The sequence below is a fragment of the Artibeus jamaicensis genome, unplaced genomic scaffold (genome assembly GCF_021234435.1).
Source record: "Artibeus jamaicensis isolate MK-2021 breed Jamaican fruit bat unplaced genomic scaffold, CSHL_Jam_final scaffold_612, whole genome shotgun sequence".
Lineage (NCBI taxonomy): Eukaryota > Metazoa > Chordata > Mammalia > Chiroptera > Phyllostomidae > Artibeus > Artibeus jamaicensis.
The window spans coordinates 3,356,720-3,491,612 of NW_026522049.1; the positions used below are offsets into that span (position 1 = coordinate 3,356,720).

General features: G+C 57.1%; 8 protein-coding genes, 3 long non-coding RNA genes and 1 other non-coding gene across 21 annotated transcripts; 3 read left to right on the forward strand and 9 right to left on the reverse strand.

Annotated features, from left to right (window-relative positions):
- Positions 1-485: 485 nt before the first annotated feature.
- PLIN1 (perilipin 1) lies at positions 486-11,720 on the reverse strand. 3 transcript variants are annotated; one of them, XM_053658882.1, is made up of 12 exons: positions 11,637-11,720; positions 8,804-9,074; positions 7,499-8,028; positions 7,175-7,283; positions 6,488-6,546; positions 5,740-5,944; positions 4,932-5,014; positions 4,084-4,348; positions 3,712-3,884; positions 1,924-2,118; positions 1,423-1,668; positions 486-979 (listed from the first exon to the last, which is right to left on the reverse strand). In XM_053658882.1, the coding sequence occupies exons 5-12, from the start codon at positions 6,530-6,532 to the stop codon at positions 653-655; spliced, it is 1,539 nt and encodes a 512-aa protein (XP_053514857.1). In that variant the 5' UTR covers positions 6,533-6,546; positions 7,175-7,283; positions 7,499-8,028; positions 8,804-9,074; positions 11,637-11,720; the 3' UTR covers positions 486-652. The 3 variants fall into 3 exon arrangements, with proteins under 3 accessions (XP_053514857.1, XP_037000912.2, XP_037000913.2); XM_037145017.2 differs by lacking the exon at positions 8,804-9,074 and having other exon boundaries at positions 11,637-11,716; XM_037145018.2 differs by lacking the exons at positions 7,175-7,283; positions 7,499-8,028; positions 8,804-9,074; positions 11,637-11,720 and adding an exon at positions 7,005-7,161.
- On the reverse strand, positions 9,081-14,615 carry PEX11A (peroxisomal biogenesis factor 11 alpha). 4 transcript variants are annotated; one of them, XM_037145019.2, is made up of 3 exons: positions 14,529-14,614; positions 11,637-11,752; positions 9,081-9,736 (listed from the first exon to the last, which is right to left on the reverse strand). In XM_037145019.2, the coding sequence occupies exons 1-3, from the start codon at positions 14,582-14,584 to the stop codon at positions 9,165-9,167; spliced, it is 744 nt and encodes a 247-aa protein (XP_037000914.2). In that variant the 5' UTR covers positions 14,585-14,614; the 3' UTR covers positions 9,081-9,164. The 4 variants fall into 4 exon arrangements, with proteins under 4 accessions (XP_037000914.2, XP_037000918.2, XP_037000916.2 ...); XM_037145023.2 differs by lacking the exon at positions 14,529-14,614 and adding an exon at positions 10,988-11,118 and having other exon boundaries at positions 11,637-11,725; XM_037145021.2 differs by lacking the exon at positions 14,529-14,614 and adding an exon at positions 10,988-11,536 and having other exon boundaries at positions 11,637-11,720.
- On the forward strand, positions 13,269-34,453 carry WDR93 (WD repeat domain 93). 3 transcript variants are annotated; one of them, XM_037145024.2, is made up of 16 exons: positions 17,207-17,525; positions 18,037-18,229; positions 19,473-19,537; positions 20,074-20,152; positions 21,671-21,786; positions 22,920-22,958; positions 23,857-23,941; positions 25,131-25,302; positions 26,336-26,406; positions 26,947-27,033; positions 27,886-28,005; positions 28,867-29,080; positions 30,262-30,325; positions 30,798-30,954; positions 31,232-31,433; positions 34,104-34,453. In XM_037145024.2, exons 1-16 carry the CDS (start codon positions 17,226-17,228, stop codon positions 34,198-34,200), a joined length of 2,061 nt encoding a protein of 686 aa, XP_037000919.2. In that variant the 5' UTR covers positions 17,207-17,225; the 3' UTR covers positions 34,201-34,453. The 3 variants fall into 3 exon arrangements, with proteins under 3 accessions (XP_053514860.1, XP_053514859.1, XP_037000919.2); XM_053658885.1 differs by lacking the exons at positions 21,671-21,786; positions 22,920-22,958; positions 23,857-23,941; ... (7 more) ...; positions 31,232-31,433; positions 34,104-34,453 and adding an exon at positions 13,269-13,424 and having other exon boundaries at positions 17,186-17,525; positions 20,074-20,455; XM_053658884.1 differs by lacking the exons at positions 21,671-21,786; positions 22,920-22,958; positions 23,857-23,941; ... (7 more) ...; positions 31,232-31,433; positions 34,104-34,453 and adding an exon at positions 14,693-15,058 and having other exon boundaries at positions 17,186-17,525; positions 20,074-20,455.
- Positions 34,454-36,799: 2,346 nt separating this feature from the next.
- MESP1 (mesoderm posterior bHLH transcription factor 1) lies at positions 36,800-39,520 on the reverse strand. The gene is made up of 2 exons (XM_037145097.2): positions 38,855-39,520; positions 36,800-38,628 (listed from the first exon to the last, which is right to left on the reverse strand). The coding sequence occupies exons 1-2, from the start codon at positions 39,518-39,520 to the stop codon at positions 38,554-38,556; spliced, it is 741 nt and encodes a 246-aa protein (XP_037000992.2). The 3' UTR covers positions 36,800-38,553.
- Positions 39,521-40,565: 1,045 nt separating this feature from the next.
- Positions 40,566-43,012, reverse strand: LOC128626445 (uncharacterized). Its single transcript, XR_008390422.1, has 2 exons — positions 42,832-43,012; positions 40,566-40,816 (listed from the first exon to the last, which is right to left on the reverse strand). It is a non-coding gene; the product is annotated as an uncharacterized LOC128626445 (long non-coding RNA).
- Positions 43,013-44,193: 1,181 nt separating this feature from the next.
- Positions 44,194-51,886, reverse strand: LOC119049135 (uncharacterized). 2 transcript variants are annotated; one of them, XR_008390401.1, is made up of 4 exons: positions 51,837-51,886; positions 49,261-49,370; positions 45,726-45,790; positions 44,194-44,312 (listed from the first exon to the last, which is right to left on the reverse strand). It is a non-coding gene; the product is annotated as an uncharacterized LOC119049135 (long non-coding RNA). The 2 variants fall into 2 exon arrangements; XR_005082464.2 differs by lacking the exon at positions 51,837-51,886 and adding an exon at positions 50,895-51,245.
- A 1,186-nt stretch (positions 51,887-53,072) lies between these two features.
- MESP2 (mesoderm posterior bHLH transcription factor 2) lies at positions 53,073-54,963 on the forward strand. Its single transcript, XM_037145099.2, has 2 exons — positions 53,073-53,888; positions 54,406-54,963. Exons 1-2 carry the CDS (start codon positions 53,073-53,075, stop codon positions 54,673-54,675), a joined length of 1,086 nt encoding a protein of 361 aa, XP_037000994.2. The 3' UTR covers positions 54,676-54,963.
- A 2,613-nt stretch (positions 54,964-57,576) lies between these two features.
- On the reverse strand, positions 57,577-72,960 carry ANPEP (alanyl aminopeptidase, membrane). The gene is made up of 20 exons (XM_037145016.2): positions 72,127-72,960; positions 71,509-71,651; positions 71,248-71,399; positions 70,725-70,851; positions 70,468-70,622; positions 70,130-70,243; positions 69,877-70,020; positions 69,639-69,704; positions 69,437-69,502; positions 67,949-68,124; positions 67,654-67,733; positions 66,370-66,500; positions 66,223-66,278; positions 65,271-65,418; positions 62,964-63,055; positions 62,427-62,537; positions 62,130-62,297; positions 61,183-61,323; positions 60,704-60,785; positions 57,577-58,103 (listed from the first exon to the last, which is right to left on the reverse strand). The coding sequence occupies exons 1-20, from the start codon at positions 72,771-72,773 to the stop codon at positions 57,954-57,956; spliced, it is 2,949 nt and encodes a 982-aa protein (XP_037000911.2). The 5' UTR covers positions 72,774-72,960; the 3' UTR covers positions 57,577-57,953.
- A 17,208-nt stretch (positions 72,961-90,168) lies between these two features.
- Positions 90,169-112,241, reverse strand: AP3S2 (adaptor related protein complex 3 subunit sigma 2). The gene is made up of 6 exons (XM_037145015.2): positions 112,095-112,241; positions 109,225-109,316; positions 108,734-108,845; positions 105,457-105,528; positions 92,664-92,771; positions 90,169-91,138 (listed from the first exon to the last, which is right to left on the reverse strand). The coding sequence occupies exons 1-6, from the start codon at positions 112,161-112,163 to the stop codon at positions 91,010-91,012; spliced, it is 582 nt and encodes a 193-aa protein (XP_037000910.1). The 5' UTR covers positions 112,164-112,241; the 3' UTR covers positions 90,169-91,009.
- Positions 99,508-102,452, forward strand: LOC128626434 (uncharacterized). Its single transcript, XR_008390396.1, has 3 exons — positions 99,508-100,210; positions 101,467-101,607; positions 102,299-102,452. It is a non-coding gene; the product is annotated as an uncharacterized LOC128626434 (long non-coding RNA).
- Positions 105,737-105,873, reverse strand: LOC119049146 (small nucleolar RNA SNORA14). The gene has a single exon (XR_005082466.2). It is a non-coding gene; the product is annotated as a small nucleolar RNA SNORA14 (small nucleolar RNA).
- On the reverse strand, positions 112,095-121,308 carry ARPIN (actin related protein 2/3 complex inhibitor). Of its 2 annotated transcripts, XR_008390395.1 has the most exons (7): positions 121,099-121,308; positions 119,766-119,841; positions 118,463-118,595; positions 117,595-117,801; positions 117,102-117,265; positions 115,897-116,126; positions 112,095-114,596 (listed from the first exon to the last, which is right to left on the reverse strand). XR_008390395.1 is itself a non-coding variant. In XM_037145014.2 (6 exons), exons 1-6 carry the CDS (start codon positions 121,188-121,190, stop codon positions 116,118-116,120), a joined length of 681 nt encoding a protein of 226 aa, XP_037000909.1. In that variant the 5' UTR covers positions 121,191-121,308; the 3' UTR covers positions 115,379-116,117. The 2 variants fall into 2 exon arrangements, 1 of the variants encoding a protein (XP_037000909.1); XM_037145014.2 differs by lacking the exon at positions 112,095-114,596 and having other exon boundaries at positions 115,379-116,126.
- Positions 121,309-134,893: the final 13,585 nt, after the last annotated feature.

Below are 134,893 nucleotides of genomic sequence, written 5' to 3' on the forward strand. Positions count from 1 at the left end.
ATTTGCTGTGAGGCCAAAGACAACTCTCCTTCTTCCAGTGTGCCCAGAGATGCCCCAAAGTCGGACACCCCTGCAGTAAAATAGACTTTCTCCAGTGAAGGGTCACCACCGCTGTCCCCCCACACCAGGGACACTAGCATTCCAAAGGCGCATGACAGGGTGAAGGCGCAGGGGGAAGCCGGGCGGGAAGGATTCAAAAGGATGCGCCCTGAGCCAGAAGGTGGCGCTGCGAACACGGGGACCCAGCCTGTGAAGCCACGGGCACCGAACGCAGAGGGACGCTGCCTTTTCACGCGACAGCTTTTGCACCCGGCGGCTCCTTCAAAGCAGCCTGCTGAGTCCGCACACTCGGGTGCCCAGAAGGCCTGCTCGGGTGGACTTCCAGGAGCCATACAGCTCAGGAGAGGCAGCTGTTTGCCTACAGAGGATCTAAATCTTGGATAAGTTAGGCAACGAACCTTTTAGTAAAACAAGCGAGACAGAAAGCAGGTTGCTGCTCAGATTTTTCTTTAAAATTGGCCGCAAGCTAAGGCCCCCAGAGATGCGTGAAGACGACGTGTGCCGCGTGTGCCGCGGCGCAGGGGCCCAGGGGACTACTTTGGACACGTTAGAGAGGGTCCTGGCTTCCTGGTTGCAGTGGCTGGCGGGGCGCTTAGCTCTTCTTACGCAGCTGGTTGTACTGCGCGCGGCTCAGGATGGGCTCCATGACGCTGGGCCGGAAGAAGCTGTCGCTGACCCTGCGTGCTGGCTTCTCCCGGGGTGCAGCCGGGAAGGCCGGGCGTGGTGCGGCGAGCGGGTCCGCTCCGTCCTCCAGGCCCTGAGCCCTCACGCTGCGCAGGCTGCCTCGGTGCTGCACTGGGCGCGCTATGGGCTCCGGGCTGGCTGGCCGCACCCCAGATGCTCTGCGCTCGGTCTCATCCGGTGGGTTGTCGATGTCCCGGAACTCGCTCTCGGGCTCCATCAGTGACAACCTGGGGAGCTGAGGACCCGGCAGCCCCATCAGGGCCCAGTGGGCCTCACCTTGCGCCTCCCACCCACCACCTCTGGGTCCCGCCTTGCCAGAGCAGCCGTCAGGGGGGCACAGGCTGGGTGGTGCAGCTGAATGGGGTGCTCAGGGGAGACAGCTGAGGCCCTGCCTGCTTCACAGGTCTCCATGGCCCAGACCCCCACAGTGAGGCAGGCCCTGTGACAAAGTGGCTGGACCCCTGGGGTCTTGGTGGCAGGTCAGTCGCCTCCCTGACCCATCCTGGGGCCTGGGTTTTAGGCTCCACATGGCCCACACACTGCCCTGGCCAGGGTCAGAGTATCCCTGCCTGGTTCTGTTTTGGGCCCAAGGTAGACCAGCTGGCTGCCGAGCCCCCTGGCGAGGTCTTGGGGCAACTGCAGCTCCTCAGGGGTGGGGGGGTGGGGGGCTGGACTCACCGGCACATAGTGCACCACAGTGTCCACCACGTTGTCTGTCACGCCCTTCAGGGCGTCCGACAGGGACATGGCCCGCCCCTTGGTCGGGGCGGCAGTGCGGGCTGGTGAGAGGCCCAGCACCCGCCCAGCCGTGCCCAGAACCGTGGCAGGCGCCCAGGTCACGACCGCGACGGTGCCCCGGATGGCCCTGTGCAGGGCCTGCGTCACACCGCCCAGGAGGCCCTGCGGCCGGGGCAGGGCTGCCACCTGGGGACGAGAGCGGGTCAGCCCCTCCTGCGGCAGCTCCCAGACCCTTCCCCTCCATGCCACCCCCAGGGTTGGGGGGGAGAACAGGGACCCAGGCTCAGCCACTAGCTGCGTGGCCTCGGGCACAGAGGCCACTTCCCCTCTCTGCACATGTGGACAAGCCTCTGCCCGGACTCTCTGTCTCCGGGGCCTCTCGCTACTCTGTGGGCTGTGGGACCTGGGGGGCTCCCGCACCCCACTCAGCTCTGCTCTCACCTCACTGAGCTCCTCAACCTCCTCCTCTTCCTCCTCTTCCTCCTCCTTGCTGTCCTCCCCCTCGGTGTCTGTCTGGTCCTCGTGGTCCTCGTCCTGGGCCGCGGCGAGGCTGTGCAGCCAGGGCACCCGCACCTCGCTCCGCCGCCGGGAGACCACCTGCATGGCCGCGGACGCGCCCCACTGGGCCAGGCTGCTCTGAGGGAGCGAAGGGGGGGTCCCTGGCTTCAGCCCCCACGGCCAAAGTCCCTCACCCCCAGGGGCAGGGTGGGGGAATGGACAAGGCCCAGCCCCAGAAGACTGCTCTTAAAACTCGTCACTGAGTGGTAGGTGCCCACGTCTTTAGTGGACAGCACCCGAGACCGTTCTGAACGCGCACCCGGGTGGCCGGCCCAGGTCACGGTGGAGACCATGTTTCGCAGCCCAGGAGACCCCTGTGCCCCCTGCCTGCTCAGTCCCCCCTGCTGGGGACCACATTCTGACCTCTCTCACTGGTTCCACCTATTTCTCAACTGCACACAAATCAACAGCAACATGGAGTGTGTCGTCGTGAAGGGCTTCTCTCTCATGAATGGCTTCTCCTGTGAGGCACCCCTCCCTTTCCCCGGTGACATCCCGCCATGGAAATACGCCACCCCTGCCCCTACTGGTGGCGGGCGTCCGGGTTTTCTCCTCTCTCGGCTAAGGAGAAAGCTGAGGGAGCACTTCCCGCAGCCGTTTGGGGGACCGTGGCTCCCATGTCTGCTGGGTCACTGGGGATGTGCACGTGACCTGAGCCCGGGTCCTGGCAGGTCACTGAGAGTGAGACCACCCGGGTCCTGGCAGGTCACTGAGAGTGAGACCATCCGGGTCCTGGCAGGTCACTGAGAGTGAGACCATCCGGGTCCTGGCAGGTCACTGAGAGTGAGACCATCCGGGTCCTGGCAGGTCACTGAGAGTGAGACCATCCGGGTCCTGGCAGGTCACTGAGAGTGAGACCATCCGGGTCCTGGCAGGTCACTGAGAGTGAGACCATCCGGGTCCTGGCAGGTCACTGAGAGTGAGACCATCCGGGTCCTGGCAGGTCACTGAGAGTGAGACCATCGGGCGGGCCAGGTATCCACGGGGGAAATGAGCAGGGCCCTGGTTAGTGGCCCCCAGTGTAGGGGACGCGGGAATGGCCACTCCTGCCTTCCTACTGGACCCAGGGAAGCCAGCACACAGTGGGTTCACAGCAAACATTGGCCTGAATGGCCTGGCCAGGCCAGCAATGCTTGTGAAAGGATCCCCCAAATGATGGCTGGAAAGTGTCTGCTGACCTCTACGCTTCACTATCGTGTTTATTTCCTTTTCTGGGTGCAGTTGCTGAAACACACAGCGAGACAGGGAGGGAGACGTTAACCCTCCCCGGGCCCAGGAAGGGCAGCGGTACAGCATTTGGGGCGGCAGATGGCAAATTAGAAGCCTCCAGAAGGGAAATCAGACACCTGGGGACAGTCTGGGACACTGCCCAGCTGGGGCTGACTCTGAGCCTTGTTATCGCAGACGACGCACCTTGTGCGGGACAGCAGCTGGGGTCTCTGCTCCCTCCCAGGTGGGAGGGGCCGGAGCAAGAGAACCAGCTGGGGGGATAGGACGAGTGGGAGCGCGGGGGACAGAAATGGGGGAGGCCCTGGTCCACCCCCACAAGGCTGGCCTTGCTCTTCCCCGCAGCCTCAAGTACTGGCCCTCAGTCCCTTCAAGATCCCCTGTCCTGAGACTCAAAGTCCCAGCCCAAGCTGGGGCCAGTCAGAGCCCAGGGCAGACACTCACCAGGGGTGACACGCCGGGGACCCACATGGCCAGGGCGTGGCCCTGCTTCAGCACTTGGGCTGTGGTCTGCAAGGTGTGTCGGGACAGGGTGTTGGCCAGGGCCCCAACCCTGCTCACGAGGCTTGGCTTGGTCTTGGGAGGTGTGCGGGGGTGCTGGCGTTCCGGAGCGGGCGCTGGGCGGCGAGACGGGCAAGGGGAGGTCAGAGGAGCTGCTGTCCCAGCTCCACCTGGCTCTGCTGGGTTCCCGTGGTGATGTGGGCCACTCCCTTTCACCCCTCCCACTGGCCTCCCTTGCTGACTTCGCTCATTCTCAGGCGGCAAGGGGCCCCCCACCCCCCCAGGGTGGGTCTGCCCGCCCCTCCTGGCAGGTACCTGACTCGTCCTCGGCTGGAGGGAGGAGGCATTCGACCACCTTCTCCACACCACTCAGGGCCAGGTCGGCCCCTCCTGAGGCCAGGCGGCCCGCGCGGGTGCCGGCGGCATACTCAGCAGTGCCTTTGGCCACCCCCCAGGCGAGCTCGCAGCCGGCCAGGGCCGCCCCCAGGACCTTGTCCGAAGTGCTGGCGATGGGCACACTGATGCTGTTGCGGGCGCTGCGGAGGCGGGTGGAGATGGTGTCCTTCAGCTCGGACGCGATCTGGGGGGTGTGGGAAGGAAGGTCAGGCTCGCTTGGAGGCCCAGGGACTGGCGTTTGTCACAGGAGACGGCTCTAGAGGCCTCCCACCTGGCCTGGGTGGGGCTCAGCCCCTGTGGTGGGTGGATGAGCTCAGATGCCGGGGCCCCAAGACTCCTGGTGCAGCTGAGCCCACAGAAGCCCCCCAGGGACCGTGCACCCAGGGGGAGGTCTCTCCAGCCTTGTGGTCTAAAGGGTTAGACCGTGAGGACATGGGACTGCCAGCCTGGGGTCTGTGTGACCCGTGACCTTAGGCGGCTGCAGTCACCACTCGGTTCGGCACAGGCCCACGGGGTGTATCAGGGAGAGGAGGGTCGGGAACGGGGGGACCCATCCTTGCACTGCTGATGCCAGGCAGCCTCTGCCTCCATTTGGCTCCCTTTGGGGAGGAGGACACACGCAGAGTGGCCTTTGGGGCAGGCAGTGCCACTGGCCTTGGAGGGCGCTGGCCACAGAAAGGAGAGGCCCCGTCATGGAATCAACAGCTTGCATCTCAACCCTTGAGGTAGTGGGGGGGGGGGGCCAGGGCAACGAGGGAGGGGCTCACCTTTTCGGGAGGGTACTGCAGGGCAGGGATCCTCTCCTCTAGGTGGTCCAGGCCCCGGCAGGCCAGCTCGTTGGCAGCTATGACTGAGGTAGAGGGCCGTGCCGTGGTGAGCCACCCGGCGCCGGGAGGGCCCAGCCGTGGCCTCTGTGCCAAGGAAGGGCCCGGAGCCTCACCCCCAGCCCTGCTCTCTCCAGAGCCTCATGGGGCCCGAGGCCCTCAACTGCCTCTGGCCCCTTCCACCGAGACACCTAAAGATGGGCCGGCTCCCACCATTGTGGGAGCCTGGGCGTGAGGCAGCCCCGCCTGCGGCCATATGTGGCTTTGGGTGAGCTGCAAGTTGCCTGAGCCCCCGGTCCCTCACTGTCAGGCGTGGACTAAGGGTGCTGCTCGCCCCCGCCTGTCACAAGTTGGTACGTCAGCCTCTGGGCCCAGAGGCCTCCCTAGCCCTCCACTCCCCACAGCCCTGCAGGCTGGCCCTGTGAGTTCCTGCTGCGGGACCAGGAGGCGCGGCAGTGCCTGGTCTGCAGCAGCCTCACCGCCACCACCACCCGCACCGCTCTGCCTGCCCCTCCTGCCTGTTCTCTGGCTCCTGTCACCCCAGGGGAACGCCCACTGGGCATCTAGAGAGGAAAAGAGGCACATCTGTAGCTACATCTGCACCTGCAGGGTCGAGGCAGCTGTAGCTGTAGCTGAGAAGACGAGGTGATGAGTCGGACAGACATGGGAGCAGACAGACAAGCCTCTGTCAGGTGACCGGACAGAGGAACAGATGGACACACAGCCTGGCAGGCCGGCCGTGGGGACTCACACTGGGTGGACAGCCTGCGGACCACTGGCTCCATGCTCCAGGCGGCCAGGCTGCTGGCGCCCTGCACGCCCTTCTCGTAGGCGCTGCACACGGAGGCCACCAGCGGGTGGGCTTCCTTGGTGCTGGTGTAGGTCTTCTGCACACACTCACAGGTGCCGCTGACCACGGGCAGCTGCAGCACCCGCTGCAGCACGTTCTCCTGCTCCTGGCGCGGGAGGGGGCGGAGGAGGAAAGCATTCACACAGCTCCCCCGGAAGGCGGCCCTAGGGCCCCGAAGCCCTCTGGTGAGGTCAGCCCACTGGTGAGCCCCCCCGCCCGCCACCCCGCCGGGGGCCTCGCAGCCCAGGTTCAACAACTGACAGCAGACATGTTGCCCCCAGCCTCGTCCCACACACAGCAGCACAGGCTGCGCCCCCGTGACGCCAAGAGGGGCCACGGTCACACACCCAACACACGCGATGCACCCGTGGGGGGCAGGGGGCAGGCTTCTGCCCCAGGTCCCCTCTCCTCTCCCTCCAAGCCAGCATTTCTGTCCCCTCTCCCCAAAGTCCCTAGCTTTTCATAAGCACCTTTGCCGCCCCGGGACCCTCTCACGGAGCCCTGCCAAACGCAGTGAGAGCAGGGATAACGAAGACGGGGTGCTCCCTGAGCTTCAGCACCTCCTGCCCCAAGGCCCGGAGCCTCCTCTCACGGCCTCTTCCTGCCCCAGTGTCCACCCCTTGCCCCCACAGAAGGCCAGGTTACTCACAGGGCGGTCTCCGTCCAGCAAGGTCGGGCCCTTGTTGACTGCCATGGTTGCTCGTCAAGCTACAAAGCAGAGCGCCCAGGTCCCTCAGCAAACCCACCTCGTTGGGCCCACGGGGTCAGCCCCCACACCGCTCACGGCTCCCTCGGGGCCCGGGCTGCCTGGGAGGGGAGCGGGCTCAGTGCCTGAGCAGGAGGCCCAGGGTCGGAGGGCAGGTCGCAGCCCAGCAGCGGTGCCTTGGAGCCCCACAGGGATGCGGGGCCCTTACAAGGGTCCAGGGTGCAGAGCAGAAAACAAAGGTTGTTTTGAGAGTTAAGAGGCTTTAGCTGAAGTTTAGGGGCTCTTCAGACGAGCGGCCAAAACAGACTAGGGTAGGTTTCAGGTGTAGTCTGTCTTTTTTTTTTTTTTTCCTTTTCAATGCAAAAGTTCTGCATTTGACCCTCCCTTTCTAAGCAAGCACATCTGCAGGTTCCCCCTCCATGCCCAGCCGGGTGGGAAGGCGGCCACTGGTAAAACCCACCGTCTGGAAAGCTAGTAGCCCCGGACCATTGCTTTGATGCTACCCTCTTGCCCACCCACCCTCCTGGCAGAGGATTCCTGGGAGACCCTGCCCCTCGGCGGCTTTCCCTGAACTCTCAGCGACCAGCCAGGTGAGACAGGTCGGGCAGGTGTCCCGGGACCCGCACTCACTCTGGCTGACGCCGCCTCGGTCCCAGAGCCCAGCTGCAAAGTGTCGCCTCTGACAGCTCCGGTCGTGGTCCCTGCGAGGAGTCTTGGGCAATGCAGAGACACCTCCCAGCTGGGGGAGGGCAGAGAGGAGGAAGCCAGGTCACTGGGTTGCCATGGTTACTTGACCCAGGGTCCCTGGGGCACGGCCTGGGTTCTGTAAGGCACAGCCAACTAGGAGGGAGGTGGACAGCCCAGCAGAAGGGGCTTCGGGCTCGGAGCAGCCAGTCTCCCACAGTCACAGCCTCCCCGTTCTGGGCCATGTTTCTGGCCCCCCTTCTCACGCACTTGTTTTCTGGAGACAAGTGTTGGGCTCAGCGGCATTAAACATGAAAGCTCTGATGCTCCGTAATCTTTGGCTCCTCTTCCCTGAGGCTCCTGTGGGGCCATTTGTGAAGGCCCAGGTCTCCGGGTTCACGGAGCTCCAGCTGGTCTGACGTGCCACCAGGACATGCAGCTGCAGAGCCGCCTGGACTGTGTCTAGTCTGGGAAAGTGAGCACCGACCAGGAGCCTGTGGTGGACCGACAGCCAACAGCTGTCACCTCGCACCCCTCCTTAGCGACACCCCTCCTTATTGATGGGTCAGGTGTAGCCCGGGGCTCCGGGTGTCGGGGGACCACAGGACAACCACAGTTCTCGGGTGTCTGAGGAGGGTCTTTTGATGAAGAGGGGAGGGAGCAGAACAGAACTCCCTGCCCTTGGTGTGGGTGCAGCTCTATCGTCGACTCTGAGCTGGAAGCTGTGGGCGATGGAAACAGAGGCAGAGGCGGGGTGGGGAGAGCCTTTTGATGATGACCCTCAGGAATCCATTCTGCACCTGGGACACAGTAAAGCAGGAAGCATGAGGTCGGGAAGGGGACAGAGTCCAGCAGGGAGCCTCCGAAGGAAGTACAATAATGCCCGACACTTTGGTGCTTATGGCTCCAACCTGAGCTTCCAAACCTGGGGCAGTGATGGAGAGGGAAGGGAATGTCTGAAGGGGTGGCCTCTGCCCCGGCTCTGAGGTCCAGGACATGTGACCCATGGGGCCGTGTCTGGAGAGCAAACCCGGGCCAAAGGCCAGTCCCCCGCCTCCGGAGCGGTGGCTGCGGGCCAGACGGAGCACTGGACTCCGTGCCCAAACACGCCGCTGCCAGGGCCGGTCCTTGGCTGCTGCGGAGGCAAGTCCAGGATGTGGGTGAGAGGGGAGCGTGAGAAAGAGCGCACAGGGCGCTCCGGAAAAGCCCATCTGCTGCAGCCTCAGAGACACGGGTACCTTCCTTCCTTCCTTCCCTAGCCCCATGGGCGACCCCCCCCCCACTACCGCACCAGCACAGTGGACCCCAAAAGTGAGCACGGCACCCAGATATTCATTATGGAAGATCAGGTTCTCAGGCAACACCTTCAGTGGTGAGTGCGCTGGCTCAGGCATCTGTTAGGAACGTCGCTGGTTTTTAAATCGCTGGTGAGTGTGGAAGCTCGGAGGTGGGGAGGGCTCGATTAAAAAGGAGAAAGACGCCCAGGGAGGCAGGTACCAGGGCACACAAATTCTAGGTTCTTCCCACACCTTCTAGAAGAGGTGTGTCCCCCAAATCCCCCACCACTGCCCTCACCTGGAGAAGACAGAAGGCCCACCACAGATGCCACTGTCACGGGCCACCGGGCAGAGGCCAAACCCCACAGACGGGCTGATGTGGGGGCCTCTCCTGGGCAGCAGTCTCGACGGGGTCACCCTGGGGGTCTGTCAGCCCAGGTGGTCTACCCTAAATCCTTCCTCCTCTGCACGGGGGGTCTTCCAGGCTCACGCTACCCACTGTGCGGACTGCCTTCCTTTCAAATCTTCTCCGTTCCCACGACATTCACAGATACAAGAGCCAGTTTCCTCTAGAAATTTAATTAGATATAATTAATCTGTTCCAGTAGAGGATGTGGATTAAGGAAAAACAGCCATTTAAACCTTTCATTTGCCCTGCCTCAGGGGGTCTTCAGCCTCAGGTGAGGCCAGGCCGTTGTGATGATACCCGCTATGGAAGACACCAGCCCTCCCAGCCCGATGACGCCAGGGTTGGACTTATAGATGCCCAGCTGGTCCAAGGGAATCAGGATGTCGCCGAGGTTCTTCACCGTGTCCAGGAGCAAGGGCGGGTGCCTCCACAGGGAACGGAACAAGAGCAGGAGGAAGGACTGCAGCCATTCCGTCTCCTCGTCAGCCACGCTGTAGGCCGGAGGCTCCTGGGAGGGCGACTTCTCGCTCACCGCCCGGTCCTGCGCCGCCTGCTCCATCCGCCAGGAGACCTCGTACAGGTCCCTGAGCAGGCTCAGCAGGAGCGAGCAGCAGTAGTGCCGCGTGGCCCACAGGTGCCACTTCTCTCGGTTGATGCCGGGGGCGAGCCCGATGCTCTTCCCCCAGAGCACGGTGTCGCAGACGAAGAAGACCACGCGGTTGAGGTGGGCGAGCGTCAGGCACACGCGGGGCACCAGGTCCGAGGCGCGCATGCTCTGCTGAGCGGCCTGCAGGGCGTGCACTGCGTTGCCTAGTCTGAGCCCTGTAGGAGGAACCCACAGCGGTCGGGGGTTATTCGAGCAGCGCACAACAGGACAGGACAGCGGGCAGGGGCCCTGCATCGGGAATGGCGACCATCAGGGGTCTTCACAACAGGCTGTCACTCGAATCTCTGTCCTAGCTCGGGAGAGGACAAAGACTCTACAGTGTGCCATGGACACCTACAATGATCCCGGAAGGCGCAAAGACAGCGGCGCTTTAGCCGGGAGCCCTTAGCATCGACACGGCCCACAGCATACTCGGCCGTGTGCATCTCCACGGCCCGCGGCGCCATCTCACCATCGCAACGCACACGTCTGCAGAAGAAAGGCACTATGGCCACACGAACTCCAGATGCCACATTTTTTTGGAAAGTCTGGTGCCTTACATTTTATTTATTGTACTTTCAACACACAAGATTGCTTAAGAAAAAAAAAAAAACACTATCCACTTGCCAATTCTCTGGTGCAAACCCCCTGACTCCCTACTGCAGGAAAGATGGTAGGATTTAGAGACAGGGTGACTCATAAAATGGTCCCATGTGACTCCTGTTTGAATTAAGTCAACCATGCCAAGGCACGTCCGAGCTGTAATTCAGTTGGTCAGGGACGTATCGGCCAACAAGTTACACACCGATCACACACTCAGAGTGAGCGGCAGCCCCACACGCGACGGAGCACATGGAGAGCTTCCCTCACAAGGGCTCGCTCTCAGCCTCGGCAGACGCTCTGCGGCAGCTACACCGGGAAACTTACAGTCTCACAAGAATGTCTAGAATTATTATTATTATAAAAAAATAACAGAAAATGAAGCATGTACTGGGAGCCAGTTCCGGCTCTCGCGCTAGCTGACTTGAGTGGCCCTGAGGTCCTTCTGGACTCCAGAGACCTTGGGCTCCATCCCGATTCTCAAGAGACCTGAGAACTGCCACTCCTGGTCTCCAAAGCCATCCAGGAAAGTCACCCGCCCTTTCCGCCCTGGTGACAACTTAAGTCTCCTCTCGTCAAACTAGTTTTCTCACTCATCCTCCAATACCAACACTGGCTCACTTCTGAGCCTTCACTAGAGGAAACCACCCTTCGAGAAGGTTCTCTTGCCTCCTCTCGAGTCCACGCCTGCAGGTCCACCTCCTCAGAAACACCTCTTTTTCTTCCCCTACCAACAGGTCTGCACTGAGTCTAACCTCACAACTTACACCGTGTGATCTGGGCTCTCCCACAGACTCAGGACCGTGACTACAGACGTCAGTGCTCACCAGTAACTTCAGCACCTGACTGCTACGTTCCATGGACCTGCTGGGGCAACACCGGGCTCTCCTCAAACTTCTGGGAGGCAGGCAGGCGACCACTCCTGGAAGCATGGAGTTTCCCCGTGTCCCTTCCCAGTCTGGCGGACGGAATGGACACAAAACACTGACCCCACTTGTCGCCTTCAACACCAACCCACGCCACCACTGGTCTACTAATGTGCATCCATCTGTTTCCTCTAGCGACCCCTGGAGAGAAGGAAGAGAAAAGCAGGGGGGCCAGGACACCATTGCTCTGTTCCTGTGGAGAATGCGAAGGGCCCCGGCAGCCAGGAGCTCAGCTCAGGGACGGCTGGGGCGCTCTGCGGACTCTGAGAGCGATCGGCGAGCGAATGTTGCGCGTCCCACGGGCTGTGACCAATCAGAAGCTTTGCTGAGGCAGCACATGCGCACAGAGCAGGGGGTTTGGGAGGGGTCTGCAGAGAAACACTCGACCGGTTTGGCCCGTCGTCCCAGTGGGCTGACTCAGTGGTCGACTTGGTCGGCAAGCCTGACTGCCTAGGAGAGGTGAACGACCCAGGAAGTGTTTGGCGAACTATGGAGTCCGAGGGTCCGAGCCAGTAGCCGCTGTCCCTCGGAGGGCAGGCAGGGTACTTACATTTCCGGCCAGTGCTCACACTGGACTCCAGTGTCTTGAGTTTCATGACCACCTCCTCTTTGCCAGCTTTAGGCTCTAACAAATATCTAAGCAACATGCATGTGTACTGAGCGGCTCTGAAATGGAAAGAAAAAAAAAAGGAGAATGATTTACAAACCAAATAAAACGGGCTCACGAGTAAGAAAAGGAGAAACGTGTCCTGTTAAAGGTGGGGTTTCCAAGGCAACATCTCATGCGAGCAGCTCCTGCGAGAGCAAACTTCTGCAGCAGGCACTCCACGGGGCCAAAGGGGACAGCCTGGGATGGAAATGCACACAAATGTGGTGAAGGAGAGCCGGGCGGGGAGCAGCCCCCGGGGAGGCCTTCTGCTGGCACCGAGCAGCGGGCACTGTCCCAGGGGGGACACGGCACGGAAACCCCACATGTTAAGTCAGCAAAGATTCACAGGCCTTATTTTCTCAAGTGCAGGATGATTTTGCCGGTTTCTAAAATGAACTTTCCCCCCATGGAGTTAACCAAGTGCTAATGTGACGGGAGACACAAACTACAACCAAAGGAAAAGTCTGTAGTTTGAACACTGCTTCATGTTTCATAAGGCCCAACCACACACCGTTTCATAAAGAAGTTTAGATCGTTGTCTTCCCAAACCAACCAGCACTTTACATAAAAGGCAGACTCCTGTTTACGAATGCTGAATGTCCTAGAAGTGGTTATTGCCACGACTACAGATTAGGAGGCATGAGTAGCAGAAACGTTAACAAATGAGAGGTTTTATATCCCCAAAGCAAACACCTACATGCATCTATAAAGCAGGTGCCAGTCTCCCACTGCCCTGTGGCTGTGTTTGAATCCTTTTATGCTACAAGTATTACTCTTGTGGGGAGCAAGACCCTCTCCTCTGCCCTCAAGGTTCTTTTGGCTTCTCTGATAAATCTGTATGGGACAGAGGAAACAACCACATTTAATTGCATACGTTTGCACGGGCACAGAAAGGGAAACTGAAGCATATTTGGCCTTCTGAGCTGAGGATAAGGGAAGGCGCCTTGGGGGCTTCAGAGGGGAGGGTGTTCTCAGGACAGTAAGACGCACAGAAGGTCAATAATTAGAAATTTGCCCTGCCCTATAGGTTATCAAAAGTTATTTCTGGTGACAACTCTTTTTTTTTTTAGGATTTTATTTATTTAATTTTAAAGAGACGGGAAAGAAGAAAGAGAGGGAGAGAAACATCAATACATGGATGCCTCTGGCCTGCCCCCTACTGGGGACCTGGCCCATAACCCAGGCAAGTACCCCGACCAGGAATTGAACCAGCGATCTTTTGGTTTGCGGACTGGTGCTCAATCCACTGAGCCACACCAGCCACAGCTCTGGTGACAACTCTTATTGAGCACAAGGCCCCTAATTTAAATTCTTCCACGTAGTTAAAGGAGATGAGACAGAAATTCCTCTTGAGCCTGCAGGGCATTTGTTGCCTTTAGCTCAAAATCACCCACATACCACAGAGGCACATCTTGGGGTGATTCGTTCTGGACCCCTACACTCTCAATGAAACTGTAGCACATTTTCCCAAATGGTGAACTTGTTATTGGGGATGAAGTAAAAAATAATCCCTGCTTCAGAGCATGCCTGCTGGCTGGAGGGTTCAAGCTGGCCACACTCCCAGTTTGGATGAATACAAGGAATGCGTCCCAACACAAGGCCTCCTTTCCCGGATGCCAGTCTGTTGGAGGAGCTGCAGCTCCCCCAGAGGACTGGGCTATGGACATGAGGGCTTTCAGATCTTACTGAGTAAGTAGATCCTAAACTGTTTTATTAACCAGCCTCGCTGATAGCCTTCCAGGGTAGTCTGCGTCCACTGGAATCGGAGGCTTCTGTCTGAATGAAGCTTGTACATAATGCAACCATTTTTTATATCTTTCAAATTAAGGAGAAAGGTCGCTTGGCTTGGCAGTTAAAGGTGTGGGCCCTGGAGCCAACTGTGAACATGAAAATCTCTCACTTCTGCTGCTTAAACCTTCTGCTTCAGTTTCTCTCCCTGTGAAATGGGCGTGGTTTAAGCAGCCTCCCCACAGGGCGGGATGGCAGGTCATGACCCACTGAAAATGTCACTGGGCCTGGGGTCGATTCCTAAAGTCTCATTACTGGCGCTATTCTCACTGGTCCGTTTGCATTAGCACTTTATACCCAGAACAGGAGGAAAGGCTGCTAAATCAAACTGTAATTTTTTAAAAATTATTGAGCAAGAATAAACCAAAAAGAACATCGTGAACTACTTAGTATTAATGTAGCATAGCGTGTGCCTGCTGTTCGTCCCGGGCTCTCACAGCGCATTTGTTTTTGCATTTCATTTTCGGGGTCACAAAACCTCCACCGGGGCAGGCAGGGTAACAATGCAACGTGAAGGCTGTAACTCGGTTCCCGTCTCTCCATATGCATGTCACACGGTATCTGAAGGTTGGCTTCCCAGCCACAAATGCCAAACCAAAGTGTGTTTGTTTATTTATTTATTTTCACCGAGGACATGCTCCTTTGTTGATTTTTGGAGAGGAGAGAAACATCCATCGGTTGTCTCTTGTAGGCGCCCACACCGGGGACCGAACCCGGGACCTGTAGGTTTAGGGGACGATGCTCCAACTAACTGAGCTACACCTGGCCAGGACCCGAAGTTACTTTAAAAAACAACAACAACAAAAAAACGCTCGCTCGGAGCACGCTGCGCTGAGAATCCAATGTCCCCATGTTCGGTGAAGGGGACTCCGACTCGTGTGACAGGCAGTGGGCTCGCGGCGGTGGGGGCTCCCGAGCCATCCTCACCGAATTAGGGGTGAGAGGGACCCAAAGTCCTTCGGTCGGCAGACGGGAATTGCTGGGCACCGCGGGCACCCGACTCACCTGAAGAGTCGATCCCGGCCCTGGGTCTGGTTGGTGAAGCGGATAAAGGCCTCCATGGCACCCGGCCCGCCGGCTACCGACCCACCCACCGGGCTGGGTCGCGAGTCCTCTGGGACACCGCGGGCTCCCTGCGGGAGGGCCGGGCGGGCGGCCGGAGGGGCTGGGTCTCTCCGCGGGCGCACTTCCTGGAGATCAACTTCACCGTCTTCCGGTCCGGGAAGGAAGTTGTGGTTACTAAGGCAACGCCACGCCAGGCTCCTGGTGAGCAAACCACCGCTTCCAGTACCGTCGCTACCCACGTGACCTTGGACTCTCCCGGCATCCAGAGACTCCTAGAGGGGGTCTGCGGGGGCCGTCTCCCGGCCTCGGGCGTCCTCCGGACGTGCCGCGCCTCCCCGCAGATCCTGTGTCCCCGGGAACCCCAGGTGGGATCCTGACCGGAGATTCCCTGAAACTTCTGCTTGGGGACTGAAGGGCCTAACAATTTCCCAGGGCTGTGCCTCGTCTTCCTGGAGCTACACCAGCTGCAGGTATGGGGAAGCACGTGGTTAGAGCAGAGATAAGACAATCTGAGGGGTGTATTTCTAGCTTGGGAGTCGGGTGAAGCGGGAGAACTTCCTGTTAGGATTACGGAACATCGAATGAAGACTGTTGCTTGAGGAAATCCTATATGAACAGTGGGGGCAAAATAGATTACCGTGGCTCTGTGCGACTGAACGTCTCCCCTGTGGGGCTTGCAGACATGGAACCCCGTCCATTCCACAGCGGTAATTTTATAACATGTACCCCCTATAATCACAAAGTAAGGTCGCCTATTTTTATAATTGTGAGTCCCTTCGCTCAGGCCCGCCCCTAACACTCGCAGGCCCTGGGGGAAGCAGTACAAATAGAGAGCCACATACCGTATATTTAAATATTTAAAAGTTTCAAATCAAAGTAACACATTGTTAAATAAAATGTGTTCTGTTCTCCTACCTTGACAAATACTTTCACAATGATCTAGAAGCTGTTTCACCAAATACTGGGCCGTGGGGAGAGCTGTCCATGGTCCTTCCCCATCCTCCTCTCTTCCTCTTCCTGGCTCCCTGCTACGTCACCAAGAGGGGCCTGGCATACAGTTGTGGGTCCTCCAGGCCACACCCACGTCTTGCCCAGAGCCCCGCAAACAGCCACAGCGCAGGTCATCTTTCAGGTCTAGGGGTGCACACACTGGCAGCCAGGGGAAAAGCTGGGAAAGAGACTTGCAAGCATCATTTGGGCAGTAAATTTCTGGGCTATAGGTCCCCTGAACGTGGTCTAGACTCCAGAAGGAGGCGCCTAGACTTTGGGGTGGTAGAATCTTTGGGCCCCACAAATTCACTCAACCTTTGCACAGGGAGTGCCTGGAAGACAGCCAGAAGTACTCTCCGAGTTCATATCCCAGGGCGGAGCAGTACGGCAAGAAAATAAAGGAATTGTTGAAGGCTGGCCCTGTTCCCCACACTGCAGTGCTAAGCTCTGGGCCTCAGGTATTAGGTTAGTGGGGGACATGAATAAATAGGTAAGCACAGCACAAATCAGACAGCAGTCATTGGAAGGGCTTAAAGTGCCTCTGGTTGCAGGTGCGGGAAAGGAAAAGGAGAATGAGGTCTCACTCCTCACCTGGCTGGGGCACAGCCGTCCGCAGACAAGAACTAGGAGAAGCCATGAGCAGGGGAGAAGAGGGTGCATTCCCTCTGGGACAGAAAGACCACTCTCCCTTCTCAGGAAGTGAGGACAGGCAGCAGGCCGCCGGGTTCCTTTGTTTCCATCCTAGCACATCTCATCTTGGGCTGGCCAGGAAGATGTGAATAGTCAATACCTGTCTCTGCTGATGTCCTTACTAACATGAAGAGCTTATTGCAGGGCTCTGGCCAAGTAGCTCAGCTGGTTAGAGCATCGTCCTGATATGCCAAGGTTTTGGGTTTGATCCCCAGTCAGGGCACCTACAAGAATCAACCAGTGAAAACATAAATACGTGCCCTGGCTGGTGTAGCTCAGTGGACTGAGTGCGGGCCTATGAAGCAAAGGATCATGGTTCAATTCCCAGTCAGGGCACATGTCTGGGTTGCAGGCCAGTCCCCAGCAGGGCATCCACGAGAAGCAACCACACATTGACATTTCTCTCCCTCTCTCCTTCCCCTCCCCTCTAAAGATCAATAAATAAAATATTTTTAAAAGATTTTTAAAAACATAAGTAGCCCTGGCTGGTGTAGCTCAGTGGATTCAGCACAGGCCTGTGAAGCAAAGGTTCACGGGTTCAATTCCCAGTCATTGCACATGCCTGGGTTGCAGGCCAGGTCTCCAGTAGGGGACACATGAGAGGCAACCACACATTGATGCTTCTTTCCTACACTCTCTCCTTCCCTTGTCCTCTCTCTTAAAATAAATGAATAAAATATTTAAAAAAACATAAATACGTAGAACAATAAATTGGTGTTTCTCGCTCTCTAATATCAATTTTTTTAATTCAAAAGGAAAAAAGGTGTATCTTACTAATGTGGTAACAATCCTGTAATAAATGCAGAAACTGTGAGTCTTTGGAATAAATAATCCCCACAGATTATTGTGCCAGAGAAGATGATACAGTTTTCACTTCCCCATCTTCTCCAAGTACCTTTGCTTCCTCCCTTCATCAGCTCTTCAGAGTCACAGAGCACGTCCCGGTGCCGCCTTGTGATGTCGACGCCCCTGGCAAGTCGAGCCCAGAAGATGAGGCTGCCCCTTCTTACACAAAAGGGACTGGAGGTGCCGCCCCCCACAGAGAAGGACTGGTCCAAGGATGAGGAAAGGCATTATGTCTTCAAGGATCCGGACCAGCAGTGGCGTTCCCTGCCTCAGCCTTATCGAATGATCAACAAGCTGGTGGACCTTGTGTTCGAGCGCTCGTGGGAGATCATCGAGGAGAGAGACAGGCTGCGGGAGGCCAAGCTCAGCCAGATCCAGCCCACCGTCTACCCTCCGGTTTTCCAGAGCAAGGTACGGAGCAGCCGACCGGCTGTGAATAAATGAAAACACCTAACCCGGGAAAGGACCTCCTGCCAGGAACCTTCAGTCAATATGACAGCTGCACTTTTGAAAGATTCTAGGCAGTCTGGGGAACATGGGCGTCCTGCCTATAACTGAGGATTCTACAGAAAATCTTTTACACTCAGCAGCTGTTTTAAAGTCTTTCTGAGAGTCGTAATCACACTCTGGCTGGAGGGCGGAGAATCTCCCAGAGCCTCAGCTATAGCTCTTTTGGCCGTGTTAGTGCAGTGAATCCACTCCTTCATGCTCCCTGGCCCCTTCCCCTACAAGTGGAGCACTATGACTTCTCCAGCGAGAGGTGGGCAAGCTGAGCCCCAGGTCTGGGGACGGCACTGCGTCAAGGAAGGGCCCCTACACCCGTAATCCCTCTTTGAGATGTCAGCTTCTATTACTTGCAGACGGTGACAGCTGCAAAGTCATTCCTTTTTTCTTTGTGTTTGTTTGTTTGTTGTTCTCCCAGCTCAGCAGCGTACCGAATTGTATGGCTATTTCCCAAGACTACCTGTTTATTGGAGGAGCCAAAGGCTTCTCCATTTATAACCTGTACAATGCCAAACGCATCTGTGTCTGGGATAAACTGAAGGTTGGAGTCACGTCCATCGGGGCCGCAGATTTGGGGAACGACATACTTATTGCTCCTGTGGACGAGATGGGTACTTGTTCTTCGTTTTCCTTTTGGCGTAATTTACATGCGCTTGTAGAACTGCTGTCCAATGTCACGTCCTTCCTGGGTGTGGGCGGGGCCAGACGTGGCAAGCTCTTCCTGGTCGTGAAGTATCATAGCAACAAGCACCCACAGAACAGTTTGCTGTGCCAGGCCCTCTCCCAGCACTTTCCATATTTGGCCCATTTAACCCTCGCAACACCCCTAGGGGCTGAGTGCGATTTATTATCCCTGCCTCTCAGAAGAGGCAACTGAGGCACGGAGGCTCAATAACTCGAGGTAACACGGGGAAGTAAATGGCGAAGACCATCCTGCCGCTCACACACACCAGGGCCTGCTTCTTTCCCTCAGCCTGAGGATGAACCGGGTCTCCAAACATGTGGACGACAGGGCAGGGAGGGACAGACGGTTTCCTGGAGGGCACTGTCTCTGTGGAAGTGACCTGGCCTGATTGATGGCTTCGGAAGGCACACTGGCAGGAGTTTGAAAAAGCCAAGCAAGGGCCAGATCGACTCGGAAGCACCCCTGCAGTTGTTAAGGAGAGAGAGGAGGCTGGTCTGGACCCAGGCAGGGGCGGCTGGGGGGCGGAGAGCAGGCATCCCAAGGGCGTTAATGGGCTCAGTTAGACTCTCAGTCTGGGGGGCCGGCTGCCTTTGCAAAGTCTGTATTATGGGTGGAGGGGCAAGTTATGAGCGTCGGGCACCTGGAGAAAGAGGCGAGGTCATGGTGGATGAGGGTCCCAAAGTGGAGCCTGCAGGTTCAAGGGGAATTAGAATGACTGAGATTATTTATCGAATCAACAAAATCCACTGCATGAGAAGCTTCTTGGGGGCTGAGAGGTGTGGCACATAGAAGAGTGAGGCCGGATCCTGTCCCTCAGGGCGTCTGAGAACTCGATAGAGGAACAGAAAACATCCACAGGGCTCGGACGACATGCAAGGCAGTGGGCTGATGACTGATCGGGGGACGGAAGTCAAGGAGGGACTGGTGTGGCCAGGGGGCTGCCAGGGGGCTCCTAGGAGGAGAGGGCGGGGCTGGGTGGGCCGAGGGGGCCAGGAGGCAGAACTGCCTGGACGTCCAGGCGGAGGAGGACAGGAAGGCCAAGGTCGAGGGTGGGGGAGGGCCAGGGAGGAGGCCTCAGGAGGCACGAACTCGCACAACAACATCACAAAGCCCAGTTCTCCCCCGGCTCGCTTCTCCGCCTCATGCTCTTCCTCCCTTTCCCATTTCAGGTGTCATTAGACTGTTCTATATTTACAAAGACAGTCTGTTCTTCGTCAAAACTGTCAATGACGTGGTGAGTTCCTAAAGCTGGGCCCCAAGCTGTGGCAAGTCAAGTTTATGTTTTTTATTTATCTATTTATTACTGATCTTGTTTTTTTTTAAATATTTTATTTATTTATCTTTAGAGGGGAAGGGAAGGAGAGAGGGAGAGAAACATCAATGTATGGTTGCCTTTCATGCATCCCCTGCTGGGAACTGTCCTGCAGGGAACCAGCCTGCAACCCCGGTATGTGCCCTGACTGGGTATCGAACCGTGATTGTCTGGTTCGCAGGCCCGCGCTCAATCCACTGAGCTATACCAGCCAGGGCTGATCTTGTTTTTTAAAGAGAGAGAAAAAGACCCACCAATTTGTTGTTCCACTTATTGACATACTCAGTGGGTCATTCGTGTGCGCTGATCAGGGATCCAACTCATAGCCTTGGGGTATGGAAACGATGCTCTAAGCAACTGAGCGACCCAGCCAGGGCCCACCTGCCTCAGGTTTTGAAAGGATCTGTGTGCCTGGGCGGAGCCGCACCTCGCTCCAGCAGCCTCTGCCTCCTTTTCAGGACGACACCAACAAGCCAACACCCTGTGTCAAGATGGAGATCTCTCAGGGAGGGGACTTCGCGGCCTTCCTGCTCCAAGGCAAGGCTATCCAGAGGCTGTTACACAAGTCCAGATCTGCAGTCTCTTCTAGATAAGAGCCACCCCCAGCCTCTTATGTAGAAGTAATGTGCAGAGTCACCCGGCCTTTCCCTCAGTGTCCCCAGCACCAGCACTGAGCGTGGCCACGGTGCCTCTGTCAAACTCAAGCAAATGACACTGGTACACTACTATTAACTACGGATTTTTTTTTTCTTCAGATACCAGTTTTTCTCCTAATTTTTTGGCTCCAGGGCCCAATCCAGGATACCATACTGCATTCAGGCGCCACGTCGGCTTAGCCTACTCCTGTCTGCGACTATGTCTTGGTCTTTCCTTGTTTTTCATGACCTTGAACGTCGGAAGAGCGCCAGTCAGATATGTCCTGCAGTGTCCCTCAGTTTCAGTTTGTCTGAACTTTTCTCATGCCGCTGGGGATAAGGACTTGGCGGGGAGGGCGAGACACGGAGGTGAAGGAAAGGCTCTTTTCACAGCATCACGTTAGGGCTACGTGGTAGCAACACAGCCCGGGGCTCACCACTGCTGATGGTAACCTTGAACTTAAAGTGGCGTCCGCCGGGTTCCCCCGCTGCCGAGCCACTGTCTTTCCCTGTCCCGGCGCTGTTAGAAGCAAGCCAGTGCGTCCAGACCACACTGAAGGGCAGAGGATTGAAAGGCCACCACCTCCTGCAGGCAGGAGGATGACAGGATTTGGGGATCTATGTGGAGACCACCGCAGTAACGGATAAACACTTGGGGGCAGGTGCTTAGAGGCTGCAAACGCCTTGTTTTGCCTTCACCTCAGCACACTCCATGGGTCTTGCCCACTGCAGTTATCACTATGGTGACAGAACATATTATCTTTTCCAAATGGATTTCTAGCTTGATATTTAACTTTTAAATATTTAGACAAATAGTTTACGGGCCTGCATTTATGTTCTCGTCCAAGGAACCTGGACTGAACCTCCACTGTTAAGTAAGGGCTGGAGGACGAGGTGTATTTCGCAATGCTCTCTGCACCAGGGGCAGCTTCCATTCTGTAGCAGTTTCCTGGGGCTGCTGACACGCAGCACCCCCGCCGGGTGGCCTAAAGCACAGACTTACCTTCTCGCGGTACTGGGGGCTGAAGTCTGAGGTCCAGGGCTCCAGGTGATCACGTTTTTTAGGAAACTTTTAGCCAGGAACCCACCCTGTGGGCAAGCAGCCCTCCTCCGGTTGGCAGGTATTTGGCATGGAAGCTGAGCACACTTCCATGACAAGTTAAAGTCCCAAATTTGGACTCTGGACCACATGGGGGCCGGGCCCACCGAGTCTGGCTAGACACTGGTGGGTCAGTGCAGGCACGGGGGCGGGGGGAGGGGGGCTTCGGGGGAGGGGCCCCGCTCTCAGGGACTGAGGCCCTGCTGCTCCGAGGCGTCTGCTGGTCTCCGTGTCAGGGGTTCTGAGAAGCCAGGCCATTTCCCAGGGGACCCTTGGCGCCTGCCTGCCATTGCTCAACAGTCCCTTGGTTTCCCAACGCAGGAGCTGGAGACACTTGGCTGGATGTGTACAAATTGCCCAAGGAGTCTTGGCTCAAGGAGGTGGAACACCCCCAAGTCACTACGACTCCAAAGAAGAAAGTCCGACAGCCGCAGCTGGTAGGAAGCGTCGGGGTTTTAAGTGCTACGTTTCTCCCTGCCCTGGCCCCACGTCCAGCCCGAACCCTCCTGCCGATCCCAAGACGGACGGGGCCTTCTGGAGGCTGTGAGAGAGGGCACACGGGCCCCCGTCTCCCAGATCCATTCGCTGTGGTTAAAATCCGGTGTTAGAACGCAGAGTGTCTTTGGTGGTGGGACTCTCAATACCTCCCACGCCTGCCCGGGATTTGCCTCCCCACCTGGAGCCTCGGGCAGTCAGTTCCCCAGGAGGCGAGCAGTCCAGCCCGACTCCTGCGGGCTCACCCGTCAGGGCTGAAACCATGCTGCCTCTGTCCCCCTCAGCTCCCCAGGCCATGCTACACACAGGTTGTTTGACACACAGAAATGCAGGCACTTCTCCATCACGCTCAGAAAGCGGGAAGAAGCGCCCGTCTCCCCAGCAGACGTCCTCATGGGGTGCAGTCCCGTGTCACCGGATTACTCTCCTCGGAGCTCCCACAGAATCCGTTCTTTGCGTCTCTTTTTTTGGCACCTCCCACACACTACCTTGGTTTCAGCTGTCGTGTCCTGCACGAAAGTTCTCTTTTCTTAACCGCCCGATATGTTTCTGGGTTGTTAAGACCATGCCTTCCACTTCTGTTTATGAGCCAGCCCCTGGTGCCACACTCTAGGTGTGTTTTTGGAGGGCTCACTGATGATCCAACTGAGAAAGCACCTTGGACTGGGGGTGCTTTCTCACCATAATTCAGTCTCCGTTCACCGAGGAGCAGCCAGCTCCTGCCAGTCACAGTGGTACTGTGAGTTCAGAGTTAAATAAAAGGGTCAGCATCGAAACAGATTTTGCCAATCGGAAATAGTCGCTTCACCTTAGATTTCTGCAGTGGTCTCCTGCGCAGTCTTACATCTGCTCACTCACTATTTCCCGTTCCCTCAACTACACTTCAGCATCCTAGAGAATAGGGATCATGTGTTAAAATCCTGCTGACCCAGGGACCGCCTGGGCAATGCTCCCCCGTGGCTACTCACAGGAGTAGGTGGGGGGGGCCGGGGGGAGAGAGCACCTCAGCAGACTGCAAGGGGAGGGGCACGTACATCAAGCCCGCTGTGCATTAATATTTCATTCTCCTCCTCAGAACACTCTTGAGCCCATGTCTTCGGATAATTCAGAAATGGTAAGAAACTTTCAAGAAAAGTCCCAGAGAGATTTAAGTTACATGTTAGATTTTTTTTACTTGGACTTGAAATTTACCTGAAATATCAAATATGCTAGCAAAATGTCCCACCACGTGGCACTATTTTCAGATTCCCTGGCACGAGATCCTGTGCCTCCTGTCCCTGAAGACGGCCCCCTGCCCTTGAGGAGAAATGGCCCGAGTCACGTGTCCAGGGCGGGTGTCCAGTGGGAGGCAGAAATGCAGGAAAAGGGGCCCTACCAATGTGTTCACGTGGCCGTGTATTTTTGTAAAACTGGCAAAAGTAACATTTTTTGGCAAAAGCCCAACGGTCTCTTTTCACTCATACTTCTGATGAGTTTTGCAAGATACATCTTTTCCTACTTTTTTATTCTTTTTTGTGTGTATTTTTTAAGATATTTATTTATTTATCTATCTATCTTTAGAGGGGAAGGAGAGAGGGAAACATCAATGTATGGTTGCCTCTCGTGCGTCCCCTGCTGGGAACTGGCCTGCAACCCAGGCATGTGCCCTGACTGGGAATCAGAACTGCCAACCCTTTGGTTCACAGGCCCGCACTCAATCCACTGAGCAACACCAGCCAGGGCTCCTTCTTTTTTATTCTTACTATAGCTGTGTGTTTGTGTCTCACCTGAGTTTCTTTTTGACAGCACATGCTGGGGCCCGCCTGTTTACACGCTCTGACACACTGACTTCTAAGCGGGCTGTTCTGGCCATTCACGGTTCATGTGCTCACTGGTGTGTTCGGTTTAAATCTTCCACTGAGCTCTTCACTCTCCCTTGCCCCACCTGTCCTTCCTCCTTGTCCCTTTCTTCCTCCCTTCTTTGGAGGAAGAGTTTTGAATGATTCAGCTTCACTTCCTTCGCCGCCTTGCAGGACGTAAGCATCGGTTTGAAGGGAGACGTGAAGCTGAGCCCTCCGGTTCACATAGTGAAGATCAAACCGCCCAAGCCCATCACAGGTCAGTGCGGCCGACGCCGGGCTCCGTCCCTTCGCCGGCGATTCCTCCGCTCGCTCTTCCTTTGCCTTCCCCCGCGCCGCCCATACTTTCATTTTAGTAGCAGCCTTATCTAAATGACAAGTACAGTTCTGAAGAGGCAGGGTTTTTTTTTTTTTTTTAAGTCATAAGCTCTGGGACCTCATGGCACAAATTGTAGACGTTACAAGGCCGCGGGTAACATACAGATTTGGGAGACCAGGAGAGAGAGCCCTTCCCTGAGCGCTGGCTGGAGCCCATTCATTCCTGCCTCCCTGTGGCGGGTCGCAGCGGGTGCAGTAAGGCACCCTCCCCCCTCGTGCCACCAGGGGGCTCTGCAGCTGGAAGCGACACAATGCACTGAATACAAGGACGCCCGGTTTACCAAACACTCACTGATAGAACAGGAGCCCAGTTCCTGCAGCTTCTCGTCACAGGGATACGGAAACCACCTTTGATAAAAGAAATGGGAGTTGGGCAAGGGGCGGGTGGGGGTGGGGAGTCCACTGGGGGCGGAGCTTGCGGAGGGCACCCTCTCAGTACTCCCGCTCGCTGGGCCGCAAAGTCATAGCTGCACCGGACCCCACTGCGGAGTCACTTCTGGAGGCCAACGAACAGCTGGTTATGTCCAGTCTGGTGCACTCCGGGGAAGGAATACTTTGCAACCATCAAAAACAAAGCGGGGGAGGCCAAGAAGAGCCCGTTCACTCCTGTCAAAGAGCCTGAGGATAAGATTGGCTCCATCAAGATGTATTATAAAGCCTCAGATATAGAGAGATTGAGTCATTGATACCCACAGAACTACAGTAATTAAGATCAGATATAAAAATAAATGAGTGAGTAACACATAGACAGAAATGTATGAGTAAAATACAGAAAGACGGCCGGACGTAGCAGACAGAAATTCATACAAATGAAACATTTCCTTGGCCTCTTTTGCAATGAGGATGGGAAGGGGCAGGGGGTGGGGGTGCCACGGGCAGCCTGTGCTTCCTGAATGGGGTGGGGGGCCGGGGGGTAGAAGAGAGGCCAGCAAAGGTAAGGCGGGGCTCATGGAAGGGTCTGGGCCCCGGGGTTCTGGGCAGGAGGCCGGGAAGGAAGCGTGGGGGAGGGAGCGCCAGGCAGGAAGGGGGGCCCTGATGGTTTGAGCAATTCCGGAGCACTTTCAACCTAGGTACCACATTTAAGAGCCCCCTGGAAGTCTTTGCGAAGGTCGAGGGCTGCCTCGGGCTGGGCTCGGGGCAGAACCACTTCATCAAGGACAGTCAGTGGGAGCAGCAGGCCGCCGCCTTCCACGCCATGTACAAGAAGGTCCTGGACGGGGACAGCGAGGAGGAGCTGGCCAGGTGCGCGGGCCGGGCTCCCCCCCCCCCCCCCCCGGGTAGCAGAGGGGCTGAGAGCTCCGTCTGGCTGGGGGCGTTTTTCTGAGAACTCCCCCAGATCTCTTGAGGAGCCGTGTGGAGACTGTATGAACCGAGTTAGCACAGAGGCTGAGAGTGTGGATTTTGTAGAGAACGGGGAGTGATGGCGATGACAGACAATAACAGGACTGTCTTATGTACGATACCAGCTCTGACAACTTTTTCCTGACTCTCTAGATGACAGAGAAGATCCCAGACGCAGAGCCATGAGGGGCCGGGCCCCCAGGGCTCCCTGCTGTTAACGCTCACATATTCCCGCCCCCTGGTGCGCGTCATTGAGATGCTCAGTCTCACCCAGGGCTGGGCCGGGGCAGGCCTGGCTCAGCCCGCATTGCCAAGGCAACACCTGAGTCCCAGCCTCGGCCCTGTCTGCTGAGCCCTCACAGCTGCCCTGCCTCCCAGGAGGGCTCTGCCCCAGGGGGCAGGGAAAGCTCTCACCCTGCTCTCAAGCGGGTCCAGTGTCGTTCGGCGAGAAGCCCCAGCAGCAGTTGCCAGCTGCGACCTGGGTGCAGGCGGCTGTTACACTGCTGGTGACTGTCCCTTGTGAGAGCGTTCATGCCACACAAAGCTACAAACCCCACTCATCAGGACCCTGGGGCTTAAAAAAAAAAGGAATAGAGAGAAAGCCAATTTTTCCACACACCACTGGTTGTACTGCCCCCGAGATAAGATAGCATCTGGCAAATGGCCCGAGCTGGTCATTACGGGGTCTTCCCCAAGGCCAGGGGTGGCTCCGACCCGTGCTGGGTGCTCCTCCCGGCCTAGAGAGACCCCCGCAGCTCCGCCCGCCCTGCCCTCGCCTCCCAGGGCTGGCACACAGAATGCCATTTGCTTCGTGGCTGCATACCTGCTGGGTCCGTCCCAACCACCCACTTCTGGTCATAGTCCCAGGCGGCCAGCTCCGTCCCCTGGCCTGGGGGTCTGCCAGGGCTCTGACCAGGGTCCCTTTCTCCCCCAGTATGGCCACGTTCCACTTCCTCCTTCCCACCTGCGTCATTATGATGCCCGCGGAGCTCAAGGGCCCCTCAGGTAAGTGAATGTGCGCAGGCGGCTGTCCTGTCCTGGGCACCTGGCCAGCCACCTTGGGGGACGGCCTCAGCAAGCCCTCCTACAGGTGCTCTGCACAGCGACTCCTCGAGCCCTTGTGTGGGGAGGGGACAAGGCGGGCGCCTGCAGGTACCAGCTGCAGCCCAGATGCCCCTGAGAATGGGTGCTGGCTCTGTCTCCAGGGAGTGACCTGCCACAGAGGGGTGGCCCACGCCCCGCCAGGCTGCTCCTGGACGTGCATCTGTTTGGTAGAAGATGTCACTTAGAACACATGCACACACCCAATCTAGAAGCTCTGAAAGTGGCCAAGGACAGTGTGACCAGGGTCCCTTCCCAGGAAGGTGACCGGGCCTCCTGGGGGTACCCAGCACCCCCTCCCCGGGAAGCTCACCCTTGCATCAGGTGCTGCCCATTTGAACAAACCGCTTTTTATTTCAAACCCACTTCCCGTGGATGCACACTGTCCGCACAAACCAAAGGCCACCTCGACTCCTATGTGACGGCCTCCCCTCCCGTCCCCAGGGGTGCCCTCTGTCCTTGGCGTGCACTGGATGGGCCATCACAACTTCTTCCTCTACTCGCTGAACAGGACCCAGAGGGACAAAGTTGGTAGGTACCCTCCCTGGTGCAGCCGAGAGCCCGTGCCTTACACATCAGCGTGGCTTCAAGGGACCCGAGCCCTGTGTGGTGGCTGTGCTGTGACCCAGGTCTCTGCCTCCCAGCTGTCGTGTCCCTTAAAGATTCCAGGTCAATAGGGACAAAGTCCAGCCGGGCCCCCAGGGCCCCCGGCAGCTGAGGCCCAAAGGAGGTGGGCTTGGCCCCAGAAGACCAGGCCCTGTCCCCGCCTGTGGTCTGTGTGGTCTCAGGCCAGTCACCTGATGTCCCGATGCCCCCAACCCGCAGTCCCCCCTTCCTGCCCTCTCAGCTGAAGCGGGGAGCTAATGAACTGCGCCGTCCTCCGCCCACTGCACGCCTCCGCTTTCGTGGCAAATAGCAAACCCCGAGTCCCTCTGTGCGGGAAAGCTCTTGGACACGGAAAGGCACTTCGGAAATGTGGGTGGTGGCCGTTGGTTGGTTTTTTACAAACTTCCGGAGGCAGTTACCGGAGCAAGTTGACTTCGTGAAGCCCCTTGAGCTGCCCCCTCACAAGGCCGCCCTGCAGCGCTCACAGAGCAGGCGCTCCTCTCCTCGCAAGCCTGCCTGGCTTCTCCCTCCGCCTCCGTCTGCTGGCCTGTAAACGAGCAGCTGGCAGGACCCACCTCCTAGGACCCTTGTGGGAATGAAATGAAGTGACTGGAGAAAGTGCTCCCCGAGCGTGAACCGGGGGGGCCCGTCGTGTGGTTCTGAGGCGGCAGACAGCACCGCGTGGGCAGATGTCCAGGGCTGTGCAGGGGGAGGTGACGTGGGGTGCGGCGTCCGGTGGTGCAGGCAGCCCCCCTTGAGCGGTGTCCTCCCCGCCAGAGCCCGAGAGCGTGTGGCCCTGCGCCGCGCCCATCGCCCTGTCTCAGCTCAGCGGCTGCGGCTCCTACCTGGTGCTGGCCTGCGAGGACGGCGTGCTCACGCTGTGGGACCTGGCCCAAGGTGAGCCCCGCCCCTGCCCCGTGGGCCGTGCGCCTCTGCGCACTGGGAGTCACTCTGTTCTCACCGGCCTTCCAGCACGCAGCCTAGCCCCTTCCTCCCCCCACCCGGCTCTCAAAACAAGCCAGTCTCCCCCTTCCTGCTCTTCCAGCCCCACCCCGACAGAGGGAACCTCCTTGCTACTGAAGCTATAAGACCTATCAAGTGATCGCTTTGGGACCAACAGCTGTTCTGGGAGGTGGGGCACCTTGGTGGATCCCAGGGTCCTTGGTCCAGCTTTGTAGGCGCTGAAAATCCATGGGATCCATTTGCCCCAAATTGATCAGCCTCTGAGGGAGCGTCTCCCGTGAACTGAGCCTCTGCAACACTGTGAATGAATCGGTGGACTGTCATTGGAGAGCCTTCCTCCCTGGCGCCACGACCAGACAGCGGAGCTGGCCCTTCTCAGGGATCCGCTGTCCAGTGGGCGGGGTGGCTCCCCCACCGGTGCCATTTCCATCTCAAGGAGTCAGCAGTTGTCTCAACCAGGGGGCCTTCTCCCCGCGGCGCTAGCGGCCCCCCTGAATTTCGCTGGTCCCACCCACAGCACTTTGATAAAGCGAAAGCTATTTCAAGGACAGAAGAAGGATCCTAAGTCCACAACCCCTTGCCCGATCGCTCGTTCTCATTTTTCTGGAGAGGGATATGTTCTTGACGCAGCCCTTCCGGGGGTTTGGTTCTCCCCACCCAGCTGCTCTCTGCGCCAGGAAGGGCCCCCTGAAGGGGGCGCTGGCGTCCGTGCTGGCCGCCCCCACCCCCACCGGCGCTGCACCCGGCAGCCCCCTTTGCGACCTGACCTGTAGGGGTGTGTGGCGCCCCCTGCAGGGTCCCCGCTCGGCGTGGTCGCTCTTCCTGAGGGGCGTTTCTGCCAAAGCGTTCACTTCCTGAAGTACTTCCTCGTCCTCGAAGGACGGAACGTGTATCCCGAGGTTCCAGTGACATCCCAAGTGACCTGTGTGGTGCTGTGCACAGACGCCTCTCTCCACCTCGTGGCCGCCAGCGGGGCGCAGGAGCCCACCACCCGCACACTGGTTGAGAGGTGGGTGGCTTTGCGGGAAAGACGGGGAAAGTGGCCAGGAGACACTGGCTGGCTCTGTCCCCAGTCTCTGTTCTCCTGACACCACCTGTCTTCGACTCGAGGGCCTGTGTAGTCCCCCTCACAAAGTGGCAGCGTGGCCCAAACGCCAGCCTTCACACCCCACAGGGCTGAGAGGACGGTCATTTCTGCCAAAATGGCCTGTTACCAGCTTCCCCCAGGGCCTCTGTCTGTTTTGTTAAAGCTGTGAAATAGTTTATGCATGCAAACGACCTCTACAACAAGTGTGTATTTAGTGTCTGTGTGTGCGTGTGTGCATGTGAAGAGAGAGATGGAGGGAGATGGGCAGAGAGACAAAACACATGCCCCGAGCAGCCACCGGCAAGTTTGAGAAGCGGGTCACCTCCAACTCAGCCGAGGCCTGTGCACTTCTCCCCAATCACAGCCTTCTCTCCTCCTCCGAGGGGACCACCACCCACCCCAGGATGACACGGCTTAAGAGAACAGTCACTGCTTAGCCCTGACTCTGCAGGTCCTCAGCCGGGGCTGGATGGTTGGCACTGGTCTCGCTCACATGGCTGGTGGCTGGTGGCTGGTGGCCCGGGCACTGGTCCACATCCTGGTGGCCTCGCCTGCAGGATCTGGCAGCCGCCACGCACAGTGGGGAACACACCTGCATTCCAGCAGGGCAAAGACAGACTCCACCTTCTGGTGGGAGGTACCACCAGGCAGTTATTTTTTTTTTCAAGCCCCCAACACTGTCTTCCTGAATTTATTCCTTGGCTTTGCTTGAAGAAGGAGCACGTCCAAGGCCCGTGTCTCCTAGCGGCACGCTGTCCGCTGTGACGTGGAGGGAGCAGGCGAACCACGTGGCCGTCTCTGCACTCTGTCCGTTTTTAAAGCGGTTCATCCTGCCACGTGCTTTGCGACACTGTTCCACAGAGTCCCCTGTGCGGACGTCCTCTGCTCCAGCCCTCGTCTTGCTGTTGCGCTGGGTTCTGTTCAGTGAGCGCTCACACCAACTCTCTGATGACGAAGGTTTGGGCCACGGTGGCTGCGAACAGCCTTCCGCACACCTCCTGGTGCTCATGTACAAGAGTTCGCCCGGGATGTGCGCCCGGGAGAGGACAGCAGAACTTTGACACGCCTCCGGGGTAGACGTCTGTGGGTCTTGTTTCCTGCAGGCCAGCAAAGCACCCGGATGAAGCCGTCTGTGCGGTGGCCCCAGTCCCACCCTTACCTGGCATGGTAGGTTCCCCGTGCTCTCCTGATGGGACAGTGCTGGCAGGGGGTGGAGGCGTGGCCGGGAGACAGTCTGACAGAGAGGGAGGGAGGGGAACAGCGTGGCAGCTGGAGGGCCACGCGGGGCCAGGGAGGGTGTTTGAGATTGGGGTGAGTCCGGATGCGCGTCTGCAGCGGGGGTTAGGAGGGGCCGAGCACTGAGCAGGGCCCCCCAGGAGGTGGAGGAAGGGCACGGGTCCAGATGTAGACCCCGACCACGGGTCGGCCAGCCCTGCAAGAGAGGAGCTGGGGGAACGGGACAGAGACGCCAGGGCAGACGCCACACCCCTGCCACTGTCCCGGAGAGGGGCCAGGGGCTGGGCGCCCGAGAGCACCCAAGTTCTCTCTGTTTTCACTTCTGATGGCCAGCTGCTGCTCTGATTCCAGACCGGGGTGGTGACTGGGTAGCGGAGCGCCCCCTCAGTGTCTGTGTTCCCAGGTGCTGGTCTTCTCCAAGAACGGCTCCGTGCACCTGCTGGACGTGTCTGGGCCCCAGACGGTCTGTGCCTTTGCTCCCCCCAGGCCCTTCCACCTGGTGGCCCCCTGGAGGCCGGTGTTCGTGCTGTCTGAGCACCACCCGTACTTCCTGCTCCGAGGTAGGGAACGCTTCCCTGCCTCACTCCCTCAGTCCCCTCGGGTCACCCCACCCAGCCTGCCCTGGCTCTCCGTCCCCGCCACCGCAGCCCAGAGCCCTCGGCAGACACTCAGAGGAGACACCAGGCAGGCTTCTCCCTGCTCCTGCAGACCCAGTGGCCCCTCCTGGCTCGGCCCTGGGGACCCAGCCTTCATCAGCAGAGAGCAGCCCCCCCGGGGGCTGAACCCTACACAGGCCAGAACCCTCACACAGAACTCGGTGCTCTGGTCTCATCTCAGGAGACCGTCCGAATCGGACAGAAGCCACCGACGAGGCCAAGGACATCCCCAAATCTGTCTTCTATTTTCATTTCACCGCCTACCCGCTCCTGGAGGACATTGTGAGGAACAGCAGCATTCCCCAGGCTGACCTGCCGGACCCCGTGGCCTTGCCCCAGGCACTGCCCTTGGAGGAGAGATGCGACAGCTTCCTCCGGAAGAGGTGGGTCCCGGGTCCCTTCAGTGCCCCCCTCACACTCTGGTTCCCCTTCTGGCCGGCAGAAAAGGAGGAAGGAGCTCAGATGGCTGGCTGAGGAGGGGCCGGCAGGCTGGGGCCTGCGGACCTCATCCAGCCCCAGCCCACGGCCTGTCTGGGCGAAGGAAGCTTCCCCAGAAGGCAGCCGGGCCCCAGCCCCTCCCCAGTCCACACGGCCCTCCCCCCACACACACTGCTGCACACTCAGCCGGAGAGGGAACAGCCGCACCAGGGCCCACAAGACCCACGGAGCCCACGTCCAAGCGCCCTTCCCTTCCTCCACCTTCCGTGCACGCAGTGTGTCAGGCGCTTGGACGGACGCCCTCCTCCCCACTGAGCACAGTGCTGGTGGCCCAGAGTACTCAGGCCCCTGCACAAGGCTCCGAGGGCAGGGCTGCCCCTGTAAGGGAGTGATTCCCCGCTAGAAAAAGCAATGCTCATTATTGCTGATATGCTCTACCTACGCTCTCTCGCAGGCATTTGGAGAACAGGGCGATACAATGTGGCAAGTTTACGTAATCGCAGCACCACCACTAACGAGTCAGTGCCTGTCCTGCTAGGTGCTTCCCTCCGGTGGCTGCGTAGTTGAGATCGAACTTCGTGTTCACTTTTGAGAAGGAGACAGTGCCTTCTGCCGTGACTGTCTGCAGTCTCTTGCACCGCCCTGCTCCCACGTGTCTCTCCTCCCTCGCACCCCACTTAGCGCCCAGGTCCCCGACCCAGCCGCCCTGGAAGGCACCCAGTGCCGGTGGGGTGGGAAGACTGGCCCTTCGGGAACACTGTGCAGGGAAGAGGGCCGGAGCCAGCGGGGCTGACCAAGTGGACACTGGGGGACAGGGGCATGGCTCGGGGTCACCCACACAGCGGGTGTTCAGGGAAATGCTCCCGGGTCCCGAGACACAGCAGGAGCTGGGGGCGGGGGTGGGGGGTGAACTGTGTGGTTGCAGCAGCCGCGCCTGAATCAGACCTAATCACCGCGTTCCGATCACAACCCTGGTCGCCACCCACCTTCCAAACGGGCTCCCGCAATAACCCGGGAAACACCGCGATTCAAAGGCTTTCCTGTTTCAGTGGCTGGGAGGCTGAGGTCTGGGGCTTTGAAGCAGAGTTCAGCGAACCCCCCACACTCACAGCCCAGACCTGTGGTTGCTACTTTCCTGTCTCCGCCGACCACACACCTCCGTGTGCACCCCAAAGATGTCCGTCCCGCCTGACTTTTTTCTAGTTATAGCCCGAGCCCGAAGGCTCTCCACTGGCCCTAAAACTCGGTGATAACATTTCATCACCGTAAAACCAGGCGATGGGTACGCGCGGCAGTGGAGCCCGAGGTGCAGGCCCGCAGCCGCAGTCCGCCCGGCCGTGTTCAGGCAGCCGGCCCCGGGCTTTCGTAAGCAGCAGCCCAAAACAAAGCCTGAAGGAGGCCCGCCGGTGCCGAGGGTGCCGACACCCTCCTGCCACCGCCCCCACCCCACCCCTGCCTGGCGTCTGCTCCTTCCCGCCCGGGCCTCCGGGGCACCATCTCCATCTGGTGCCATGCCAGGCCTGTTTTAGCATCGCGGCTGTCTCTGGCTGGGCCAAACTTTGACCACGAGAGAGAAATTTCAGGACACCAGGAAGCAGACAGAAACAGAGTTCGTCTGTCTGTCTGTCTCCCTTCATTCCCTGTGGAACACGGGCCAAGCACAGTCCAGGTTCTACCTGCCCAGCTATTGGCCATAAGTGGACTTCTCGGGGGGACGCAATAGACCCGGGGCCCCCAGGTCATGTGGCCCCCTGGGCGAGGGGCTGTGTGGGCACCCCTTTGTTACTGTCCTTGGGGAGGAGACGGTGGGCACCGCCCAACTTGACATTGCTTCCCTGAGAAACGAAGGGGCGGCCCCCTCAACACCACCCGCAGATGCGCGGACCGCAGATGCGCAGACCCCAGTCGCGCCACAGCAGGTTCCCGGAAGTCAAAGGCTGTGCCGGGGCGCCTGAGGGGGGTGGTGGATGGGGCGGCCTGCAGCTGTCCCACGCACGTGAGGTGGAGGTGAACACGCGTTCGCTACTCAAACACACTCACCCTCTTATTTTTTTTCACCCTTATTTTTTAAGAGATCTAACTCAAACTCCTCATCCCCTGGGGGCCCTCCCCCCCCCAGGCAGCGGATCTCACCCGCCTTCCTGCACTTGGTCTCTGTGGCACTGAGACACCGCCCATCCTGAGTGCTCTCTCTCTCTCTCTGTCACCCATGCCCACTGGGGACAGGGGCGGGCTGCTGTGGTCACGTAGGTCTTCTTGCGCCAGAGCCTGTCACTGGCAGATGCTCAAGAGACGCTTGTGAAAGGGCGAGCTGGCTTCCCAACACGGGTCCGTCACACAGGCTTCAGCCCCTGAGTCCGCTGCGCCCCGTGGTGGGGAACTGCGCCCCGTGGTGGGGAATGCCCCCCCCCATTCCTTCAGTCCAGGTGTTTGGGGGCCCACTGTGCCCCCGGCTGAGTCCCGAGGACACAGAGATGAAGGAATGACCTGTGTCATTTGGAGGGTTCCCGCTATATAGAGCACAGGGTGACGAAGGTCTGCCCTGGGGACCTGGGGGCCGGGTGGAGGGCGCAGCACAGAGCAGGCTCTTCTCATCCCCAACCTCGTGGCCCCAGGTTTCAGAAGCTGGAGCACCAGGCGAAGGAGCAGGAGCACTGGACCCGGCTGCGGAGGTACTCCTTGCTCCTCCAGAGAGAGAACCTCAAGAAGTGACGTGGCCACTGCCCCGGGCTCCCCGAGGAGGTCTCAGCGGCAGGCAGACCCCCGCCCCAGGAGGCCCTGAGGTGAAGAGACTCCGCAACAAAGGGCTTCGGCTCAGGAGGTCCCGGGGCCTGGAGTTGCAGACAGCGACCCGCACAGACAGGCACTGTCTTGGGGGCGGGGGCAGTTCAACCACTCTGCCCCTTGTCTAAGCCCCCAGCTGGACAGATGCGTCACCCAGATAAACAGCGAGATTGTTGCCAGACCCCAGGGTGGCTGTGCTGTGTAACCCTTGTTCCCGTGCAGCCCCGACCCTGGCAGGGCCCGGGCAAAGTGTCCACCAGCGTCCCAGGCCTTGTGAGGAGGACCTCCCACCTCACGGGCCTGGATGGCCACTTTGCCCGGAGGAGCAGGACACCCAGCCCACCCCGGCCGCTGTGTGGCCCCTTCTCTCTCCACTCACTTTGCCTCCCTCTCTGTGCCGCCCCACAACCTTTATGGAATCGCTCTGGAGAGGCTGCGGCTCAGACTGATTCAGTGGCTCCCTGAGGTCACACAGGTGTGAGAGGCAGAGGTGCCAGGTGAGGTGGCAGGCAGGTACCGCACCACTACTGCCCCCGGCCGCTGGCCTGGGAACCCTAGAGAAGACCCAGGAGGGCCCAGGAGAGGGGCAGAGAGAGATGTCTTTCTCTTCTCCAGAAACTGCCCTTCCCAGGAAAACTGAACGCTGGACGGAGGGTCCCAGCAGCTCAAGGGCTACGCCTGCCTCTCTGAGGACACCGTGTGGCGTGTTTGAGAACTGCAGGGCATTGACAGGTCCCAGCCTCCAGGATAACCTGCCCACGGACAGCTGGCTGCACACAGGGTTTGTGACGGCAGGTGCTTTTGTGTCCCTTCCCCTGGGCACACGTTTGCTCCTTGTTGGTGGGGCACTGCCCTCATGGTACTGGCACTGACTAGCTGGATGCCCCCTGGATGAAGGGGTCCCCAACCAAGACGCTCCCATTCCTCTAATTCCCACCCAGGTTCACAGTGTGACCCTGGCATGTCCTTGAGTGCCAGCTGCTTAGCTGCCCCCCCCAAGCGCCCCCCCCCAGTGCCAGCATCTACCCAGCACAGCTGTCTCAACCCAAATGTGTGCGGTCGACACGCAGAAGCACGACCCCTGCCCGCATGCACACGGAGCCATACTGTACACCGGAGACACACGCCACCCGTGTGCCTGCCTGCCGGGGCTGTGCCCCAGGGCAGAGCTGTTGCCTCCCACCCACAGCTGTCCCCGCCCCCACAGCCGTGCACTGGTTCCGTGAAAATCTTGACTCCCACATCCTGGATGGGAAGACAGCACATACCTCCCTGCCTCATCCCGGCTCTGGGGCTAAAACGGCTTGAACTTAGATGGGGAACTTCACGTCCTACGCACGGAGCCTGGCCCACGGCAACTGCTCTAAGTGCGTCTGTTTCTCCCTCATGGGAGCTCACACCTGTGCAAACTGGCGATGACCAGAGTCAGCAGGCTGGCCCCGCGGGTGCCTGGGGTGCTGAGCTGTCCCTCTCTCCCACCATCCACCCCTCTGCGGACCAGGGCACCCTGCCAGGGCCGCAAGTGAGGTGACATGCCAGGCAGTACCCTCTGTCCTTAAGATAGGCTGGTGTTCAGCTGCCCTGAGTGGCCATGCACTGGGGAGTGGGCACACGGGCTCGGGGTCACACCTGGGCCCAGTCCCCAGGCTGCCTCTGAGCATTTATACAAGCGCAGTACCAGTCACCCTCCTCCTCACTCCACATGGCCGTCCTGAAGATGGTGCGTTAGCCGGGACTCACCGCACAGGTTGGCTGAGAGGTGAGAGGGAGCACGTGTCCATGGCTCGCCTACCTGGACGCTGGTGACTCTCCTGTCCCTTCAAGTGGCCTTGCAGAGTTTCCGCTGAGAACCATGGGGCTGGCCCAGGAAGGGGTGGGGACGAGGAGCAGTGGGAGGTGACTCTTCTCATCTCCAGTCCTCCTGCTTATTAGCAGAGACCTGTTAATGGAAATCACACCCAAGTGCTAATAAACGGTGGGAGGCCCCCAGCTCTGACCTGGAGGGGGGGGCCTCTGAAGAGGAGGGGCTGGCCAACAAGCCCCAGTTACCTGTGAAAAGACTTGCTAATCACTTTAATTCCCCCCTAAACCACGGGGCCTTTGCCATGCAAACAGATTTTCTAACCCTGCTTAGGTTCCTGGCGAAAACTTCCCATCTACCCGCTTCAGGGTCCTGGGAGGGGAGAGTGACAATGGGGGGAGGCACAGGAAAGTGGGGCCGTCAGTGAAGGTGCGAGGTCCCACCTCCACCCCAGGGCCTCTGCTTTGGGACCCCACTCTCTGAAGCCAGGCCAGGGTGTACCTGAAGTGCAGGGCAGCGAGCCACGCCCCACTATGAATTACCGCCCCTCCCCTGGGAAGGATCCTGGAGGTGGGTTCCAGACAAACCCACTGGCGTGAACCGATAAATAAACTGTGGTCTACAAATACAACGGAATACTCCTGGGCAAGCAAAAAAAAGATAAAAGAAACCAATGCGTTGATATACAGACAATACGAATGAACCTTGAAAACCTTATGCTACGTGGAAAAAAACAAACACAAAAGGCCCCATATATATGGTATGATCTCTTCACATGAAATATTCGTAACAGGCAAATGCATAGCCAGCAAATAGGATAGTGAGCTGGGGTTGGGGGTGCAGGAGTAGAACAGTGGGGAGTGACTGCTAATGGAAATGGTTTCCTCTGAATTTACTGGGGTAACGTTGCTTCATTAGATTATATTAAGTTTCAGAGGGTTTCCTTTTGGGAGGTGACAAAAATGTTCTAAAATGAGTGGTGATGCTTGCATGACTGTACGAGCCTATGAAAATCATGCAGCCCTGGCTGGTGTAGCTCAGTGGATTGAGTGCGGGCCTGCAAACTAAGGGGTCGTGGTTTGATTCCCAGTCAGAGCACATGCCTGGGTTGCAGGCCAGTTCCCAGCAGGGGACGCATGAGAGGCAACCACACATTGATATTTCTCTCCCTCTCTCCTTCCTGTCCCCTCTAAAGATAAATAAAATCTTTAAAAAAAAAGAAAACCATGCAAATATACTTTAAAAGGCTGTAAATTTTATCTCCATAAACTTATTAAAACAAAACAGAAAAAATACAAACAAGGCCTGTGTTTCAAAGCAGCCCAGGGGGGTTGGGGGGCAGAACTAGGCAGCCCCAGAGGCTGACAACCCTTGGAGAGAAAGAATATGCCCCCTTGCCCACCTCACCCACCAGGCCCAGCTGCTCACCATGGCCCCCCAAACCCAAGTCAGGTTCCTGGGCTTAAGGCCCCTCTCCCCACACATCCCTCCCCTAATCTGAGCCCAGCCAGTGTAGAGAGGAGTGTGCAGCTGGGCCTGGTTCTAGGTCAACAATAGGGACTTGGGTGCAGCCCGAGGGGTCTGTCACTTCCCCTGGGCCTCTGGGAGGTCACATTTCTGTAAACTCAGGACTGTGGCACTGACGATATTTTATGTTCCTAAACCACCTGGGAGGGAACCCTGAGGGAAGGGAGACGGGACAGCCCCAGGGTCCAGGCCAGGATGCACCAGCGCAAGGGAACCGGGACTCGGGACAGAGAAACGGCCCCTTGGAGGTGGTAGTGCCTCCTCCACCTCAGAATGAATGGAGCTGATGAATCCTACCAGGGCTGGAGTGTTGGTCCTGGGTTTAGGCTTCTGCAACATGGTTATTTGGGTATAAAGTATGTAAAGGATCTGATACAATAAGTACTGATGGAGATGTACTTTCTGGAGATACTCTGATTTTTTTCCAGCCCCACAACAGGTTCAAAGAAGAGAGACAGTCTCCATTTTCTGCCACTTTCCCCAGTGAAGCGCCTTCTGGTTCCAGGCTGAACAGGAGGTGCTGGGGGGGCGAGGTGGAACCTGGGGGCAAAGCGAAACCAGGCGGCGTGCTCCGGGGGCTGCAGACTGCAAGAAGCCCTCCTAACTCCCCTACAACCTCCTCTGGAGGAGAGGGAGAGCGCTTCACGTCGCCGCAAAAAAGAACTTGCCAATCGACAACAGCAGTTTATTCACAAATAAATAAATACATACTAAACAGAGCTTCCTGACTGCCTCAAAGTGTCTGCTCTGTGGGTCCCACGGCGAGAGGGGCTGGGGTGGGTTGTCCTGCGGGGACAGGTTCTCACCCGAGGGGATGCCCAAGTCAGGTTAGCTCGGTGCCCCCGGCCACGGCAGGGGGTCTCAGAGGAACCCCTTCCAAGGTGCTGAGGCCAACAAGGCCACAGTGCTCACAGACCAGGCACTCCTTGTTCGTCAGGCGTCACTTCAACTATTCAGGCCAGTGGCCACTCCAGGGGCGAAAGGGGCATCCAGGTGTCCAGCTGGGGCAGCACGTGGCCGGGAAAGAGCTGAGGGAGAAGAGGGAACAGCGTGGCTCTCAGCGCTTGTGGGCTCCACTCTCAGGGCGGGGGGCTGTGGCATGTGCATCCTCTCCCTCCCCTCCCCGCTTCGCGACCCCGGGGACACCGTCTGTAAGGCTCTGGAGTGCGGTGGGGAGGCTAGGCTGCACGCCTCCCCAGAGGCTGCGCAGACAGTGGGGACGCCCCCACGACGGCGGGGGCAGGAGATACTAACCGGAGACGAGGGGTCCAGCCCCGACGCCAACGCTTCTGGGCACGCCGCCTCGTCGTAAAGCACCGGCGCGGGCACCGCTGGGGCTCCGGGACAGGCGGGCGGGGACCCCCAGGCCCCCGCGGCGGGGACTGCTGAGCTGGAGCCCGGCCCGCGCGCCTGCGCCTGCGCAGGGCCGCAGTCGAGGCAGAGCGGGCAGCCCCGAGGGACCACCGCGTCGCCGCGTCGTCGGCACCGCAGGCTCTCCTCGCTGAGGCCCAGCACGGCCGACAGGTGGCCGATGTAGCGGATGGCCAGGCGCAGCGTCTCGATCTTGGTCAGGCTCTGGCCGGCGGGCGCCACGGACGGCGGCAGGAAGCGGCGCAGCTCGTGCAGGGCGCGGGCGAGCGTGCGCATGCGCAGCTTCTCTCGCTCGCTGGCGCTCTGCCGCTGCCCGACGCCCAGGCGGCTGCTCCGGGCGCCGCGCCTCCTGGCGCGAGGGGCTGCGTGGGCGCCGGGCCGCCCGCGGCTCGGCACGGGGCTGCAGACCGCGGCGCTGCCCCAGGAGTTCGGGGACGAGGCGGGGGAGCAGCTGCAGCCGGTGTCGGAAGGCGGAGGCGGCTGAGCTGCGCCCCAGCACGCGGGCAGTACCCAGGACTCGGAGAGCTGTGGGCACAGGGACTGGGCCATGGCAGCGGCGGTGTGTCTCGGGACTGGCAGCGCGACAGCTTTATCCCCGAAGCCACAGCTTTATCCCAAGCCCGAGGTGTGAAGTGGCCTCTTCCAGGCCGCATCAGCACTTCAAAGCGGTTAGGGGCCTGGAGGGGGCGGGGCCTGACCCTTTGAACCAACGCGGTGCTGTTGGGGGAAGAAGGTGCTGGCCAGTTGCCTGCACCAGGTTGGTCCCACCTGACCCGTCTCATGGGCACCCAGGCACCGTCAGTGCCTGTGCCCAGACCTGGGTGTTGGGCCAGCTCAGCAGGTAAAGGAAGAGGGATCGCAGAGTCCGAAGTCCAGTGCCTAGGTTTGGGGCTGCCTTCAACTGTTGGGGTCCTTATGCAAATAATTGGATGTTCTTGCACCTTCATTTCTAATTTGTATAATGGGATCCTCGGGCCCTGCTGCAGCAGATCTGTGGAATCAACTAGAGCCCAGGAGAGACGCCCTGGTTCCCGCTAGAGGTGAGAGGAACAGTAATCTGTCCGCTGAAGCAGGCTGGCTGGTCCTGGACACACCCTGCCAACGGGTGGTGAGCTGGAGGAACCACAGTGAGCAGGCTATCCTCAGGCCCCTCAAAAGCTGGCCGGATCCGGTCAGGCTGCTGGACCACCTGAGCCGAGGGAAGGGTGAGCCTGCTGACCTCCAGGACACCCACAGCCAGGGAGCATCGGGGGCTTGGCCTGTTGCCACCACTGATCTCTAGTTGGTGTTTTGTCTCTTTGGGGCAGGCGTAACAGGCTTTACCAACAAAACGGAAATGACAAAGAGCATCTGACAACATTCAACACCCCCTTCAGGATAAAAATTCTCAGCAAACTAGGAATAGAGGGGAACATTTTCAACCTCGTAAAAGACACCTACAAAGAACTTACAGCTGACATGTGAAATAGGGAAAGACTGAAAGACCTAATATTGAGGAACGGGCAAGGATGTCCGCTGCTACCCATGCCTTCCTATTCAGCATTGCCCTGGAGGGTCTGGCTTATGCACTAAGAAAAAACAAAAGGCACACGGATTGAAAAGGAAGAAATAAAATTGTCTCTATTTACAGACCATATGACTGTCGCATAGGAACTCTCACAGAGAATTTCTATTGCCTGCCTGGCCCCTCACAGTGGGGCTTGGGCCCTGTCCTAACAGCTACTTCACGCATGATGCTCTCCAGCTGGACTGTGCAGCACCTGGTGTCTGGCTTTGGGTGTTCAGAAGCGCCAGGGTCTGATGTGCATCCTCCGTGCTTCCAGTCCCATGAGACTGAGGGGCGAGCTGGTGGGAAAGAAAGCAAAACGGCCTGGCCTCTTCTCCCCTGGCATCTCTGCCACCACCGCCCCTCCTGTCTCTTTTATCTTGTGTGCACGTGACCTCCTCTAACTCCGTCTGTGCCCGTCTTCAGAGTTTGTCCCAGCAGCCCCAGGGCGCTCATGCCCACAGTCACAGAAGACAGGCAGTGCCAACCCACCCAGGCGTACAGCGCAGGACCCACCCACTCCCACAGGAGCCTGGGCCCTCCAGCCTGCAGCTGCAGCAGGGTCTGCCTCTTGCCAGCCCTGGCTGGTGGATGCCTTCTTGGGGCTCCAGATTCAAGCCAAGAACCTGGCATTGGAGCCCAGTGATGGCCCCTTCAATCCTGTGGGACCCAGGGGAAGGAGCTTGGTTGAGGCTTCACAGAGGGTGCTGTGCATGGCAAGGAAAGGCGTGCAGGGTAAAGGCTGCACAGGCAGAAACGGGGTCTCTGAGGGGCTGGGCACCATGTTGCCAACCCAAGTATCAAAAAGCCCCTCCATTCCCACAGTCTAGTAGTCGTGACCTCCACTAGTTTGTTGGCAACAATGCTCTGAAGTGAATTGTATTTTGTTGTGTACAAAACCAACCAGACTTGCTTGGACAGGACCACCTTGCAAGCGCAGTTCTGGCCCCTGAGGGTCTCAGGTCTGGGACCGAACAGCTAATATTCGCTGAGTTCTTACAGGGGAGCCACCAAGAGCTCTGGAGCAGGAGGGGGCACCCTGAGCGCTGTGTGACAAGAGGGCCTCTGGTGTCAGGGCTCAGTGAAAGTTAAAAAGACCAGGAGCAAGTGTAGAGACAAAGAGCCCGTAAGAATGGCATGAAAGAGGCGGGGTTTTCAGCCGTAAAGGCTAACAAATTGGAGATGCCACTGGGAGTCCCTCCCTCCCCTGGTGCCCCTGGGGTCTCTGGGCCCGGACTGCGGACTGCGCAAAGGCTATAGTTGGTGGGCCTGAAGGAGCCAAGTGGGGGCAGAGGAGGAACCCCAACCTGGAGCCTGGGTTCTACCACCTCCTGCTCACCAGCCTCCCTCTTCCTTTTCCCCAGCCTCTGTCAGCTTTGATCTCCTTATCGCCCAGCCTCTCTGGTGGCTTCATCTGGGAGCTGAGTTAATGAGTTCTCCAGGCAGCAGGGCTCGCACTCCCTCCTGCTGGGGCAAGGCCTTCACACCTAGGGGCCTGTGTTTTGACAAGTGCCGAGCCGGTGGCCGCTGCTCCCCTGCCCGAGCGGCTGCCCTCGCCTGCCAGAGTGTAAGGCTGGGAAACGAGGCCTGGGGGCAGCCCCACTGAGCAGAGGTGCGAGTTCAGTGGGGTCCTTGGACAGCATGGAGGGGGAGGGGGGCTGGCAGGACAGGGCAGCACCCCGGAAGGCTGGGGAATAGGCCTCAGCCTTCCCTCGGGGAACAGCCGGTCTCCTCAGGCCGAGCTCGGGGCTGGGGTGCTGCCCCTCCCACCTCCAAGCCCCAGTGCCCTCATTTCCCGCCAGCCTCTCTGACACAGGAGTGCTAATCAAAGGTGCTATGTCAATACGCCCCCAGCAGCCCTAATCCCTGTGTCTGCTGGAGCCAGGGCCCCAGGGGAAGGAAGCAGCTCTTGCACTGCCAGCCTGCTTAGCGTCAGCAGGCACATCTCCTGGGAAGCTCCTAATTTGGGGGTCCCCTACTGCCATGGGTCTTCCCACCACCCCTGCACCAGCCCGAGAGGCAAGCCCATTCGGGGAGTGACTGTTATTTATGAAGCCCTCACCTTCAAACAGCCTAGGACACCCCCTGGAGTGTGGAGTCCCTGTCCTGCCATGTCCTACCTGTGTCACTCACTCTTGTCTCTGGGCCCCAGGGTGAGTGACACTGACCTTGCTGGCATGGTGAGGACCAAATCACACCCTTTGTGCACAGCCACCCACATGCCCACGGCTGCCGCCTGGGGCCTGGCACTGTGCTGGCACTCAGCTGGGTCACAGTGCACAGCCATGCTGTGATGCGGGTGTTCTCGCCTCACCTGGTAGCTGAGGACACGGAGTGGAGAGGGGCTGCCCGTGTCATGTGGCTGGAAGGGGCCGAGCTGGGTCCGCCTGGCTCTGTCTGGGGAGGACTCGAGTGGCCCCCGTCCCACAGGAGGGTGACCCCAAGAGTGAGGGTGCCGGGCTGGGGGTCCACAAGCCCCCGTGGAGCCTTGCTTGCTCCATGTCCAAGGGACCTGCAGAGATGAAAAAAGAAAAAGGTCCCAGGCCCACCCCTGCACCCGGGGATGCAGCTGCAGAGCCTGGGTCTGAAAAGGACAATGTCCCAGAATCAGGACACTCGGCCACGTCTGAGAGACTGTAGCTATGGTGAACACCCCAGTGCCGAGAGGAGAAGAGGCCCTGGGACTGCCTGCCCTGCCCCCAGATCCTAAGCATCCCCTGGGTCGCAAATAGATGAGGAGGAGCTCGGGCTGGAGAGGGGGCTGCAGCTGTCTGGAGCCCAGAGCGGTCGGGGGCCCAGCACTGAGGACCCCACCACCTCCATCGCCTGCCCCCCCCCCCAGCAGCCTCCCAGCTACAGCCTGAGGCTCCCAGGGAGCCCCTGCTCGCGGGGACCAGCCCCTCTCCTCACACCTCTGGCTCCAGGAGCCACTGAGTTGGCAAGCCATATGGAATAGATTATTCTGGAACCACGATAATCTGATTATCTTGGCCATGGATCAGCTGGATATGCAGCCAGTGGAAGTCACAGGCGGCAGAGGGGTGCCGGGGAGGGAGGGGCTGGGAAGGAAGGAGGGACATTGGGCGGATTCCGGGAAAGGATCAAGAGAAGTGCCAAGCTCTGTGAGGCCCCGGAGCGGAGCAGAGCTGAGAAGTAGGGCCGGCAGGTCGCACCGCTCTCCTTAGGGAGTCCTGCGCTGCTCCTCTGCTTCATCTGGGTGCGTGGAGGGGTCTAGGCTTTACGGTGAAAGGCGGGGAGGCGGAGGCATCAACTGAACTACAGTTTCTCCAACTGCAACAAGGAGGAGGGACTCCCGACTGCCTGCTGAGATGCCCTGGGGTATCTGCACGCCTCACTGAGAAGGCGTCTGCCTCCGGCCACCGTGCTGACCCAAGTTACGCACACAGGACACACCCAGTGCCCTTGCATTCCCAGCCACAGACAGCAGAGGGCGCTGCCCAGCCGCCTGGGAACTTGGGATCCGAAAAGGGCAGCCCTACCTCTAACCAGACAGGGGCCTTTGCCTGCAGCCAGGGCCAGGGCAGGGTGGGAGTGGTGGGCACCAGCGCCAAGTGCACGTGTCAGAGAGGCTGAGCCGGCTTAAGATGTGGGTGAAGCTGGCTCAGCGCTGGCGCGATGGGCTCTGTGACCCCGACAGGCCACTTGCCTTCTCTGGACCCCAGCTTATTCCTCTGTCCACCGGGAAAAACACCCTTCTGTGTGCAGAGAGGCGGAGCAAGATGGAGCCTAGCCTTGCCCAGTGTGGCTCAGTTGGTTGGAGTGTCATCCTGTAAACTGAAAGGTTGTGGGTTCAATTCCCGATCAGCGTGTGTACGAGGAGGCAACCAACTGATGTATGTCTTTCACATCGATGTTTCTCAGTCTCTCTTGCTAAAAGGCGTGAAAAAATGTCCTCGGGTGAGGATAAAACAGTTTTTTAAAATAAAAAGACAGAGTCTAGAGGAGTGGGGAGGAGGGGGCTGGCTCAGGAGGGCTGGGGACGGGCAGGGGCAGGTCCCTTCTCCCCTCCCCTGTACACGGCCGTGGGGGGAAGGCTGAACACAGGCAAACCGCAAGGTGTCCGAAACTCTAGGCAGGGGACACCTTGAGGCCTGCGCCCCTGCCAGCTCCCTGGTGAGGATCTGCAGGCCCAGCTCGGCTGCCAGCTTGGGGCGCATCCAGCACTGCTCCCCCCCCCCCAAGCACAGGTTGCAGCTGTCTCCAGGCAGGACACACAGGTTTCGCCCCTCCCAACCCCGCCCCTGCACTCCGCATGACTGCTGGCCACGGCTCGACTAGTCCTGGCAGGAGGGGGAGGTGTGCGTGCAGGGCCAGCCCAGGCTCCGGGCTCGAAACCCTAGCCAGGGCTCCCCCACTGCGGCGATGAGTGGATGAGTCAGGCCCTCGGCCAGCCCCAGGCCCTCCTTCCCAAGGGCGGGGGGAGGAGGGCGCCCCTCCCCATCTGCCCAGGCGTACCTGACCTCAGACCCAAAGAAAAGCAGAGTGGGGCCCCGAGACTGAGCTGGAGTGCTCGGGCAGGGCCTGGGGAGTGAGGAGCCCCTGGGCGGCCTCTTTGCCGGAGGCTGGGGACCGGGCCGTGCCTGGACCGTGTGGGGAGCATCTAGAGGAAGTAGTTGCCCAGACAATAGATCGAACAGGAGAGGGTCTTACACGATCGGTACTGACCATGGGCCCGAAACTGAGGACCGAATGAACTCAGTCCTTGGCTCCGGAGGGTCCCCCACCAGGGGAAATTCCGGGTGCAGCCCTTGGCCTGAGACGAGGGAGTTTTCTTCCCCTTGGAGGTCACGCCCCAGGCCAGGCCCCGGGCACGCCTGGTCAGCGCCCGGTCAGCGCCTGGTGCACACGGTCACACTGGGGAGGCTCCTAGGTGCACCATGCTGCTCACTGCCCACACCAGGTCCCCACCTCTGGGGCTCCCTGGGGCCGGCCTGAGGCTTCAGCACGGCCCCTGTAAGCCCTCCGCTCAGCCGCTCCCCTGGGCAGGGACTCACCCGGAGCAGAAAAGACTGAAGGGCCAGTGAAGACGTGCTGCCAAGTGACAGATCCAGCTGCAGGGAAAACTACGAGGCAGGACACCACCGGTGTCGGCAGAGACATGGGTAAACAGTCACACAAGAAACCCGCACAGAGCGTCGAACGACACCCCGCACCCTGTCAAAGCTCAGACTGACTCTCCGAACTTACCGATTCGGGAGGGGGCAGCTCTGGGTTCCGGGGGTGGTCAAGGAAGGCTTTAATCTTCATTTTACCTGTAATGTTTACATTTTTAAAAATTACTTTTTATTTTAGAGACAGGAGAAGAGCAGGAGAGAAACATCAATGTGAGAGAGAAACACTGATCGGTTGCCTTCCCCACAGACCCCAGCCAGGGACCTGGCCCGCAACCCAGGCATGTGCCCTGACGGGGAATCGAACCGGCGACCTTTGGGTGTGTGGGACGACACCCAACCCACTGAGCCACACCGGTCAGGAGGAACTATTTCATAAATTACAGGTGTAAGGATACGCCTGCGTGGGAAACTTTAAGGCATGTCAGTGTACGCTAGAGAACCTATTACCAAAGTGTTACCTCCACGGCACGAAGTACGAGGCAGACCTTCAAAACCTGGTTCAGACGCACATCAACTGACACAGAAAAGGACCTTAGCATGTCAGAGAGAAAAACTGGTCGCGTGGTCTTTAACTCCCCAAAGGAATTGAACGCAGGGTGGAGAAGAGACACCCGCGAGACGTTTGTATCAGCATTAGTCCCCTGTGGTCAGCAGTAACCGAAAGGTGGAAACAACCCAGGTGTCCATGGACAGATGAACAGGTGAACCACCGTGGCCTGTCTGCACCGTGGAATATTACTCAGCTGTGAAAAGGGGAGTGGTGTGGACACAGCTGCCCCACGGACATGAAAAACATGAAAACATCACGCTACATGAAACGAGCCTGATGCAGGACAAACACCATGCGCTCCATTCCCGGGAAGCACCTGCAACAGTCAGATTCATGACCAGGGAGCCGTAGAGGTTCCCAGGGGCTGGGGGAGGTGGGGAAGGAGCAGCCGTTTAACAGGGTGCAGAGCTTTTACTGGAGGTGATCAAAATTTTTGGAAATACAAGTAGTGATGGTCACACCCATTGAGTCACACACCTAAAATGGTCAAGATGGGAAGTTTTAACGATTCATATGCATATAAAAGCACAATTTTAAGAACTATAGATGCAATACACAAAAACGGAATTGTGCTGCAGTAGGAGTGGGTGCCTTCCTTCCTGGGGGCTGCAGATGGTCCCTGCTCCCCAGCAGGGCTGCAGGCAGGACGTGTGGGATCCCATGTGAACATGTGGCACTAAACCTAACCATCTGGGCAAGGAAACCCATTTCACAGACACCACCACTGAGGCCCAGGGGACTGAGCCCAGGCACGCTGGCTCCAGGCCTGAGCTGACCCTCCCAGGCCCATGGCGCCCGTGCAGCCCCTCACACACCAGCCTCCTCGTTGGAGGGACAGCAGGGTCCCCCTCCACGCCCTGGCTTGCTGGGCATCACCCTGGGCCTCCCCACTTCCAGCCTTGGGCTCACACCTTTGCCTGCTGCCAGGAACGTCACACCTTCACCTCAGCCTGGAGGAAAACCCACACTTTCAGGTTCCTCTTTTGCCCCTGCAACCTGCCCTGAAGACTCGTCAGGGGGCACCTTGATGGGCTCCCATCCACTGAGGACTCAGGCCGATCTGCTTCCCCTTCTCCTCCTCCACCTCGTTCCCCGAGGGCAACAAACTTGTGCCCCTGGGGCTATGGCCCCAGGCCCAGGTGGCATTTCCCAGTGCTGTGGTGCTCGGCCTTTGTGGGTTCAAATCCTGGCTCCACGGGGCTTTAGGCAAAGGCCTGGGCCTCTCTGGGCCTGGCTTCCCCACCTTGGCAAGGCGGGGGACAGCAGGCCGAGGCTCTGCATGGCCATGCAGGGACTCATGGGGCACTCACGCTGTGGAAGGGCTGGAAGGCTGGGTCAGGGAGCCCCAGTTCCAGCAGCGACTCTGTGACCTTGTGTTGCTGGCTGTCAGTCCCTGGGCCTCCCAGCCTGTGCCCAGAGTCCCTCGCCAGTGCCTGGGTCAGGGCAGGACTGTTTCCACACAGGCCGACTCACGGCTTCGGGAGTGAGGAGCCGTGAGGGACCCCTCCTCTCTCACCCTCCCAGGGACGCAGAATCTGCCTTTGCCCTGGGCCCCCAGGGGCGAGGACCTGCAGCCCCCCGCCCCTACCCCAGAAGCGCATTCCAGGGAGTCGGAGGGGGCCTGCTGCCCGGCTGTTTTGGAGGCCCCGGCACACCCTCGTTCCCAAGTCGACACCTTCCGCCCCGGGGGAGGCGGCCTTGTGTCAGCAGGCGGAGTGGAGGTGTGAAGGCGCCCACAGTGGCCAAGGGGGCGGCTGGGCCGGCCGCACTGCCGGCTGGTGATGGGAATACCACATGGCCCCTGCCGCCCCCCACACGGCCGGCCGCCCTCCTGCCTTCCCTCCCACGTTCCACTGCCTGCCTCCCCGCCCCGCCCCCAGGGCCTGGAAGGGAAAGCAGACCCGTGGGGCAGAGGCCAGGCTGTAACCGGGGACAGCCTTGGAGTCTTGGCCCTGCTCCCGGGGCCCTGCCCACCCGGGGTAGGAGCAGGTGCAGAACTGCAGGGGGAGGCGGCGAACAAATGGGGAGCCCACGCCAGCCCACCAAGAGCAGGCCAGGCCAGAGCCACGGCCCCGCCCACGGCCCCGGACAGCACAGGGCAGAATGCCCCTCATCTGACTGCAATCAGGGGCAGGTCCTGGGAAGTGGGGGGGGGGGGACAGGCCCGAGGCCCTGGCACCCTCACCTATGTAACAGGCACAGTGACGCGGGCACTGCGGGCCTCACGGCGCCAGGCTGCGCCTAAGGCCGGGGTGGCTGCGAGTGTTCTGAGTGCAGAAGCAACTGCGAGGCCTCACTGTTGTCCCCACGGCCCCTCAGCAAGACCACCTGGAGCCCAGAGGCAGGGTCTCCCAGCCTCGCCTTGATTCTGGGCTGCAGTTCTGCAAGTCCCCTGGGATGGGCGGGCCCAGCTCCCTGTTCAGTGGAGCCTGTCAGGGCTGCCCGAGGCCGGGGCAGCCTCTCACTGCACTGGACGCACCCCTCGGGCACACCTGGCCTCTCCTTGATCACCTCCAGGAACAGACCTCTCACTCCCTAGACAACACCTCCGACCTTAGCAAGTTCTTCAGACTCTCCCTGGAGTGTTCTGGACGCAACATCACACCTCCCAATTGTTCTCTGTTTGGGCAAAGCAGCCTTGAATCCTTTAGCTATGTCCCTAGGGGCCTGGCTTCAACCCCTCCTACTGGCCTCCCTCCCCTGAGTTTGTCCCCGTCCCCTATAAGTTGTGGCCCCAAGATGGGACCACATTCTCTGGGTGTGGCCCGCCCTGCCTGGGGAATAAGAGACCAGCCTCCATGGCAGAAGACCTTGTTGGCCATGAATGGAAAGGGGGTCCTATTTGTTTCTCACGCCCTGGATTCCTGGAAGGCAAGGAATGCTGTGCCCCTACCGAACGTGCTGCTGGTCACGCGATGCCCCGGACCCTGAACTTGAAGGGAGGACACACAGGGCCCCATTGATTCCGCCCTATTCGATCTGATGGGTTCTCACAGCCTGTCGGGAACTCTTCAGATCCTGGCTGTTACCCAGTTCCCCTCCTGGGTTTGGATCTTACCGGGCGTTAGATCAGTTCCTATCTTCATGCCGCTGCCCATCACGGGTCTGGGAGCACAGCCGGGGACACAGCACCAGGGGCTTTCCTCCGGTGGACACGCACTCATTCATCTGTGACAACAACGAATCTGTCATGAAGTCACTCACCTAGCTCTCCCGGCGCTGTTGGTTCACAGGGATGCCTAGGGACTTCTTTATTTAGTGGGCAGGAATTGCGTCTGGCTGCTTGCTCATAGCTAACACCCCAAATGACTATAACTTAAGATGGTAATTTATTTTCTCCCACATTAAAGAAACGTCAGGGGCAGACAGTCCTGGGCGAGTGTGGCACTTCCACGCTGTCACTGCTGCCTGGGCTTCTTTCTGCTCCACCATCCTCAGTGACTTCCACCCTTGAGACTGCCTCAGGATCACAAAATAGCTGCTGAGGTGATAACCATCACATCTGTCTTCCAGGTAGAAAGCCCTGCTTTAAAAGCTTTTCTAGAAGCTCCATCCAATACTTCCACTAACATTTCAGTGGCCATTACATCTGCAAGAGAGTCTTGGAATCATAGTTTTTTTTTTTAGCTGGACACATAAATATCTGCAGTAATACAGGTGCCTGGTATTAAGGAAGAAGTATAGAGGATACACAGAACTTACGGCTGGGTGGACAAGCGGAAGTTCCTGCCACACTGGTGAACATTCTCCTGACCAAGTTCCCTAGATCTAGACACCCTCTATATCCTCAGCTGGTAAAGGGTGGGGCTGACTCTAAAACCCAGGTCTGTGTGACCCCACAGCCTGGCCCGGGGGAGGATGCACCTTGGCTTTCTCCTGGTGAGTGCGGCTGGCAGACGGTGTGCCCCAGGGCTGCAGAGCCTGGCTTCAAGGTCCAGTGAGGAGCCAGGGGCCAGAGCAAACCAGGCCAGGGCTCCACCCTCCAGAACTTAGGCTGGGACATCCCAGTCAAAAGCCGGGGCTCTGGGGCCAGCCCAAGCCAAGACAGAAGGTCAGGCCGGCCATCCTAGAGAGAAAACTGCACCCCCGGCTCTGTGATGGGGGCTCCCATTATTCACCGAATCCTTTCACAGCCAACCCCTCCAGGCTGCCTCTGATGGGTGGGGGTGGGGCAGGAGCGAGGAGGAATACTTCTCGGAGTCGGGAACCTTCCTGGAGATCGTAAGGCTACTTTACCTCCCCGGCCCAAACCTAGCTGCCTGGGCACCAGGCAGTGCTGTCTGGCCAAAGCTAAAAACATGCAAAAGGTGCATCAATAAGAAACAGGCTAGGATGTGAGCGTGTTGGGGAATATTACACAGCAGTCAAAAAGGACCAGTTGGAAAGCTCAAGGTCAACAGCACGCAAATCTGAAATTTCAGATTCCAGACCCAGAAATACACCCATGAAACTTTTATTTCCAACAGTCAACTCCATGTATATAATAAACTCCTGGCCAGTACAATTTATCAGGGCTTTATAGTATTGAGCTCTGGGTGAACAAATGATGATTTACTTGTGTTTGCCAAGATTTCAACCTCAAACCTGCAGGACTAGATGTCTTCAAAGTCTACACTGCCCTCAGGAAAAAGCAGTTCTTTGTTTAACCCTTGGTTTAAACCCTTTTAAGTCGTGAAATGTTGCATGACTAACCGCTTCTTTCCAGAGAGAGCTGGTCTGAAATCAGGCGTGGCTAACTGACTCCATCTTCTCTTTGGGTTACGGGTAAATTAGTTCCCTGCCCTCTCCTACAGCAGCTACAAGAAACCCACAGACAGTTACTCCAGGCCGGTATCACCTCATCTCGACATCACTGTGGTCACCAGAGCCATCTCCGCTCCAGTATATTTTAAAACAAGTCCTGAAGAGAAAGTGGTGGGATTTCATCACGGAAGGTGTCTGTGCACCGCCTGCCACTTGTCCCCCCTAGTTCCAATTATCCTCTCTGACCGAAAGGGGTGAACGCTGAAATCAACCGCAATCCACGATGAAGGAAGCCAGTCAGTCCTCAGACAGAATGCTCTGGAACAGGCTGCTGAATGAAGCTGCAGCAAGTCACAGGCTGGTACGTGTGACGTGCCACCGTGTCACGGCCTCTCCGCTGTGCGTCTTCTGAGGATTGGTGCTGATGCACGGGAGTGCAGGGCTCAGGTCTGGAGGCAGGGCCTGACAATCCTGTAACAACAGCTGTCACCTTGCGGGGGCGCCAGCATTCTCTCTCGTGCTTCCACATCTAACAGAATGTATTCCTTATGTAATCTACATAACTGAAAATCCAATTTTAAAAACAGCCATAAAATACCACGAGGCCATTGACGATGTCGGGCTGATACCAGCTCACCTATTCCTGCCCCTAGGGAACACCTTGCGAAGTCCCACCTCCAGAATGCCACCTGCCTCGCTCCCTGCCCTAGTCCTTGGCCGGGTTCCAGGCCCTGCGGTGAGCTCTGCACCTCTGTGACCAGAGCTGCACCATCGCCGGCCCTCCTGAGGCCTTTCGCCTCCAAGTCAGGCCTGTTTTTGAAAAGACCACAAAGAACGTAGATGCCTTTTAAAAGCTGTAATCCCTGCTGAGGGGCGGGCGAGAGGTTTTACCTCATAAGCTTTACTCTGTCCCAAGTTCATGCTCTGAGACTGGAACAGTCCTGAAACACAGACATATTAGTATCCATGTTTTATAGCACGGGAGGCTCAGACAGGGGAAGGGCACACAGCTGGTTGAGTGGCGGGCTCCCCGAATCATACAATGGCCTGCTCACCCCCCTCTCACACAAAACCAAAACCTCATGAAAGCAGAGGACAGAGCTAGCTTGTTCACACTGGTGTGGCTGACACCTACCAGTTGCTAAACAAAAATGAATTAAATGAATAATGCCTACAAGCATCTTGAAATGTAAGTACCTTCTTTATGAAATGATAGCACCAACAATATGTAGCTCACTTGCCAAGTCCACACTAAGTGGGTCTGCAGACTGTTCCACTTGGTACTGGGAACCCTCCAAAGTGCTGGTATTTTGCGTTATTGCTGAGAATGCGGAAACTTGAGCCTCAGACGAGTTAAATCACTTGCCCAAAGTCACACAGCAAGTACAGAAGTTCTGACTCTGGACAGCTTGTGTAGGGGGGCTTCCTTCCCCACCCCTTCACCCACTGCATACCGCCATTCATTCACTCTTCTTCGGGATGCTCTGTTCTGCTTTTCAGGAACAGAAATTAACTGTGGGCAGTGAGACGCCTTTTTCCATGTCACTCAGCAAAATAGCAAGCGCAGGTTCCAAAGAACCCAGGAGGGGTCCACCTGTGTGCTCCCCACTCCCTATCCCTGATGGCGGGTCCCTCAGGCGTGTCTTTGAGGCACACTTGTAGGCCCTGGGTTACTGGGTACAGACCCACCCCGACCCGGGGGGACTGGTGACGAGAGAGGCGGCCCCTCTATGCAGGGGCGCATGAGTCACTTCAGGAGCAGTTTGGGCGCCTGGGACGATGGCAATGCCCAGCGTTATAGGGCTCCGGGCACTCACCCTGAGCAGTGGACGGGGCGGGGTGGGTGGGTACCTGGTGAGAAGCTTAGCAGCTCCATCCAGATGCGAATTGTCCCTCCCACACTTCCCGGGCTGCAGGGGCCTCCATTAGAGCCCCCGAGGAGTCAGAATCCACACCTCCGCAAATGGGCCCTCTTTCCCAGGGCCCCCCTGCCCAGACCTTCCCTGGGCTCTGTGGGTTTTGACACCTCTCTGTAACCTGGCGGGGGGCCACCTCGCACCTTTGGTCCAGATAAAAGCTCAGGTCCGGAGGCGGCCGGTCCAGCATCCCCGAGCCTGTGGCCCGGCCATGGCCCAGTCCCCTGGTCTCTGCACCCTCGACCACTGGATCTTACCCCAGGGCTGGGGCTGGGCCGGACAATCGGACTCCACGTCCCCGGCCTCCTCCTCGGATTCGTCGGGCTCGTGCCCCTGCGACAGCGTCCGCGGCCCCTCGCAGGCCGCACCTCCGGTCCGCGGCGCTCCCGCGCCAGAGGCCGCCCAGACGGCGCCGGGACGCTCGCGGTCGGGACCAGCTGTCGGGCAGCGGCAGAGCGCCAGCGAGCGCGAGAAGCTGCGCATGCGCACGCTCGCCCGCGCCCTGCACGAGCTGCGCCGCTTCCTGCCGCCGTCCGTGGCGCCCGCCGGCCAGAGCCTGACCAAGATCGAGACGCTGCGCCTGGCCATCCGCTACATCGGCCACCTGTCGGCCGTGCTGGGCCTCAGCGAGGAGAGCCTGCGGCGCCGGCGCCACAGCGACGCGGCGCTCCCTCGGGGCTGCCCGCTCTGCCCCGACGGCGGCCCTGCACAGGCGCCCCGGCCGGATCTGGGCTCCGCTGCCCCCGTCGTCGGGTCTTGGGGGTCTCCCCCCGTCTGTCCCGGAGCCCCAGCGGTGCCCGAACACTTGAGAAGCAGGGTCCCCGACGTGGGTCCCTGGGTCTCACCCCCTTACTGCCCCGGGTTGCAGTCGCTTCCTCAAGAGTCCCAAGGAAATGTCCCCGACGCTGCCCTTTGGACGTCGACCCCCGTGGGTTCCGGAACGCAGACACCCCCAGAGCCGGGGACCCAGGCCACGTCCTGGGCGCCGTCCCCTGCTGACCCGGAGCCTTCCGCTGCAATGTACCAGGTACCGTCCCCCAGGCATCCCTTGAAAAGGGACGCGGTGGGTAGGCTCTAGTCAGCAGACGATTCCGTATTTTTGTAGATCCCCACGATCTAATCCAGCCCTGGTTGGGGGTGGAGAGGGCGCTGACTTCCGTGGGGAAAGAGGTGGGGCCCTGGACAGGTAAGGCCCTCACCACTACCTAGAAGTCATCACCCCCTGTGGATGAGGGAGGCACCCTCAGACTTGCCCCTTCCACCCTGGCCTCTGGAGGTGGCAGAGGCCAGGGTCCAAGTGCTCCAAAAAGGGCCGGGAGGAGGGCGGGAAGCCTCATGGCCCCAAGGTTGGGGACTTCCAGAGCAATGGCTTTTGAGCTGGTGACATTTGCTCCTTCAAGCTTCAGTTATGCCTGAAGCCCAAGAATGACTCATGGTCCATAAAGTAGTATGTTAATAAACAAAATGTATTGAATGTTTACTGTGTTGCCAGCACCGTTCTTGACACTGTCCATGGAGTCACTGCTCTTGTCTGTCTTGCACAGGGTGTTCCTGTGTCTCCGGAGCCCTATCTGTTGCCAGAAACCCCGTCCCTCCTGCCGGGCCCAGCATGCCAGGGACTCCAGCCTCAGGCCCAGTGGGGATGCTGGAGCCACAGTGCAGAGGTGCTGCCCAGCTCTGAGGACCGGGGACCAGGCCCCGCCTTCCAGTTCAGCGATGAAACCCCTCTCCAGAGCTCAGGCCCGCAGTTCAGTGGCTGCCCTGAACTTTGGCAAGAAGATTTGGAGGGGGGCCACCTGAGCATCTTCTACTAAGGGCCTTGCCTGTCCCCTTCTCAGTGAGGAATCAGGCCTGTAGTGTGGGTGCCCTCATCATTTGGGACATCAGTGATTTTCAGGCTTCCCCGTAGCTAAGGGCCCCTTTCCCAAGAGATGTCTTTCATGCAGGCAGTGTTCGAAACTGGCAGTTGGAGGCATCCCTGGCTGGAGTTGGGGCTGGCAGGCCCCCCCACTCCTGGACCCCCTCCAGAACAGCCAGTGTGCTCTGAAGAGCCAAGTTGGCAGCTGGGACTAATGGGGGGATGAGTTGGGGGAGTAGGGGAAGGGCAGAAGTCTATATGCTTTGATTTTGCTTCTTAAAAAAAAAACAACAAAAGTTTGCTTTGGTCTGTTTTTCTTCTATCAACTGGAGTTCTTATGGCCCCTGGGGAAGGAAAAATGTCCCCATCCTGCGGGGAACAGATTGTGCCCTGTCAAGGTGGATGCGGGCCCTCCCTTGCCAGTCTGATCCTATGTGTGGTGCCGGGTCTCCACCTGGCCTGCTGCGCACAGTGGCCTGCAGGGCTGACTCTTGGACCCCTGCACTTGCCTCACGCACCCAATCCTGTCGCCCCTTTCCATCCTTTTGGGTGCATTCCTGCTGACCCACAGGGCTTCTTCACAATGGCCTGAAATTGTTTTCTAAGGATGCCTGTGAGTGGCCCCAGGTACTAACTAAGCCAGCGTGTTTGGTTGCCTGGACTGCCCTAACAGAAGACCACAGATTGGGCGGCTTCACAACAGAAATGTGTTTTCTCACAGTTCTGGAGGCTAGAAGTTCAACATCAGGTATCAGCAGGTTTGGTTTCTTTGAGGCCCATCTCCTTGGTTTGCAGATGGCCACGTTCTCACTGTGTTCTCACGTGGTCACTCCTTGGGTGTGTATGTGTATGTGTGCGTGTATGTGTGCATGTGTGTGTGTGTGTCTTTGCCTCTTCTTCCTATAAGAACTCCAGGCAGTGGACTAGGGCAGCATTGTTCTCCCAGGTCCCCTCAAGAGGCGTTCCTCTAGGAGGTGGCCGGAGATTCATCCCAGATACTACTGCACTCAGGGGAGCAGGCCCCAGGGGAACGGGACTAACCACCAGCCCCATCCTCATCCTCTGGGAGGGAAGGCTCAGCTCTGCCTCTCGGGAGTGGCCCCTTGCCCCCGTCCATTCAGTGCGTGGCTGCGTCCCAGGCGTGCTGCCGCTGGCTGAACCTCTGCTCACTGACTGGCAGGGGAGAGGAACCGGCACTTGTGCCTGGACTGGGGTGACCGATCTGCTCCCACCTTCCCAGGGCCCCCAGTCATCCTCTGAGTCTGGATGTTTGCTAAGCGCCTCATCTAGGCTTTTTAGTGGCGTGTAGAGGGCATGCCTCCTGGGGAGCCTCCTGAAGGCTGGGGAGGTGGGAGGGGGCACTGCACCGGGCTGCTGCTTGCTGGCCCTTAGATCCTGCCTTCCCCTGTGTCCTGGGGCTGGACGGGAGTGAGCAGGTGGGCCCCTACTCCGAGTGTGGCCTTGAGCCCGGTTCTGCAGGCAGGTATGGCGCTCTGCATGTCCTTGCTGAAGCCTGGGAGCTGGCTTCGCCCAGGTGCCCAGACCTCCTGAGAGCTAGGGCTGCAAGCTGTCAGCCTGAGCATGCAACCTCTGGTTGTCACAGACCCTGTCCCTGGTCCACATGGAGACGGGCCCTGCTCTTGCAGAGGCAGGACAGCAGGACTCCGGTCTCCTCCCAGCTCTGCCAAGTTCTGACCTAATCCTCCTTTCCAGAGCTGGAGTTTCCTTATCAGCAAAGCCTAGATAAAGGCTGTCCGTATCTCCTGGGGTGCTGAGAACCCAGGAGACATGCGCATAGACATTGAGCTCAGTGCCGGGCACAGAGACTGGAGTCCTGGCTGGCTCTTCTCCCTGGGGACACTGGATGGCAGGGCTGACCCCTCCCCCAGTGGGGACCACCTGAGGGGCCCTATGCTCTGGTCAAGTGCCAGCCGCTGCTGCTGGGCTGCTGCTGGGCACTGGCGACAGGAAGGACGGGCCCAGAGGGGACCTGATTGGTGGAGGGACCCTGCCCCACCCTGGCTGGCTCCGCCCCACCCTTTGAAGTGCAGACCCCCGTGGAGAACAGGGGGAGCCTTCCTCCCAGAGGGGACAGGCAGTGAGGGGAAGGGGCCAGTGGGGCCTTGAAGCCAGACATGGGACCATAGTGACAGGCAGCTCTTCTTACTTGCCAGCCAAGTGGTAGGATGTGACTCCTTCCTTTCCCTCACCAACCCTAGAATCGAGCATCCCCACCATGCAGGTGATGACACCAGAGCCCAGGGGTTTCGGTCACTTGTCCAGGAAACAGTGGCTGAGCCATGACCTGAAGCCAGGCCTCAGGACTCCGGGCCCCAGCAGCTAGAGCCCTGCAGACCCTCAGCCAGTGGCCCAGCCCCCTCCGTCCCACCAGCCCAGCGCTTAGCTTGGGCCCAGGGGCGGTTCCTACCGCCTGGTGTCTGCCAGGAAATTCCCAGTAAGTCCAACATGGGCCATGGAGCCTGTGGGTCCCAGGCGGTCCCCTCCCCACGGTGATCAGGGAGGCCCCTGCCTTTTTCAGGATGCTGCTCTTGAAAACAGCTGGGTTGCAAACGGACATCACTTCCACCCACCATGGGGCTCGGGGCGGTGGCAGGGTGGCACCCAGCGTCTCAGGCCTGCCTCGGGAAGGCAGGCAAAACGAACAAGGGTTTGGGCAGATGGCACACGCAGGCGTTCTGCAGGAAGGACCGGCGGGGGGGCCCCTCTCACCCGTTGCTCCCTGGGGGGGGGCCCCCCAGAGCCCACAGTGTGCCCAGACTCCCCGCTTCCCTCCAGCCCAGCTCCCCAGCTGCGGTCAGATGCATGCCTGCTCTGGTTTGGTGATGAGCCTGGAAGCTCCTATAGAAATCCTTTATCTACATTTTCTCTTTGAAAAAATATACAGATTTGGTGCCCTGTTGAGTCCCCAGGTTCAGGGTCGTCATGGGGAAGCAGGAGAGGGTGTAGGGCAGCTCCCCAAGGCCATCCGTAGTCCACCGAGGGCTTCCCTGAGGTCAGCCCCAGGGCCCCAAGTGCTGTCGGCACGAGGGGCAGGGGCTGGGAGGTGCTTGGACGGTCTGGCCATCGGGAGCTGGGTTGGCATCACGCACAGAGTGGGGAGAACGTGGCCTACGGCTTCGTTCAGGAGTGGAGGGCCCCGCAGAGGGCTACTGGGACAGAGGCATGAGTGGGCCTCTCCCGTGCAGACCAGGCGACTGCCTGGACCGGGGGCCACTAGCTGTTGTCTGTGAACCATTGCTGCACCACGGCCTTGTTCTCCTTCACCCACTTGATGTTGGCTTTGGTCTTCTCCAGGGCTTGCTCCAGAGCCCGCGTGGCTGTGCCGAAGCCTGTGTCCGCGTTGTCCGCCTTGAACTGCTCCAGCTGCCAGGAAGAGGAAGGAAGACTCTCAGCCCAGGCTGGGGAGGGGAGCCCCAGCCTGTGTCCCCCCACTCCAGCGGGGGGGCCCGAATTCTGGGGACCGCAGCCTGTTCTCTACGACAGCGATTCCCCTCCTCGCCCCCGGGGCCAAGTCCGGATCTAGTGCAGAGCTCAAAGATGACCGCGACTCCAGGTTTAAACCTGGCTGCTCGGCGTAGTGAGCCCTCAGAGTGTGGTTCTGCACGGAGCTGACTTGCAGTATTTAACTCAGTTACGGTCTCAACCCAATCAAGGGAGGGACAGAGGGACAAATCAGACATGAACCACAGGGAACAACCAGCCACACCCCACACGTGGCCATTTCCATACCATAATGCAAATGACCCAGTTGTTTCAACAAATAAATGGTGTTTTTTTAAAGGAGATTTTACAGATTAAAAGGTGTATTAGTACTAGAGGCTGGAACTAAGGCAATTAGACAAGAAAGAAGTAAAACTATTTCTACTTGCCGATGACATGATTTGCATATAGAAAACCCTAGGAAATCTATAAAAAAATCTTATTCAAATTCATGAGTTCAGCAAGGTTGCAGGACAACGAGCAGTGTGTAAAAACCAATTGTATGTCTGCACACTAGCAATGAAAAATCCTAACATAAAATTCAGAGAATAGCTTCATTTACAGCAGCATCAAAAAGAATAAAATACTCGGGAATAACTTTGACAAGAGAAGTATGAGACTGCTATGTGAAAACTAATCATTGCTAAAAGAAATAAAGAAGCGCCCTGGCTGGTATGGCTCAGTGGATTGGGCGCTAGCTTGTGATCCAAAGGGTCTCTGGTTCGATTCCCAGTCAGGGCACATGCCTGGGTTGCAGGCCAGGTCCCCAGTAGGAGGTGCGTGAGAGGCAACCACACATTGATGTTTCACTCCCTCTCATTCCCCTCCCCTTCCCTTCTCTCTAAAAATAAATAAAATCTTTTTAAAAAATGAAGGAGACCTAAGTACAAGAAAAAAAGACCCAAATAAATTTGTGTCAAGAGACTGGAAGGTGTCAGCGTGGCAGTAGTCCCCAAACTGATCTATAGATTACACACAATCCATATCAAAGCACCAATGCCCCCCCTTTTGCAGAGAGTGCCATGCAACCCTAAAATTCATAAAGAAAGTAAAGGGACCCGGAAGAGCCAAACAGTCTTGAAAAAGGACCAAGTTGGAGGACTCATGTTCCTGATTCCCAAACCGACTACAAAGCTGCAGTAACCAAGACAGAGTGATGTTGGCATGTGGATGGACAGACAGACTGATGACGCAGAAGCGAGAGTCCGGTCGATCCATGAAAAAGAACTGAGAGTCGGTGGGTTTGCAACGAGGGTGCCAAGGCTGTTTGATGGGGGGAAAGAACGGTCTTCTCGGCAAACGGCACTGGGACAACTCGGACCCCCGCCTGACACCACACACAAAATTTAAGTGAACAGCGACCAAAGTCCTCAAAGTAAGACCGAAAATGAAAAGTCACTTAGTACACACCCAGGTGTCAACCTCTGTGACTTTGAATGAGGCCACAGTTTCTTAGATGGGGCCCCTGAAACACAAGCCACAGCAGCAACAAAAGCAGAAAAGGGGACTAAATGGCAATGGAAAAAATACAATAAAGATTTAGTTAAAATTGAAAAAAAAAGGACACCACTGGCCCTCGCTGGGCAGCTCGGCTGGTGGGAGCGGCCTCGCTATGCCCAAGGTTGCAGGTTTGATCCCCGGTCAGGGCACATACAAGAAACAACCAGTGAGTGCATCAATGAGGGGAACGACAAACTCATGTTTCAAAGGAAGGAATGATATGTGCGACAACATGGATGGGCCTTGAAAACATTATGCTAAGTGAAGGAAGCCAGACACCGATTATCAGCCAATTGTATGAGGTATGCAAACTGATGGAGACAGAAAGTAGGTTCGTTGCCTGGGGCTGGGAAACAGGGAACAGGGAGGTTCCTTTCGGGTGTGACGAAATTGTTCTAGAATTCCATGGCGATGGCGGCCCAACCTTGCGAATATACTAAAAGCCACTTCACATGGTGAATTTTATGAGACATGAACTCTATCTCAAATCGAAAAAAGAAAGGCAAATCAACCTAAATCAATGAGTTTGCGTTGGCTTCTGATTCAAACATAACATATCCATGGGAAAAAGAATTTAAAAAAGAACATAACTTAGAATCTGAGAACAGGCTGGCTATAAGATGACTATTAATTTTCTTAAGTTTGCTAATGACAGTGAAATCATGTTTTAAAAATGCCTGTGTTTTAGATAGGATGAAAGTAATTGGAAGTGGCATTATATAATAGCAGTGATTTGCCTGAAAATTACCCAACCCCCAAAAAGTGTCCGGAAGGCGTGGGTAACTGTTCAGTCTGGGTGATGGGTGCATAGAGGTTCCTAACGTTACCCTTTTGCGTGTACAAGAATTCCAAGGCAAACTTTTCTGACCGAATGGACACCCAGCTTCCTCTGAGCCCACGCTCCCTGGGAGGGCACTCGGTGGGAACTGAAAGGCGGCCACCCCCTTAGATTGGGGGTGACCCCAGGGTCCGGGGCTCCTTACCAGCTGCAGTTCCTCCTCAGTGGAGAATCGCTGAGTGATCGCCAGGATGACTCTGGAGAAAGAGAAGGAGCCTCCACCGTAGCTGCAGGGCCAGAGGAGAAGTGAGCAGTGAGGACGGTGGGAACTAAAGCACACGCCTCACAACCGCCCTGTGATTGGCCCATCTCGTATCACAACCGCCCTGTGATTGGTCCATCTTGTAGATGAGATGACAAGACGCACCAACGGAGACTGGAACACAGGTTTCACCGCAGTGTCCTTGCTTCCGTCTCCCCAGAGATCACTCCCACAGTCAGACTTTTCCTTTCCTCCAAGTGGGAGAAGGGGTAGCCCATCCCCCACCTGGTCTCTTCATTCCTGCGCCTCCCCCCCCCCCCGCCCCGGCCATGCAGGTCCCCTCCCACCTCTCCCAACGCTGCGCTGTTCTGGGCACAGAGACCCCTCTCAGGCCACCCCAGGCATGTCCTCAGAGGACTCACTCCTCAAAGAGCTTCTTCCAGTTCGCCTGGACAAAATTCCAGGCCAGAGTTTGCCCGATGACGTTGCTGGCGATGCTGTTGATGGTGGAGGTGGCGTCCTGCTTCCGGATGAGGGTGGAGTTCAGGGTGTAACGCAGGTACCTGTGGGGGCAGGATGCTTGCTGGTGACCACCTGCTTGGGCCACAGTCCGATGATCCAACAGAGAAGCCCAGTTGGCAGAGGGTTCCCCCCCCACCTCGCCCCCTGATCAGCTCCTGCTAGCTTGGACAGCCCTTTGGCATGCTGAGGGCTGAAGACCCTGTGGTCCTGTCTCCCACTTGCGGATGGGACACTGAGTGCCCTAAGCGGGGTCACTGGCTATGCCACGTGTCATGCCTGACACGGCCCTGGCATGTGACAACCATCTGATGGTGAAGGAAGAGAGGAAGGAGGACCAGAGCCCCAAGCCCCGCACCAGGTAGGGTGGCCACTACTGTCTTTGACACTAAGGATGGCCCTTCATTATTGGGGTCCAGGAGATCGTGTATGAGGCACCCAGTTAGAGCCAGGAGCCCTCATCAAAGGCTCGGGGGGCACCCAGCTGGACCTGCAGAAGGACTGAGGTCCCGGGGGGCCACCGCCCTTCAGAGAGAGAGGGAAAGTGAGCCATTGTCAAGTAAAGGCTGAGACGCCATGGCAGTTCAAAGCACAGGACATGAGCCCAGACCTGGATTCGAATCTGCACTCTACCACTCATTGAAGCTTCTGGCTCTTGGGCAAGTTGCTGTGCTTCTCTAAGCCTCGGTGTTCTCAGCTGTAAAATGGGAGCACCCCGCCCCACTGCTCGGCTTGTGAAAACCCCGTGAATGAGAGAGTAGAGGCACGGGTGAGACTGGCTCTTTCTCGCCCACCTTGGCATCCCGGTTGCACCAGGGGCACTCGTCCCACCCTGCCGGCCCGTCCTCACCTGTCCAGGATCCAGACCTGCTTGGTGCAGGCCAGGGCCGCTCGAAGCTTGTCGGCTTCATTTACTAGCGTGGCTTTTTGGAACTGCTCCCAGGCGAAGTTCCACTCCTCCTCACCACCCAGGGCGATAGCGTTGCAGTAGACAGTGGTCCGCAGGTTGGGGTGGATTCTGGTGTGGGGTTGGGGGGGGCAGTTAGCAGTGGAGCAGCAGCATGTAGGGTGGGATCAGGGCCCGGTGAGGACAGAGCTGTGGGCTTGAGGGATGAAGGAAGGCTGGGGAGGAGCCGGGGACACTCACGGGTTATTCTCGGGGTCGTTCATCCACTGTTGGAAAAGTTGAGACACCAGGCTCTGGCATGCAGGGAGCCCATTGGAGCAGGCGGTGCTGATGGCGTTCACCTCGTTGTACCTGCCCCGGGAGGGCGCTGGGTCAGCTGCCGGGCCCAGACTCTCCAGCTGACCCACGACTGCAGGCCACCCTGTCCTCTGGGTCTCCCTTGGCTCTGTGCCTTGGACAGCCAGGGGCCCGCAGGGGCTGGCACAGGGTCCAGTCCCAGCTCCCACACCCAGAATCTCAACAACCGGGTCGGGGAGGGGACCTCAGAGTTTCAGTTTGGTCCTTTGTGCCAAGAGGCCAGATGGACCCACAGCCCCCACACAGAGACTCCGGCCAGGCCTCCTGCTCCCAGGCACGGAGCTCCCTGCCTGGTGGTCCTGGTCCTGCCAGGAGCCGGGAGAGCCAGAGGGGGACACTGCCCGGGTGCTGCTCTGGCCTCCCCAGGTCACGGTGGCTGGGCCCCCCGTGACTTCCAGACCCAGAGGAGGTCGTACTCACTGGTCCATCAGTTTTTCTGGGCGCTGACTCCAGTCTTCGGTGATGTTTCTAAAGTATTCGAAGAGGGGCGTGACCTGATTCCTCAGGTAGTTCTGAGGAACAGAAAACATGAATAGCTTAGAAGTGGAGACACGAGCCTGACCCGGCTGGAGCCTCAAGGAGCCTGAGGTGGGTGCACAGGACGCACAGGGCGGCGGATGGCCAAAAAGCCTTCGCACAGCGCTCGGGGGCGGGGCTCAGACAGCGCTCGGGGGCGGGGCCGAGCCAACCCACCGAGTGTCACCGCCCCTTAAAGGATGATCGCTGGATTGGTGCGTTTCCTCCTCCTGTTTTCCTTTTCTACCTAAGGTGCCAGGATTCTGCACACTGTACCTTTTTACCCAGCATTGTACAGTAAGCCCCACCCCATGTTATCAAAATTCTTTGCAGGCCCCAGCTGGGTAGCTCGGTTGGTTAGAGTATCATCCTCATATGCCAAGGTTGCCGGTTTGGTCTCTAGTCAGGCAATAAATAAGGAGAACAACAAATCTTTTCTTCCTTCCTTCCTTCCTTCCTTCCTTCCTTCCTTCCTTCCTTCCTTCCTTCCTTCCTTCCTTCCTTCCTTCCTTCCCTTCCCTTCCTTTCTTTTCTTTCTTTCTTCTTTCTTTACCCCTCTCTCTCGAATTTACATTTTTTAAAGCATTAAAAAAACTTAAGTATTAAAAAAAATTAAAACACACACACAAAACTTCAGAAAAGCCTGTGATGAGTATCTGGCAAGAGTTCAGAGATGCTGGGGCCAGGAACATCCCTCGGAAGTTCACAGATATGACAGAAGCAATGAACGCAACCTACAGAGGAGAGCGATGGGCAGACCCCGGGGGGCAGAACAAAAAGCCAACACGCTAGAAAAGGGGAGAGGAAGAAAACGGGAGGACCAATCCAAAAAAAGAAAAAGGAAAAAGTAGAGGAAGAACGTTTAAAGGAGCAATGTAAGCGTGTCCAGACCGAAAAGCAGATGGATGAGAAAGGCGCTCCGGGACTGAGGAAAGAGCCCGCCACCCGCTTCCTGAAGGGAAACTGGCCTTGTTCAGAGACCCGGAAAACAGAACGGCTCTGAGTTTCTCATCAGAGATGAAACGTCAGTGCAGCGAGATCGGACACTTTGGAGGAATAACTTCCAACCTAGAAACTCGTAGACCCAGGTGAGCTTTCATTCCGGTGTGAGGGTGGAATGGGCATTTCAGACAATCTACCCCAGAATATCCACCTCTTCTGGAAGGTGCACTCCATCTGCCCTTTCACCCCTTGCCCAGAGAGACAGAAAACTTAAGGAACCCCCCCTCCCCGGGGGCTCAGAGACCTCCCAGCAGGAGAGCTGAGTAGGGTTCTAGAAGAAAGCAGGGGTGGCTCGGGGGACTGGAGCCAAACGGCCATATTATCTGATGCATTTACATAAGAAGGAGAAAAAAAGGAAATACACATGGGCGCCCTCTGCGGGGTTCAGTGAGTAATTGCAACGATGTAAAGGCTGCCTACGGCGCTGACCCAAGAGGGTGATGGAACCACATTCACAAGATGAGCTGAGTCCAAGGCAGGCAGGTTAATGAGCTACAATGAGGTAAAACCTCATCTACCATAAACACCTCATTTATCATAATAGGAACTTCATCGTGTGAAACGTGTTTAATTAAAAAAAAGAAGATCTCTTCAAGTGGGATGTATTGGCGACGTAACATCCCATCAAATGGATATCCAGTCACCGAACCCTGACTGGGGACACTCAAGTGTTTCGGGTTCTCTGGTCCTTTATTATCAACCCCTGGACCCTGCAGGTGCAGCGCTCTCTGCTGGTCTCCCTGGTGGGAATCTGAGCCCCCCCCCCCCATTTAAGGCGGTGCATACCTGCATCTCCCCCTTCTGCCTTGCAGGCAGGTGGGCTACACAGGTACGGGCATACTCAACTCACATTGGGGTCACCGGGGCCACGGAGGGTCCTCACAGGCATGTACCTGGGCGAGGACAGGTATCCTGCCCCCCAGCACAGTGGCTTTTTCTGAAAGTGCTGACTTCCAGAACCACACGCTCTGCGGGAAGTCCGGGTCCTTCCCTTGCCCTTCTCACCTGGCTCACCTCCCCATCCCTCCTGTTCTCACCGCTCTGCCGAGCCCGTGCTAGCAAAGGGCCCGGCGTGGGGGGCAGCCTGGAGGCTCTCGCCACCGCAGGCAGGAGTAATCTCCACCAACTTCCTAACGGTGCCGGCCTAAAGCAGCGGCCGCAACTCCGCACCACCCGCCCTGGCGCCTTCCCGGCCACGCCCCTCCGCACCTGCATGGGGGCATAGGCCGTGGAGCGGTCCAGCATGAGCTTGAAGTAGTTCAGGCTGCTCAGGGCGGCCTCCCAGGGCAGGTATTCTGTCTCTCCACTCAGGAAGAGGGTGTTGTTCAGCGCCAGGGTGACATTGACAATGCCAGCACTGGGGACGAACAGAGGGGCTCAAGTAAGCACCCCTGCCCAGTCCTCTCTGGAACCCCAGCCTCCTCCTGGAGCCTGAGGCCCCAGAGCCCCAGCTGAGCCAGCTCCAGTGTTCACTGGGCTGCGGAACATGGGTGCAGGGTGGCTCCACACACAAGGCCAGCCCGGCCGGGCCCTCACCCACTTCCCATCACAATCCTTTGCTTATTACCCCCATTTCACAGATGAGAAAACTGAGGCTCGAAGTAAAGTGACTTGCCTAAGGCCATAGAGCCCATAAAGACAGAGCTTAGATTCAGAAGGACACACAAAAAAGCTTGTGTTCTTTCCTCTGCCAATTTCTTCTCTGATTTTCCAGGCCCTCTCAGTCTTTCTCCCTCCCCCTCCTCAGGCTGTCTGTGCACATGGGGTTCATAAATGCCCGTATCTGTGGGTGACAACAGTTCATCCGCACTTCATGTTGCCTGTCTTGTCCTTCCCAGATGTCCTGGCACCTAGCACAGAGACCTGGCACACACCCTTCAGGAAAAGCTTGGTGCTGTGGAGTGCAGTGTGACTGAGGGGTTGGGCGGACCATGGGCGGGGCACTTGGCCTCAGGGAAGGGCACTCAAACTCCGGAGTCTCAGGCTCCTCATCTGGGAAATGGAGGCTGAGGGCTGGGCGCCCCCGGGGCCCAGGGAGCCTGCTGCGCTGGGCCTGGCTCCGGGAGCAAACAGCTGCTTCTTCCTCTGGAAAACCTACCTGCTTGATTGAGTCACAGGCCCTCCTGGCAGGGCCAGTCTGGGCCTGAGGGGGCACGCTCACCTGGCCAGGTCGAAGGCATCGTGGATGATCTGGGCCCGGTTGATGACAGGGATGACCTAGAAGGGGCCACAGAGGGTGTGACCTCAGGGTGTGACCTCGGGCTGGGCCTGGGGCAGGGGACAGGTCGGGTGGCAGACAGACACCCACCGACAGGTTTCTCTGCAGCTGACTCCGAATCTTCCTCCAGTTGTCTTCGTCGTAGTTCACCTGGTAATAGTCCGTCACGTTGATGTTCAGCAGGACCCAGTCCTCAGTTTCGGTTTTGAACTGCTCCTCGACTGTGGGAAAGAGACAAGAGCTGGGGGGTGCTGCTCAGAGACCCCAGGCTGTCCCCGGACCCTCCTCTCTCCAGGCCTCAGCAAGAGCAGCCTCCTGCAACCTGGCGGCGGCCGCAGCTGGCCCACAAGCCTCTGGGGCGATGCCAGGGAAGGGAGGAGATGGGGTGTCGAGCAGGCTGCCCGGCCCACCTCTGGCAGCCTCAGACAAGCCACATGCCATGTCAAACCTCAGTGCCCGGCCTGCTTCCCACAGCCTGCCTGCGCCTGGACCAGTCTCCATTCTCTCATGGCCGGACCTCCGGTCCACACCCCGGCGCTGGCCATCGGGTCCCTGGTGCTTGGTGCCCCCACCCCTGCTCTATCTTTCACCCTTCCGTCCTGTCTCCTGGCAGCCAGAGGGGACCCTTCCACAGCTGCAGGTCAGACCCAAGCACCTGTCTGCCCACTTCCCACCTGCGCCAAGGATGCTGGGTTTCCCGCACCCTGCAGGGACCTCCACTCAGTCCCCATGTTCGCTGTTGCCTCTGCGCCTTACACCTGCTATTTCCTCTGCCCGGAATGCTTTTCTCTACCACCGCTAAAGAAAAGCTGCTGTTCCTCTAAGACTCAGGTCACCTCCTCCAGGAAGTCTTCCTTGATCTCTCCATGAAGTTCAACCTCGCCTACCCTCAGCTCCTGGCCCCTGTGCCCTTCCAGCAGCCCAGAGGTCATGCACACCTCTGCTAAAGCACTCAGAACAGCTCTGGAAAGTGTTTAACTGCCTGTCTTCCCTTCATCGGCAGCCTCGGCCCGGGCAGGGGACAATTTGCCTGGACCGTGGTTTCCTCCATGCCTGGCAGGGTGGGGCTGCTCATGCCCAGTGCCAGGCACTGTTTAAAATATTTCATGTGGATTGTCTCCTTTACTCCTCACAGAATCCCAGGGGGAAGCTACTGTTCTTGGCCCCATTTTATAGATGAAAAAGTCAGGACCAAACAGGGATGGTCACTTGCCCAGGGTCCCACCGCTGGGCAGCAGCAGCGGCAGAGGTTACAACCGAAGCCGTCGGCTCGATTTGGGGAGTGAAATGAGGCTGCCGTCAGCCCCAGCACAGGGGCCAGGATCTGGGGGGTGTGGGGTGGGACTGCTGTCCAGGAGGGTAGGGCGGGGTTACTTTTGGAGGCTTCCTCCAGCCAGACGTCCTGCTGCTGGACGCCATCTTTCAGAGACGAGATGTGGACAATCCACTGGTAGCTGCAACAAGAGACCCGAGGTCAAGCAGTGCAAGACGGCTGGCCACGAGCAGCCCCACCCGGGCCCCCACTTCTTGCCCGACTCCAGCACCAGGCGCCTCCACCCTCCTGGCCCAGGAGGCAGAGCCTGTCTAGAGCCCCCGGGGCTGGGGCCCCAGCAGGCCCGGCCCTCAGAACCCTCGCCGGGACGCCTGCCCCAGGACACCATCTGCTCACTTGAATGGTGAGGGGCGGGTGGGCTCGGACTCGGGGTCCAGAAGGAAGTACTGCTGGGAGATGTTCCCTGTGCTGGTGTCCACGGTGATGAGGGGGAAGCCCATCTGCAAGACCCAGCGGTCCATGATGGTGCTCACGTTTTGAGGCAGCGTGATGTTTGTCTGATTGTCCACAGCCTGGAAGAGGACGGCCAGGTGAGGAGAAGCCAGGGTCACAGTCAGGGCAAGGGGGAGAGGTGCGAGCACCCAGATGGGGGCCTGGGGACGGGCTTCGGGGGTGCGAACTGGTGACCTTCTGGGTCACAGGCCGGCACTCAGTCCACTGAGCCACACCAGCTAAGGCTGCACTGGTTTTGTAATAACAAAAAAAACTCCAACAATGCCCGTTAACGGCTGAGAAAATGAAAACGAGATCAGGGCGAGAAAGCGGGCAGAAGAGCATGTTAGAGGGTGCGTACAGGCTGAGATGGGGGGAGCTCTGGGGGCTGCAGAAAGAGGGGGCTCAGGGGCAGAGGGAACCGGAGGGAGGGATGAAGTTGGAGGGGCGTCTGGCACGGAGAAGGGCTCAGCTTGCGGGACAGGAGAGAAACTGAGGCAGGGCAAGGCAGACAGTGGAGGTGGAGGGGAGGGACGGAGGCAACTGGGGAGGAAAGGGAGATGGGGGAGGTGGGCCAGGCTGGAGGCAGAGGGAACCTGGGTGGGAGGTTGGCCAAGAGGACACGGGAGCCCAGCTGTGACCTGTGACAAAGCCCTGGGTCTCCCCTCTCTGGTCAGACTGGCCTCGGAGCCTGGGCGCCCGGGGACTGGAGGGACATGATGGCAACAGTGGGGGAGCAGCTGGCAGGGAAGCCTGGGGCGTGGGGCTCTGGAGGGGTCACCCCAGTCGGGCTGAGGAGGGGGAGGGGGAAGCTGTGAGGAGGAGATGGGAGATGGCAGCCAGCGGGCAGACCTAGTCCAGGAGAGGCGGTGGGGGAGGGGGAGGGAGGGGACGGACAGAAGGTCTGCCCAAGAGACAGGGGTGCTGTGGGATGCAAGGTGATAGGAATGCAGGGTGGGGCCGGTTGGGAGGGCCCCGGCTTGTGCTGGGGGTGCTGGGGTGCAAAGTCACGCCTGGGCGGGGCCGGGCGGGCACAGGGCGGCGGGACTGCCAAGAAGGGTGGAGGGCCGGCTCCAAAGTCCCTGGCCGAGGCGGGCTTGGGCGTGGGAGCCGTGAGGGCCCATTTCCTCAGCGCTGAGAAGAGGGGACTCGCAGACCCCCCATCACGGAGGTCCCTACGGGGGAGGCAGGCTGCCTGCTGGGGTTTCTCAAACAACCGCCTTCCGGGGGCCATCCTTGTGCCCATCTCGCATGTGACCAACCTCGGCTCCAAAGGACCTGCCCAGGCTGACAGCGGCACCGGGCACATCCCCTTACACAGGCGCTACCGCCGGGGGCTGCCAGCATCTCAGAACCCCCACGGAACAGCTCCTGGGGCTGGCGGTTACCCACCTCCTGCAGGTGCACCCACAGGTCCTGGTAGGTGGCACTCTTGTAGGCAAAGGCACTGAGATAGGACTGTGGAAAGACAGGCCATGGTGAGGGCGGAGCCAGTGTCCCAGGCCCTACCTCTGTGGCGGGCTGGGCTTGGGGACCCGGGGCAGGGGCTGGAGGAGACCACCACCCCCACGCCCGGCTGGCCAAGCGCACTCACCGCCAGGCCCGTCTTGAACAGGTCCTCAGTCAGGAAGCTGGAGAGCATCCTGAGGACAGCGGCCCCCTGGGTGGAGAAATGGGGGGGGGGGGGCTCAGAAAGCTGTGCTCAGCCGGCAGGACCCTGTGGCCGCGGCAGGCCAGGCCAGGCCAGGCCAGGCGCTCCCAGCCTGCAGGCCGAGTCCCCACTGCCCTCCCGAAGCCTCCCCCACCCAGGTCTCTGCAACTGGGGGCAGCACCTTGCTGTAGGAGATGGAGTCGAACAACTCATTGATCTGGGCGGGCGTGGTGACCTCCTCAGCAGGGGTGGTCAGCGGGTGGGAGGAGGCCAGCGCGTCCACGGCCATCACGCTGTACACCTCATTCTGCACGATCATGTCTCTCTGCGAATCCCTAACGGCCGTTAGTAGGCTGTCCCGGGCGCGGTGACCCAGCTCTGCCCCACCCCCACCCCGGCTCCCCCATCCCAGGGCCCTGGCACAGCTGGCTCACCAGGTTCCAGGTGGGCTCGGCGTAGTCGGCACCCAGGTACTCCACGTAGGAGGCAAAGCCCTCGTTCAGCCACAGGTCGTTCCACCAGGCCACTGTCACCAGGTTCCCAAACCACTGTGGGGGCGGGGGGTCAGCCGGCCAGTGCCTCTGGCCCTGCGGCCCCCCACCATCCCCAGAGCCATCCTTCAGGAGCACCATTGGGTGCCAGGTCCCAGGCAGGTGACTCCAGCATTGTGACAGCTCCCCCCCCCTGCCGCCACCTTCATTGCCCTTGTCCCTTCTCAGCTGCAGGGGCCTGTGCAGGCACCTCCTTCTGTACCACCCATGCCGAGGGGTACCTGGTGGGCCAGCTCGTGGGCGATCACAGTGACCACCCGCTCCTTGTTGCTACTGGAGGAGTACTGGGGGTCAAACAGCAGGGAGTTCTCCCGGTAGGTGACCAGCCCCCAGTTCTCCATGGCACCGGCGTTGAAGTCAGGCAAACCGACCTGGTCTGGGGAGGCCGGGCGGTTGGTGGGGTGACCTCTGGGCACGGAGCCCTCCCCGCCACTGCCCTCGCCAAACTCCACGTAAGGCCCCTGACCCGCTCACTCACCGGACTTTTCCAGGGGGTAGGCGGTGGCATAATGACCGGCGAAGAACTTTAGGATGGGGCCGGTCACGTTCAGGGCGTAGTCACTGTGTCCTGCCTGGGTGGCACTCGGCCGAGCCCAGATCCGGATCTGCAGAGAGGACAGAGGAGGGTCAGGGCCCCTGTCGGGTCCCAGCGCCTGGACGAGGTCGAGCCGGCAGCCTGGGCCGCAGCAGGGAGGGCTGGGGGTTCCTGAGGGGCCGGGCGTCCTGGCGGGGGGCCTTTGAGGAGTAACGGGCAGTGGTCGTAACCACCATCTGTCTGCCTGGCACCCACGGGTCGGGAACCCCGTTCATGACAAGGAACCCATTTTTCAGATGCAGAGACTGAGGGTCAGGGAACTCGCCTCGGAGGACTCCGAGCCCGGGCTCAAACGCAGTGGCCTGACCATGCAGGGGCCGGGATGGGGACAAAGAGAGGCAGGAACAGCCCCCTCCACCCAGGGCGAGACCAGTCTTGGTGGGCACAGGCGGGCCCAGCCTCGTACCAGGACGTTGCTGTTGGGCGCCATCTCCTCCACGCTCTGCACAGACGTGAACTCGCTCACGATGTAGGCCAGCAGGTACGTGGACATGACGGGGGTGGGGTGGAACTCCGTCTCGTTCCAGGTGGGGTCGTCCGCCAACGGGACGCTGGGGCCTGGGCGTGAAGCGGGCTGCAGGCGTGAGGGCGGGCCCCCTCTCCCCTGCCCTGCACCCCAGCCCCGGGAACCTTGGGGTGCTGGCTTCCCCGGGACGGACCGGCTCACCTTGGGGCAGCATGTTGGACAGGGCCGTGAGGTTGTTGGGGTGGACCAGGGTGATGTTGAACTGGGCTTTCATGGACGGCTCGTCGAAGCACGGGAAGGATTTCCGGGCGTCTGTAGACTGCATCTGCGTGGTGGCCAGCACCCTGCCCAAGCCAGAGCGTTAGAGGCTTTGCTGGCAGAATTCCTGTGCCCGTGGTGGGGGGCTTCAGGGTGTGGCTGGGTTTGCGGGGGAAGGGGGTGTGGAAGGCTGGCCCGGCCTAGTCCCTGCCTTGCCCGGGCAGCGTCTGGGCCCCGACCGGCCAGCCGACTCCGGGAGACCAGAGCTCCTTCTGGATTCGGGGTCAAAGTCCTGGCAGGCTCCAGCGCCGTTCAGTCAGGGAGACCAAATGTCTCCCCCGAGCCTCCGTTTTCCTGTCTAAACCAGGGGCACTTTCCTCACGTGCCCCCAGCTCCCCGAAGTGGGGGAAGGAGGCCCTCCAGGAAAGGGTTTGCTGTCTGGGCAGCTGCTCCCCGCGAGAGGTGGATGGAGCCACGGGCCAGCCGAGGGCTCCAGAAGGTTCAAAGGCCTTCCAGCCAAACCCTCCCTCGGCCCCCGGGACTCGGCCCGCCCCGACTCACTTCTTCTCGTTGCCGTCCGTGTACTCGCTGCGGTAGAAGCCGCCCAGGTCGTCCGACAGCTCACCCTCAAACTGGGTGTCCATCTCGTACAGGCTGCCCGCCTGCAGCTGGCTCTTCAGGTGCACCACCAGGTACTCCGTGACCTCGACCAGCTCGGTCTTCTCGATGTCAGGCACGGGGGCGTCCCCCACGCCCCGCAGGGTCACCATGTGCTGCTCCGGGGTCTTCGAGTAGTTGAGCTTCTTGCTGTGGATGATGATGACGTCGGTGGCCTCCTTGCACTTGAAGCGGACGGTGCTGGAGCCCTCGAAGATGTACAGGCCGTCCTGGTTGGGGGTGAGGTAGGGCCTTAGCCTCACCTTGTAGGACTCGGGCTCCAGCGTCTGGGGGAGGCGGTACTGATTCCATGGCTTGTCCGGGTCCAAGGTGGTGGCCGCAGTGGTGCTCTCAGTAGTGCTCTCAGTGGTGCTCTCAGTGGTGCTCTCAGTGGTGCTGGGGCTGGTGGGGGTTGTGACAGGGTTCTCGGTGCTCCTGCTCTTCTCCTGGGAGTACACCACGGACAGGGCGATGATGGTGGCCACGGCCCCCGCACCCAGGATGATGCCCAGGATGCCGACGGGCTTGGAAATGTAGAAGCCCTTGGCCATGGTGAGGGCGCAGCACTCGGGAGGCTCAGGACCGGCAGGAGACCGGGCAGCCCGGGGCCGGGCTTATATCTCACAGGGGAGGAGCCCCACGGCCCTCAGACTGGGCAAAGATTAACCAGGGTTCAGAGAGGCGAAGGTCACTGTGCTGCGCAGGGGCGCCGTGCTCTGTCCAGGCTCCCGTGAGGACACCCAGAAGCAGTGCACCTGCTAGAAGAAAACAGTGTCTGGTTACATGCTGCTGGCGGCCCCGGAGCCCGCCCGCCCGCCCGCCCAGCCGCCTGAGGGCTAAAGGGTCGTTACAGGGAGGGGCAGCCGGGTGGCACCCTGTGTGAAGGCCGAGATGGTGGGGCCAGGAGCAGGAAGACCCAGGTTCGAGTGAGGGAAGGACTTCCCAGGGGCAAGAGGTGGGAGACTCAGAGAAGGGAGGAGCTGGTTTCTGGGTCAGGAACAGGCCAGGTCTCCCTCCGCTGTGGTGGGGACCTGGAAGGAGGTGCGGGCTCCCCGGGGGCCTTGCCGCAGCCTCGCCTGCATTCCTCCAGAGCAAGCCGGGCTCCCAGGTGCACCACCCCCGCCACTCCGCACCCCCCTCCATCAGCTCCCCGAGTAGAATGAAATAAGCTCTTCTGCCTTTTTAAGAGAGGAAGCTGGCGGAGGCCTAACCTCTTGACCAGCCATGACCTTGGGTAGGCAGCTTCACCTTTCTGCGACCTCTTTCCTCCTCATGACAGCTTTTACCTCTCTTGTTTAGCAGAACCCCCAAAATCACCCCTCCTTTCTTACTTGGAGCTCACCCACTACTTCTTTTCCTGCCCTTGGTGGAAAGGACGATACTACCTATCATACTCAATAAAATATGTTCTCAGAGGGAACCGATGTGCGTTATTACCTTCCCCATGTACCGGCCCGTCCACACCCCCTGACCCTCCCCGCCCCCGACCCAATGCCCCCCTCACACCACCCCCGACCTCACCGTGTCCTTGGTCAAAGACACTTTCATTGTCTACATGGGCACTGAGGGAGCCTCATGAACTCCCCACTTCCACTGGGGCCCCTCAAACCTCTCGGCTGGCTCCACACGGTGGATTATTATTTTCTACCATTGCTTAAAACCTTCCATTGGGTCTTGGAATCCAGGCCAAATCTTCTAAAGGGACCCCCAGTTCGGGTGCTATCAGCCTGCCTCTGTTCCCCGGCCCACCTGGCCTTCCCCTGACCCCCTGGCCGCAGGACCTTTGCACACGCTGTTTCCTCCCCCTGGGCCGTCCCTCCCTTCTCACCTTGGCTACTTCCAATTCATCCTGCAAGTCTCTCTCTGAGAAGACACCTGACCTCCCCGACCAGGTCAAGCCCCTATTAACTCCATGGGCGCCACCAACCTCTTCCGCAAAGCCCTGTACCCCACTGGATTTTCCGTGCGACCTGTGTGATTGATGATACGAGTCCTGCTTATTTCCCCCACGGACTGGAGGCCGCGGGAGGGCAGGGCGCATGCCCAGCCACAGTCGGTGCTCAACGTGTACTTGCTGAGTGAAGGCACACGAGGTCAAACAAATAAATGAATGAAAGTCTTTCTAGCCCATCTCCACTCCTGCCCCAGGGGAACTGTCTGCTCCCTTTGTCTCAGGACACACAGGCAGGCGGAGTCAGTTCACAGCCAAAAGCACCTGAGGACTCCCATGGGTCTGTTCCATCAGCTTGTGGGCTCCTTGCAGCCCTCACTCACCTGCCTCCCACTCCCCAGGTCTGCTTGGAGGCTTGGCCAGTGAATACGCCCGTGAACTGGCGCAGATGTGAATTCTTTCAGGTATAACCGCAGGAGTGAATGCCTCCCACCCGTTGCCTAGCTGGCAGGGGCCAGGCTCTGAGTGCTGGGCCTTCAGGGGACCCTGGGTGCCCATCGTTCAGAGGGAGGTGGCCCCTCAAGCCCTCAGCCTTTCCCTCCTTCTCTCTCTAGAGGCCTGCCCTCAAGACCCCGGCCTGGGCAGTGTGCACTTCCCACCGCAGTGACTGGCAGGCAGCCGCCCCCGTCAGTCCTGGGCTGATGGTCAGGCGACACCAGTGGAAAGCCAAGCACCCGGGGGTAAGGGCTGCAGCTTGGTCACGGTGACGAAGGCATGGCGACACCCAGGGGTGAGGTGACGTGTGTTCCCAGGCCCCTCCATCAGGGCCAGAATTTGCCAAGGAAGGCCGTCTGGACAGAACCCCAGAAGGCTGGTCCCCGGGCCCACACAGCCCCCCAAGTGGTGGGCATCTCCCCGAACCCATGACCGGGCCTGCAGCCCCCTCCCACTTTTGCTTCGGAAAGACCAGTAAATCCACTTGGCCTAATCCCTTCTCCAAACAAAGAAAGAGGCCCTGCCTGGCCCACTGCAGCTTTTCCTGTTTGCTTTGGACCTGGACCACGGGCCCAGCTGGCTGGAACCCTGACTCTGTCCGAAAGGGCCTCTGGTCTTCAAAGTCACCGCCCCATAGTGAGAGACCCCTGCTCTGGGCAGCAGGCCAGGCCCAGCTGGGAGACCACAGAGAGGGGCGCCCTCCACAGTCCCCACTGTGGCCCAGGCCGGGCCATCTCCACACCCCACGGGCTGGCGGCGACACTGTCCCTCTCTGCCACCAAGCCCTCCACACGCCTCGGCCCAGAAAGCTCCCCCTCCTGCTCAGGCCTGCTCTCCGGTTCCTCACCGCCCGCCCGTGGGATGTGGAATGAAACCTCAGCTCTGGCTGCCGCCTTGAGCTCTCCCCTGACCCGGGCCCTCTGGCCTCTGTTTGCAGTGCCCACTGCGTCCCTGGGGGCCGGCATTTCCCCACCCCCACCCCCGTCACCCCAGGCTTTTCATATCTTGGGATATGAAAAAAGCTTTGCTCGCCCTGTTTCCACGGCCAGGAGCATCTTTTCTCTCCCGCCCGTCAAACTCCTGCTCATCCTTCAAAACCCAGCTCCGATGTCACCGCCTTCTCACACACGGCAGCCCCTCTTTGCTTCACTGGCCTCGGGTTCACGCCGTGGCCACGGCGCTTATGAAAACGCTTTCTACCTGTTCAGAGCCTGCCACCAGATCCAGGCACCTTGAGGGAAGGCTCGGTGACTCCGTGCCCCTCCACACCTTGCTCGGGTCAGGAGCCCAGGAAATGCCGGCTGAGTGAGTGGTAACAGCTACCCTCCTTGCCACGGCTTATGGGTCCGGCCTGATCCAGCCCCCCGACCTCCCACACTCCGCCTCGCTCCCCTGGTCTCATCCCTCTCTCCGCTGCCTCCCTGGCCTCTGTTGGTTTATCAAGCCCACTAGGCTCTCTCCCTGGCCCCTCCGCCTCCAGTGGCCCCAAAGAAGATGCTCTTTGGGCCTGAAAAGCTTCTGTCTTTCGTTCATCTTCCACCCTCTTGTCCTGGAGGCTCACTTCAGTGGTGCCGGCCCAGGACAACCCCCCCCCACCGAGCGCCCCCGAGACTCTGAGCACCTGCACCCTCCCCCCAGGCAGGCAGGCGCCTGGTACACAACTGGCCGGCGACAGGTGCTTATGGAATGGATGCGGCAACGAGACAATGAGAGGCAGCGGTTAAAGATGGAATTCCCTGCGATTCAGGACCCCTTGATCCTGCGAGGGGGGGCGAGTCCCCCCTCCGGCCCCCCTGCTCTCCTTCCTGGGGTCCCAGACTGGGCACACGGACTGCCCTTTCTGCTGCCCCTGGGGGCCTCCTGCACATGACTTATCATTGTTCTTTACATTCATTCACCACCTACTCTCCTTCGGAGCAATAGTGACCGCAGACAATGACGGTTGTCTGGGTTACATTTTCTCCTCGAACCGTCTCGTGTGGCTGCCCCCACACTGGGGCTCACTGCTGCGCCCTCGTGTCTCTGGGGGTGGCCCCCCCTGCGGCTGACTCTGGAGTGGAAGCCTTTCTGCAGGGGAACGTGTTCCCTCTCCTCCTCCCCTCGCACAGGGAGAAACCCGGCACCTCCACGCCCAGCTCCACGAAAGCATATTTCTTCCCTGCCTATGTTTCGGTCCAGAGGACAAAACTTCCTCTAAATATAAAAAAAAAAATTAAGGTGGACAACGATCCCGTGAGAGAATAGTTAAGGCATAGCCACACATGTGGAAGACGTCGGCTGAAGGGGAACAGGCGCTGCGTGTCGGAGGTGGGGGACAGGTTACTCGGACTGAACCGCGGAAAGGCCGGGAGCCTGGGAAGGGTTACGGCGGGGAGCAGGGGCAGCCGGGAGGCCGCCTGTGCCTCACAGGCTCTCAGGGACCACCGGGGCCTTGGGTTCCCCACTATTCCCCCTCACTCAGCCCCCACCCCCGTATCCTGGGGACCCATGAGCTGGGAGCGAGGGGGCGACTGGAAGCCCATCTGTCTGCTCTGAAGGAGCAGTGTGAGGGAGGCTGGGGCCTCAGGGCAGGGGACACTGTGGCCTCTCTGGCCGCTGGCCTTTCCTGGCTTCCGAGGCCTCTGCCCGCAGCTGCTTGGGACTGGGACCGGGCCAGCCCCCAGGCGCTTCCTCTGGGAGCCTCAGACTCTGCTCACCCCGTGAGAACCGCAGAGGGCCCCCTGCTGGGAAGTCAGCTCCCGTCCCAGCCTGTGGAGCCCAGGGCATGGCCCTTAGTACAGACGGAGCCAAGGGGCCTGGGAGGGTGTGGGGGATGCACACCAGCCTTGGAGGAGTCACGCTGGGCTGCAGGTTCTGCCTGGCAGCTCCCATCTGTTTAACTGAGCGCCTACAATGTGCTTTACCAGGATAATCATCACCATTTGGCAGCTGAAGAAACCAAGGCACAGAGAGGTTGAGCGGCTTGCCCAAGGTCACACAGCTAGGTAGCGGCAGGTGCTATAGGCTTAACCACACATGCTCCCTAAAGCATCTCCCCATCTGGCCCCCCCACCCCACTCTCTGCTGTGCAGTCCCTTGAGTGCGAGAGACCACAGGAGGGGGGCCGCACACCTGTGAGTGCCACAGCATGTGGCCACGCCCTCCCGTCATCCCACTGCCACCCCACCTCACAAAAGACACAGGGCCTGAGTGCCCGCCTGCCCCCAGAGCCCTCTTTTACAAGTGGGTATGCTGAGGTCTCTGAGAGGTCCCACTCAGGTCTGACCCCCAGAGGACACTGGCCACTGCGGCCCCCCACAGGCTGGGATGCTGGGAGGAAGGGGCTCAAGTTCGAAACCCCAGGCAGGGCGCACCTGGGCCCCTGCCCACTGCACTGCTGGAGGTTTGCAGGCCCAGGGTAAGGACCCCACTGGCCTCATTTGCGGGGACCCCTCCCCAGAACAAGGGCAGGTGCAGTGGGAACCTTGATCTGTCTCCCCAGGGAGTGCCCCACAATCCCGAGCCTCGGCTGGGCCCCCGGGAAACCCGCACCCTGATTGGAGTGGGGGGGGGGGGTGTAAGGAGACAGGGAGACCACAACAGCGGAACCCGTGCTTATAAATAGGAGTTGCCCTTTTCCCTTCGTCCAGAGGCCAGGAAAGGGCTTGGGACAGAGGTGAAATTTCCAAGGTCCCATTGCCTCCTCGGTGGCTCTAGATCCCCAGGGATTCCTTTTCTCTCCAGCCCCACCCCACCCACCACCGGGGCAGACCCACCACCCTGCCCCAGTCCCGTCTCCCCACCTTCCCTCCCCCAGAGGCGCCTGCAGCCCCCTCCCCGCCCCAGGGCCACCTCTGCAGGTGAGAGGTCCCCTGCCCCGACTGGGCCAAGAAGAGATCCCAGGGGGGTCTCGGTCAAAGGCCAAAGGGATTCTTGGTGCTCTCTGGGCCTCAGTGTGCCCGCCCGAGAAGGGGTTGTGGGCAGCAGACACGGGGTTCCCCGCGCTGCGTCCCACTGACAGCCCCCGCGCCCCCTCCGGCGAGCTCCACTTGCCTAGGTCCCCGGAGCCTGCTCCCGGAGGGTGAGCCGGACCAGCCACCCGCGTGCCCCAGCAGGACCTGACTCCTCCTTTTCCAGGCGTTTAAAAGGGAAGTAACCTGACCCGACCACTACTCCTCCGGCTTAACCCTTTCAGGCCTCCCGCGGCTGCCGCCCGCCCCCTGACGGCACCAAATTGCTCTCCAGTCTCTGGTCTCCTGCTCCCCACCCCACACACACCAAGCTGCACCCCCCGGCCCCACCCCTCCACATCTGGTCAGCATCTGCCAGACACCCCGCCCCCGGCCCTTCCAGCTGGGGTTGGGGGAGCCCCACTCTTCCGGGAAAAGAAACCACACATGTCACCCACCCCACAGATGGGTGTTCCAGACACAGAAACTTGTGAGGATGTTCCTTTAACTTTCGTGATTCCTGGGGACTCACCAAAAACAAGGCAGAGCCCTCAGACACTGGATCCAGCACACAGGGTGACGGGAGCCCTGGGGACCTGCTTTTTCACCCAGGGTCTCCTTCCCAGGGGCCCTGCCGAAGGGGCAGGGTCCTCCTCCTCCCTGAGCACCTTTTCACTGCGCGGTCAGTACCAGATGGCCTCAGCGTTCCTTTCCCACGGCTGCTGCCACAAATGGGCACCGCACACGGCTGGTCCCGCCGTTCGGAAAGTCAAGTGCAAACTCAGTCTCCCGGCCTGCACTCCCACGGGGCGTCCGAGGGGCTTTCTTCTGGCCACCGGCCATTTGTCCAATTAAAAGTGAAGGACAAACAGACGGGAAGATGAACGGAGTTTACAACATAGAAATTTAAAGCCTTTCACGTTTATGGGTGAAAGTATTTGATGACCGGGTTTTGCTTTGAAACAACTCAGGGGAGGTGAGGAAGTCGGACCTGGCTGCTCCGTCCAGCTGGATTTCGAGGAGGGGAAAAGCTGCAGCCACCCAGCGCTCAGGAACTGGGGACTGGCTAAATCAGTTGTGGTCCTGGAGAGAAAACAAACACCATGCCGCCAGTTAGAAGATAATAAATCATGTTCTACAAGGAACTGGAGGAATCTGTTTTGTTGTATTAATAATGGTGGAGCGAGAAGACCTTTGTAAGTATCCCACGAAGCCCGGAAGCTACACAGAGACTGAGAAAGGCGACCACACGAAAACAAAACTTCTGCATCACAAAAGGCACCACAAGCAACATCAAAAGGAAAACTTGGGGGGGCACGGGGGTCCTGCCCTAGCGTGATCTCAGCTGGGGCTCAGAGGAGGTACAGTGTGGATTCATCGGAATTTTTTCTTTTTAGAGAAAGGGGAAGGGAGGGAGGGAATATCGGTGTCCGAGAGAAACATCAGTCGGTTGCCTCTCTCACCCCCTACCAGGGACCCGGCCTGCAACCCGGGCATGTGCACTGACCGGGAATTGAATGGGTGACCTTTCGGATCACAGGACGATGACCAACTGTCCACTGAGCCACACCAGCCAGGGCCTGTTGCTGTTACTCTTGAGTATGCTTTCAAATTTCTGAAAGGAAGAGTTAAAACGAACTTAAGCACACACGGGCTTCCCTATGGCCAAAGGCAACCATCACACTGCCCTGTAGTACTTGCAACCCGTGAAAGAGAGGGTTAGCATCCGTAAACGTTCAAAAAGGCCCTACGAGGCGATTTTTTTAAAAAAAGAGAGACACCACAGTTGAAAACTGGGCAAAGGCGTAGCTTCAGAAACTCACGGAAGAGGAAATTAAAAAAAAAAGGGCCAATCAACCGATGAACAAGATGTTCAATCTCCTATTCAGGAAACAGAATTTCAGAACAATGAAATGCCAGTTCTTGCCCGAGACACTGGCAAAGGGCCAGGCGACCGATCCCACCTGCAGCTGGCCAGGGTGTGGGCCAGCTGCCTTCCCGGGGCGGGGGGCTCCTGGAGACCTGGGGAGCACCTCTGACCCCTCGGAAAGGACCGTGCATACGCCCTTTGACCCTGGAACCCCACCAGAACTTAGAGGCCCCAGTGCCCCTGCCCCCGACAGGAACAATTACAGGCCATTTAGAACAAGTTACTTCTGTACGTGGTGCCTTGGCATGCTGTCCTGAGCCTCTTCCTTAAGTTTCAAGGTAAGCGCCCGCCTTGGCTGGTGTGGCTCAATGGACTGAGCACTGGCCTGGGAACCAAAGGGTCGCCGGTTCCATTCCCAGTCAGGGCACCTGCCTAGGTTGCAGGCCAGGTCTCCAGTGGGGGACACGTGAGATGTAACCACACATGGATGTTTCCCTCCCTTTCTGCCTCTCTCCCTTCTCCTCTCTCTAAAAATAAGCAAATGAAATCTTTAAAATAAATAAATAAACACAAGTGCCAAAGTGAAGCATTCACTACGATGCCTCCCGCACAAGAGCACTGGGTGCTTCCGCGCCTGCGTGGTGCCCTGTGTGCTGGGAGAAGGGAGGGGGCGCATGTGCCAGATGGTGACCCTAAGGGGCCTCAGTGGGGTCGGGGAGGTAGAGGGGGTGGGGACAGACTGCTGTTTTTAGCCTCATGCACCTGTGCATTCTTTGAACCGTTGGAACACACACACACAATTTCTGCAGCAGCCACCCCCAAAACCATCACAGGCCTGTTCGAAATGGAAAAGGAGACAGGAAAGCCCTGGGGAAGGGGGAGAGGGGAGGGGCTGGGCCCTGCCTGTCCCAGGCTCCGGGTTGCAGAGCAGAGCCCTGGGTGGGACAACGCTGGGTTTCAGGGTGGGGCAGAGTCCAGCCTCATGGCGACCTTTCCAGGAAGTCCCCTCTCCAAGCTGGAGTCCCTTGGTTGGGATGAGGGCATTTGTTTGCACGCCTCCCTCCTTCTCCCCAGGAGATCACGGTGTGCGGGCACAAGGCAGGAGCGGGACGTGGACACCCAGGCTCTCCCCCAGCCTCGAGGAGCCCCAGCCCTGTGTCCTCGCCCCTCGCTGCCTCTTCCCTTCGCTCTTCCCTCTCCCCGGGGGGGAAGGTGCCTGCGAGCTGAGCACTGACTGCAAGTGGGTGATTCGGCTCGGGGTCCGGCACAGCCCGCACCCAGTTGCGGGAAGGGTTATGGGTATTCATCCGCTCGCTTGGTTGCTCAGCGGGTCAGCCATTGAGGGCGCTCACACTCCCCGCAGGCCTGAGGGCTGCTCTGAGCTCCGTGCGTGCAGGCGGTACCTGTCCTCGCCGGCTCCCAGGGTGGTGCGCCCCTGTGCCTGGCACAGGCTTGTCACGTGGCAGGGGAACAGAGGAACTGTCCCTGCGGTGGGGAGGAGCACCGCTCTGTGCCCGGCAAGGCCGGGGGAGGGTCAGCGGACAGAGGACTCTTCAGGTTGAGTCTCGAGTGCTGAGAGGAGTCAGCCGGGTGGACAGGTGGGGAACAGCTGTCCCAAGCAGAGGGGCCAACCTCTATGCAAAGGCAGGACGTCAGGTGCATGGCGGGGACGCGAGCCTGGGGCGGGTGGGGCCTGGACCCTGGAGCCTTGGGTGTCCTGCCCAGGAGCTGCGGCTCTGTGAATGTTGGAAGGACGACGCTGATGGTGTCCTGGTAGAGGGAGCTCTGGGGGCAGTCGGACGACCAGCCTGGGGGGGCCCAGACGGGAGGCAGGGAGGGCAGGCAGGGGGCAGAGGCTCAGCAGAGGTGAAAGAACTGGGCAGAGACCCGGGGGCTGCCAGGAGGGGCGGCCCCGGGATGTTGGGGAGGCTGGCGACGGGGCACTGCCAGCAGGAGGGGCACCGGAGCTGCTGCCCCAGCCGGAGAGGGTACTGCTGGGGTCCGCGCCTCCTGGAACCGCGATTTTGTTGTTATTATTATTCCTTAAAATTGCTGCTGTTTTCAAGACTTTGGTTTGGGTTTTTACTATGAAATTGATTAAAAACATGTTTTTTGAGAAAAGAAAGAAAAAAAAGGAAGAAGTTTTTTTAAAGGATCAGATATGCTTTATTTTTTTAAAGATCTTATTTACTTTTCATTTTTTAGACAGATGGGAAGGGAGGGAGAAAGAGGGGAAGAAACATCAATATGTGGTTGCTTCTTGCGTGCGCCCCTCACTGGGGACCTGGCCCGCAACTCAGGCCTGTGCCCTGACTGGGAATCAAACCGGTGACCCTTTGGTTCGCAGGTCGACGCTCAATCCGCTGAGCCACACCAGCCAGGGCCAGAGAGCGGATATTGGAATGAGCCGTCTCAGAGAGGCAAGCAGTGGAACAGGGGCTGGAAAGGGACAGAGTGGGGCCTGGAGCTCAGTGGGAGGGATCCAACCCCGATCCGGAGGCGGGCTGAGGGAGGGACAGGCCGGCAGCCCAGGAGGACAGAGCCGGCCCTGCACCCCGGCAGGACCCCTGCCCCCAGCGCACTGACCGCTCACTCTGGGAGCCCCCGGCAGGCAGGGCAGGGTGCTCGGGACCTGGCTTTGCACTCAGACGGTGGCTTCCTGTCAGGGCCTGACACCTACAAGCTGCGCCACCCACAGTCCCCACCTTCCTGCTCTGTAAAGTGGGGGCAGGTCCCCACCGAGCTGTCCTGAGAGCTAGGAGGCGTCCGGCCTGCAGGGTGGCCTCTGCGGGGGCACCTCCGAGGACCACTGGTGTCTCTGACCGCCAGGCACGCCCTGTCCCCTCTGGCCACTCCCTGGGGCGTGAGCCTCTTGCCCAGGAGTCCCCAGTTCCAGGGGTGGTCCCCTTGCCCCCGCCTCAGCCACCCCTCCTGTGCCCCTTCCCAGGGCCCTGCCATCACTTGAAAGTGCCCTCCTCCTGGGTCGTCCCCCCTCCCCCCAGCCCTGAGCTGCAGGCCAGTGCCCACCTCCCTCACCCTCTGCAGCTTCCCTCTGCCCACCAGCCTAGCCCGACCTGGGGAGTCCTGGCAGCCCTGCTCCGTGAGACAGTGCCACCAGCTGGGTGCCTTCAAGGCAACAGAAACGCATCCTCTTGCTATTTGGAGGCCCCGAGTCAGGGCAAGGAGCCAGCAGGTCCGTGGACCCCCGGAAGGTCCCAGGGGAGGGTCCTTCGGGGGCTCTCCCAGCCTCTGGGGGCTCTGGGCGGTCCTCGGCTTGTGGCTGCTTTACTCCAAGCTCTGTGGTCACAGGGCCACCTTCTCTTGTGTCTCTCATAAGGACCCTTGTCACTGGATTTCGGACTCACTTGAATAATCCAAGACGATCACATCTCTAGATCCTTAAGTACATTGAACACCCCTTTTTAAAATAAGGTCTCATTCACAGGATCCGAGGATGAGGACATGGACATATCTTTTGGGGAATCCCCTTTACCCAGCAGGGTGTGGCCCCCCCAACCTCTCGCAGGGCAGACTCCGCCCACACCCCACACCCCGGCCTCCAGCTCCAGAATGAATCAGGAAGGGTCCTTGCCGCCTGCCCAGCACCTGGGACACGTGCTTCAGCCCGTCTGTGCGTCCTCCTCTTGCTCCGGCAGCCCGAGGCCTCCTGTAGAATTTCCTTCTTTGAAACCCTAGCCAGGGGTGTCCGACCTTTGGGCGTCTCTGGCTGGGCCACACTGGAAGAAGAGTTGTCTTGGGCCACATGTTAAATACATGGCAACACATCATCACAAAAAGCCTTGTTAATATTTCAAGTAAATGTACAATGTCGTGCTGGGCTGCATGCAGCCTGCGGCCCGTGGGTGGACACCCCTCCCTAGACAACAGACAGAGGCCTCTTTACCCCACACCCCAATGCCCAGCGGGGCCCCAGGCAGCAGCTTTCCTGCCCCGTCTGGTCTGTGGAGCCTCCCAGAGGCTTGTGGCCCTAGTGCTCCAGCCCCCAGCCCGGCCCCCCTGCTCTGGGAGTGGACAGCCCTCTCCCGGGTACTCTGGTGTGCGGGACCTCGGCCTCCAGGGCTGGCCGTCCACAGACTCGGGGCAATGAGCCTGCTGGTCACTGCAGCCGCTCCCGCTGGTCACATCCAGGCCTCCGGGGCCCCGCCTGGATGGCGGTTTCGGGGAAAGGGTGAGGCCACGCCCTGTGTCCCACACTGGTACTTTGGGGAGGCAGGGTGCAGACAGTGGCCATCGAGGGCTGGGGTTTGCACCTTGGCGGGGACAGTTATTAACGAAGGGCCGCAGCGGCACTCCTCCTCCCAGCGGTGTGGGGAAGGCCAAGCAGCAGCCGGCCCCTGAGGAATGGGCGGGGCAGAGCTGAGCGCAGGCCTTCCCTCTCCCCCGAACCAGTGCAGAGCCCCGGGCCCTGCAGCACCAGCTCTGAGCACACGGGTCCCGTCTGGCCTGGGAGGGCCGTGGGTGGGAGAGGCCAGCCAGTGTCAGGACAGCGGTCACACCTCCACGGCCAGGCAGTCTCCCCAATGCAGCCACTTGGGACGCCTGTGACCCCACGCAAGACGAAGCTGGGGGCTCAGTAGAGGAATCATGAGCAAGGAAGCGTGAGAACCAGGCATCACTCAGAGGCCGGTGGGGGGAGGGAGGGAGGAGGGAGGAGACACTCAGCGGGGCTGGGCTGGGGCTGGCAGGGGGTGACCTGAGGGGACTGGATGGGACCTGGAGTACTGGGGCCCGGGGAGGGCCTGTCCGCAGGGGCCTCACCCAGCGGCCGGCCTGTGCCGGGTGTGGCTTGACCGATGCCAGACAACATCACTGTAACGCTGACATGTTTGGCAGTTTGGACCCAGGGATTCCCATCCAACCCTGTTTCATCACCGTGAACTTGAAAGGGCCATTGTGTTCTTCGCTGGTGGGGAAGAGGCAGGTGGTGGCCAAGAACCTTATGGAGGGGAATTTCAGCAGGAAGTGCCCTCAAAGCACCCGGTCCAGCATCTGAGTGGGAGCTACCTCCTCGGTGGACCTCCCGGCCACACACGAAGTTCTGGAAAAACTGGCTTAGCAGCTGGCAGTTGGAATCCCAGCTTGCCTCATTACACATGCGCTTTCTCAGTAAAAAAGGACTCCGTCCCAGGCCATCCGTGCGGCCATCCTCAGGCCAGAAAGGCCGGGCAGGATTCGTGTACGTGCCTCCGGCCAGCGGCGGAGTCCCCAGGAGGCCTGGAGGGGGCATCGACGGCACCCAGTGCCCAGCACCAAGAGGCCAGAGGGAAGCTTTGCTCCCAGGCTGCCCAGGCCAAGACAGTGGCCTTCTGTAGCGGGCAGTGCCTTGGGCTTGTGCTATCTCTTGGCCTGGCTTCACTGCCAGCTTGTAAGGGTCCAGAGGTGGGACCCTGGGAGGCCCCCTGTCCCTCCCACCACAGATTCAACCACAGGGAGCTCATCTGGGCCTGCCGCGGGTGGCAGAGAACAAATGCAGCTGCTTCCCCCCTCGCTGCCTCAGGAGAGGCAGGGTCCTGGGGGCAGAACCCACGAGGCCCACCAGTCCCGTTGTAGCCCTGCCCGGTACCTCCACTCTGACTGGTCAGGGCCTGAGCCATGCAGCTGGGCCCCTGACCGTCACCTGAGGGAGGGCCTGCTGCAGGGGAGAACCTGTGCCAGGAACAGCGCTCACAGGTTAGGTCCTCGTTCTTGTCCATGTGGAAGGTGCCTTCACCTGCCCTCTTGAAGGCGTGGGGGGAGCACCTCGGGGGCAGGGCAGGCCCCCCCATTTCCAAGAGCTCCCAGGAGGCCAGGCTGATGCCCGAGTTGCAGAAAAGCGTCAGGTGTGCTCTTGAGAAGGCCCGAGATCCGATTTTTTATGGGAAGTGTGGCATTCTCTACGGGACCCCAACTCTCAGCCAGGTCTGCCTGGCCAGAGGCCCTTCCCCGGGGCTGCGGAACCCAGGGAAGGAAGTTCCAGGAGGCGTCCCCACACTTCTGGTCCTGCCAGTCATGAATCAGCACCTCTCTCTTCAAACTTGTGGTGAGGGGAGCCTCAGAGATGCTACTGCTCTCCCTGCAGCTCCCTCCAGTGGCGGCCTCAGCCTCCTTGGAGGACCACCTGGCCCCTCACCCCCAGGACTTGAGGACCAATTCCTCCCAGCTTCCTGCATCTACCTCGGCTCCGCACCCCTCTGCAGCCGTCCCAACGACTGACGGGTGTAGCTGGCACTTAGAGAGGCCTCTCTGGTCCACATCGGTTCTCACCACGGCCCCAGAGGCCAGGCTCCAATGGCCGCTGTGCCCCAGAGCTGGACGGTGATCTACACATGTGCATGACCACCAATGCCGGCACCAACCCTTCCAGGTCCCCCCTCTCGGCCTGCCTTGGAGGCCTGGTGGGGACAACTGCAAGCCCGGCAGAGGCCGTCTCTCCTCAGTCCCGGCCCCTTGGCCTCTCGGCAGGCGCCGCCTCCCCCTGCAAACCCTCCCTTCGCTGGAAGTCCCTCCACGTCCGGCCTCCCCTCTCACTTCCCCTGCCCACAGGCTGGGTCTGCCCTCGCCTCTCACCCCGGCCACATCGCTCGTCCCTGTGGCTTCCTCCAACTCTCTGGGACGGACACCCACTTCCTCTCCTGCCCACTCCAGGGTTCGCAGCTGTCAGGAGGGCATCTGCCCACAGTGCCGAGTGCACGGGCCTGCAGAGCACAGGCTGGGAGTCGCCACAAAGGCCTGTGAGGACCTCAGCCACGCGCTCCTTCCAGTTACATATGGGATGCTGTGCCCCACACGCTGCACACGCAGACTGGGCCGCAGCGAGTGACGGGCCCCAGCTCTCCAGGGACGTGCACAGGGCAGGAACTGCATGCAGCCCTGCACCCAGGATGTCCAAGTCCCCGGAGCAGGGAGGCAGAGCGGGAGACGCACTCAAGTTTCGGGAATAATGAAAATCCTGGGACTTCTTACTCCTCTACACTGAAACCACGGACTCCTACCAGGAACGGGGGAGGGGGTCAGTGGTTTGGAGGGCCGGGTGCAGCTGAACAGTCTATTGTTATCTGCGTCTTTGAAGTACATGAGCGTTTCCTTTCCAAAGCATTCAATCAGTGAAGCAGGAAAGAGCTGTAAACAGTCCTGAGGAAAGAACGCATTAATCGTTTTTAACGGGACGACTTCCTTAAAGAACCCGTCTGCACATCTGCCGACTGCTTCGGGTGGGGGACCCAGGGCTCCAAGGCCCGAGTTCTGACCACGCAGGTGGCTACTCGACTAACAGGGGCCACACGAGACTGTCACCTTCCCCGAAGTTGGTTAGAGGACTCAGGAGGCCAAAGACCAAGACACTTGTCGGGCGCCCATGAGCCCCCGGGTCTCCGTCCTGTCACCTTCCAGGGCCGGTCGCTGCTGCGTTTGGCTTGCAGAGCCGTGGGCAGGTGGCCTCACCAAGGGACAGCCCTACCAAAGTCTGGGCCCCAAGACAGGGCTTAGCCAGCACCCTGGTTTTAGCCACAGTCCCCCGGTTTGTTTTCTGGTGAAGCTGGGGCCCGAGAAGGCTTCGCCAGGGTGGTTCCATGGAGGGGCAGGCGGCGGCAGGGAGGCAGGGCCAGCTCCAAGTGGCAGAGGCGTAACAGGAACCTGAGACGTGGTGTCCTGACTTCATCCTCAACGTGACAAGCACAGGGCCGTGACCAGGCCAGAGGGAATGTGGGTCACCCGGGGCACTGTATGGCCTGAATGTTGCCCCACCCCGGTTGTATGCTTAAGTCTACCCACCGTGTGAAGGTTAGCGAAGGCAGGGCCTTAGGGAAGTGCCTAGTTCGGGTGGGGTCCCGGGGTCGGCCCCCAGGATGGGACAGGTGCCCTTATGGGGGACAGAGCTTCCTCTCTGCCCACAGCTGTGACACAGGGAGCAGGTCGGCCACGAGACACTGCAGCGCTGGGGGCACCTGGGTCTCGACCAGCCTGCAGAGCTTCGAGAAACGTCTGTCGTTGAATCCTCCCTGTCTACGGCGTTACTGTGACAGCAGCCTGGACTGAGAGGTAGCTGGGGGCGGGGAATGGGCGGTCTCTGAAACGTTCCCCCATAATAGAGTCCCTGACTCCCGGCCACGGGGTCTGAGCCCTCGGAGGCAAGAGAGGACGCAGGCCTCGTTTCTCCTTCCGCCTTCCCCGCCTGCAGCCGAGCCGGCACCCGCCAGTGCTCACAAACCCCAGGGTCCGAGACTTTAGTGAGTGTCGGTGAGCACCGCACACCGTCTTATGCGCCGTTTTACGACGTGCTCTGTGAGGGCACCCAGGGCCCCGGTCTCCCACGTTCAGGCCTGGCCACCGTTTTCATAGCCAACCTCTCTCAGCAGCGGTATCTACCCCTCTCAAACACAGGCCAATGAGAATTTCCTCTTTGCACATAAAAAAAAAAAAGTTTATGGTTTTGCTGAGAGTGGGCAAGAAAGCTCGCTGCGTGTGCAGGCAACCCCGAGCAGTGGAGGGACGAGGGCTGCGGCCTGTCCCACGGCACCGATCTTCCCGCCAGGCTGAGGCTGTGTGCCGTCCTGGAGGCCGTGCGCCGGGTGCTGCTGGCGTGCGCACTGCAGGGCCTGCGGGGCCAGACGACGGCTTGTGGGAAGCCCTGGGCTCCGGCAGGCGGAGGCTCGGAGACCACCCTAGGGAGCTCCCGGACGCTTGGCCTCCTGCTGCAGCGCAGCAAACCTTGAACAAACCCAGCCAGGCGCCCCGGCTGCGGCTGTGCTGCCTGAAGCCCACCCTACACCCGGCCCTTAGAAAGCCAAGCCTGTTTTTAATCAGACTGTGAGGAGCTATTTAACTCTGTGAGTCTCAGTTTCCTTATCTGTAAGATAAAAGACAAAATTAGGAAAGAAAGAGCAAAAACAAAACAAAGGACTTTGGAGTTAGGTGGGCCCCCTCACTGGCCCTGACTGACCTGACGCGGGTTACCTGGCCTCCCGGGGGCCCGCCTCCTCCACCTGGAAAACGGAGATGACCACGTCTGCAGGAAGGACCGTGCAGGGCCCGCTCGAGCCACCTTGCAGCGGGTGCGAAAGGGGCGTCGGTGCCTTCCCCTGTTCCTGCTTCACGTCCAGCCGTTGGGAGGGAAAGGGACGTGTGTGTGCCTGAGTGTCTGTAGGAGAAAACTAACCCCCCCCCCCCCGAAGGCTCCAACGTCAAACACGTTCGTCTATGTCTCCCTGTTCTGACAGAAGAGGGCTTCTAACTAACATGGCCCACCTGAGGCTGCCAGAGAGGATTCAAAAGACTGGGGACAAGAGGCGGCCTGACCGACAGGCACCGGCCAACGAGGCAAGAGCCGCAGTGCAGACACATGGCCCGGCTGGGCACCCTGCCACATGGGCCCCGTGAACACGTCAGGAAGCCAAGGCAACAGTCTGGGTCCCGGGCCAGCCGGCGCCATGCCCCGCTGTTGGCCTGGCTGGGCAGGGGCAGCAGGCTCTGCTCCGAGGAGCGGTTCCAGCTCTGAACTACCCACGGGAAGGACTCGGACCGCACAGAAACATCTACGTTTCCAAAGCTAGCTCCGAGAGAACACCACCTACAGGGAACAAGGCGTGCCCGCAAGCGGAGCATAGGGAGGGACCCCTCGCACAGTGGCCTGCTGCCCCCGGGCTCGGCCAGCACGCTTCCTGTGTCCCCAACCTTCCCCGGCTCAGGCTCTCGAGCTCCAGAGGCTGGTACGACGGCAGTGGGTTTCCCACGCAGAGAGGACTCGCCATTCATGACACAGCAACTGACCTGTCTGCTCCTTGCGAGGAGCATGTATTTTAAACCCAGAAAGAGCTGTAATTCTGACACGTTCCATATGGTGCCAGCTCTACCTTCTACAGACACAGGGCCTGTCCCCTTGGGGGGGGGCATGTCCGGCTGTGCCGGAGAGAGCGCTGCGCGGGGGTGCTCCCCCGATCAGCAGGAACTGGGAGGGTGTGCGCCAGGCCTCCGCCCCGGACCGCGTCCTGCACGCAGCCGCTGTGGGGCAGAGCTGGGACGGCGGCAGTGGGAGGCGAGTCCTGCGGGAGGTCGTGATCTGGAAGTCTGGCTACACGAGAGGACTCTGGGGACGACAGCCTAGAGAGCCAGTGGGCCGCGCTCGTTCTCGGAAGGCCCGGCCCTCACCTGCCGCCCACCACGGCCCGGTCTGCAGGGTCAGGCCCTCTGCAGCGATGGCACCTGGCCAGCAAAGGGGAGCGAGGTGAGACTCGAGGCACCTCCTGGGGCTAAAGAAGAAGACTCCAGTCAGACAAGGTCCTGGTGGGGGTCCTGGGAAGCAGGCGGGCCTCTCACTACGGCCCCCAATCCCCGGGAGCGGCTGCATGCAGGGGGGATGGGGGAGCTGCCTGGGCGCACTGACCCCCACTGAGGGAGCCAGGACCCCTCACACCCGCGGTCAGAGATGGGCAGGGCTGCACCATGAGGACGGAGCCCTCGCCAGCATGACACAGGATGGCCGTGCCGCTCCAGGACAGCGTGGGTCAGGGCCTGAGGCATCTCCCCTGAGGCTCAGAGTGGTTCTGTTTCGGGACTGGCTTGGCTTTGCTGTTCTCCAGGACTCCGGTCCAGCCCGGTCTTCGGCCCTCAGACAAACTGGGACAGATTGGGGACTTTGATGTTGAGATCACCAATGTTGATGTTCCGAGGGATCTCCGGCAGGTTGATGTTTTTCACGGCGGACACGGCCCGGGCGGGGGCTGCTGAGAGGCCGCCCTGAGGACAGAGAAGAGGTGGGCATGAGGCAGAGCCTCGGTGGCATCTACTCAATGTGCAGGCCAGCGGGGGGGGGCCTGGTGCCCGTTTCACCCTTCCTCCCCGTCCCTTCAAAGCAGCCGACCGAACAGTCTTCAGGATGGGGCTGGATGCGGGGCCTACGGACAGGGACCCAGACCCCGAGCCCCTGCAGGGGGAGTGGCAGCTGCAGCTCTGTAGCCCCAGCATCTCACAGGGCCGGCCCCCCAAAGGCTCGGGGCTCAATAAGTGTCTGCGGAAGTAATACAAGGGTGTTTTTCAGATTACAAAACAAAATAAAACCCTTTCCTCAAGGGACTGAAGACTGATAAACAAGTGCAGTCACAGGGCAATTTTTAAAAGGAGAACGAATGTCGTGGCTTAGGGGACCCGCTTGCCAACAAATGATGTGAGGTGGGAAAAGCAGGCTTTCGCAACGCTGGGCCGACACGGTGGGAGGAAGGACTGGAGGTGAGGCGGCCCCAGTCCCGCGGGGCCGGGCGGCAAACGCGGCCGGTCCAGGTGCCTGCAGCTGGCGAGCACCTCTGTGCAGACAAGGGGAGGAGTTGACTCTCTCGGTGGCTTCCTTCAGCCTCACCGGCTCCTTTTTTCCCTTCCTCCCACCAGACGCCAACCCCGCCCTCGCAGCGGGTCTCTGGTGGTCCCTGTGGTTTCCAGCCCCCTGGCCTCAGACTCCCTCCCTGCTCCTGGAAGCTTCCCAGCCTGTGTTTCCAGAACCATAGCTGCCACAATAGCTGTGGTCTGGAAGAGCTTCTTTGTCAGGACGGCCAGTCCTCAAAGAAGAATCCCTGGTTTCGCAAGACCAAGTCCCACCACACAAAGCGAGGAAGCCGTTTCAGACCCTTGGGAAGCTGAGGCGGCAGCTGGGTCTGCGATTTCCCCTGCGTGGAAAGGTGCACCCGTCCCCTCTCCGCCCACTGCCCTCGAAGGACTGAAAAAGGCCATGGAGAAACCCCGAGGGGCCGGGGCAGATTTCCTGTGAGCATCTGTGCAGCGTGCAGGTGGGCTGGGTGTGGTGTTTTCAAACCCAGGCCAAACTCCACTGCAGCTTTTATAAGGCTCAGGGGAAATAAGGAAACCGGCAATGTTGAGGTGTGACAGACACCTCGAGAAATGGCCGCTGAGAGAGCAGACCCCTCTAGCGCATGAACTAGGAAACCACACTGGAATTGGAGAAAGGGACACTGGGCCCCCAGGGGACAGGTGGCTCTGAGAGGAAAAATTACAAGCCAAAAACATGGGCGGTAACCCCCCCGCCGGAGAAGCTGCTTGCCTTCCTTCCCCGGCCACCTGGCTTTCCCATGCACACTTTCAGCCTCATTCTTACCTGGCCCTCAAACCAGTGAGCTTCAATTGACTCCAGGAAGAAAGAAAGTGAGTATAAGACATCCCTAAGGTGCCACAGCACACAAACCAACCCAGGTACCAGCTCCTGTCTGCCCAAGCACTCCTGAACCAGCCGGGTCCAGGACAGCCGTGCGCTCACCTCCGACTTCTCCAGCCTGTTCTGAGCTTCGATCTGGGCCACGATTTCATTCATGTTCGTTTCCAGCACCATCCCACCCATCACCACTTCCTGTAGGATGTAGTGCACCTAAAGGGGAGCGAAAGAAAGAAGGGTCAGAGTCCTCTGTGGTGGCCAGTGTGGCCCCAAAGGCCACCCCTCAGGCTCTCAGGCAGCAGCAGGGCAGCCGGACCTGACTCGGCTGCTGACCCACAGCAGCCACCTCAGCCCCCAGGTCACCCCCTCCCAATGAGGCCACCAGGGGTCCCCCACGCTCACTCATCTTGCTACGGCTGTCTCCTACCAGCCGTGGTGGAGGTGCCCGGCTACACCCAAGGCAGCGAGGTGGTGGCTGAGAGCACAGGCTTTGAGGTCAGACAGACCTGGCTAAATTTCAGCTCTGCTATTGGCTTGTGAACTTGGACACATTATCCCTTCAATGCTTCAGCTTCCTTCCAGAACAGTGGTGAAGACTGGATGAGATGCCCAGTGCCTGGCGCACACCGGCTTCTCAACAATCATTACAGTATCGCCGCCCATCGACAGAAAAGCGGATGGACATGACGTTCCGCATCCACCCAATGGACCACTATTCAGCCTTCAAAGGAAGAGCGTCCCAACGCCTGCGAGGACACAGTGGGCCCCAGGGAAAGCTGACCCTCAGCAGCCGGCACCCAGACAGACCCCGAGGGTAAGACTCCAGGTTTCTGCAAACTGGCAAAAAGATCAAATCACTTAGAAGAGGGATAAAATCTTGAAAATTTCCACAGTGAAATTCCAGCAAAAAAAAGAGCAACACGTACAAAATTCCCAAGGAGAGAAGATGTGGCGGGAGCACTGCAGAGCCCTCTGCCTGTCAGCTGAGAGCGAGAGCGGGGACTGTGCTCCTGCGGGCCTCCCGGCCTGTCAGCTGAGAGCGAGAGCGGGGACTGTGCTCCGCGGGCCTCCCGGCAGGCGCTGACCGTGCACTGCGGCAGGCAGGGTGCCGCCGGGGACTGTGAGCACCGGGACTGGTGCGGGGCGCGCAGCCCGAGGAATGGCAGGACTGAGACTACCGGGGACAGGATGGCAGGAGAATGTCAGTGCTGTGCCTGGACGTGGCAGAAAGTAAACAGCGACAAAAACAAGGAAGACGAGGGGAGAGAGAGGGGGCGGCAGGAGCGCCACCACCACTGGCTCCCCATCCTCAGTGACTGAGAGCCGATGGGCATCACTTAAAACTGACAACTCAAGTCATTGAGAAACAGGCCTTCTGACTTTTACTGTGACGCCCCGCCCCGCCCTGCCCACAACCATTCACTATAAACAATACTTTGACAGCCTCCAAACTGTTTGAGGGCCAGCAAGCCCTTTTCTGCTGACCAGAGTTCTGTGCCATTTCTCTTGCATACAATTCACCCACACGCACCCTCTACAGCTCCCAGTTTCTCGGAAGTGGAGGGAGAACCCGGGCCCCAGGGAGGCGGCCAGCACGTTGGAGCCCTCCCCGCCGCGTCCCCTGTCACCGTGCTGACACCTAATTCAACTTTATGTCCTTTCCAGGTACCAGGCCTTCCAAAGCACCCGCCTGTGTTTTCATTGATCAATTCTCTTTTGTCCTGTGTGGTTTCCTGTGCATTATTAAGTACATGACACAATTACAACGACCAGTGTAACCGGCACCAGCAGGTTTCAGTGAGCACAGCCACCTCTCCCACTGCACACACACACCGTTTCCTCGAGTGGGGACGAGGGGACTTGAGGAAGTTGGAGGCTGCCAAGCACAGGTGTGGGGAAAGGCAGGCACGCATCAATGCTGAACTGCGCACCTAACGAACGGACGACGTAATCAAAGAGTCACTCTGTTGAACCACGGGAGGTGACAGATGGAGTGTGGTCTTGAGGATGTCAAGAGCAAGGTGGGTCAGACCCTCCGAGAGCCCTAAGAGCTCAAGGACCAACACGACACGGGGAGGCAGGGGAGAATGAAGTCTGAAATCTGAACCGTCAGGGCGGCAATAAAAGCCACACGAGCGGAAGAGAGCACAGAGGTACGAAGGTCCTCCGGAGCCCGACTCCCAGCCCAGCGCAGGGCGCACCGAACAAGCACGAATGGCCGGGGGAAGGTAACTCCCAGCGCTCTGCTACTTCAGCAACCACCTGAAATAACGACGCCCGCAAAACCCAGTCGCGAGTGTCTGCTCAGAGAACCGAAAGCGCTGCTGCTTCTGGCAAGTCCACCAGCACTTCGACCCGGCAACCCTCACAGGCAGGAGAAGTTGCTCATCTAGACACAGAGTTCAACCACCCCAATAAACTCGCAGCTTATCTTGATGTGCGAAGAAGGCGGCAGAGAAAACACTGGGAGGGCTGAGTCAGGAACGTCAGCAGGGAAAGTTCCGGGCGGACACTGGTGTTTTACCAGACCAAGGTGCACACACATTCAGGGTTACGCTTCCGTGACTGAAGGTTGGGAGCTTACAATCCTGTCCTATTTAAAGTTTTCTCTTAAAACAGTCAAAAAGTAGCAATGCTTACCAAAATGCGAGTATCCATTCCCTCAAAGGGGATCTAACCCACGACCCAGCCTCTAATCCCCCTGCCCACACACCTGGGCGCCTGTCTACTTCATGTTTCTGTTGCAGAAAACTCTCAACCTCCTCCCTCCCCTATAAGTACTTGATTCTTTTTTTAAAATTAAATTTATTTATTTTTAGAGAGAGGGGAAGGGAAGGAGAAAGAGAGGGAGAGAAACATCACTGCGTGGTTGCCTCTCACATGCCCCCTACTGGGGACCTGGCCCACCACCCAGACAGGTGCCCTGACTGGGATTCCAACTGGTGACCCTTTGGTTCCCAGCCCATGCTCAATCCACTGAGCCACACCAGCCAGGGCAAGGTACTTGCTTCTGTAAGGGGACCCCCTGGGCATCCGGCTGGGCCCCACACCTCTTTTCTATCCATGGAAGGTGGAAGGTAAGTGCAGGAGCCCAACCCCACCCTACCCCACCTCTGGGAGGCACGTGAGTGTGCTGACCAAGGTGGGGACCTGTGAGTCTGCGCCCTGGGCCTCCTCCTGGGGCGGAGTGCATGAGCGGGTGAGGCTCCAGCCCTGGGGCTCCGGGCGGATGTACCTCCTGTTCTGAGGAGCTCAACCCCGAGGCTCTGCACCAGCCAGGCCTGGCCAGCAGCCCCGCTGCACATGCACAGACAGGGAGTGGTCACCCTGGGCGGCCAGGGTGGCTCTTGGGACTGTCCAAGCTGCTGCGACTTCCTGACAGAAAGAAAGCACTTCCCCAAACTGCAACGAGGGCCCGCAGTGCGGCAGACTGCACCGCCGCCGCCACGCTCCTCCTAACCCTCTACCTCCCACCACTCTTCGTGGGGACTCTGCTGAACAGCAGTTCTGTAAAAGTCGGAGACATTCTCGCAGGGTTCCAGGTGCTGAGTGCCCAAGGCTCGGGCCAAGCAAACTCAAGAAACACTGAGGACAGCTTGCCACCCTCCCAGTGACATCTCTGCACCCACATGCATCTCTACTCGGGCGCCTCGCTCAGCACGCTGCCCTCCTTTGTGCCCCTCTGTGCCCCTCCCCAACCACGCCCTCCTCTGAGGGCAGGTTCCCTGCACACTCACCTCGCCCCTGGTGCTGGGCACTGGGCTCGGCAAGCTCGGTCCTTCACCAACACTGGCTGAGGGGGTGAGAGGGCTCCTCTGGTTCAGACGCCCTGACTTTGAGGAGACACCACCCTTGGGTGGCCTGGCTTCCCACTGTCACTGAGACACACGCGCTCCTGCCCGGGACAGAGCCCAGCCCCGCAGGTGAAGGTGGGTGCCAATGCGCCTGCTCGTTTCATGTCAGCAGGGACAGTGTCTAAGAAGGAAAAGACAAGTGGCACCTCAAGGACAGAGGTGCTCCTGATGGACACGGCCTCGGGGCTGCTGGGATGGCAACCAGTCATTCCCCCCAGAGTCCCAGGGGCCTCGTGAGTGCCCTGCTTCATGTTTCTCACGGAGTCGGACAGTGCTGAGTCCAAGCCCAGGTCGCCAGAGACCGTCACCAGAAGCAGGGTGACCTGGAGCCAGAGGATAACAAACATTTCTTTTCCTCCAGTAAAAACAGAGTTCCAGTAAAAACAGTCTTCAACTGGCCACGGGCTAAAAGTCCGTTTTTAAGTATTAAACTCACAGTGTATCTTTCTATAGGTGTGACAAGCTTCTCACCCTAGCAGCTCACTAAAACTGGCCCAGGGCCACAGTGAGGACTCGGAGCCACAGAGCACCCCTGCGGCTGCCGCGGCCTCGCATCGGGACAACGCTGCCCCTGCAGGAGACTGCACTTCCATCCTGGGGCGGCAGGAACCCGCCTGGCGGAACTCCACAGGCAGAGGGGGCAGCCAGCACACTGCCGTGCTCCAGAGCCCGAGCTCGGCACACCCCCACAGAACCCTCCGGACTCGGCCGCTCCCTCCCCTGGTGCTTCTCATCGGAGGGAGCGAGCCTGGGGGGCCGCAAGCCCTGCGGATGCGCACAGTCCTATCTTTCTCAAAGCTGTCACCACACGGAAGATGATAAAACAGACCGAGACCGGAAGAGCACCGCTCAGGGCTTGCTCTGAGACTGGGGACGCCAACGGGGCAAGCCTCTCGTTTTAAACCAGAGCTGGTAACTTCCACTAAGAGAGCGAGCCTGCCAGATAAAAAGCTAAGTGTGGACAACCTTTGCTACTCCTCGCTGGCCTGGTTGGTTCCATGAATTCCTAGGAAAGGGTCCCATGAGAACGGGGAGGGGGGACTCTTGGGATGGCAGCACCTCCTCGCCCGGCAGAGGATGTGGTGGCTGACAAGCCCGAGGACACAGGGGACACTTGGAAGAGGACTGAGCAGTGCTGGGGGAAGAGAAACCTGAGTCATCTGGGCCCAGAGTCAGTCTCGAGTTCCCGTATTATCCGTGTGAGGAAAAACATGGAAGCGGAAGAGGCACAAAAACGCCCTCCAGAAACCTGGTGCATGACAGCAATAAGCCTTCTCTCTCAGCCCCACTTTCGTTCCAAAGTCCCGAATTTTATCAGTGTTTTAGGACTTGCTCGGGACCGCCTATCCCCATGCCTTGCCATTTATCTGCCTTGTCCACAAATGAACAGATGGCAATTAGACTCCACATCTGTCAGCCGAGTGCCTCTGCAGGTCTAACCACCACGCATGACACAGGGCGCGAAGCAGCCCCGGCCCCCAAGAGAGGGGCTCTCCATCCAGGGAGGCTACACTCAGTCACCGCCACGCTGCGTTCACAAAAACCTTCAGAAGTGGGCTGCGCATACCCAGGACTGCGAACCCAGAACACTCTGGACGTAACTGAGCCTCTTCTTTGCCAACTGTTGTCAATACTGACTAAGGAACTTACTCTGTGCCGAGATGCCTTCGGGAGCTGGGGCACACAGGGCTGTCTGGCCCCGAGCGGCTCTGCTAAAACTAAAAAGGCAACATGCTCAGTAGGGTTCTGTGTCTTCTCTTTTCCTTGCTATCGCTGCCTCCTGGACCACTTTTATGACTTTCCTTAGTCTTCAGACCGGAAATTTACAGCTTCCTCCAGATGTCTCCTTAAGACCCAGGCCCTAGCTCTTGCTTTTCTTTCTTTGCTTTCACTCACGTGATCGTACATTCTTTCAAGGAAGGACAAATTAATCTGGTGGAGTCTCGTCTTATATGAGACCAAGTTCCAAATCACCAACTGAGATGGAGATGAGACGTAGCCCTGACCCGGTATCGCCTGTGCGGTGCTGCCTGGCTCATTTTTGTTCCCCCCAAATGCATGAATGGATTTCTGTCCAGGTGAGCCCCAGATGAAGCCAGAGGTCTGTGGGGACCACACAGACTGGGAAGCAGCACTGTGACTTGCAGCGCTGAAGTCACTCCAGGCTGCTTGTGACGCTTACAACAGAGCAGAGGCAGAGCAGAGCCAGCTCCAACCCCCCACCTCACTGGGGACACACTGAGGGACTGAGGACCACTGTGGGCAGAATCATTCCCATACTTAGAATGTTTATGCTCTTTCTTTGTGCTGAATGGCTAGAGCTGAGTCTGTATCAGCTAAATGTGTAACTGTGAGCTCACAGGACCCACTGGACCCAAGCTCACATGTCAGGGTAAAGGCTTCCCCTCACTGTCACCGAGACAGTGTGATCTGCAGCAAGGTCTACCTTCACCCACACAATGTTAAGGGCTGGAAGGAGGAAATGAAGATAAGACGTGGACCTTGTCCTCACAGGGCTGACACTCAAGTGCGGAACCTGAACTTGGAGAACCGTAATAAAAGGAAGACTGCAGTCAGTACCGTAACTCAAGGACAAAATGATATAAAAGTTCAGAGGAGGGAGGTTGTAAAGTAACTGGTAAATGAAGGAGAGGGTGACCCGTCCCTCAGCAACTCATTAACTCCTCTGCGGTTCTGCCAGGAATTCCTCCCTCTCGAGGCTGAGCGCACGTGGCGCCGACTGCAGCAAACGCACTCACTGCGGAGCGTCCCTGCCTCTGACAGAAAGAATCCCGAGTCCGAGTCCGAGTCTCTGTGAAGCAGTTTTCAAACACGCTGCAGCAGGACGCTTCCCTCCTGTTTCACCCCCGCTTCCCACGCTGCCCCGTCTGCAGTGCCGGCCCCGATGCTGGCCCGGTGCTCGGTGAGAAGGGGTCCGGCGGCCCTCCTGACTTTGCCCCCTCCTGGCCGCTTCCGTGCTCACACAGCTCGCCCCCCCCCCCCCACTTCTCTCCACGCTGAGGATGCTTGAACAGGAGAGGATGCTCAAGCAGGAGAGGACACTAAGGACCATGGAGCCATGTGGAACCCAGAGTCTGAATTTTGTCCCTGCCACTTCCTACTTGTGTGACCTTGAGGAAGCAGGCGTTCTGGCTCCAACTCTCACTTTCTTTGTCTGTAAAACAGGGAGAACCAGAGTCCTTCCCCGACATGCCTCTTCCGAGGTAGAACAAGACGACGCAGGGACAGGGAGACACTGCACCTGAAGTGCCCAGCTGTCACGTGCCTGACACCTGAGCACTTGACGACCACGAGCTGACGTAGCAAAGAGAGCTCACGCGGCCCCACGCGGCCCAGCCCCCTGGGCAGCAAAAAGAACCATTGCAAGTTCTCCACGGCATCAAGCTGCAATGTGCACAGAGCCATCCCCATGCCGGCCCACCCTGCACCCGGAGCAGTGAAGAGCACGTCCCTGCCCGCCACCCCGGGCCTCGGTCACTCTTCCCGGTCGGACCAAACGGCAGGTGTCGAGTGAGTGAGCCACACTGTACGTGGCCATTGAGAAAACTGTGCTAACGCTGGGCCTGGACCCAGAAGCCCGTTTCCGAGGAGGTGGTCTCCGTCCCCAAGGCTCCTGTGTCTCTGAAGCACTCCCTGCTCCTGGGAAGGCCTGTGCCCCGCCCCCACGAGCCCTTCGCATGCTGAATCGAAACCTTGCAGAGCCACGGACTTCCCACAGACAAGGTCCAGAAGTCAGTGCTGCGTCAGCACAAAGTGCGAGGGAGGGACCGGCAGGTGGTGAGCGGGAGAGTTGGGTGGGAGGTCCTCGGGTCTCTGTAAACAAGGTGAAGGAGTCCGAGCCCCGTCCTGCTGGCAGTGGTCCCACTGGACAGTGGGTGACAGAGCGAGGCGTGTCCTCCTCCTCTGCAAGGACGACAGCTGGGTGGAGAGCGAGCTGCAGAACAGTTCAGACGAGGGTCAGAGAGTTGAAACCACTTTCGATGTGTCATCAGAAGGGTGTGTACAGGTGGATCAAAGGGGGAATTTGGCAGAAGGGAGAACGTAAGAAAAAAGTAAAAATAAAGATAAAAATCACCATTTATTGAGCCGAGCAGTTACTAACTGCTGTCCTCAACCAGGAGAGGTGGAGATGAACGTGCTTCATCGAGGCCCAGACCCCACCAAGTGTGCGTCACACCACTGCTTTCTTGCCACCAACAAGAAAGCTGCCAGTCCAACTGTACGCGCCGGCAACTGTGAGAACCTCAACCTGATGAGTCAAAATCAAGAACATTACAAAACAGGGGGTCTAGGAATTGATGACCTATGAGACCCAAAGAGGTGTTCATGGGGGCCGCCTACGTTGCTCCCTCAGCACCCCGAAATTAGCGAGCATGTGCGAGCCATCACTTTGAAAGTCAGGAACTGATTAGAATCTGTTTTTTAGAAATGTGCACCAGATGTTGTATCTGAAAAGCACTATAACAATATAAAAAAATGAAAAAGCACACTTAGGTTGGACAAGCAACCAGCTGCACTTGTGCCCTGTACTGTTCAGATCACCAACTGAGCATCACAGGCTGATGCCGTTCCGAGCTCGCCATCCGTGGGAACAGGCTGAGCGACCCGGAGCGTGAGCAAGAGGACGGGCGGGCTGGAGGAGGGCAGCACTGCAGAGCGGAGCTGACCTCACAGGACGTGGGGATCGGGCTAGGCCTGAGTCTGGGGCGCCTGACAGGGCCCGGTTAGGGCATCTCTGGGTGGGGATGGGGCAGACACCAGGGCGGGGAGGTGGGGGTTGGCATGGCATGCGTGGGAAGCAGAGGAAGATGTCAGACGGGCTTGAGGGGCCGCGTCCCAGGCAGCGGGAGCCGAGGACCCAGAGGGGCTGCCATCTAGAGATCTCTGGAGGCAGCAGGGAGGAATGTAGATGGAAAGGGAAAATGGGAAGGATGTTCCCCATGGAAGGTCAGACCAGGTGAGGGAGGTGGGAGACAGACTGGATGCAGCTGCTGTGGTTACCTAGAGCTGATCTGTTCGTTACCTGGATTCAGGTAAAGGGAGTTTAAGAACAGAACAGCAGAGGAAGAGGGGCACCAGGAGCAAACACTGAGGGAAGAACCGATACCATCTGGTGATCACCTGGAGGCAGAAGGGGAAGTTGGCATCCCTGAGATTTCCTGCCCCGGAGGAAGGTTGGTTTTCACCGACGGAACTGGGGAGGGTGGAAGAGAAGACATGGGCTGGGGGAGGCAGCAGCTGGTGCTCACTGAGCAGGACACAGGGCAGGGCCATCCAGGTGGAAGGGGGCCGCCCACTCCTGGAGGCACAAGCCTCCACCTGGGTCAGAAGGAGGTGCAGACGTGCCCAGGGCGAGTGCACCAAGTGCCAGCAGGAGCCGGGGACAGGGCTCCTGTGAACGTGCCCACGTTGCTTACTCAGGGCAGGAGAAGGAGCTGCGGCCTGAAAGCCCAGGGGTCAGGCCCAGCCGGCGGAGCATCTCCCACTCCTTCCTCGGGGGCTCCACAGCCAGCAGCAAACATGGCACTAACGGGTAAATCCCGGCAGTGGATCCCAAGAATCTAAAGGGACACACTGTGCAGTGACGGGGGGAATGCAGGAGGCACTCGGCTCCCGGCTGTGGCAGGGCGACTCCCCTCAGCGCCACGGCGGAGGGCCTGGGCACCCCGGGCCGAGGCTGCGGACACGTCTCCTCCCGTGGTGCAGGCCTGGCTGACCCCAGAAACACCCTCAGCCACCTGTTCTCTACTGAATGGAAACCTTCACTCTCGAGGTCACAGGCAGACGTGGTCACCAGGACTGATCGATGACAGAGATGTGAATGTGGTGTGTTTTCACCAAGCTAACAGACCCATCTGCATTCAGGCTCATAAATGCTCCCCGAGGCCGACACTGGGCCACTGCTGTCGCTGAGCACACACTCCGGTGGCCTTCCCCACCTGGACACCAGGAGTGAGCCCAGTTCCCAGGCTACAGTGCGGGATAACGTGCAGACCATCTATCAACTCATCTGGCTACCAGCTCGGACTCCGCCTCAGAGCAGCAGCGAGAGATTTCAACTGTTTACTGTGCCAGGCAATAAAGCTTAGAGAGAGGGAGGACTTCCTGTCTCTTCCGTGCAGTGGGCCGAAAGGACCCAGGGTGATAAGCAGACAATCTATGCACACGGTACATTTCAGAAAGGCAGTCCCCACGCCTACCGAGCTTCCCTCCTGGGACGCAGGGACTCAGATTTCTTACCTAGCGATGGCCCATCGGATCCCTCCCCTGCCCGGCTCCCCCCGTCCGGTACCTTCCCACCCTCCGCACTCCTGTTCACATCTGGGGCTCTGCACGTCTTCCTCCCCCTGGGACGCCCTCCCAACCAGCCATGCTAGCTTCCCCCAGGTATGTGCTCAAGTGCCATCTCTCAGAGACGCCCTCCCCACTGCCCCATGGAAAATACCAAGCCCCACCTACCCACTCCATGGCCCGCTTTATTTCCTCCCTTCATCACCTTCATCACCCTTCATCACCACCTACCATTTATTTTGTTCTGTTCCCCCCCCAGAGGATGTGATTCATGGAGACAGCACCGGCAATAGTAGACAGCTAACTGAATTCAACAGTGAGGCACCAGGACGTGCCGGGGACTGTGTTGACACCTAGACAAGCAGTGGGGACGAGGACAGTTCGATCCCTCCCTTAGTAGTGTCTCGGGGGGAGGGCAGGCTGGGGTGGGGACAGGTAAAAGGACACACTCCACAGAGGCCCTGTCCTAAACACGTCCACCACACAGGCCTGGGCCATCACGACGCCCTGGCCACCTGCAGCTCCCGAGCGGCAGAGCCGGGACTCCGGCAGCCGGGCGGGCTCCAGTGCCGGCTTCTCACCAGGCAGGCGCGCCCCACAGCCTGCTGTGAGATGCCATGGCTACAGCAGCTGGGGGCGCAGGGCGGGCACAACAAGACAAAAACCGCTATTTCAGTTTGCTGGCACCGAGAGGAATGTCATATGAGGTTTTGTGATGGCTCATTTCCCTGAAGGGTGGGCCAGAACTCTCAGTCTGGAGAGGCAGGGGCTAGAGACTGTTTTAAATGTAACTGAATTTGAAGTGAAGTGAACTTTCATGGTAATTTAGAATTGCCAGCAGACAGAGAACTGAAGTCACGGTATTGTATGAAATTTCCTAAAAGAATGTCTAAAGAAGAAAAAGAAGAGGGACCAGGTAAAAGGTAAGAAAAGGCCGGATGGAATGGCCAGGAAAAGAGAAAATACCCGGTGAAGGTTAGGGACACAGATGCTTTAAGGAAGTGTCAAACCTGCTTGGCTAAAGGGACACTCAAGGGTCCACTGGAGTCAGATGTGGAGGACAAGGCTCTCCAGTCTGACTGTCCCCTGCCTCTGCAAACTTGGCTCCGAATGACCCCACAGGCGTACCCTGCACCCGACTCAGCATTCTTCGTGTGGGACGGGACTGCTCCCAGCTGAGGGCACCTGCGGATGCATCAGGCGGCGCCCTGCTGGCGTGCAGCACGGGGGTCAGGGATGCTGCGCAGCAGCAGTGACGAACAGGTGCACTGCCCAGAGTGCCACCAGCGCCCCCTCTGGTGACCCCGCTGTCTAGCCAGAGTTGTGCACAGTCCCAAATCTCCGGTGGCTGGCCGTCACCTCACACAACCTGTGTTCCTACTGCTTCAGGGGTGTGAATTCTGAAAACCTAAACTCTCCTGGGATTCTGGTTTTAGAAGTAGAAACTGACAGATTCTGTAAATTTGTATATGCCATATTTATTATAATAGGCATGCTTCAAAATTCTCCAATTCTATAGTTTAGTGAAAAAAACACGAACGTTTTAAGTTTCAGGCACTTGAGCCTAAGCTTCAGCCTGCGGACCTGTTCCACAGGGATATTAGCCCCTGACTTTGTATGAGGCCCTTGGGTACAAAGCACCCAGGCGCCCCCACACGGGCCGGCCCTGCCCCGGAGAAGGCAGTGCCCAGGGACGCACACGGCCCTGCTCGCGCTCCTCCCTCGGCGCCCACCTACCGCACCCTGCCATCACCCCGCCGTCACCCCTGCGGGGCCCGCCCGGGTTGGGCCACACTCAGCACACAAGGGCCCCTGCACACCGTGCTGGCTGACATGTCCCAGCACCAGAGCTGCCGATGGGCCCCTCACAGACCGCTGTGCCTACGGGGCACCTGCACGCCCCCTGTGGTGCCTTTCAAAGTGTGGCACGTGACCCATCTGTCCAGCTGGGTGATGCGCTTCCCGAGTGCAGGTTTTGTCAGGGTGACAACAGACTGAAGAAGGGGCCCAGGAGGGCCACAGGTGGTGTCCCACATGCCAGCACCTCTCCGAGGACCAGGGGCCACAGCGACAGCAACCAGGTAAGGAAGTACCACCACCACGCAGACCTCAGACTCAGCAGCCCCCATGCTGTCGGGAACAGCATGTGCCCGACTGGATGAAATGAACGTGGCCGCCCCTGACCCCCGCTGGCTATCTCCCAAGTTTAATCGGGCATATGAGGACACAGGTCATGTTTAAGAACATGCACTTTGAACCACTTCAATTCTGCCTGGCAGGCCAGTTCCCTGCAGAGCACCACCCGGCTCTAAACTACATTACTGATGTCTTAGCCATGGCATTACTCATAAGGAAATAAATACATTTTACTGGCCTAGTCAAAGCCTGTGTCATGATTATTCTGAAGAGTTACTCTCACTGGACTGCTGCCTGAGAAACATAAAACTATTTATAGTCAACATAAAACCATTCATCTCACTGAGGGCCAGAGAGCCAGTCGCCCTGGGGCCGCCAGCGCCGCACACCAGGAGGCCCCGCGGGAGTCTGTGTGCGAGCGCAGGTACAGGTCTCAGCAAAAACACCCCAAACAGTCACTGTTACGTTAGTAAGCAAAAACAGGTTCTAGGAATGTCCCCAGAGTCAAACAGAAGGAAGAACATGACGGCGGAGGTGGCTAGAGACGTCCAAGGCCCTCGGTTTCCTAGCATCCCCGGTTTGCGGACGGAAGGTACCTTATCCATATGGAAGATCAAATCCAATTCACAGACGTTTTCGAAACATTTATCCAGGGTCTCCACAAACACCTAGGAAACAAAAAGAAATAGGTAAAGAAGAAAAATAGGGAGTGCTCACATCTTCATAAATAGCACATCTGAAGGTCAAGAGGTAGTCATATTACTTACTTCATGGTAAATCTCAAACAAAACAGAACCTACCACCATGAGCTGGTGACCCTATGAGTCCCAGTTTGGAGGGGACGCTATAGAACAGGGCAATCTTTCATTTTTCTTAAGATGTTGCAGGTGGGAAATAAGACTGAGCCACAGGAGAGAAGCCCGGCCCTTTGGACTCCCCTGCAATTTCTACAGCATTCACTCGTATCTTGGAAGCACTGAGAGCAAGGCTACCAAGTGGGTTTAAGAGTTCAGTCAGCCCCTGACCAGTGTGGCTCAGTGGGCTGGGCGTCGTCCCGCAGAGCGAAAGGTGGCCGGTTCGATTCCTGGTCAGGGCATGTGCCTGGGCTGCAGCCCTGGTCCCCAGTGTATGTAAAATGTAACTTCTCTCCCTCTCTTTCTCCCTCCCTTCCTCTCGCTCTAAAAATAAATAAATCTTTAAAAAGAAAAGACAGCAAAACAACCAGCAGACACATGTGGCCTTCTTTCCCCCTTTGTAAGATGCTGATTTACATGAAACAACAATGGAAACACTAAGGACACAGAAACGCCACATATGTAACACCTGCAATTAGCGTGTGAACACAGTTCTGTCCTGCTGATAGCAACTAATTTCAAAACACCGTCTCCTGGCCCAACCTAATCAACGTGATGACAGTTTAGCTCTCCACCATCACACTAAGACAGAGAAGCGTACAAAGGATAAAGGTATGCTTCACTGCTTAATGAATTTTGAGAATGAACACACCACGCAACCAGCATGCAGATTCTGAAACGGGATGTCACCAGCTCCCTAGGAGCCCCCCGCATGTCCCCTCACAGACCCTGCCTCCAAAGGAAAGCACCCCGACTCCTACGATCACAGCCGAGCTTTGCCTCACTCTCAATGTACACAGACGGAGCCACACACTCACAACTGTTTTCCAGTCGTTTTGGATTTTCTAGGTAGATGATTTTATCTGCAAACACTACATATTCTTAGGGCTCATACGGCCAACACCTCATTATTGCCCTTTTCTCCTCAAAGCATACTTTTGCATTTCCTGGCCTTTCATTTTGCCTGACAAACCTTCCCTTTACCAAGTTCTGTGCAAGTCTCCTGACGGGACTATACCTGGGTTTCCCGTTCAGTCTGTCGGCTACTGCTGTCCCCTCTGCTAGACTCTGCCCAACAAGGGGGAGGCTCAGAGCCTCATTTACTTCCTTTGTGGTTTTACAGTGTTATTGGAATCAATGTCAAATATTCCATAACAAGTTAATTTCTAAACACTAAATATCCCTTGTCACTACCACAAGTGAAATTTCTTTAATTATAAATTCTCTGTGTTCACAGAAATTTCGATTTTGATGACTTCATCTCATATTCTGCTATTTTGCTTATATTATTCATTACTTGTAATATGTTATGCATTTTTCTTTTTAGGTTTTCTACTATATACTTAGGCCACCTTACAGTGATAACTGATTTCTCTTCCTTTACAATGTTATTTCTTCACTTCTCTTTTTATCACTCATTACAAGTATTTGTTCAAATCGAAGTGAACGGTAAGACACACCTGGTTTACACAAATCTCTGTAGATTTCCTCCCAGAGATAACACTGGCTCTGGAGACTTGAAAACTAAAACCGGTAGCCCTGGCTGGTGTGGCTCAGCGGATTGAGCATGAGCTGGGAACCAAAAGGTCGCCAGTTCAATTCCCAGTCAGGACACATGCCTGGGTTGCAGGCCTGGTCCCCAGTGGGGGCCACGTTAGAGGCAGCCACACACCGATGCTTCTCTAACTCTCTTTCTCCTTCCCTTTCCCTCTCTCTAAAAATAAATAAATAAATAAACAAAATCTTAAAAACAAAACAAAAAAACTCTAGAACCGGCTGCTTCTGGGAAAACAAAGGAGGTGACTAGTACAGGCAGGTTGGGGAAGAAAAAAAGGTAGTTTGTCACTGTATACTTTTGGTGTCCTTTTTGAAATTTGAACATAAATGTATTATTTCTTTAACGATAACGCTAAATAAAGAAACTTGCACTCAATAATGAAATAAAAGTGCTTCCTATTCCAATTTGAGGAATTAATTTGGATGATTCATTTCTCTCGGCTCCACTGAGAGAAAAGGAAACTATTACTTTCCACTCAGGTGACTCTGGGAAAACACCTAAGGATGGGGTCTGGTTGCCAGGGGAACCAAACATGTGACCAGGGGATTGGAACTTTCAGTGCCCCCCCGCCCCCCCCCCCTCCCCGGAAGGGAGGGATCAGTCACCAACGGCTGATGATTTAATTAACCATACCCTGTGACAAAGCCTCCAGAAAACCCCAAAAGGACAGGGTTCAGAGCTTCCAGGTTGATGAGCCCCAGGAGATTTGGGGAGAGGGGGTGCCCGCTCCCCACACCTCAATCTACACCACTGTCTGGTCTGGCCATCCTTTGTCACACCTGCGCACAACCCACTGGCAATCCAGGAAGTACAGGGCTTCTCCACAAAGTCCCCTGAGCTACCTCGCAAATGAATCAAACCTGCGGGGGCAGTCACAGGAGCCTCTGAGCTACAGCCAGTCGGTCAGACGCGCAGGTGACAGGCTGGTCTTGGGTTTGGTATCTATCTGCACACAGTGTCCAAACGGAGTTAAGTTTACGGGACACCTGGACAGTGTCCACGAAGAACGGAGTTAATTGCTTGGTAGTTGGCAGGGGAAAACACATACATTAGAACTGGTGTTAGCATAGTACCTGAAAATCTGGGGCAGCAAGAGGGCTGGGTAGAAACCAATGAATCCAAGCTCTTACTAGAGTGTTTCAGGGTCGCTAAGGAGCTCTCCTGTAGCACCACCTGGTGGACACCTGGCAACTTCCACAGATGTCTATAAAGAGACTTACAAAAGGATCTAGCAGGGGTGTCCAACCTTTTGGCGTCTCTGGGCCACAGTGGAGGAAGAAGAGTTGTCTTGGGCCGCCCATTAAATATACTATGACTTGTAATCACACACACAAAAAATCTCATGATGTTTTAAGTATGTTTACGATTTCGTGTTGGGCCACAGGTTGGAGAGCGTACAGGACGGTCACTCGAAGTCCAGTGCTCACTCTTAAGCGGCTGCTGCTGGCTGACTACACGTACCTGGATGAGGTCCAGGATCCCAAGTTCACTCTCTGATGAATCCACACAGAACACAAAGTAGAGGGTAGCATAGTGTCGATAAATCAGTTTATAGTCAGAGCCACCAATCAAACTGTGGAAGATGGGAAACATTTAAAGGCTTGTATCTTAAACACATCAAAGAGAAACCATGCGCCAGGAAGAAAGAATGGGCCCCATAGAGCAGGGGAGGGTGGGCTGAAGCACAGGCCAATCGGACCAGGCGGCGGAGGCAGCCATGTTTGGCAGCGGAGCCGAATGCCACTTTGCCTCACCTTTTCTTCTGCCCACCCTCCCAGGAAGTGCCCATCTAGGTGGGGAACATGTGGAGCATAACCGATCTCTCCCTCAGCTCCACTGGTGCTGGGTGCCCACCCGACACTAGGGGCAGCAGCATTGCCCCAAGAAGCAACAATGATGAAGGCCACCCCCAAAGTGCACAGATGGGGAGAAAACTGGAGCTGATCGTTTACCTCCCGCCCTCCAGGAAGTTGCAGATATTGTCATCCCGTTTGAGAACTAGATGGAAGGTCTCCCGAACAATCTGCTGCTGAATTTCTTCTGGCTACAGAATAAAAGAAATAAAGTGACTCAGAGAGAACGTCTGAAAACCCATCCCGTTGATGGAGATGGACAGGGAGCGAAGTGCCTCCCAGCTGGGAACGAGCTAACTGTTTGGTACCAGTTTCCAGAAAAGATAAAACTGATGAGAAAAAATAAAAGGGAAGTCCATGGGAAAATGGGCAAGGCTCTGTTACAGGAATTAAGAATGGGTGTATCTAGTGACTAGATATCTAGTCACTAACCAGTACCCCTGGATAAGTAAGCCGATAAATTAGTACCCAGGGAAATGAGAACTGACCAACTCTCAAGCAAGGTGAAAGATTAGCTAGAAGGCCTGGCCCCGCAATACTGTCTTTGCCTAGACAAACCAGGGCAGGAATGTCAAGCAGTGTTAACACCGTAAGGAGATCGAGATGGAATCTTGCACATGTTTTAAAAAAAACTGAGCTGGCTGTTTTTCTGCTGGTGATACAGGTATTGCATTTAAGATGCTGTATGTCCAAAACAGTGTTACTGAAAAAGATAGGGAAAGTTCCATTTACAGTAAGCATTTTGAGTAATCGCAGAGCTTCAAATACTTTTTTTTTCACTTACTACATATGAGAACGTTCAACTGTGAGGGAATCTCTTGGTAACTCACATTTGATTTTTATGTATATCAGAGTAAGTCATTATAGAATTAAAAGCTCCAGATTGGTGCTCTCCAATATCAATAAATGTGCAATAAATCACCTGGGACTGTCATTAAAATGCAGGTTCTGATTCAGTTGGTCTGTGTAAGCCCTGAGACCATTTCTAGCAAGCCCCCAGGTGACACCGACACTGCAGGTCTGGGGACACTTTTGAGCGGCAAGGCTTAAGAAAACCTTCAGACTAGACTTGCCTGAAGAGTTAGAAAGATTCAAGAAATGTTAATCCCTTTCTTCCTGCAGCATTTAATTTAAGCTTGAAATGGTTAGTCATCTAAAAGAAATAGAGGTAAAAATGGGGAAAATGTCACTGTGGACAAACCATCTTTCATAACTTGAATTCAGTGTAGGAGTACAGTATTTGCTGAATGGATGAATGAAAACTTGCTCATCACCAGACCCTGTGAGTTCAAGTAAATCAATCACTCCTCTCCTGGTTTCCATTTAAAGATCTCACGAGTTAAAGGATTAACTGTGTACTTGGAAACACAAAACATGCCAAGCATCAGCACTTTTTTAAACCGACAAAACCCTCTCCCAAACTAAGGCCTTTTATCTGACTCTGGGGGGAAGTGGCAGGATTAGTGGGGACACAGTATGAAAGGGTGAGGCTGCCTGATTTCTAATTCATCAAAAAGGTAACCTACCAACTATTTATAGACCTCAATCCTTTCAATAACCCCTTGTTATCTTTCAGTACTCTGTACTTTTCAAGGTAATTTTCACTCATGAACTAACGTGGTTCTTACAAAAATCCTATGTTCTTCAAAAAAGATCTACAACTGGTGAATAAGGACATGAATGCTGCTCAACATCATTAGTCACCGAGGAAATGGAATCTAAAACCGCAGTGAAAATCCACTTCACACCCACTAAGACATCGTTAATCAACAAGATAATGAAAGTGACTATGGAGGTGGAGAAATTGGAATGCATGCACTGCTGAAGAAAACTTGAAAGGGTTCAGCCACTTTGAAAAAGATCGGCAGTTCCTCAAAATGTTCACCATAAAGTTACCATTTGACCCAGCAATTTGACCCCTAGGTGTAAAACCAAGAGAAGTGAAAACACATGCCCACATAATGGCTGGTAGTACATGAATGCTCTTGGCAACATTATTCACAAGAGCCATAGGTGGAAACATCAGCTGATACAGGACAATCAAAACGTGCTATGTCCATGTGACGGAATATATTGTGGCAGCAACAAGGGATGAGGAACTGATACAGCTACAGCTCAGAAAAACCCTGAAAACATACTGTGCTAAGTGCAAGAGGCCAGTCATAGAAGACCACATCACTCCATTTATACGAAATGCCCAGAACAGGCAAATGTAGAGACAGAAAGTAGATTAGTGGTTGCCTAGGGCTGGGGGACTTGAGGGAGAAACAGAATAATTGCTAATGGGTAGGGATTTCCTTTCTGGGTAATGACAATGTACTAAAATTGTGGTGACAGTCTCGTAACTTTGTAACCCTAATAACCACTGAATTATACATGTTAAAAAGGTGAACTGTATGGTCTCAATAACACTTTTAAAAAACAGGGGAAAATTCACACACATATACAAAATAAGTAATTATATTGAATGTCCATGTTTTTACTTCTATATAATTAACAAAATGTAATCTAGCTTTAAAAATTCTATGGAAATGAAGTCCAGACTCTCCGGCTGAAGAAAAAAACACCTCAAGAAGCTGCGTATTTCTTCCTTTTCGTGTGACTGAGTTTAAGCAAGTTGAAAGTGGCTTAAATCATTCATGTTTTCAATGAGGCATCCCCCCCTCCCCGCACCCCGCCCCGTCCCGTCAGTTATAGAGAGGCCTGAGACCATAGAAGAAATGTCACAAATTGACACAGAAACGCCGGGGCCCAGGAACGGGTTAGGAAGCGCGGAAGCAGCGGGGCGTGGGGACAGAAGGCCTGACACTAGCCCCGGTCCCGGGGAAGATGAAGGAGCGTGAGGGTCACGCAAAGTGCAAGAGCCTGAGATGATCAGCGCGCGGTGGCCGCGTGAGCCGTCAGGGCCTGAGGGAGGGGAGAGGACACGGGTCCGCGGAAGGGACGTAACGAAGCTGGGCCGCACTCACGAAACGCTGGTAGAAGCGGACCAGCCGCGGCTTCCCGTGGTTGTTGAAAACCAGAATCGCCTGAATCATCTTCGCCGGCCAAGCTTTTCTAAGCACGGCTATTTCTTAAAAACACCAACTTCCGCCACAACCATGGAACTTCCGGTGGGTGTGCCTCTGAAAGTGGCCGGGGGAAACTTTCCCGGGCGCTCAGGGGCCGGACCGCGAAGAGTCCGGTTTCCCGGCACGCCGAGTAGAAGGCTGGGGAGGGTAGTCACATCGGTCAACGTCGACTGGCGAGTCGAGCCTGGCCAGGACGCGAGCCGGGATCTGCGTCCTTCGCCCAGACCGACAGCTTTGCCGCTAACTCCGGACCCGGTGCAAAGTCGAGCACGTGGGGAGAGCAGTTCCATACGCAGGAACTCCTGCCCACCAGCCTCGCTCCAGCTCAGGGGCTGCAGAGACCTCCTTCAATCACCGTCTGCGCCAAAATATCGTGACCTGCTTTCCCGGTGTGAGATGCCTGCTGATTTAGCCATTCCCCAGTTGGGGTACATTAAGGTTCACTTTCATTTTTCGGCATTCTATCTGTGGTAAATAGTGAATGCTGGAATCCAAGACATCTCTAATGCAGTCCCATTTAAAATGTGCTGATGACCCCAAATTGGTAACTTTTTTTTTTTTTCACTTAATGTCTCAGTTGGGGTGAAGTGGAGCAAGTCCCTATATTGTAGATAGAGCGGCAAATTGGAATCACCTACCCAGATGACTGGCAATATGTATCAAAAGCCTTTTAAATACACAGAATATTAGGTCCAGCCTTTGCAGTTATAGAATGTATAATAAAATGATGTGTGAAAAGATTCGCCTGTAAGAATGCACATCGCAGGAGTGTAATTACAGGGAAAAATAGGAAACGAACTAATTATTCCAAAATGAGACATTGGTTCTCAGATGCATCCATCCACATGCATCTGACGAATATTCAGTAGGTGTTAAAATTCAAGTAGGGTAAGGTTTATGGTATAGGGAAATGTGTCATGGCCTATCTGTAAGTGAAAAGATTACACAGTATATGTATAGGGACACTGCACGTTGTAAAAATTGTTAGTAGATACACCAAAACACACATCCCTGTGTGAGGCGGGGTGGCAGCGTCAAGGTATCAGGTGGCCGGAACCATAGTGCCCTGATTCAAGCCCTGGCTCTGCTGACTGACTGGGTGGCTTGGGCCAGTGTTGGCATTCGTAAAACTCATAATGTCAGTCTCTTCTGCTGTAAAACTGAGGGTTTTCTACCTGGAAAAAAAAAGTGTTCAGGCAGCTGTTATGAATACAAAAGGGGCCTGCAAGCACTTGGAGCAATACATGGTAATACCTGAGAGCTACCTAAGTGATTTTTTTAAAAGACAGAATTATTTATTTTTCTTTTTAAAAATTTTCTAAAATAAACATGTATTACTCTTAATAGCCTGGTTTTTTAAATTTTTTTATTTGTTGGTTTCAGAGAGAGAGAGAGAAACGTCAATTTGTTGTTCCACTTCCTTATCATTCATTGGTTGATTTTTGTACATGCCCTGACTGGAGATCAAACCTGCACCTTGGCGTATCTGGGAGATGCTCCAACCAACTGAGCTACCCGGCCAGGGCCGGCCAGGGTATTTTAATTTAAAATAATCCAAAAGCAGGCAATATGCATGGAAACTTGACAAAGTGTTTTCAGTGTTGACAAGGAATGTCAAAGGAAATTCTAAAACAGAAGAATAGGGGTACCTAGCACTACCATCGAAACCTACTATGATAGTACAAATTGACTTCACAGGGAGACCTATTGAAGTATAATGGATAATTTAAGTGTAAAATAATTTTTTTAAGATTTTATTTATTTATCTTTAGAGGTGAAGGGAAGGAGAGAAGGAGAGAAATATCAATGTATGGTTGCCTGTTGTGTGTCCCTTGCTGGGAACTGGCCTGCAACCCAGGCATGTGCCCTGACTGGAAATCGAACTGCGATCTTTTGGTTTGCAGGCCCGCGCTCAGTCCACTGAGCTACACCAGCCAGGGCTAAGTGTAAAATAATTTAATATGTGACGTAGGGGACATTATAAGTTGACAGTGAGGGAAAAATTTCAATGACTGTGTTGAGATAACTGGTTAGCAATTTGAAATTAAGCAATTTAGTTATTTCCCTTCATATCCTCCCACAAATTACAGGCAGAGTGGATTAAAGAGTTAACTATAAAACTAGATAATAGCCAAAATGGAAGAAAATGAAGTTGAGTAACATCTGAATAGAGAACATCTTAGAAACAATAAAAAATCACAAAAAGCCTTGGCTGTTGTAATTCAGTAGACTGAGCCCTGGCCTGCAAACTTGAGAGGTTGCTGGTTCTCACTCAGGGCACATGCCCGGGTTGCAGGCCAGGTCTGCAGCTGGGGGCTAACGAGAGGCAACTGGTCGATCCATGTATCTCTCGCACATTGATGTTTCTCTTCCTCTCTTTCTCCCTCCCTTCTCCTCTCTCTGAAAAATAAAATAAATAAAAAGGACCAATTAATTAGCCCCAAATTGGACAATACAGCTGTTAAATGGTAGTCGATCTTAAAAACAATGGTTATGAAGACCAGGCAGCCACACGGACAGGGGTTACGTAACAGCGGAAAAAGGGTTCTCAGCCCTGCTGGGTGGTGAGAGCCTCTTCCAGATGCACCAAGGCCTTGTGTGCGGTTGATCCCTGGTCGGGCGCTGCATACAGGAAGCAACCAATGAATGCATCGATATGGGGAACAAAAAGTAAACGTTTCTCTGTCCCTCTTTCTCCCTTCCACTCTCTCTCACATTAATAATACATTAAAAAAAAAAGAATGTGGACTTTGAACTCTGACTGCTAGGGCTCTCTCCTCTGGAGAGGAGGTCCAGAAGTCAGTCTCTGCACTAAAGCAGGGACAATAATCCCACGAACCTCATGGGATTGCCATGGCGACAAAGTTAGATGTTGCATGTTCTCAGCACAAGTACTAGCACCGGGAAGTGCTCAACAGTCAGTGGTTATCCTGAAAAGCACCTAGGACAATGTTTGACACATTAGGGGACTTGATGGTTGTTAGTTCACCCCTTTTTCCCTAGGGAAGCAAGATCCACGCACCACCAAGTCCCTACCTATTCTTAGGAAACGTAAATTTCAATTCGAGGTCTCTTCACACATCTGGGTGAGGGCACACTCCTGGACAAAAAAGACATGGTTTCCTGCTTAGAGGGATCTTGCTTGGCCGGAAGGCTATTTATGTTGACAATAACCCAGTCCGTCCTTTTTTGAAGATTTACTCATTACGAAAAAGGTCTCAAGGTACAAAACAACAGCAATGATACAAAAAAAAAGGTGTTATCAAAAATGAGGCCTGGCTGGGTGCAAGTGCATCTGAGAGAGGGGGACCAGCCAGTGGCACCTGAGTACAGCATCACCAGGAAAGCAGCCAGAGAGGTCCAGAGGCAGGAACCCCCGCCCCAACCAGGTGGCAGAGAACCAGAGGCAGCTTCAGGGAAAGAAAAGGGGACAGGAGACGAGGAGGACTGGGCAGGAGAGCAGAGACCGTAGCACGGAGCACCAGGGTGGGGGAGGGTGTGCAAGGAAAGGGGAGACCCGAGGGAAAGAAGGAGGCCGCTGGCTTCTTCTCGGAGCCACTCTGCATGCAGGTGAGGGATGTTCCCCAGTTTGGTACAGAGACCAAGCCCAGTTCCTCTGAGCACCCTGGGGCCCTCGCTCACCACCTGCCTCCAGGATCGAGGCTGCAGCCAGGAAAATACCTAGGCAGGCCAAACTCACATTCGGGGAGGGACCTGCCGTGAGCCGCGGCATCGCGCCCCGTGGCTAACATCATGGGTTTGATCTTAGCAGGGCTGGTTCAAAGGGTGCTCCCGGGTGCCGGTGGGGAAGAACCAGGCAAGGCCAAGGGGGCCACTTCCTGGAGCTCTGGACTGGAGGTTGATGGAGGAAATTCTCAACAGCACCGATGCGCCTCAGGGAGGCTGCATCTCCCAAAAGCCTCAGTCATCCTGGGGAGAAAGTAAAGAGAGGGAACAGAGCATGTTTCAGAGAAGTCAAGTCATCGGACAACTAGGGCTCAGCTGCCTGGCACCAGGGGGGCCCTCAGCCACCTGCCTCGGCCTCCCCTCCTGAGAGGTGGCCCAGGGGGCCAGCCGAGTGTCTCCAGGTGTTTTTCAGTCCAAGCCTCATTTTGGTTCCCAGGCCGGTGCTCAATCCAATGAGCCCCCTTTTTTTAAGTATTTATTTTTAGAGCGAGGGGAAGGGGGAGAAAGAGAAAGAGAGGGAAACATCAGTATGTGGTTGCCTCTCACATGCCCCCTACTGAGGACCTGGCCTGCAACCCAGGCGTGTGCCCTGACTGAGAATTGAACCGGCGACCCTTTGGTTCGCAGGTCAGTGCTCAATCCACTGAGCTACACCAGCCAGGGTGAAGCCTCCCTTTATTAAGACACAGGGGAATCCAGACCCTCTGCTCTCCCGGCCCCTGCTTTCCCCAGCCAAGGTCATCATCTGCATCACCTAGACAAACAGCCCATTTTTCTGTGACTTTGTTTTCAAATGCTCAAAGTGGGGCATTTTGACATCAGTTAAAATCTTGAGGTGAAATATACTTCAGAAAAATATATAAGCTGGGAGTAGGCTGAGGTCAATGAGCTGGGCTGGCCCATAGCAAAAAACAAAACAAAACAAAACAAAACCAGAAATGAAAAAAAAAAAAACAACGAAAAACTTGCTAAGGATAAAGCCACCCATTTCCTAGCCACTCTGAGCAGTGGCTTCACACCTTGAAGGCACTTTCCCCGGTGCTCACGCACCCTCGGGCATGCCTCGAAATTCCCCCAAGACTGGGGTGGTGGTGGTGATGGTCAAGTTTATGCCGCTCTCTCCTTGTCCTACACACAACCACCACCACTACAAACAAAACTCCTGCTGAGAGACAAACCAGGCGGATCCCAGGCCCACGGTCATTGCCCTTGACCTACCCACTCCTCGTCCTCCGCCCCGTCCCCCTGCTCGCGGGTCTCCGCCGTGGACGCCTGAGAAGACTTCCGGGCCATGATGTTGTCTGTCCAGGACGCCCCTGTCTGTCTATCACCGGCAAAATTACACTTGGTCACTGTTCCAGCTTCAAGTTTGGCTAATGAATCTGAAAGAAGGGAAGAAGCTGAGTGGCCTCTCTCCCTGTGCTGGAAACATAGTCGGGGCTGGCCCATCCTGCTGGGGTCTCTGAGGCCTGGGTTAAGCCATTGTTCTCTTCGGGCCTGGGTATGGACCTCCAGGAGACCCGGGATGGGACCGGAAAAGCACCCACGGGAACCATGGGATTGCCTTAGCCACCCATCCAGGGCCTTAGGAATAAATCTCAAGGGGTTATGTCCCCGTGGAGGCCAGACCTGGCCTGTGCCCACGAGTTCTAAGCAGCAGGGGTCGGAAAGCCTCAGTCAAGGCCACAGTGATGAGGGCCGCGCTGCTCACCCAGGAACGGGCCATCGCCTCGTGTTTTCAGCCGCACCCCGGCCCCCAGCTCCAGCTCCAGCGCCTCCATCTCTGACTCAGGCATCCAGAACCCCACGGTCTGCTCGGGCGCGAGGCTCTCGGTCAGGGCCAGCAGCTCGGGCTTGTTCACCAGCTCCTTCAGGGCCTCGGGCGTGAGTCTGTCCGTCTCCCCCTTGGCGTCCACCTCTGCAGGCACACAGCACCAGAGGGTCAGTCCCGTGGTGAGGGCGGCGTCCAGGGAGGGCCTTGGCCGCCAGGTGCAGGCCACGTGTCCTCCACACTCACGACCCCCTGAAGGCGGGGCGAGAGCCCACTCTTCCAGAGCTCATCCAAGGGCAGAGGCGGTCCCAGCGTGGGCTCTGGGACTAGCTCACGGCGGAGGCTCATTACATGTTCTGAGAATGAATGAGTCACGGGGACCATGGACAGACGCCACGACAGAGGCACGGGTGGACCCCCGCGCCCCCTCCAAACCTCTTCACAGGGGGGCAGACAGGAGAGGTCCTTCTGCCACCAAAACCGGGAAGAGAAAGGAAGTCCCGGAGCCCAAGCAGCAGGGCCCTGGTCTGGGCTCCGCACAAAGGCAGTCAGAGCCTCGAGCCAGGTTTGTGGACAACTGTGCCAGGCTGAGCTGGGGCACTGGGATCCCCTGAGTGAATGGGACACAGGAAGGAGTCCTGTCAGGGCCGAAAAGACACTTTCTAGGGGCCGAAACCCCGGGAGACAAAGGCAGGCTACTTACGGTGTGGGCGTGGCGGGGCTGTGGGCGTGGCGGATGTGTGGGCGGGGCGGAGGGAAGAGGGCGGAGGTGTGGGCGGGGCCGAGGGGGAAGGGCGGAGGCACCTACTGTAGGAGGACAGGAGGAAGCCCGTGTTGACCTTCTTGGTGGCGCTGAAGTTGGGCTCGATTTCATTCCCTTTGGGGTCGAACCTGCGGCGATGGATGAGACTCGGCCGGATGTACAGCACGTAGTAGCGCTCCTGGGGGGGCGGGCAGAGAGAGTGAGGGGCCCCCACCCCCCAACACACACACACACACACACACACACACACACACACACACACACACACATCTCTCTCTCTCCCCCCCCCACGGGGCTGCACACAGCCCTCCCCGACCTCGCTCTCTACCCCGAACCCCTCACCTCGGCTCCAAATACATTCAAGCCGCACAGATCCCAGGACACAACAAACCTCCTGCCACCTCCTGCTCCCCACCCGCGCACACATGCAGGGCCAGGTCCACCGCGGTGACCCACTGTATAAAACCACAACATTCCAGAATGTGCGGCCACACAGAGTCTCCTCAGAAGATGAATCAGCCCTGGCTGGGAGGCTCAGTGGGTTACAGCATCGTCCCAGATATGTCAAGGTGACAGGTTCGATCCCTGGGCAGGGCACGTACAAGAAGCTGCCTGTGAGTGCGTCAGTAAGTGGAACAGCAAATCGATGTTTCTCTCTCATTCTCCCTTCCTCTGAGATCAGCTTTAAAAAAAGATGAGTGAACCCACACCAAGAGATCCTCCACTTGGCAAAGTCACTCCAAAGCTCCTCATCACAGCCAACTCCACCGGTGCTTTTAAAGTAATTCAACGCCAAAAAATTGAAAGTATCCAGGACTTCCCGGGAACCGAGCTGAGACTCAGAAAGGAGAAGGTCACTGCTGACCCTGCACCCACACAGGCTGATACCCCTTGTCCTTCAGGACGAGCAGAGGGGACCACCAGACCAGCGGACAGGACGCTGAACTCACCGCCCTTTCAGAATACTCACCCGTCCTGCCCACCCCAGCAAGGCACCCGGCACCCTAGGTCTGTGCCATCCGAACGCCACGGGACCTCTGCCAGCCCACCTGGCAGCCACAGCCTTCGTCCGCGACCACTCACCTCACCCCTTCCTGCTCTCAACCCTTCCAGTCTCTGCCCCAAACACACTCCTGCTGAGGCCTTGGACCCTCCCATCTGTCCTCGGTCTCTCAGGCTGCACATGACCCCTCCCTTTCCACCCAGCGACCCTTTTAGGCTGCTACTCTCCCGACCCACCTGCCCAGGGATCCCCTGAAGACCTGGACTCCAAGGCTTGGCACTGGCTCAGCCACGCAAAGGGACGTGCCTTGGTGGGTGGGCCCCCCTCCCGCCCCTAAATCCTCACCTTCCTGCCATTGGCATCCAAGATGCTGTGCCGAGACACATCGACCAATTCTCCCTCCAGCAGGACGCCATTTCCCCTGGGGTGAGAGCAGAAGGAGGGGTCGGCTGCTTCTGCCAGGCCTCAGGGAAGAGCCACCACCTCGTCGGCTGGTCGGCGGGCGTCAGAGTGTGCACTGGGACAGAAGTGACTCCCACGCGTACCTCCTGTTCCCTGGGCGCCCAAGCAGGACTGGTACTGAGCAGCCCCCTCCTCTGTGCTTCCCACAGGGGGCCTCCGTCCCTGTGAGGGTCCCAAAGGCTGGGGCGCTGCCCCGGGTGGGGTAGCAGGGCAGCTGGCCAGGCTGCAAGACTAAGCTGGGGCCCCTCCCGCAGAGTCTGCTGACAGAGCCCCCGTGTTCTTAGCTGCAACGTGGGAGAGTGACAGCCGTGTCACCCTGCTTCTGTGAGGGTGACAGACCCTGTACTGAGAGTGTTTGGTAAACTAGTCAGTGTTGAATACACGAAACAGATTTTAGCTGTTTACTGAACCGAATTAGGAGGGGTGTCTCCATTGCCACAAAGTATCTTTCCTTCCTTCCTGTTTTAAAGCGTTTTCCTATTCCTGTCGGTCACAGCCCCTAGGGAGGTGGAGAAGCCCACCCCCTAGGACCACAGTGCACGCCCCCCAGCCCTCCACCGAGAGGAGCTGGGCCCCACTTCCTGGTTCCAGTTTTCAGGAAAGCAGAACCTATGGCCTTCCTTTCTTGGAACCACAGAAATGGGAGTGGGGACATCCCGTGACAACGGGCTGTGCCTACGTGCTCCCAGCCACCGCCTCAACCCTCAAGCCTTTGGTGTTTGTAATTGCGAATCCGGCGGCCCATTGGCTCTCCGGACCTCCAGTCCCGGAGGCAGCTCTGCCCCTCCCACCCCACGGCGACCCGCCCCTCAGCCCTGTCACCCGCTTCCGGTCAGAGCCTGACACTGTCCCTTCTCGGGGAGGGGAGTAGTGCGGCTTGTGCAAGTGGCGGGAGTTCACAGCCCCAGGGGCGGGGTGGAGACAAAGGCCCTGAGAACCCAGCTCCGTCCTTTGAACCCTGTTTGGGGGTGGAGACCTAACCCCCTCCAAAGGGACTGGACAGGGAAGAGAGCAAGGGCGTTTGAAGCCATGCATCGGTGTCTTAGTAGCTGCAACCCCCGGGCTCCAGGGCGAGGGAAGCGCTGGGGGCGCTTTGGCATCGCCTGCCTTTCCTCCCGCCCGCACCCCGGGTGGCGCCCTTTCCGGATCCAGGCGCCCGGGATCCGAGCCGGGCGGGAGGCTGGGCCGAGGCACCGCGAGGGACTGGCCGGGTTACCCCTGGTGGGCGGCGGGCTCCCAGGCCGCGCTCAGCCGTGCGCTCCGCACCGCCTTGTTCCGGAGCGCGCTGTCCTGGTAGATGCGGCTCATTCTCCGCAGGCCGCTGTGCTGGGACCCGGGACACCGCGAGGGGACGCGCTGGGGAGTTGCGCCACCGCTGAGACCGGGAATCCGGCTGCAGATCCGGGAAGCGCGGTGGCCCCGGAGTTCCTGGGCGGGACTTAAAGGGGCCGAGCCTCAGTCCTGCCCGCAGGACCCGAGGAGGGAGGGGGGCTTCCGGGAAGACCCTGGGCTGGGGCTTTAGCACTTCCAGGGTCTACTGGACAGAGACCCCTGCCCCGACACAAGCACAGAGGAGAAACTGAGGCCCAGAGGGCCTATAAGATTAGCTTGGAGAAAATGGGCTTCCAGAGAACAAGAATGGAGAGAGGGAAAAGCCTTCGGGGAGGGCCCGTGCTGAGCACGGAAGCTGCTCTTCTGCTCTGTCCAAAGTCCCATAGTGAGTGTCCGATGTCCCGGTGACAGAGGAGCCCACGCTGGGGTGTCAGATTAAGGATTTACGATGGTTTGGAGTCCCCAGGCAGTGAAACTCCTATAATGCAATAGCAAAAAGTAAATAAATAAACAAACAAACAAATAAATAAAATAACTCGATTACAAAATGGACAAAGACCCTGAAAAGATAGTTCTCCCAAGAAGACATGGAATGACCAGCCGTGCATGCCAGGCCGCTCCACGTCCCTCATCATCGGGGGAAGGCAGCCCCAAACCGAAAGGAGATATCGCCTCGCACCTGTCGTCGATGGCCTTCGTGAGGACTCAACAGGGAGCCTCGTGCGCCGTTGGAGGGGGTGTGACTTGGCGCAGCCGCCATGGAGAGCAGTACAGAAGTATCTTAGAAAATGAAAAATGGAACCACCTCCCGATCCAGCCATCTCCCTGCTGGGTGTTGGTGCGAAGGGATTGAAATCAGAACCTTGGAGGGAGAACCGCCAGCCCGTGTTTCTCGCTGCATCATTCAAATAGTCACGATGTGGTAGCTGCCTGCATGCCCATCAGGGAGTCCATGGATTAAAAAATGTGGTGTAAGCATACAGTGGAATACTATTATTCAGCCTTCAAAGAGAAGGAAGCCCGGGCAAATACAGGAACACGGGATGAACTTGGCAGTGGAAGAAACCAGACACAGGAGGACAAACACCGCACATACTCATCTGCATAAGCAATCTAGAATTGTCAAACCCACAGAGGCAGGCGGTAGAATGGTGGGGGCCAGGGGCCGGGGGCAGGGAAATGGGGAGGTAATAGTCAAAGGGAACCACGGTTCAGGTAGACAAGGTAAGCAAGGCCTAGAGAGCCACCACACGGCATGGGGCCCGTGGTTCACGATACTGCGTCAGGTGCTTAAACGTTGTTTACCAGGAGGGCTGACATTACGGCTCGAACTCCGGTGACGGTGCCGTGGGTGCTGACTGGTGTCCAGCCCCATCCGGTCATGCACATTGAACACGCACAGCTTTCTGTCTGTCAGTCGTACCTCCACAACATGCTTTAAAAAACAAACTCAAAAACTTCCCAGTCTGGCTGTAGCCACAGGGCTGGGGTTCCCCTCCTCTTCCCCTCTGTGGGGCCACCTTCCCCCTGAAACAGGGCCAAACCATTGCTGCCTTACATGGTAACCACAAGCCACACGTGGCTGCTCGGATTTCAATTGTAATGAGTGCAACGTTCGCCCCATCTGCACAGCACGGTCAGCAGACCAGGCGCCAGGCAGGAGCAGCCCTGGCCGGTGTGACTCAGTGGGAGCGTCATCCAGAAAGTCCGGGTCTCGGGAAAGGGCACGTGTGTAGGTCGTGGGTTCAGTTCCCCTGAGAGACAACCGACCGACGCTTCTCTCTCTCTCTCTCTCTCTCTCTCTCTCCCTCTCCTTCCCTTCTCCTCTCTGTAAAGTTGATATAAGCATATCCTCGGGTGAGTTTAAAAACATTAATTCATTAAATAACAAGCAAACCCTGTTTGAAAAGGTTTTGATAATTATTTCCTAAAACTCACAAATCATCGTAAGTATCAAACAGAACTTTCTTGGCGTTTCTTATACGTATCTGTAGATTTCGGCTGGGTTTCTTTCAAATCGTAAACCAGAGCTCTGCCCGGTGCTCGGGGTTGGAGAGTCCCAACAGTGTGTTCACCTGGGCACACGACTCCGCCACATTTTCACAGCTAAGGCACTTTGGGTGCCGTCTGTTAAGGTCACTGTCTCTTTTTGCTTGGAATTCTTCTTCATCTCACGTCAGATGACGGTGGGGCGGTTCTGAGCGAGGGAACAGGGACGCGGGACACAGGTAGATCGGGTTTCCTGGAACAGGTCTCCCTGGTCTGGAGTCTCCCGCACCTACAATTCCGTCTTCGCCTGCTGTGTGGGTGCCGGAGTGATTTAGCGCCCTCTGAGCCGACTCGTCTGGTGTTTGGCACAAAGCCTGGGGCACAAGGGGCAGGGACAGGGGTCTCGTCTTGGTGGAGAAGGGTCCTTCCTGCAGGGCCTGGTGCAGAGACGCTGTGGAGACTGGAGGAGGAACAAGGCGGGAAACACAGACGGCCAGCCAGTGGTGCCAGAACTCCTTCCCCTTCATCAGGCAGGTCAAATTCTAAGCGGAAGATTTGATTCTCATTGACCTGTGTCAAAATCAAAGCTTTTTCAGGAATGTTCTTGCTAAAGCTGTATGTATAATTATAAACACATCGACATTTACTTTTCTCCTTTTTAAAAGATTTTATAAATTTATTTTTAGAGAGCGGGGAAGGGAAGGAGAAAGAGAGGGAGAGAAACATCAATATGTGGTCGCCTCTTGTGTGCCCCCTACTGGGGGCCTGGCCCACAAATCGGGCATGTGCCCCTACTGGGAACTGAACCAGCGTCCCTCTGGTTCGAAGGCTTGTGCTCAACCACTGAGCTACACCAGCCAGGGCTTATTCTTCTCCTTTGATGGGCATTGGGCAACACAGAATTTATCAGCACCCAGGCAGGGCACAGATATGAAGGCAGAAAATAAAGGAGGAGCCCGTGTGCGTGCAGGGTCCGAGGCGTCATGCACCAGATCCCGTCCTCACTTATCTGACACATCTTATCTCAACCACCCCGGATGGTTCCAGAACTAGAGCGCCGATCGCCACAATCGCCGTGCAGTGACCCGAAGAAAACACACACCCACACCCACACCCACGGCAGACAGCCAAAGACCCGAAACAAAGGAAGCACTCAGGAGGGAAAGCACAATGGAAAATAAGATGCCAGAATACGAACGAAGCCTATCCATCATGTGACATCAATAAATGCAAATGGGGCCAGCTCTGTTGGCAGGGAAAATCTGTCATCCGTCTTTGCATCAGACATCATTTCATGCCGCATCAGGGCCTCTCGTCCCCACAGGGCCTGTGACAGGTCCTGCCCCGGCCTCTGTGTCGTAGTGACCCACTCTGCCTGGGCTCCAGCCGTCTGTCCGCAGGGGCAAAAGCAGTCTCATGGCCACGCCGCACCACGGGCCCCCTAAGACAGCTGGTCCCCAGGGTGCTCCCTATGGCGAGGATAGGACTGTGAAATTGGATTGCCTATTGTTCCGATGGCAAGAGGGACGTTATTGCTGATGGTAACTGGGTGGCGATAAGCATGGGTTCACGGCATCACAATTGTTAAGGTTCTGCCACTGGTGGCTGGGGCTGAGACGTCGGTGAAACGGAGTTGGAAACGGCGTGCCTCCTGCATTTGATCTGCATGGGCGCCACAAACCATAATGGGAACAGATGTGCAGTGCGCTGCCTTTTATCAACAGCACAGGAAACCTTGCTGAAAAGTAAATGATAGGAAAGCCCTGGCCAGGTAGCTCGATTGGTTACAGCGCCATCCTGACACGCCAAGGCTGCAGGGTCGATCCCTGGTCAGGGCACATACAAGAATCAACCAGTGGCCCTGGCTGGTGTGGCTCAGTGGGCGGAGCGCTGGCCTGCAACCCAAAGGGCCGCTGGTTTGATTCCCAGTCACGTGCCTGGGTTGTAGGCCAGGACCCCTGCTGGGGGTGTGTGAGAGGCAACAACACATTGATGCTTCTCTCCCTCTCTTCCTCCTCCCTTGCCCTCTTTAAAAAAAAAGAATCAACTAGTGAATGCATTAGAAAGTAGAACCGCAGTCTACAGACGTACCACCCCGAACATGCCTGATCTCCTCTGATCTCAGAAGCTAAGCAGGGTCGGGCCTGGTTTGTACTTGGATGGAAGAAAGTGGAACAGCAAAGTAATGTCTGTCTGTCTGTCTGTCTGTCTGTCTGTGTCTCTCTCCCCCACCCCCTAAAAGATAGGATCAAGGCAGCTAACAACCAACTTTGGGACACACAGAAGCCTTGGGCGTGTGTGGCAGTCCCTAAGCAGACCCAAGTCTCCAGCAGCTGCGAGGCAAACCACGCAACGTCAGGTGCAGCCACTGACAGGAAGGGAGACAGAGCTGCCAAGGAGGCTGAATGTGCAGTTTTGACAGGGCCCCCCTGGGGAACTCTAGGACCCTGGGGTGGGGACATCGGATGGGTGGATGAGCCTGAAAACCTTGAACTCCAGACTCCCCTGAACTCTCCTGGCCAGCACAAGCAGCCCCTCCTCTACTTAGTGGACAATGTGGGGACCTCACTGGAAGTGGATGACTTTGCACGAATTCTTTCGCCTAAGACCTGCCTTCCTCACCACGCACAGCGCCCAGGTTGGACACCCCTGCACAGGACCGTGTCACAACTACTTACGTTGCATTTACATTGTATTAGGTATTATGCACAATCCAGAGATGACTTAAAGGAGACAGGAGGAGGTGCACAGATTATAGGCAGGTACCACGCCATTTTATATAAGGGACCTGAGCATCCTCGGGTTTTGGTATCTGTGTGGGGAGTCTTGGACCCAATTGCCCTCGACCACCCAGGGACGACTGAACGAATCCAGCATTCTCTTCATGTCGGGAGCTGTCCTAGGTGCTGGAGAAATCTCAGCAAACAGAACGGCTCAGGTCCGAGCTGTCAGGAGGAAGCTTACATCCTGGTCGTGGAGAGGGGCCGTGAAGAGATAAGACAACCAGAAGGGAGATCATCTTCGATAGTGGTAGACGCAAGGAAGGAGATGCAACAAAGACCTGGGACAGGGACACTCCAGGCCCAAGGGCTCTGCTTTAGCACTGGGGGTCGGGGAAGACCTCTCTCGAGGTGCCATTCGAGTTTCGGCCACAGGGCAGAAGACAAAAGGGCTAGAGACCAGGAAGAGCTTAGAGTGCCGAGACCTGCAATGCCCCTGAGTCCCGCCTGTGGAGGGAGCTGGACAGACGGCGTCTGAGCAGCAGGCAGGGCTCAGAACTTGTATTTTACTCTAAAAACATGTTCTCAGGCTCTGGCCAGTGTAGCTCACTTGGCTGGAGCATGGTCTCATAAAGCAGAAGGTGGCAGGTTCTATTCCTGATCAGGGCACATGGCTAGGTTGTGGGTTTGGTCCCCAGTCAGGCTGCATGCAAGAGGCAGCCGATTGATGTCTCTCTCTCTCTCTCCCTCCCTCCCTGCCCCCATCTCTTCCCTTCTCTCTCAAGTCAATAAGCATGTCCTCCAGTGAGGATAAAAAATAAAATAAAATAAAGACGTTCTCAGATGTACATAAATGCATGTCTTCCTGCACAATGTACTCGTTTCGGTACATAATATTTCTGGAAGGAGAAGCAAGAAGCTGGTCCCGGTGGCCTCAGGGATTGGAGCCCCGGGGGGCGGGAAGCAGATTTACCGCTTCCTGGTGCATCTTTTTATGCCGTTTGATATTTTCACCATGTACATGAATTACTTTTTCAATTAGAAACTAGTTAATTTTTTAAACGGTGGAAACATCTTAATATTCAATCTCAGTTGTAATCAGAGAAATGCAAATTAAACCATCGTGGAAATAACATGGTTTTTTTTTAGGAAGGACTTAAAAACTAATAAAGCTCATAAGTTGACGAGGCTATGAGGAAAGGAGTTGCTGAATTGTGTGTATGTTTTATTCATGAAAATGAACGCACACGTAAGCCGTGCAGTGGACGGTTATTGAATGTGAGCTCATGCTCATTAATCTATAAGTGCTCCTCCTAACCTCTCCCAACCCCTTCCCGATTTGTCATATTCAGAACTAAGTGCATTCCTAAAAGGTTATCTGAGATGCCATCTTTGTCAAATCCTTTCAAACAAACAAAAAAAAAAACCCCACATGGCTACTCTCCTTGCAAATATTTATTCTGGCCCACTCCTCTGTCCATGTAGGACCATAGTTTTTTCATTTCTTTGTAGTTCTATGAGATTTTCCAAGAACTGACAGGGCAAGTTCCCCTTTGTCACTCTTCTTAATTTGACCTTGATCTTCTCTCCTGCACTTATGTGTAAAATATACTTATTTATTTTTTAGAGAGAAGAGAAGGGAGAGGGAGAGAAACATCGATTGGTTGTCTCTTGCATGTGCCCCAAGGGGGGACCAATCCTGCAACTGAGGAACGTGCTCTGACTGGGAATTGAACCAGCAACCTTTCGGTTCATGGGCAGATGCTCAACCAACTGAGCCACACTGACCAGGGCTCCTGTACTTATTTTTATAGGTGTATCTATTTATTCCAGACCAGCTAGAGCCCCTGGAGTGACAATGAACCTTTAGGACTTAGGGCATAAGGGTGCTGGCCTTCCTGCGGGTCTCTCCCTGCCCAGCAGGGACCTCCGTGCTGAAGCCCAATCTGAGTGACAGTGACTCCTGCCAATCGACCGACTGACCATGGAAAGCAAGCTGTGGGGGGATTCCTAGGCTCACCTTCCAGAATATCGAAGAGTGTCCTCTTTCTTTTTTCCCCCAAAGATTTTACCTATTTAGACAGGCGTAAAGGGAGAGAAACATCAGTGTGTGGTTGCCTCTCATGCAACCCCTACTGAGGACCCAGCCCACAACCCGGGAAAGGGCCCTGACTGGGAATCGAACTGGCAACCCTTTGGTTCACAGGCCGGCACTCAATCCACTGAGCCACACCGGCCAGGACAAGAGGGCCCTCTTTCAACAGATGGGTCTCTGCTTGCTCACCCCGCATGACTGCTTTGCCCGGGGCACCCGAGGCCTTCCCTGTCTCTAGGAAAGGATCAGACCTGTTCTTCTCTGCTGATACATCCCTGGGCACAGATCTGCCAAGAGGCAGCTGGGGCGTCAGAGGCACTGAGACTCCCAAGAAATAAAGAATGAGTGAAACAGCTCAATACTGCGTGCACAGTCCGAGGTCACCCAAAAACGGGCAGCGTTAAATGGGAGCAATTCGGGAACCACCTCGGGGAGACTCTGCTGCTGTGTTTTGTCTTTGACGGCTGGTGTCATAGAGGCATCCGGTCGACTTCTCCTTGCAAACCGTCACACCTGGACTGGATATTGGGGAACAGGGGACAATGACCGTTTCCCACCTTTTGTCCCTCAGCCCAGGCATCCACACCCTGTTCCAGCTGGTTCGAGAAGAACCAGGAGCCTCGGCAGTCCATGTGTGAGGTTTGCTCCGTTCGGCTTGGTTTTAGCTCCCCACACTCACTGCAGGACATTCGGAAGATACAGAGGAGCCCAAACAAGTGAAAGCACCCAGAATCCTCCATTCAAAGTAGCTGTTGTCAACATGGCGGTCGGTGCCTTGCCTTCTATTTTTGTGTGTATCACCGACATCTTCCGCATTTACTTCCTGCTTCCCACTTATTGCATAGTTCACAATCCATAAAGGTTATTTGAATAACGGGGTAAAATTATGTCCTTCCACTGCAGCGTGCTTAAGCGATCCCCACGTTTTCCTTTCCACAATCGTAGCAGTTCTCGAAATGCAGCGCAAACTGTGCGTGGGGTGTGACAGAAACATGTAGCTCTTTCACTTGTCCTGGTCCTCCCACGTCCCTGTCTCTGGCTAGGGTAGGAAAAATGAAGTTACCTTTAAAGTCTTAGTCTTTCGCAATAATCTTTACAGGCAAGGCTCCATCTCTCTAAGGAATGAAGGTGAGTCTTCCCCGCCCGTCCGGGTGGTGACTGAGGAGCGAAGCGGGGAGAAGCATGGCTTCTGGGATCCCCCGGGGGTGGGGGGTGGGAAGGAGACCTGGGGTCTTTGGCTATGAGTTTGCTCGGGTCCCTTCTGAATCCAGGGTGTCACGTTGGTCCCCTCTGGCAACTCCGAGGCTCACTCCCAGCTACACCACGATGCCATCCACCCACAGACCGCGGCGGCAGCTTGGGAGCAGGAACTCCGGCCCTTCTACCCTTGAGGGGGTGGCCTCCTCCAGGGGTCCCAAAAGAGACGCCAAGCCCTCTCTGTCACAGGCGTCACTAGGTCACTGGCTTATCTGAGGGGGTCTCATTTCTTCCTGACTCCTGACTTGCTTTCCTCCTCCTCCTTCCCTTGCCCCAGGTCTGTGCCACCGGCCAGCAAGCCCGTGGCCTGCCTTCCAGGGCGGGGAGGATGACCTTCTCCGCTTTGGGGAGTGGGTTCCCCACAGACGGAGTCTTCCGGGCTTAGCTGTGGACCTGCTACGGGTCTGCAAAGTGTGCCTGGGACCCAGAGAAAATGATTTAGAAGATCTTTTAAGACAGACACCCACCCGCTTTGCAAGGCTGATGTCTCGCTGCATAATCCTGTTTTGAATGTCAGAAGACGGGTATTAATTCCTCCTTTCTCTCTTCATTCTTTCGGTAATTTTGCCCTTCGCTGAAATGAACGCCATCAGTCATCGGATGCACTGTTATTTTAGGTGCTCCCAAGGGGGAAAGAAAAAGCAAGCTGCCAATTAAGTCAGGAACAATGCTTCCTCATCACTTAACATTTTGGCTTGTACCTACTGAAAGAGCTCTTTTCAGACTTATTCAGACATATATTTTTTATGATATCTCACTCTTGTGCACAGGCAAAAAGGGGACAACAGAAGGGAAATGACTCGGAAGGTGTTCCTAAAACTTCTTTACAGAAGAGGCTGACGCAGAACAATGATTCTCTGGAATCTGTTTTCAGCCCCGAGTGGAGGAAGATCGAGTCTTTCTCCACAGTGTTGTCGGTGGGTCCAGAGCGTGGTTGACACACCCTGACCCACATGGCTCAGTAGGTTGGGCGTCGTCCTGCAAAGCGGCAAGTCTCCAGCTGGAGTCCGGGTCAAGGCGCAAGCTGGGGTTGTGGGCTTGAGCAAGAGGCAACCAATCAATGTTTCTCTCTCCCACGGATGTTTCTCTCCTTCTCTTTCTCCCTCCCTCTCCCTCTCTCTAAAAATAAATAAATAAAATCTAAAAAAAAAAAAGAAGAAGAAGAGTTGTTGACACAGGATCTCTTAGCCCGGAGATGAAGACAGAGATCTGCCACAGCCTCTGGGATTTTCTTCCAAATTGCTCACACCTCCCCAGACTTTTAAAAGTCTTTCAGGAGCTGTTAATAGGTTTTCCGACCAAGTGTGCACATGTTCAGACAACCACGTCATGACGGTTGCCCAGCCGACAGCTACTGATTGTCGGACGCACCCCCATTTCAAAGAAATGATGCATTAGAGCAAACCCTACTGTTCCTCCGTCTCACTCACACACACCCCTTCCATCCCCAGGCAGGTGGGCGCTTCAAGTCCAACAGAAGGGAAGTCCTGTCCTTGGAAAGACTCCGGTCCTTTCTGAGACGTTAATCCTAGTCCGCAAATAACACTGACAAGGCAATCTTGAAATATAAGCCTTTGAATCTGATTCTGCTGTTTCTTCAGAGAGATTCCTAGAAGCGGGTGTAGATACTTTTAAACATAAGGCTGACTATGTTTTTCATGAATATAAATCATAGTTCCATGGTGAGGTAGGCAGACATGCAGACACACAGACGAGCCTGGAAAACAAGGCCACCCAGCCAAGTCTTCCGTTCTTCCACCACAGTGATGGGATTCAGGATGTAATGAGCAGTTATAATTTTCACACAGTGGCCACATTTGTCAGGAATGTTTAACAGGCAATGGCAAATCTGACTAATAGTGACTCCAGTGGAAAGACTTTGAAGTAAAATACATCACAAGATGTGTAGAGGCAGCTTCATGTTTGCCACCTCTGACTCAATTAAAGCCATCCAAAAAACAGACTTCTTACCTCTCCACTTCAGTATCTTTAGTGTACAGCTGCCTCATGGTCACATAACGGCTGCTGCACTCCAGACATCACCTCTATGTCAAAAGAAAAAAAGGGGAAGAGGCCACATCACTGAGTTTTCCTCACTCAAGTGTTCCTGTTATAATAAAGTAAAAGATTTCCCAGAAGTTTCTCTGTAACCTTCCACTTATAGCTCATTGGTTAGAACTTTATCACATGCTAGCCCTAGCTGCAAGGGAGGCTGGGAAAGAGAGGTCCTGGAATTACAGTTGACTTAGTACAACCATCATTTGTCACCTGAGCTGGTTGGGCATATGATTACCCAAAAACGATCGGCATTCTGATAGGAAGCAAGAAGTGAGAAATACCTATCAGTGGCCCATTGCCAGCATTGTCTGTGAAAGATATAACAGAAACACTCAAAGACAGAGACAATCACACACCCAAGAATCAAAAAACATTTGAGTGCTAATACCTTGAAACAGAGATACCAAACCCAACAAGCAGAAAGCAACAAGACTTCAGATTAATTACATACAATATCTTCAGATGGATAAAAGAGATGCTTGCATTCAGAAACAACAATAATTAATTAGAGAATCTGGCTACTAGACAATTGGATGTCGATAATACTTTTTTTTTAAAGGGAGGACTGCAAACCACTGAGCGGAAAGATAAACCAACCAGGAAGAAAGAAAAACAATTATCTGCACCTCGGCCCAGTGTGGGGACATTGTACACCACCAAGGATCAAAAAGACACCTCTGTGAGAGCCAAAACAGGTCAACGATAAAGCGACAAAAAGTTAGATTGGCATCAGCCTTTCTTTCGGCAACACGCGATGCAAAAAGAAAATTGGTAAGTTCGGAGAGAAGACACATTTGAGCCGAGATGTGTAGCCTCGTCTGCACTCTAGTCAAGCGGGAGGGAAAAAAATAAATCCATTTCAGACTTTGGAGATCTAAGACGTCTTACGGCCCGGGAACCTCCCCAGAAAGAACTATGAGAGAGCACGTTCCAACAAGAAGAAATGGCAAATCTGAGACAGACACATGTGGCAAGAGGGCCGTAGGGATCCCCACCTCCTGGTGCTCCCTCACTGCACAGCCTTCTCCCCGAAAGTGGGGGTGGGACCTGTGTGACTTGCTTGTCACCACAGGAGCACAGAAGTTTCCGGCATCTTTTTTACTGGCAGGTTTCTCTCCTGTTCGCCCAAGGAAGCCAGCCGGCATGCTGTGAGCTGTCCTCTAGCGACACCCACTTGGGAAAGGACCCCAAGGCGGCCTCCACCCACCCTGCAGCTGGGATCAGAGGCCCTCAGCCCAACAGCCCAAAAGCAACTACGTCCTGGGTCCCTACCCAGTCAAACTTCCAGATGAGATCCCTGCCCCACGGACACTTGACTGCAGCCTGGTGACAGACCCCCGAGCAGGGGGCCCGGCTAAGCCCTGTCTAGATTCCTAACCCACAGAAATAGAGATAAGCCAGGTGTGCTGTTTTAAAAGCAGAGGAGGGGGTGGCGATTTGTTATACAGCAATAGAAAATCATCACTGAATCCAAGAGGAAAATGTGAGATACAAGTCAGACCAGCAGGCAAAGAAGACGGTAAAACTTTGTGGTACGTCCAAGAAGCTGCTGGTGAAAAGAAAACTCTAGAATGAGAATCTCTGATTATTTCAACATGGGAGGTGGGAAGAGGGGGAGCAATAAGGGAGGGAAGAGAAGGGGTCTCTTGCCCTGTCTGAAGGCAGGATATAAATTCTGATTAAACTCTAGAGGGTGATATATAAAGAAACGTCTAAGTATATGTATTAAAAATGTTAAGGGGAGAGGCCCTGGCCAGGTAGCTCAGTTGGTTAGAGCATCATCCAGTTACGGCAAGGTTGTGGGTTTGATCCCCAGTCAGGGCATGTACAAGAAGCAACCGTGAAGAGCATAAATGGGTAGAACAACAAATTCATGTTTCTCTCTCTCTCTCTCTTCCTCCCTTTTTCTCTTTCCCTGAAAAAAAAAAAAAACCAAAAAACTATGATCGTTGTATAGCCCATGTACATTCTCTTACTTTATTCATCTTGATTTGCACTTACGTATGTATTTATTTATATAATACACTCCTGTAAATCTACCGCCCAACTAGCCAATAACCACCTGCGGGTCCCTTGCCTTTCTCATGACCTGCGTCCCCCACCTGACGGCAGCCGCCATCCTGAATGTTGGGTTTGCTTTTCTTTTGGTTTTTAAAAAAGAGTTTTATCACATAGACGGGGGCCTGAGCAGTAGTACATTATTTTGCTCTGCTCATCATTCTACTGTCCAGATTCATGGTGGTTGTAGCCCGAAGCCAGGTCCTTTCGTTGCCACAGCTGTACACTGTCCTGCGGTTTGAACATGAGGAATTTTATTCAGCCACTCCTTCCCTGCCCCGGACCATCTCAGGCAGGTCAGAAAGGGGTGTGTGTGCGTGTGTGCGTGTGTGCGTGTGTGTGTGTGTGCTCTGAGGCTGAGAGTTCATTCTTCACCTTTTCCAGTGGAAAATCAACCGATGACTAAAACAGAAAAGTCAAGACGGAGCAGTACATGCCTATCGGTTAGAGATAAAGGAGGTAAATATGAGAAGAACCTGCTAAAGGAGTGAAAGTAGTTTTCGCTGGGGAGGAGGAAATGGCGGGGGGCGGTGGAGAAAGAAGATGTGATTTTTCATAACAAGACTTAGCCTCTCACATGAAGGGCACGTATCGCACTGTAGAAAGAGGAAAACATCAAGGGTAACCACCAGAATATCAAAAATAGGATCGAGAGCTCACAAACCCATCAGTGAGGGGAAAAAATGGAATAAAGGAAGGTGAATAATTCAACCCACGCTAAGACAAGGAACAAGAAAAACAATGTTCAGATGTGCATTTGTTTTGTTTAAAAACGACCTTCGTTCCCCAACGCTGCTGTCACAAGGTATCACAAACTGCGTGGCTTAAAACAACTCAGACCTACCACCTTACCATCCGGTTGGTCAGGATCCGACACGGGTCTCACTGGGCCGAGACCAGGACAACACTGTCTCCCTGACTTTTCCAGCTTCTGTAAGAGGCCACACGCCCTCCTTGGCTCACAGCCCCTTCCTCCACCTGCAAAGCCAGCCACAGGGCACCTGTGTCCTGCTTGCCCTGGTCACATCACCCCTGACACCTCTTCTGCCTCCCTCCCCCCTTGAAGGACCCCTGTGATTACACAGGCCCACCCGGAGAGTCCAGGGTGGTCCGTGTTTAAAGGTCGGCTGATGAGCAGCTGTCACTTCCTCTACAGCCTTCTCCCCGTTGCCCTATGACCTCACACACTCCCAGGTTCCGGGGGTCAGGGCATGGACATCTTCGGGAGGCCATTACTCTGCCAACCACAAAGAAGCATAGCCAACAGAACACACAGTTAAACCAACAAAAAAAATGAAACCCTCAAAAAAAGGGGGAAACATGGGAGAGGAGGAAATAACTGAAAAAAAAATTGATGGAAACAAATGCAGTAGAATTAAACTGAGATGAGAAAAGGGGAAACTCCCACCTAGAGAAATGACCGTGAAGTTTAAGAATGTCAAAGGCAAAGAGATGCTTTGACGTTGACAAGAAAAAGAACAGGTTTTAGCAAAGCAACTAAG

What these genes read in the sequence shown, in the direction of transcription:
- PLIN1 (XM_053658882.1), bottom strand. Translation starts at nt 6,532, where the DNA reads ATGGCAGTCAACAAGGGCCCGACCTTGCTGGACGGAGACCGCCCT. An exon ending in AGGTTGAGGAGCTCAGTGAG is followed by an intron (nt 1,669 to 1,923) that starts GTGAGAGCAGAG and finishes TCTCGTCCCCAG; the next exon opens with GTGGCAGCCCTGCCCCGGCC. An exon ending in CTGTGGTGCACTATGTGCCG is followed by an intron (nt 980 to 1,422) that starts GTGAGTCCAGCC and finishes CCGGGTCCTCAG; the next exon opens with CTCCCCAGGTTGTCACTGAT.
- PEX11A (XM_037145019.2), bottom strand. Translation starts at nt 14,584, where the DNA reads ATGGAGGCCTTTATCCGCTTCACCAACCAGACCCAGGGCCGGGATCGA. An exon ending in GGCCGGGATCGACTCTTCAG is followed by an intron (nt 11,753 to 14,528) that starts GTGAGTCGGGTG and finishes TTTCCATTTCAG; the next exon opens with AGCCGCTCAGTACACATGCA. An exon ending in TGTGAGCACTGGCCGGAAAT is followed by an intron (nt 9,737 to 11,636) that starts GTAAGTACCCTG and finishes TTCCTCCTACAG; the next exon opens with GGCTCAGACTAGGCAACGCA.
- WDR93 (XM_037145024.2), top strand. Translation starts at nt 17,226, where the DNA reads ATGTCGACGCCCCTGGCAAGTCGAGCCCAGAAGATGAGGCTGCCCCTT. An exon ending in TCAAAACTGTCAATGACGTG is followed by an intron (nt 19,538 to 20,073) that starts GTGAGTTCCTAA and finishes CCTCCTTTTCAG; the next exon opens with GACGACACCAACAAGCCAAC. An exon ending in CTTCGGATAATTCAGAAATG is followed by an intron (nt 22,959 to 23,856) that starts GTAAGAAACTTT and finishes GCCGCCTTGCAG; the next exon opens with GACGTAAGCATCGGTTTGAA.
- MESP1 (XM_037145097.2), bottom strand. Translation starts at nt 39,520, where the DNA reads ATGGCCCAGTCCCTGTGCCCACAGCTCTCCGAGTCCTGGGTACTGCCC. An exon ending in GGCTGGACCCCTCGTCTCCG is followed by an intron (nt 38,629 to 38,854) that starts GTTAGTATCTCC and finishes CTTCTCCCTCAG; the next exon opens with CTCTTTCCCGGCCACGTGCT.
- MESP2 (XM_037145099.2), top strand. Translation starts at nt 53,073, where the DNA reads ATGGCCCAGTCCCCTGGTCTCTGCACCCTCGACCACTGGATCTTACCC. An exon ending in CTTCCGCTGCAATGTACCAG is followed by an intron (nt 53,889 to 54,405) that starts GTACCGTCCCCC and finishes TGTCTTGCACAG; the next exon opens with GGTGTTCCTGTGTCTCCGGA.
- ANPEP (XM_037145016.2), bottom strand. Translation starts at nt 72,773, where the DNA reads ATGGCCAAGGGCTTCTACATTTCCAAGCCCGTCGGCATCCTGGGCATC. An exon ending in CAGGTCTGGATCCTGGACAG is followed by an intron (nt 61,324 to 62,129) that starts GTGAGGACGGGC and finishes CTGCCCCCACAG; the next exon opens with GTACCTGCGTTACACCCTGA. An exon ending in CTGAGGAGGAACTGCAGCTG is followed by an intron (nt 58,104 to 60,703) that starts GTAAGGAGCCCC and finishes TCTTCCTGGCAG; the next exon opens with CTGGAGCAGTTCAAGGCGGA.
- AP3S2 (XM_037145015.2), bottom strand. Translation starts at nt 112,163, where the DNA reads ATGATTCAGGCGATTCTGGTTTTCAACAACCACGGGAAGCCGCGGCTG. An exon ending in GGATCCTGGACCTCATCCAG is followed by an intron (nt 105,529 to 108,733) that starts GTACGTGTAGTC and finishes TTTGTTTCCTAG; the next exon opens with GTGTTTGTGGAGACCCTGGA. An exon ending in TGATCTTCCATATGGATAAG is followed by an intron (nt 92,772 to 105,456) that starts GTACCTTCCGTC and finishes GCTCCCCTTTAG; the next exon opens with GTGCACTACATCCTACAGGA.
- ARPIN (XM_037145014.2), bottom strand. Translation starts at nt 121,190, where the DNA reads ATGAGCCGCATCTACCAGGACAGCGCGCTCCGGAACAAGGCGGTGCGG. An exon ending in GAGCCCGCCGCCCACCAGGG is followed by an intron (nt 119,842 to 121,098) that starts GTAACCCGGCCA and finishes CTCTCACCCCAG; the next exon opens with GGGAAATGGCGTCCTGCTGG. An exon ending in AGGCGATGGCCCGTTCCTGG is followed by an intron (nt 117,266 to 117,594) that starts GTGAGCAGCGCG and finishes CCCTTCTTTCAG; the next exon opens with ATTCATTAGCCAAACTTGAA.